The following is a 143603-nucleotide window of genomic DNA, read 5'->3' as shown; positions in this document are numbered from 1 at the left end:
CTTTGCGACCCCATGGACCGCAGCACGCCAGGCCTCCCAGCCCATCACCAACTCCCAGGGCTTGCTAAAACTCATGTCCATTGAGTCGGTGATGCCATCCAGCCATCTCATCCTCCGTCATCCCCTTCTCCTCCTGCCTTCAATCTTTCCCAGCATCAGGGTCTTTTCAAATAAGTCAGTTTTTCACATCAGGTGGCCAATGTGTTGGAGTTTCAGCTTCAACATCAGTCCTTCCAATGAACACTCAGGACTGATCTCCTTTAGGATGGACTGGATGGATCTCCTTGCAGTCCAAGGGACTCTCAAGAGTCTTCTCCAACACTACAGTTCAAAAGCATCAATTCTTCGGCACTCAGGTTTTCTTATGGTCCAACTCTCACATCCATACATGACTACTGGAAAAACCATAGCTTTGACTAGATGGACCTTTGTTGGCAAAGTAATGTCTCTGCTTTTTAATATGCTGTCTAGGTTGGTCATAGCTTTTCTTCCAAGGAGCAGGCATCTTTTAATTTCATGGCTGCAATCACCATCTGCAGTGATTTTGGAGCCAAAAAAAAATAAAGTCTGTAAAGCCACAGTGTTTTCCAATTTGTGACTCTTTCATTATGGATGGGTTTAAATTACACTTATTTTTGTAAGCCCTTGAAGTTTCTTCTGTCAATTGTCTCCTTGTACCTTTTGCTCATTTTTTCTATTGGGGTTCTTAACTTTCGCTGGTTAATGTCAATGTTTCCTTGTATAACTTATTTTTCAGCTCCTGGTTTTAAATGTGAGAAACATCTTCTCTTAACAAGCAATGAACAGAAATCTTTATCAACGTGTCCCCAAATTCATCAATAATTTGTCTTATAATGTTTGGGGATTTTTTTTTTTAACATCACCACTTCCCACTTGCATCACTAAGATCCCATCTACATTCTCTTCTACCGCTATCAGGAGGTGCCACCTTTACTGTGTATAATATTCCCATGTGTACAAGGGTCTCTCTCTGGTTCTGTCTCATTTCATTGATTTTTTTCCTTCAAAAATACTATGTTGTTTTTATTACTACATCTTCGTGGAATCTCCTGATGTCTAGTAGGACGAATCCTCCCTCTTTCTGCTCTTTTACAAAGACTTTACAGAGTCCAAAAAATATTTAGAATAAGTTTATCAAGTTTCTCCAAAAAAAAAAAAATTAGCTATAAATATGATTGGGCTTCATTTAGGAAGAAATGTTTTCTTTGGAACATTGCCATCCCATCCCAGAGGATGGATTGTTCCCTGTTTACTCACATCAGCTTCCAGGTCTGTGGCTAGAATTTCAAGTGTTTGCCATAGAAGTTCCACACAGGCTTCGAAGATTCCTGCACACTTTGTAGTTTTCGTTATTGTGAGTAGTCTTGCTTTTTAATTATATTTCTATAGTGATTATTTTTGATGTCAAGAAACACTGTTGATTTGAAAACTCAATTAGGTACCCATCAACACTGCTAAACTTTCTTCTCATTGTAATTTTTTGCTGAATCTACCAGTTTTTCTTATAGGATGATCATATAATTTGTAACAACTGGTCTTGTGTTAAAGTTATTCATGTATCTGATTCCTTGGAGATAACAGAATCCATGCTTTACTCACCTTTTATTACATTCAAAACCAAGCGTAGTATTTGCTGTTGTTTAGTTGCTAAGTCGTATCCAACACTTTGTGATCCCATGGACTGTAGCCCTCCAGGCTCCTCTGTCCATGGGATTTCCCAGACAAGAATACAGGAGTGAGTCGCTATTTCCTTTTCCAGGGAATCTTCCCGATTCAGGGATTGAAACTTTGTCTCCTGCATTGGCAGGCAGATTCTTTATCACTGAGCCACCCGGGAAGCCCCTGCAAGCATAGTGTAAAGATAATCAATTAACATTTATTATTGAATGCATAAATGAATGCTGCTGCTGCTGCTAAGTCGCTTCAGTCGTGTCCAACTCTGTGCGACCCCATAGACTGCAGCCCACCAGGCTCCCCTGTCCCTGGGATTCTCCAGGCAAGAACACTGCAGTGGGTTGCCATTTCCTTCTCCAATGCATGAAAGTGAAAAGTGAAAATGAAGTCGCTCAGTCGTGTCTGACTCTTCGCAACCCCATGGACTGCAGCCTACCAGGCTCCTCTGTCCATGGGATTTTCCAGACAGGAGTACTGGAGTGGGGTGCCATTGCCTTCTCCATAAATGAATGATGAGCCATCAAAAGAATGTGGTAAATATATTGGGGCTGTTCAGAAATGAAAAGTTCTCTCAAATTGGGTTGAGTAAAAAAAACAAACACTTTTAGCTGAGTTGGATGGATGCATGACTGTGTCTAAGTCAGGGCCTGGGACTGTCATCAAAGAGAAACCACCGTCAGAACAGCAGACACACTGACAATATGGACGAGAGAATGAAGAACAAACGATAAACAAACAAGCAGCACAAGGTGACAGGTGCGTCAGCTCCACACTGACCTGGGTCCTGGCAGGAGCCCAGCGGTGCCGGGTCCCTCCAGCTCACCCCTGCCCCCCTTTCAGGAGCCCATTCCAGCTGCTGCCCTGGTTCCAGCCTGTGTGTCCACCCTCACCCCAAGCTTTGACCAGGCATATCCAGTTCTCGTGGCTCTCCCCATCCACCTGCTTGGCTTCCTCGCTCATCCTTCCTCAGTTCAGTTCAGTCATGTCCAGCTCTTTGTGACCCCATGGACTGCAGCACACCAGGCCTCCCTGTCCAGCACCAACTCCCAGAGCTCGCTCAAACTCATGTCTATCAAGTCGGTGATGCCATCCAGACATCTCATTCTCTGTCGTCCCCTTCTCCTCCTGCCTTCAATCTTTCCCAGCATCAGGGTCTTTTCCAATGAGTCAGTTATTCCCATCAGGTGGCCAAAGTATTGGAGATTCAGCTTCAGCATCAGTCCTTCCAATGAATATTCAGGACTGATGGCCTTTAGGATGGACTGGTTGGATCTCCTTGCAGTGCAAGGGACTCTCAAGAGTCTTCTCCAGCAGCACAGTTTGAAAGCATCAATTCATCTCTCCTCCCCACCTCCCCAAACTGCCTAAGCTCCCACCAGCTCCAGCCCACCTCTGCTTGTGGTGACCTGGGACTTTTGGTCCCTCTGGGGTGCTGTCCATGGGTCTCTGCCCGGTGGAAGGGTCAAGTAGGAGGCCATGATGGATGGATGGGCCCAGACAGGACAGGGCTGTGCCTCCTGACCTTCTCCTGGGGTCCCAAGCCAGAAGAGCCGATGGCCCGGCTCTCTCCGGGACTGCTTTTGGCTCTGATGGTCGAGAGGAACCAGTTCCTTCCCGAAACTCCTGAGCGGACGGCCTGGCTCTGGGCAAGGGCATACACATCCATTCCCTGGGGGCTGGAAGCTGGAGCCTGTGGTCTCAACCCGCATGGGTCTCTTAACCCGGGGCTGTGGCGGGCAGTGCAGCCTCTACTTGGAGCTGCTGTCTCTGCACTGAGTGGACCTTTGGAGACTATTCAGAGCAAAACACCAGCCCAGGGGGCTTCCTGGTGCTGGACCTTTTCCCCCAGAATACTGCGTCATCTGGGCTGGCCGGCTCCACTCCTGCCCGAGGGTGTGGGTCCTCAGTCCTCAAGTTTCCCAGGGCCCCTGAGCAAGCTCTGTCATTCAGTCTATTGGGGCAGATGACAGATGGGCCCCCCAACCACAGCAGAGGCTCCGCAGGCACACCCAGGTGGCGATCCTACAGCCTGAGCTTTCTGTTTTCCTTTGCCGCCCTCCCCGAGAAAAACATGTGGCCACAGGCAAGACCCAGGCCCAGCTCTGACTTCCTTATCTACAACTGGTTTAACTAAGATGGACAATCACTGGGGGGCACCAGAGGGCAATTTTGTCCCCGTTATCTAATAGAAAAGAGAAAACACCAACAGAATCTAATTTCTGTGCAGAGCAGAGTCTCATCAGAAATTTGCAAATGTGAGCTGTTCTCTTTCCCATGCGTGTGGTATCATTTATCTTCTAGAAATGGTACATAGGTCTTTGCAGCACTTTGCTTATGAACAACAGAGAATAACCCCAAACTCTCCCTCCATACAGAAAAGAAAACTGGGTTTCTCCCCACCCCAGACTCCCCCAGCATCACCTCCAGGAAAGAGAGGACACTGTCCCACTTTCAGGGTGTCTCTTAGCTTCTACCCCGCAGTTCAACTCCTGAACTTCCCCCATCTTAGAGGATGCCTCTCAAACCCCATGACACCTGTGGGATGGGTGTGTAGCTCTTCAGAATATAAGGTGGTTAATCTTAAGTGTCAAGTTAACTTGGCCATGGGGTGCTCAGATGTTTGATCAAATGTTATTCTGTGCATGTCTGTGAGGGGGTCGTGGATGAGATGTACATTTAGACTGTTAGAATGGATTAAGCAGATTACCCTCCCTAATGTACCCTCCCTCACCCAATCACTCCTGATTGGAACAAAAGGGCTGACCATCCCTGGAGCAAAAGAGAATTCTTCCTGCTTGAGGACCACAGAACCGGGTCATCAATATTTTCCTGTCTTCAGATTCAAGCCTGAACACTAGCTCTTCCCAAGTCTCCAGCCTGTCGACTTACCCAGCAGATCTTGGGGAGTGTCTGCTTTTATAATCATGTGGCCAGTTTCCTACAATAAATCTGTCTCTGTATCCATCCACATGCTACTGGTTCTGTTTCTCTGGAGAACTCTGACAAATAGAGAACATGAGCAATTCCTTTGTTTCACGGCCTCAGGAAAAACCAGGCTGGGTTAGAACCTGCAGGGCGCTGGTGGCTCCACTGGCCTCTGAGAGCCCCAGGCCTGGGATGAGGACAGCTCCGCCACCTCCTGCTTCTTGATGGTCACCTTTCTGGGTCTCAGTGTGTATGTGAGAATAACAGTCCTTTACATCTCTTCATGTCTAATGTTTTCTCCAAGTGTCACAAAGGCTGGACTCTGATCTGTTGTGTCCACTACTTACTATCAAGCATCTGGCAATATCTGGGGCATATAGTTGGTGCCCAGTGAGTAGTTGTTGGATGTTGCATAGGTGGGTGGGATGGATGGATGAAGAGATAAATGGATGGGAGAATGGATGGATGGGTGGGTAGGTGAATAAAGGGATAAATGGATGGGTGGGTGGGTGAATAAAGGGATAAATGGATGGGTGGGTGGGTGAATAAAGGGATAAATGGATGGGTGAATGGGTGAATAAAAGGATAAATGGATGGGTGGGTGGGTGAATAAAGGGATAAATGGATAGGTGGAGGGGTGAATAAAAGGATAAATAGATGGGTGGGTGGGTGAATAAAGGGATAAATGGATGGGTGGAGGGGTGAATAAAGGGATAAATGGATAGGTGGAGGGGTGAATAAAAGGATAAATACATGGGTGGGTGGGTGGGAGGGTGAATAAAGGGATAAATGGATGTGTGGGTTGGTGAATAAAGGGATAAATGGATAGGTGGAGGGGTGAATAAAAGGATAAATAGATGGGTGGGTGGGTGAATAAAGGGATAAATGGATGGGTGGAGGGGTGAATAAAGGGATAAATGGATGGGTGGGTGGGTGAATAAAGGGATAAGTGGATGGGTGGGTGGGTGAATAAAGGGATAAATGGATAGATGCACTGCATGCACAGATGGAGGGATGGTTAGATGGGTGGATGAGGGGACAAGCTGATGGAAGAGTGGATGAACAGTGTGGCAGTTAATGTCTGTGTCAACCTGACTGGATTACAGGATGCACAGGTATCTTGTAAACATTGTCTCTTGGTGTGTCTGTGAGATACTTTCCGGAAGACATTAACATTTGAATCTGTACAATTTGTGTCACTAATCTCCCCTCCACCTTCCCATTCTGGGTGTTTCATGTAGATGTAATCACTCCATACATAACCCTTTGTCTGACTTCCCTCTCTGAGCCCAGTGCTTTCAAGTTTCATCCGCGTTATATCAAGGTTCCTGTCCTCTTTATAGCCGAACATCCCATTGAGTGAATAGGCCACGTTTTATCTGTCCATTTGGACAGATGATCGGTCTGATGGTCGGTCGGTGGGCATGCGGGCTGCCCCCACCTATGGGTTATTGTGAACAGTCATGCTGCAAACACTGTGCATTGTTGCTCACTTTGCTGCTTTCTAGAGGAAAGTAAAATGTGAAACAGTCTTCCCCATCACTTCACGCCCATATCCTCAGGGACGGGTGATTCAGGGCAGTGCAGTATCAGCGCAAACCCTCAGCCTCAGGAGGGCACCAGCGGGGCAAGGGGCAGAGTTTAAGGACAGTGTCCTTATGGTGGGGTCAGGGCAGCCCGTCTTCCCTGGAAGTCCCCCGGGCATTCCCAGGCTCCGCCTCCAGCCCCCTGGATCAAAAGAGGGTTGAGGTCGTCTCAGGGTTAGCCAGGTGAGGGGCCCTGGAAGAGAGGTTCGGGATTTGGGTGGAAAAGCATCTTGTGTCTCTCAGGCATCTGTAGGTGAAACAGGACTTACAGACCCCTAAGTTCTGAGTAAGGAATCTGCCTGCAGAGCGAGAGACCCAGGTTCGATCCCTGGGTCAGGAAGATCCCCTGGAGAAGGGAATGGCGACTCACTCCAGTGTTCTTACCTGGAGAATTCCATAGACACAGAGGAGCCTGGCAGGCAACAGTCCATGGTGTCACAAAGAGTCAGACATGATTGAGCAACTAACTCTATCTGAGTATTCAGTGCACACATCTCAAACCCCCTCCTTCCCCTCGCATTAGTCTGAGGTGTCTTCCAGATTCAGCAGGAGAGCACTTTGAAAGCTGCAGGGGATCAAAAGCCCGGGAGGGATGAAGCCCCAGAGCCACTGTCACCACTGGTTCCGCGACATGGACCAGGCCGCCCAGCCCCCACCCCAGGCGCCTTCACTGGGCACCACAGGTCACAGACCCAGACCTTCAGAAATGTGTCCGCACGAAGAACGCAATAAACGAGGTATCGGAAAGCATGTGTGTCTGTCAAGACTTGGGAAAATGCTAATAAAGTGGCCGTGTCCAGGTTATGCCGGGCCAGCTCCAATTTCCAGGGCAGCAGCAGGGGAAAGGAGAGAAAACTTTTATTACAAACTGGAAATTGGAACAGGTAGGAAATTATTCCTCAAAGTCTTCCAAAATGCATATTTTTCCTTTTCTACTGGAGCTGTGAACACAGTTTAGTAAGCTAAGTGAGGAAGTATTCTTCCTGGGAAAACAGCTTTCTTTCAATGCTGTCTTATCACTTCTGTTACTGTTCAGTTGCTCAGTCGTGTCCAACCCTTTGCGACTCCATGAACCGCAACACGCTGGGCTTCCCTGTCCTTCACTATCTCCCAGAGTTTGCTCAAACTCATGTCCATTGAGTCAGTGATGTCATCCAACCATCTCATCCTCTGTCATCCCCTTCTCCTCCTGCCTTCAATCTTTCCCAGCATCAGGGTCTTTTCCAATGAGTCGGCTCTTGGCATCAAGTGGCCAAAGTATTGGAGCTTCAATTTCAGCATCAGTCCTTCCAATGAATATTCAAGGTTGATTTCCTTTAGGATGGACTGGTTTGATCTCATTGCTGTCCAAGGGACTCTCAAGACTCTTCTCCAACAACACAGTTCAAAAGCATCAATTCTTCGGCACTTAGCCTTCTTTATGGTCCAACTCTCATATCCAAACATAACTGCTGGAAAAACCATAGCTTTGCTGGCAAAGTGATGTCTCTGTTTTTTAATGTGCTATCGAGGTTTGGCGAAGGCTAAATGAGGTCATAAAGTGAAGTGAAAGTTTCTCCATCACGTCCGACTCTTTGCGACCCCATGGGCTATGCGGGCCATGGGATTCTCCAGGCCAGAATACTGGAGTGGGTAGCCTTTCCCTTCTCCAGGGGATCTGCCCAACCCAGGGATGGAACCCAGGTCATTGTAGGAGGATTCTTTACCAGCTGAGCCCCAAGAGAAACCCTGAGGTCATAAAAGCGGGGCGCTAATCTAGGATAGAGCCACTGTAAGAAGAGATTAGGTCTCAGAAGGAAGGAAGGAAGGCCACAGGAGGACACAGCAGGAAGGTGACCGTCTACACACCAAGGAGAGAGGCCTCAGGAGGAACCTGCCCTGCCCGCACCTCGGTCTCAGACTTCATGCCCCCAGAACTATGAGATGAAGCTCGGATCTGTCAACTCCTGCACCTGTGGTTCTTTATTCCTGCTGAGCCAAGATGCGAGGTCTGGAGCAGGGCTGGGAGGGTCCACTCGTGAGGCCCTGGCATTGTGAGCATGCAGCTGGGACCGCAGGGTGAGGGACCCAGGGAGGGAGCTGCTTGCCCATGGCGGGGTGGGAGGATGCTGCATGTCGGGGTGTGGGGGTGGGCATCACTGACAAGGGAGCGGAAGTGGGAAGGTGGCGACTTTGGCCTCAGGGCGATTTCCATCCAGGGAGAGGTGAAGGGGTGAGTTAGGCCCCCTGCCGGAGTGAGAGCCAGGGAGACCCAGGGGGCAGAGGAGGCTGACGCCTCTCGGGGCCTTCCTCTCCCCTGGGGACCCCTGCCTCCTGGGCCCCTCAGAGGTGAGCCCCTCTGCCTGTCCCTGTCCACCTGCACTCCTCTGATGGCACGGGGGTGTCCTTGCAGCTCCACATGCCCTCCCGTCTGTCCCCCGGCTGTGCCTCGCCGCTGAGCTCCTGGGAGGTGACAGCATGCTGTTCCCACCCCACCCCCCGGGCCTGCCCCCTGCCCCTTGCATACCTCATGTCCCGCCACCCGGCAGGTGCCCATCACCAAGAGTCAAGCAGAGCCAGGCGTCCCCAGCCACCTCCTCCTCACCTAGGTCCAGTGGATCCCTCCACGGGCCACCCAAATGCTCGGGCAGTAACTGAACTTGGGGTCTCCTCCATCCCACCCAAGCCGTCCCCACCAGTGTGAATGCCTGCTGGGCCAGACTCAATTATAACCATCACTGCTTCTCCTCCTCCCCTCCCCCACGGACCTGGGCACTAGGGGCAGAGGTCAGGCCTCTGGGGTCACTTTGATCCCAGCAGTCAGGACATCCAGCAAGCTGTCTAACACCTAAGAGAGGCTCATCAGTCAGTTTAGGGGGAAAGAAATGAACAAATCCCCAAGAGAAGCTACAGTTCATTACTTCTAGACAATTCAGAAAACTGTGCATGAGCATTCTGCTTAATATTAACATTTTAATGTTTACATAAATAAAATATTGATTGCTTTACGGCTAAGAGACTTTCAAAGTGTCCAATAAAACCAATTTCTGAGTGAGCTTTTTCACATTTCATGGTGTATGTGCATGCATGCTAAGTCGCTTCCGTTGTGTCCGACTCTTTGCGACTCCATGGACTGTAGCCCCCCAGGCTCCTCTGTCCATGGTATTCTCCAGGTAAGACTACTGGAGTGGGTTAACATTCCCTTCTCCAGGGGATCTTCCCGACCCAAGGATAGAAGCCGGGTCTCCTGCTTTGCTGAATTCTTTACCTGATGGCTCAGTTAGTAAAAAATCTGCCTGCAATGCAGGAGACCTGGGTTCGATCCCTGGGTTGGGAAGATCCCTTGGAGAAGGGAAAGGCTACCCACTCTGGTATTCTGGCCTGGAGAATTCCATGGATTGTATAGTCCATGGAGTCGCAAAGAGTCAGATACGACTAAGCATCTTTCACTTTCTTTCATCGTCTGAGCCACCGGGGAAGCCCCTGGACTGGGGGCTCCTGGAAATGCCAGTTCTGGCTGAACCCAAAATGAGCCTCAGCATCCAGGAGCTTCCGATTAATGCCTGGAGTCTGACCTCTCTCCTGCCCGAGCCAGTGACCAGCAGAGATGGATGGAGGGCACCATCTCCCTGGAGAGGAGGCAGCCCCCCCAGAACACCACTCCTGGTCAGGAGGGTTTGGGGTAAATCAATGCCGAGAGCAGCTTCATGATCCAGAGCTGCCTACCACCTCCTTCCTCCTGTTTGAAGCAGGCCCTGGGCCTTGGCAAGCCGGGCTGTCCAGACGCTGGGGCTCTGGCCAAAATGAGCTGTTTTTCTAAAGGAGCTCGTGGCGGTCTTGGCAGAGATGAAAGAAAACGGCCTTCCTGCACCCCAGCCCGGCCAGTAACGCTCTGAAGGGCCATTGACGCTGAAAATCGCTTGCAAGGTTTCCTCCGGCTAAATCCTTCGGGTGTCCTGGTTTCCCCCGGAAATCCCATCGAGGCTCATGGTCCATGAGGCCAAGAATACAAGCAGCTGAAATCTGACCCGAACCCGAAATCTGTCCCGACCAGACTCCCACGGGGAACCGTCTCCCACCCCATCCGTCACTGGAGCACACGTGATGGACTCAGTCGTCTGCAGAGGAGTTGCTGCATTGGCCCCTGGGCTGAAGCTCCTGCTCGCCCGAGTGCTCGGGCGGGCAAGCAGGTGACACTGCGGGAACCCGGGGTGGGGTCTTGCTGATTCTCCCCGGGGCTGTGCAGGGGCTGGTCACCTCCTTCCCGCCTTAGCTGAAACAGGCCCTGGAAACACTGATTTCAGTGGACTTCGGGTTCCCCTTGGTGGGGAAGGCAGAGGTGAACACTGGACAGGCAAACAACAGCTCTGCCCCCAAAGGGAGAGGGCCCTTTAGCAGGAAACGGATGCCCGGTGACTCTGCTGCAGGGGTGGGGCGGGGGGACCAGGCTTCCCCATCCCAGCAAGGGCGGCGGGTGCAGCTGACATCCTCCGGGCGCAGAGAGCAGGAGAGAAAGCGCAGCTCCTGGAGGCCCAGGGCAGGCCGTGTGCCTTCCCGGGACAGTAATAAGGGCAAGGGTCACAGCGTCCTGACAGAGGGGCTGGGAAGCTTGCTGGCGAGGGGGGGGGGGTGTTGTCGGGGGAAGCAGGGAGGTGTGGAATCGATGACTAATATCCTAAGGATGGGCTTCCCTGGTGGCTCAGGGGTAAAGAATCCGCCTGCCAATACAGGAGATGCGGGTTCAATCCCTGGGTCGGGAAGATCCCCTGGAGGAGGAAATGGCAACCCACTCGAGCGTTCTTGCCTGGGAAATTCTATGGACAGAGGAGCCTGGTGGGCTACAGTCCACAGGGTCACAAAGGGTCGGGAGCGACTAAGTACACAGGCTTGCAACCTAAGGACGGGGCTGGGGCGGTGTGCAGTGGAACCCACCCCCAGATGAGTGCAGCAGGCAGGCCTGGGGGAGCTGAGCCTCTCATTGGGGGCGGGAAGCCAGCGTCTTGCCTGCCAGCCCCACCCCAGGACCCTCTCCCTCTACCACCTCACGTTGTAGGGCTTGCCCTGGTCTCCAAAGGGTCTATTTTCAGGCCAAAGCCCTCTGTGTAATCTGTCAGGCCGCAGGGGTGGGGATGGGGGGAGAGCTCTACCCATGCCCCTCACCAAGTCTCATGGTACACTGTGGTTTCCTGGAGGGAACTGCAGTCAAGGTCTGAAGCCCCCTAAGCCAGACACGCTCTGGTCTCCCTGCGACTCATCCCTGCTCCATCCCCGGCCCCTCCCCCTCCCTCAGTGCCCCCCAAGCCCTCCAGGTGGGGGGCTCCCAGCAGAGAGATGGCGCTCCCAGGCCATCCTGACCCCCAGACCCCAGCTGGCACCATCCGTCCGTCCGTCCAAGGTGCTCGGGGGACATGGGACCTGACGCCCTCCCTGCCTGTCCCCGTCTCCTGGGTCCGTAACGAGGCCTTGGTGTCACTTGCAGGTTGGCTCGATGATCTAACCAACCTCCTGGACCCCAGATTGCTCAACAAGCTCTAGCTTCTAACATCGACCTGGGGCCTCCAACCTCCCATGTCGGGGCCGCGATGCCAGGAGACCAGCTGACAGGGAACCAGCCTCAGGAGGGTGAAGGGGGCGGAGCTTCCCGGGGTGGGGCTCAGTGGTTAAGATCCTCCTGCCAACACAGGAGATGCAGGTCCATCCCTGATCCAGGAAGATCCCACGTGCCTGGGGGCGACTAACCCTGGGCACCACAACTGCTGAGTCTGTGCTCTAGAATCCAGGAGCCCTAACTACCCATCCCAGCACCCGTCCACAGCAAGAGAAGCCCGTGCACCGTAACTCGAGTGTAGCCCCCTGCTCCCCCAAACTGGAAAAAAAGGCTTGCAAGGCAACAAAGACCCAACACAGCCAAAACTAAATAAAATTATTTTTTAAATATAGAAGGGGAGCACCGTGGTCCCAGCTGCCCTGCCTTGCAGCCTGAGCTCCGGTCACGGTCCCCCTGGAAAGGTTGGGCTTGCCAGGTCCAGGGACGCCCCCAGGGGCTTCTCCCAGCAGGGGTGTGATGCAGTCCTCAATGACTGGCACCAAGGGCCACAGGCCCAGCTCCCTGCTCCGTCATCGCTGCCCTCAGCGCCCTCCCCAGCACAGGGCCTGGTGGACATGTTCACCAAATGCCCCACGAGGTAGGGAGGGAGTGAGGGAATTCGTGGACGAACAAATGAATCAAGCCAGAACCATTTCCTGCCTTGCTCCCATTCCTCTCCCTAAGCACCAGGCCAGCATGCAACTTACTCGGCTGGCAGAAGCGGGGTCCCCTTGCCCTGCTGACCGCGGAGCCCTCAGGCACTTGGCTCCAATGGAAGCACCTCCTTCAGGGACCACGCCTGCTTCCTCCCCTCTGAGTTCACATCCTACCAGTGGGGTGGGTGTGACCTTAGGGCGTCTTCCAAGGCCAGGCCTCCAGACAGAGGAAGCTTCTACATCCTGTATCTCAGGGCTTGGTGTCACCCGGCTGTCATGCTGGAGGCTGCCCGGGGCGCATGGCGAGGCCACAGGGATGCGTGTCCTGGCCGACAGCCCTGCTGAGGTCCCAGCTGACACCCAGCAATGACCACTAGAGTTGGGTGAGGTCGCCTTTGAGATGACCTCCCTGAGTGCAATCCCGCAAGAGACCTTGGTCAGCTTCCCAAGGGAGGAGTAGGAGGGCGAAAATATGAACTTAAAAATAACAAAATTACTGTCTTCGCTTTATGCCACTACATTTTAGGCTGATTGAACATTCAACAATAAAAGCTGGAGGAAATTGTCAACTAGTAAGTGCTGCTGAAACTGACATAACAGCCCCTCCCCTGCGCACCCTAGAATCCACCCAGTGAGCTGTTTTTGTTGTTGTTTATTTAGTCACTAAAGAAAGCTGAGCACCGAAGAACTGATGCTTTTGAACTGTGGTATTGGAGAAGACTCTTGAGAGTCCCTTGGACTGCAAGGAGATCTAATCAGTCCACCCTAAAGGAAATCAGTCCTGAATATTCATTGGAAGGACTGATGCTGAAACTGAAACTCCAGTACTTTGGCCACCTGATGTGAAGAGCTGACTCATTGGAAAGGACCCTGATGATGGGAAAGATTGAGGGCAGGAGGAGAAGGGGACGACAGAGGATGAGATGGCTGGATAGCATCACCGACTCAATGGACATGGGTTTGGGTGGACTCAGAGAGTTGGTGATGGACCGGGAGGCCTGGCGTGCTGCGGTTCATGGGGTCGTGAAGAGTCAGACACGACTGAGTGACTGAACTGAACTGAACTGAAGTCATATCCAACTCTTTGTGACTCCATGGACTGTAGCCCACCAGGCTCCTCTATCCTTGGTATTTCCCAGGCAAGAATACTGGAGTCAGTTGCTGTTCCCTCCCCCAAGGGATCTCCGGACCCAGGGATCGAACCTGCGTCTCCTGCTTGGCAGACAGTTTCTTTACCACTGAGCCCCCAGGGAAGACTGCTGAGCTGTTCACTTCAATACAAATGAGTCGTAGCTCTTCTTAGCAAAATGGCAGGACCCTCCTTTCACCGCTTTGAATCTCTTTTGAGAAATAGCATCTGCACTGTGGGCCAGAGCAGAGACACCAGATCATTTAAGGCATCTTTAAATTTTAAGATGTTCGTTTGCAATGCTGGGCCTGCAGGCTCCACATAACAAACGCCTCAGAGAGGGGACTCCCTTTGATGATTAACACAGTATGCTCTGCCGGGCTCTCTCTTGGAGCGAAATGAAACTGTGTGCCCAAGGACCCAATATTTGAGCAAGAACAAGTCTCTTTAATAATTGATAATTAGATAGCTTTAATATAGAAGTCAGAGTGAAACAGAAGGTAAAAGCATGAGTAGAAATGAATGGGGTTAACAGCATCGCTGCAGAAGAGGCTTCCTACTGCCCATCTGAGCAAGAAAAGGCAGTCACCACAGACTTCTTCAAGAGGGTCAGAGTGCAGTCAGTCAAGAGTGGGGAAGACGGGGGTGGGGGGCAGTTTAATGCCCAGGAAGGAAGTTCACTGCATGTCAGCAGGGATTTCCTCTAATATATACAGAGCACAGACTTTGGTCTCATCTATAGGGAGCCTTAGGGCTTCCCCAGTGGCTTAGTGGTAAAGAATCCACCGGCTATGCAGGAGACACAAGTTTGATCTCTGGGATGGGAAGATTCTCTGGAGGAGGAAATGGCAAGCCACTCCAGTATTCTTGCCTGGGAAATCCCATGGACAGAGGAGCCTGGTGGGCTACAGTCCGTGCGGTCACAAGGAGTGGGACACAACTGAAGTGACTGAGCATGCATGCATAGGAAGCCTTGAGGACACAGTGCTACTTCTAGTACCAGAAGGACCAACCAAGATATTTGCGGGAAATTTTGACAGCAGCCTGACAGCTCGGTGCAGAGCAGCACAGAATAAAGGGGGCGTTTGCTCAGGGTGGGGGTGATCAGGACTGTCTGGAAGACGTTTCCAGCCTCACAACACCTTTCAGTCTTTCTCGATACACACCCGAGTCAAGAATGTCAATCTCGGAAGATGGATTTGGAAACTGAGGCCAAACCACAACATTTATAAACTGTGTGTTTGTTCCTGGGCTTCTTGGCATTTGGTAGCACAGCTAAAGTAAGGTTTCTCTCCTCTTTTTCTCTCTTTTCTTGAAAGTTGGACCTCAGATGCACAGAACTGGGGTCCGTGCATAAGCCCAGATTCAGGTTATAATGTCATCACTGGTCCATGTATGGCTGTCTTTGTTAGGTGTGTCTGTCTGTCTGTCTGTATTATATGCTGAACACCCTGAACTCACCAGCCACCTGTATGAGGCCATTGCATTTGACTAACACTCTGGACGTGTTCTTTTCCATACGTGCTTATTACCACTTCCTCTCTTTCCTCAGAGGCAACTACTGTCTTACATTTGGGGTTCATCCTTGGTGGGGGCGGGGGTGGTGGCAGTGGTGGCGGTTTAGTCTCTAAGTCGTGTCGATTTTTTCGACCCCATGGACGGTGGCCTGCCTGGCTCCTTTGTCCGCATCATTATTTTGCTTTTAAAAAAAACTACCTTGTGGAGCAGGAAATGGCAAGCCACTCCAGTATTTTTGCCTGGAAAGTTCCATGGACAGAGGAGCCTGGCAGGCTACAGTCCACTGGGCTGAAAAAAGTCGGACATGACTGAGCGCACACATGCATGCACACCCACCCGCCCCCCTTATAACTAAAGATTAAAAAGAAATCAAACTTGGGATAGAAGTAGCTTTGGACATTAAGTAAAATGCATTCTTGGTTCAGCCTCCATGTTATGAAATGTCACCTCAGAAAGCTCCCCAAAGAGGCTAATATATGACCTTATAACACTTTTATTTGACTTTACAGAAAGACCAGAAATCCAAAGACCTTCAGAATCTCTCTTAATGAGCTCATTCATTTGGCATAGTTATAGCTTCAATATTTGAAGCTTTTCATGGCAAGGAAGTTCCCTCTGTGTTACTTGGTATGACGTAAGAGGCTAATATGAATATGGAATTACCAAGTTGAAAGTTGAATTTCCTCCAGTAGACCATGCTTTCTACTGTCTCGTACAGTTATAAGGGAGAACTGGCCATAGAAACTTCTGGGTTAGTGGGCTTCTGGCATTATTATGAGTAGAGATTTTAAAAAACACTTCATTGAGATATAAATTCATTTAGTAGTTCACCCTTTAAAGTGTCCAGCTGAATGAGATTTATTGTATTCACAGATTAGCGCAACCATCACCATTGTCAATTTCAAAACTTTTTCATCCCCTGAAGAAGAAATCTGGGGGAATTCCCTGCTGGTCCAGTGATTAGGACTTGCTGCTCTCACTGCGGGGGTCCAGGTTCAATGTCTGGTCAGGATTTAAGATCCCACAAGCCATTCAGAGCTGCCAAAAAATAAAAAAAGGAAGGAAATCCTTTTAGCTGTTACCCTCCTATTCCCCTGCCCCTGCCCCATCCAGTCCTAAGTGATCGCTAATACAGTCTTAGTCTATGGGTTTCCCTCTTTTGAACTTTCCTGTGAATGGAACCGTAAAGATTGCAGTCTTTTGCGACTGTTTTCTTTCACTAAGCATGATGCTCTCAATATTCATCCATGCTGTTGCATGTATCAGTACTTCACTCTTTTTATGAGTGAATCATATTCTATTGTGTGGATATCCTATTTTTTATCTGTTCATCCGTTGATGGACATTTGAATGTTTCCACCTTCTGACTATTAGAAATAATACTGCTATGAATATTCATGTACAAAAAAAAACTACTTTGACTTCCACATGGAGTCTTAAATATTGTGTAGCTGTGCATTTTAAAAACTATATAAAAAGGCTCTCATACTATATGAAGTCTCTGGTGCTTGCTTTTTCATGCAACTTTATGCACGAGGCCTCGTGCTTTGGGGGGGTTTGGGGGAAGGTTTTGGTTTGTTTCTTTGATAGCTGTTAATCTTTGGCCGCACACATGGCATGAGGGGAATCTTAGTTCCCTGACCAGGAATCGAACCCACGTTCCCTGCAGTGGTCCGTTCCACTGGACCACTAGACAAGTTCCTGAGTCATCCAGTGTTCACTGTGGCTGTTGTTCATTCCTTTTTACCCCTGTGTGGTAGTTTATATGTGAGTGGACTCCAGTTTATACAGGCAGTTGGGATGCTTCCAGTTTGTTGCTACTAGAAACAGTATTGTGCATTCTTGTTCATGACTTGTTAAACACACTTGGGAGCATCTCTTTCTTTTTTTTCTTTCTTACTGTATTGTTTTTATTTTCTCTCCTTTTTTTTTTTTGTTTGCTTGTTTTGTGCAAGCGAATCTCTTGATGCTTCCTAGGACTGGAACTGCCAGATTGTAGGGTAGACTAATGTTCAAATTTACACGATTGATTTCCCAGATGATGGTAACAATTTACACCGTCACCAGCAACATGTACATTCTCAATCTGCTTCCTCTCTAATACTCGGCACTATTAGACTTCATGATTTTGCCAAACATGGGTGTGCAATGGTATCTCACTACATGACAGGAACTTCCTTGATTTCTAATGAAGTCTGTCATCTCCTTACAGTTTTTATTGGCTCCCTATATTTCCTCTTCTCTGAAAGGCCTGTTCATATCTTTCACTCACTTTTTAAATCAGTTGTCTTTTTCTTATTCATTTCTTTTTTTTTCTTTTGGCCAAGCCACAAGGCATTCGAGATCTTAGCTCCCCAACCAGGGGTGGAAACTGTGACCCCTGCAGCAGAAGCGGGGAGTCTTAACCACTGGGCCATGAAGGAAATTCCTCTTATTAATTTCTAGAAATTTGTTTAATCGTCTTTGTCAGTTACATGTGCTGCCAACACCATCTTTAATCTAGCTTGCCAAATTCACCAATATTTCATATTGGTTGGCTGGCTTTTGGTACATTAAGAAAACTTTTTCTACCCTAGGTTAAGAAAAACTAATCACCTATATGTTCTCATTAAGAATTTTAAAGTTTTGTTGTTCCTGTGATGTGATGTGTATGTGTTCATTCGTGTCTGACTCTTTGTGACCCCATGACGGTAGCCCACCAGGCTCCTCTGTCCGTGGGATTCTCTAGGCAAGAAGACTGGAGTGGGTTGCCCTGCCCTCCTCCGGAGCATCTTCAAGAGCCAGGGATTGAACCCACATCTCCTGTGTCTCCTGCATGACGTGAGGATTCTTTACCACTGTGCCAGCTGGGAAGCCCTTTGATGTTGCTACTTTTGATCATAGTAAAGTTGACTTTTGTGTGTGATGTGAGGTAGGGATCTTCCATATGGACAAGGACACCAGCCTTCCTGTTCCATTTGCTGAGCAGCCTCCCTTCAACCAGTAGTGGCCCATCTCGTCTCAGTCATGTGTCAAGTGGTCCTGGTCTCTGTCGTGCTCCATTGGCTGATTCATTGTCCTCAGCCCAGCACCTCACTCTCTTTAATGCCATCAGTCAGTCAGTTCAGTTCAGTGGCTCAGTCTGACTCTTCATGACCCCCTGGACTGCACCACCCCAGGCCTCCCTGTCCATCGCCAACTCCCGGAGCTTACTCAAACTCATGTCCATTGAGTCGATGATGCCAGCCAAACATCTCATTCTCTGTCGTCCCCTTCTCCTCCTGCCTTCAGTCTTTCCCAGCATCAAGGTCTTTTCCAATGAGTCAGTTTAATGTCGTAGTTTCAGGATTACACATGCCTGCTAGGCAAACCCTCCTCCTTCCTTACTTCTATTTAGAATGCACATGGCTCTTTCTTAGTCCTTTGATCGTCACTGCACATATTAGAAACCCGGTGTTGAGCTCATGAAAACCCTGTTGTGATTCTGAATGGAGTTGCCTTAAATCTAGAGATCTATTTGGACAGAATTCATATTTTTGAGCTATTATGTTTTCCTGTTCATGAACAGAAAGTATTCAGCCATGCCTTTGGTCCTTCTTTAAGGATCTACAGATTTTAAGGATGTACAGATTTTCTCCAAATGGATTTTAAAAATGATTTCTCATATTTGTTCTAAAGAAACATCAGATTTTTTTTTACTATAAATTTTTTGCTATTCACTTTTGAAAATCAATTTTATATCTAGCCACCTTGCTGAACACCTAATTTTTCTAGTAATTTATAGATTTTTGTTATTACTGTAGATAATCATATTTATAAGCAATGACATAAACATAAATATTTGCATATTTGTAAATAATGACAAATTTATCTCTTTTTCTATCCTATGCCATTAATTCCTTTTTATATGTAATGTCAAAAAGAAGCATAAAGATATGTGTCAACCTTGTCTTGTGATTTAAAAGTGGACGCTTCCATGTTTCAGCATTAGAATGACTCAGTGTGTACATTTAGGCGCCATTCATCAAGACAAACACTAAGACTAACCCTGATTCCTACATCAATGAGGAATCTTTATTTTTCATCATGAATGATTAATTTTATTAGATGCTTTTTTTAACTTCTAATGAGATAATTTTCTCTCTCAAAACAATGACATTTTCAGATTTTCTAACATTAAATCTTCCTTGTATTTGTAGGCAATTCCTAGGTATTGCTTATTATCATTTGTATACATTTAGGGATTCAATTTGCTAATAATCTTTTAGGGATCCATCTTCATAAGTGCAATGGCCCAGCAATTTGGCTTTCGTGTACCATCCCTGGTTTCAAGGTCGCACATGGCTTATAAAATGAACAATGGCCAGTTCTCTCAAATAAATTAATTTTCTGTCTCCCCTGGTTGACATTCTCAAGCTAATGTGGTCAGCTCAGTAAGCAAGATGGGAAGGAGTTCAAAAAGAGGGGAGAGGAGCATTTTAACAAGTTATTAAGATATAAACAATCACATGTTTTATAAAGACAGCCTATTTCAGAGTTTCTCAACCTTGGCTGCAAATTAGGATCACCTGGAGAGCTTTAAAACAATGCTTATGACAGGCACACCCCAGCCAATTAGACTAGAATCTCTGAGGTTGAGCCCATTGTATTCACTAAAAGCCCTTTCAAGTAAGTCTAACCGTGGCCAGGATTGGAAATACTGACACTTATGTCCATCAGCAGACGAATGGATAAGGAAGCTGTGGTACATATACACAATGGAATATTACTCAGCCATTAAAAAAAAAATGCATTTGAATTGGTTCTATTGAGATGGATGAAAGCCCATCCATACTGGAGCCCATAATGCAGAGTGAAGTAAGCCAGAAAGAAAAACACCAATACAGTATACTAATGCATATATATGGAATTTGAAAGATGGTAACGATAACCCTATATGCAAGACAGAATAAGAGACACAGATGCATAGAACAGTCTTATGGACTCTGAGGGAGAAGGTGAGGGTGGGACGTTCTGGGAGAATAGCATTGAAACATGTATATTATCATATGTGAAACAGAACACCATTCCATGTTCGATGCATGAGACAAATGCTCAGGGCTGGGGCAATGCGATGACCCAGAGGGATGGGATGGGGAGGGAGTTGGGAGGGGGGTCCAGGAAGGGGAACACATGTAAACCCATGGCTGATTCATGTCAATGTATGGCAAAAACTACTACAATATTGTAAAGTAATTAGCCCCCAACTAAAATAAATAAATTTATTAAAAAAAAAAAAAGAATCTGAATTTTCCTTTCCATGAGGCAGCCTCACAGATCTTCATCTTATTAAGAGATGAGTCCATTAATTTATCAACCAGTGAGTGTTTGCTGGCATTTTCCAAGTGGTAACATTGCTGCTGATTACAGCACAAACAACACAGACACTCACCAACTCGTGATTGAATAAACTATGGTTCTTTTATTCAGTGTGGCGTTCCAAAGAAAGTTCTACAGAGATGTTAGTGATCTAAAGCTCATAGTGATTATAAAATAGGAGGTACTGACCATGACATTGCATAACACATTTAGAGATAAGAAAAAGTTGTGTGGATAAGCAATAAATAACCTCATTAATTGCTATGTGTTGAGAGTAAGAATTGTTTTAGCTTGCTTTTATGTGGGTTTTTTTTTCACCCAAGCCAGTCTGAAATGCATCAAATGTTCTTAGGCAAAAGGAAAAAATAAATAAATGCAAAAATAAGATGAGACAGTTACGTAGTAGTTTATTTTATTGAAGACACTTTCCTGGCAGGGACAAATTCACTCCTGTTGTTACTAGCTCCAGCTTCTGTGCCCGGTGCACACACACTCAGGCAGTGAATGATGTCAAGCTGGCATAAAACCACGACCTCCTGAGCCCTTCTCTGGGCTCCTGTCTCCCTCTCTGAGGACCTGGTGCTGCTTCAGAATCCCCGGATGTCCTGTTGGCCCAAGTCCTTGCCAAGTAGCTTGCCGTGGGGGGATTCAGACTTCGTCATGGCCACACAATCTTTGAATCCAGGGCCAGCCCTTTGGGCAAATTGCTAAACCTTCTCAAGGCTTAGTTTGTCATTTGCACACAGACATACAATGGGACAAACTCAAATGTTTCTAGCTAAGTTCCTGTTGGACCAAAAACATTCAGCCAATTTGAAAAGACCCTGATGCTGGGAAAGACTGAAGGCAGGAGAAGGGGATGACAGAGGATGAGATGGGTGGACGGCATCACCGACTCGATGAACGTGAGTCTGAGTAAACTCTGGGAGTTGGTGATGGACAGGGAGGCCTGGCGTGCTGCAGTCCACGGGGTCGCAAAGAGACACAACTGAGCGACTGAACTGAACTGAATTGAATTTCACTACAAAATGTCAAGTGTTATTACCATGGGGCTTCCCAGGTGGCGCTAGTGGTAAAGAATCTGCCTGCCACTGTAGGAGACGCAAGAGATGCAGGCTTGATCCTTGGGTTGAGAAGATCCCCTGGAGCAGGAAATACCCCACTCCAGTATTCTTGCCTGAAGAATCCCATGGACAGAGGAGCCCGGCGGGCTACAGTCCAAGGTGTCACAACGAGGTGGACAAGTGAGTAACTAAGCACCTTATTACAATATTTGTTGATGATGCAAGATTAAACCTCAGCATCTCCCAGGAGGCAGAGGACCTCTCTCTGGAGGACAAGAGTATGGACCAGCCTCAGCATCCACGAGGGGGCCAGGGAGGGAGGCTGCTGTGCAGAGGGGAGGGGGTGGCTGGAAGGATGGGCTCCAGGGAAGGCAGATGGGTGGGCTGATGTGGAAGGACCAGGGCCACCTCTGCTCACATCATCAGGTCCTTGCCATGTGCCCCCTCCATTGGCCCATCAGACTTTCAACCTCTCGCTCCAGGAAGGGCTCAGTCCCTTGGAGCGCTCACCTGGTTAGGCCAGGCCCACTGGGCTCCTCTACCTTTTGATTAACTCAAGGTCAAGTGCTCAGTAAACTTTTCACAGGCACAATATTCCATCATACTCACAGTTTCTGCCTGCAGTCCAGGGGTGGATTATAAAGTGCAAGACCAGCAGGGGATGGGAATCTTGGGGTCATTTTAGAGTTCTGCTGCAGCACAGGCCCACATGTATTAGAAGGCCCACTAAAATCTGATTTAGCCTACAACACCCAGGCGGTGCCCTGGGGGGTTCTCCACTTGGCTTGCCAAGCTTCCTGGGGAAGAAGGTTTTACTGTGAGACGTAGAAGGAATGAAGAAGTGGGTCTTTACCCTTCCACAGGGCCCGGCCGGCTTTGAAGACCTCAGGGGCATCATCTACAAGACACAGGCAGCTGGAACGTGGGAGCTACCCCGTCTCTCTGCAAAAGGGAACCCCTTGTGGTTTTCAATTAGCTGTGCTTGCTGGCTTCACAGTCTGCTGCCTCGACTTGAAGGTATAAAACTGGGTCAAAGGAAATGATTTCGGGCCTACGGAACAGCTATCTCTGCTGGCCAGCCTGTCTGTGCTCTGGACGCTGTCAGAGCTAGGAGAGGGGTGGACAGTGGTCTTCACCCAGGCTGTCCGTGGGAGCCACGGCAGACAGTTAAGAAACTGGGGCCTGGGCCCCCTCCACCCAGATGGATCACAGCACGTTCTCCTGTGTGATCTCAGCGCTGCTCGCTGCTCGGGGGCAGGGGGGTGCTAATGGGAGGCCTGTGGGGAGAACCACTAGACTGGGGAATCACTTGGGGAACAAGTCCTAATAAGACAACAATTAGCATTCAAACTGCTTTCATTGAAAGGGGATTCGGCCTGTTAGAGCAGAACTGGCCCCACGCAGTGTGTGGGGAAGCAGCTTGGAGAGAACTTGGCTTTGTGCCGTGGGGGAGCAGTGGCTGTTTCCAGGATGTCCAGGGTCAGAGGAAGGTTCACGGGCCCAGAGACCAGTGGCAGAGCCGTTGGAGGGGGAGGAGAGGGAAAGGAGGGGGAGGGAAGGAGGGGAAAGGGGAGGGAGGAGGAAGGGGTCGGGGGAGGGGGAAGGTAGGAGGGGGAAGGTAGAAGGGAGGAGGGGAAGCGAAGGGAAGGGAGGAGGGGAGCAGGGCTCCTTAGAGGAAGTCATGGCATATTCCACACTGGAGACCTTTTATAGAAGAGAGAAACCATTCAGGATTTGGACAGCTGAACTGCAGTATTGAAAATGCAGGACTCAAGCCCATCTAGGAGAAGTGAATCTTGAAGGGGGTGGAAGAATCACTCAGAACTTATAATAAAAATAGAACTCTGGCCCACAGCCCGCCACAACCAGCCCCGGAACCAAGCCCTCATCTGCAGTGAGCTGTCCCAGAAGCCGCCTGCAGGATCTACAGAAACCATCCAGGAAGCAAAGATAATCCCTGTGACCCTCAACCCCACGTGGACAGCAGCTGACGAGTAACTGGCGGCTGCCCTAACTTTGTTTTTTCACCCTTTCCTACTTAGGCCCAGCCAGAGAAAGCCAGCCGTGCTCCCCTGACCAGTCACACGGGTCACCTGCCTCTGGCTCTGAGCAGCAGCCTGTGCTTTGCTCATGCACTTCTGCAGCCCTCACCCAGTCCCCTCCTCCCGGCCCTGCCCGGCTGGCCCCACGCCCCCTCCTCCTTTGTTGCTGCTCTGCAGCTCACACCATCTGCCCCTTGCTCTGACCCCTGGGGTGTCGCCTCAAAGCCCCTCTGTCTCCCCGCTTCCCCACCTGTCTGCCTCCCCAGTCCAGTTCCTCTTTCTGCCCTTGCTGGTCCCTGGACTGAAGTTACTGGATAAAATACAGATGGGAGTTGACTTTGGATTTCAGAGAAACAACAAATACTTATTTAATATAAGTATATCCCAAATATTGCATGGGACAAACTTCTGCTTAAAAATAGATAGTCATGCCTCATTTTATTGCACTCCTCAGATGTTGTATTTTTAACAAATTGAAGGCTTGTAGCCCTGAGTTGAGCAATTCTATTGGCACCATTTTTCCCACCGCATTATTTTTAAATTAAGGGATGTGCATTTTTTAGGGATAACTGTGATTGCACACTTAGACCACAGTATAATGTAAATATAAATGTACATGCACTGGGAAACCAAAAAATGTGTGTGACTCACATTATTGCCACGCTTGCCTTATTGTGGTGGTCTGGAACTGAACCCCGATGTCCCTGAGGTCTGCCTGTGTGCGTGTGGTTTGTCTGAACTGAACCCCGATGTCCCTGAGGTCTGCCTGTGTGCGTGTGGTTTGTCTGATGGTCAGATTTGACCAGGTGTCCTGTATTCTTATTTTCTGAGACTGGTGAGCCCGCCTGTGCTCCCCCCGCTGGCCGTTTACGCATCCCTCCCTCAGCCCGGCCATGACTTGGGTCAAGAATAAAAAGGCCTCTAGCAGCAGGCCTCTGCCCCCAGTGTTTCCAACAAGGAAGCGGAGACTTTGGGCGCTGACTACACAGAGGGAGGCGGGGGAGGCGAGCCCTGTGCCATCTCTGTACCCACCCACCCCACCCCACCCCCAAGCCGGGGAGAGGGCCCTGCCAGCTGCTGGAGTCACACACTCACACACGTGTCATGAATGATCCACCAGTCGACACCGTGTGGTGTCGTTTCAGATGGGGACGCCGACCTCACGGCAGGGCTGGACCCCTGCTCTGACCTCATCATATGGCTGGGTGCCCACCTTGTCCAGGTGACGACAGGCAGCACACACAGCTCCCCTCTGGCCCCTGACATCGCGACTGTGAGCTAGGAAAAGGGGAGGAGGGAGGACCCTGCCGAGAAGAGATGCTTCCAAATGCAGGCACATCCTTCAGCTCACCTGCCAACAAACAGTTACCTCTGCACCCGGAACGCGTGTGCTTTGATTAGAGTCACACTCAGACATGCAGGCGAGTAACTTAGGAACCCCAAGTGACACCTGTTGGGTAGAAGGGATATCTCAGAGCTTAGGCCAGGGCTGTTGCCCAGTTTTGCGTCTCATCTCAGGCTTCCTCCAGCACCTGCTTCCCAGCTCATTATCTCTGATCCCAAATGCCCATTAAACCAGCTTCACCTCCCGGTCACTGTCCTTGCTGCCAACTTCTAAGAATCATCAGTGGATGATGTGATCAGCAGTGGTTATCCACGGTCACTCCACACTTGTCTCAGAATCACGCTTTGAAGTTTTTGAAATTACACTTGGATGGACCCCGTGATGGCGTGCTTGTGCCTACCAGGATTTTTACATGCAGCAAATCAAGCCCTGTTTCCACAAAAAAAAAACAAAACCGTATACAGTAAAGGTCTGATGCTGAAATAGTCTATGACTTCAGTTCCGTTCATTCGCTCAGTCGGGTCTGACTCTTTGCGACCCTGTGGACTGCAGCACGCCAGGCCTTCCTGTCCATCACCAACTCCTGGAGCTTGCTCAAACTCATGTCCATAGAGTCAGTGATACCATCCAACCATCTCATCCTCTGTCATCCCCTTAGGCAGGACCCTAATCCCATGCTGGGAGCGACACTCTCATGATCTAATCACCTCCCAAAGGCCCCACCTCCAAATACCATCATTTTCGGGATGAGAGTTTCAACACATAAGTTCCGGGAGTACACAAACATTCAGCCCAAAGCAATTGTATTATTTTTGTGTTTTATCCATTTTTAGCAAGTAATACACGTACACAGGACAAAATTTCAAAGTATTCAATGCATTCCCCTCTGATTCCCATGCCCCCACACAGTCTCCATTCTGGACACAAGCACAGTGGCAAGTTCCATGGTCATCCTCCAGAGATACCCATGTAAAAGGCGCAAGAGCTGGCAGGTCCTATGGGCCATTGTGCACCTTGCTTTTCTGCACTTGGTGAGGTATGTTAGAGATGCATGTGTGTGTGTTCAGTTGCTCAGTCATGTCTGACTCTTTGCAGCCCCAAGAACTGTGGCCCACCAGGCTCCTCTGTCCCTGGGATTCTCCAGGCAAGAAGACTGGAGTGGGTCGCCATGCCCTCCTCCAGGGGATCTCGACCCAGGGCTCGAACCTGCATCTCTTGTGTCTCCTGCATTGGCAGGAGGGTTCTTTACCACTAGTGCCACCTGGGAAGCCCAAGTCTCCTGCACTGGAGGCAGATTCTTCACCGTCTGAGCCATCAGGGGAGCCTCACGTTAGAGATACACATCAGTAAATATAGAGCTGCCTTATCCCTCGAGCAACTCTTATTCCATGGTGGACACACAACAATCTATTTAACTGATCCTCTATTTAGCAGCTGGTTTCCAATCCTTTGCTATGACCATGGTAATTAATGGTGTGGTAATTAATGGTAATTAATACCATGGTAATTAATCTGAATACACACCTTTTCCCCCACTTACCAAAATATTTTATTGGATAAGTTCCTGGGAGGATAATTCCCGAGTCAAAGGGTATAGGGATTTCAGACTTCCCTGGTGGTCTAGTGGTTAAGGATCTGCCTGCCTGTATGGGGGACAGAGGTTTGATCCCTGGTCCAGGGAAGATCCCCATGCCACAGAGCAACTAAGCTCGTGCACCACAGCCACTGAGCCAGGGCTCTAGAGTCCAGGCTTCACAGCAAGAGGAGAAGCCACTGCAGTGAGAAGCCCTCATGCCGCAACCAAGAGGAGCCCCTGCTCGCGGCAGCTCGAGAAAACCTGGGCAGCCACGGAGACCCAGCAGAGCCGAAAGTAAATACATCAATCTTTTTCAAAGGGTACAGGAATTTTAAATTTGACAGGAGCGGTCTGGCGGCCACCCAGAGGACTTACTGTGCACCCCTTCAGCAGGATGCCAGGGCGCCGTGCCAACACTGTTAGAGGGAAAGACGGGCTACCCCACTGCTTCAGTTCGAATCCCAAGACTGGGCATATTCCACATGTTTGCTGGCTATTAGTATCTATAGATTTCTGCTTATTTCTCTGCTTGCTGATCTTTCCCTTTTGATCTGGAGGCAATTTATTAATGAAACTAGCCCCTTTGATGGGGTATGCCAGTTTATCTTTTGTCTTGACTATTTTACAGGGTTTTTTTTTCCCCACACAGGGGATCTTTATGTAGCTGGATTTCTGAATCTTTGCTTTCATGTTTATGAGTGTGGGTCGTATTTTTTAAAACCCCCAAGTCTGTAAAAATCAACTGAGCTTTAAATGCCCCCTACATACACATACACACAGAGACACTCACATGCACACATTCATACCGTGTTAAATGTAAGTCTACTGCAGTCACACTGCTTAATATCCAACAATGGAATCACCGATTGTTAGACTGAAGGGAGATCAAAGGTCAACAGGTCTGGCCCCCCGTTTCTGTAGTGAGGGAACTGAGGACCGTGGGGTGACGGTCACCATCTGCAGTCCCATGGGCAGCTGGCCATGTGGCTGGGTGAGCAGAGGCCACAGGGAACCCACCCTCAGTCTCCCTGGGATCCTGCCCATACCGCCAGGCCCATCTCTCTGGAGAACCAAGAGAAGACCTGGGGTGTGGCTTCCAATTATACACTTCACATTCGGTTTCTGGGAGAAATTCAACTGATACTTAAATCATGCAGTGCCTGGACTGGGGACTTTGGCAGGAATTTCAAGATACAGGCAGATAAAATCCCAGGAAACAAATAGGAGAAATGCTTTTCCTGCCAACCCTTTTTCTGGGGGATAGAAACACGCGTTCTTGAAACGCCCATCCTGCCGTGTTTTTCCCTGGAAGAAAGACGCACAGGCCAGGACAGGGTGAGGAGCTCGGAAGAGGACCAGTCTGCTCATCGGCAGGCAGCCCTGGGAGGGGGCCAGCGGAAGGCGCCGGGGCGCCCGACCCGAGGCTGATGGTGGGGGGAGGGCGGCCCTGAAAGCTCTTTTGGACACTGGGACCCAGCCCAGTTCAGTTCAGTTCAGTCACTCAGTCGTGTCCGACTCTTTGCGATCCCATGGACTGCAGCACACCAGGCCCTCCCTGTCCATCACCAACTCCCGGAGTTTACCCACACTCATGTCCATTACGTCAGTGATGCCATCCAACCAGCTCATCCTCTGTCGTCCCCTTCTCCTCCCGCCTTCAATCTTTCCCAGCATCAGGGTCTTTTCCAATGAGACAGTTCTTCACATTAGGTGGCCAAAGTATTGGAGTTTCAGCTTCAACATCAGTTCTTCCAATGACTATTCCAGACTGATTTCCTTTAGGATGAACTGGTTGGATCTCCTTGCAGTCCAAGGGACTCTCAAGAGTCTTCTCCAACACCACAGTTTAAAAGCATCAATTCTTCAGTGCTCAGCTTTCTTTATAGTCCAACTCTCACATCCATACATGACCAATGGAAAAACCATAGCCTTGACTAGATGGACCTTCATTGGCAAAGTAACCCAGCCCACCAGTCACCTAAGAGAAGCCCCCAGCCTTGCCTATAAAACAGAGTTATTCACTACCCATCCCCAGGGGCCGATCACGTCCTAATGCCTCTAAATCAAAGCGCAGTGCTCTCTAACTGGCTAATGTGAGTGTGCTCAACCGCGTCTGACTCTCCGCAGCTCCATGGACTGTAGCTGCCGGGCTCCTCTGTCCGGGGGATTCTCCAGGCAAGAATACTGGAGTGGGCTGCCATTTCCTCCTCCAGGGGATCTTCCCCATGACTCAGGGATGGAACCTGGGTCTCTTGTGTCTCTTGCATTGGCAGGCGGATTCTTTACCACCTGGGAACCGTGATCTCAAATAGATCCCTGCGGCCTTCAGCTCCACTGCAACTCCTGGGGGCCCAGGACTCAGAGGGTGGGCCCAGCACCCCAAATCTGTGAAAGGAGGGCAGCGCTACCCCCACAGGGAGCCCAGGCCTCCAATGACCCTCCCTGGCCCTGCTTCCACCAGGCAAAGAGGAAACTGGGATGGGAGACTGGAAGCGGGGGCGGGAGGGTTTGTTCAGAGGCCAGCATCAACCACTGGCCCGATCTTTATTAGTCACGGTATCGGGGTGCCCTGTTCTGCAGGAGTTAGCCCACACAAGAACTGGTGCTCTCCTAGACCAGGGCTAGGCCAGTCCCAGACAGCAAACGCTGGTCCACCACAGAAGGCGCCTCGGGATGCCCCCGCCCACCCCACCCAGTGCAAAGGTTATTAGTTCACTCCTGGCACGCCCCAGGGGCTGCTAACAGCATCCAGCCACGGGGGTTCCGCCTCCGATCCAGCCCGTCTGCGGTGACTCAGAGGTGTCCCCTGCTGTCCCCTGGCTGAGAGCCTGGGAGCTGTGCCAGCCGGCAAGCCACCACGGGCCACAGGGCATGCTCGCCCGTGCTGGGTGGGCATCAGGGCAGCCCCCGGGCCAGAGCATCGCTTGTTCCCGGAGACTCAGTGCATGGAAGGACCCCCAGGCAGCATGTTTCAGAGAAGCCTTTACCCTTCCTGTAGGCACCTCCTGCTGTCCCTTCCAGACGGTGAGAGACTCAATTCCTCAGTTCAGTTACTCAGTCATGTCCGACTCTTTGTGACCCCATGGACTGCAGCACGCCAGGCCTCCCTGTCCATTACCAACTCCCAGATTCCTAGGAATCCTAGGCAGGTTGATAAGAGGTCCATGGTCCCAAAGTAGGAGAGAGGGGTCTGGGGCTCTCAAGGAGGAGGAAAGGACAAACATTTTTTTTCCTACATTCCTTAGTAAGGATTATATAACAATCATGTATCCTGATTGAGGACATGTTTCTCCCTCTTGAAAACCTTCTGACTAACACTGCTATCTTAAAATGTATACTATGGGAGTGGGTCTAGGAAGATCTTTACAACCCTGAGAGATCCTTTTGACTTACTGTAATAACTAATTAAAAAAGCATATAAATCCCTTGCTAACACTAGCGGGGACGGGGGGGAGGCACTCTCCATCCCCTGTCTGATGTCTGAGTCAGAAGCTTTCCCTGTCCCTTTTTCACTTTAATAAAACTCTGCTGCACAAAAGCTCTTGAGTGATCAAGCCTGGTCCCTGGTCCTGAAGATGAATCTTCTTCTTCTTCAGTTCAGTTCAGTCGCTCAGTCGTGTCTGACTCTTTGCGACCCCATGGACTGCAGCACCCCAAGGCCTCCCCGTCCATCGCCAACTCCCGGAGTTTACTCAAACTCATGTCCATTGAGTCAGTGATGCCATCCAACCATCTCATCCTCTGTTGTCCCTTTCTCCTCCCGCCTTCAATCTTTCCAGCATCAGGATCTTTTCCAATGAGTCAGTTCTTCACATCAGGTGGCCAAAGTGTTGGAGTTTCAGCTTCAACATCAGTCCTTCCAATGACTATTCAGGACTGATTTCCTTTAGGATGGACTAGTTGGATCTCCTTGCAATCCAAGGCACTCTTAAGAGTCTTCTCCAACACCACAGTTCAAAAGCATCAATTCTTTGGCGCTCAGCTTTCTTTATGGTCCAACTCTCACATCTGTACATGACTACTGGAAAAACCATAGCTTTGACTAGACAGACCTTTGTTGGCAGAGTAAAGCATCTGCTTTTTAATATGTTGTCTAGGTGGGTTGGCTAAATGGGGCATGGGTCTTCTGCCCTTTAAGAAAGAACGAAGCTCTGATGTACTGGTAGGAAATAATTTTCAAGCTGTGCTATTAAATAAAAACAAATGCTAGGAGCAGAACATTCTGTATAGAAGTCATATTATTTGTATAAACCTCCTTGGAAAGCTAAGTCATGTCCGACTCCTTGCAGCCCCATGGACTATAGCCTGCCAGGCTCCTCTGTCCGTGGGATTCTCCAGGCCAGAATACTGGAGTGGGTAGTCACTGATTACTCCTCCAGGGAATCTTCCTGACCCAGGGATAGAACCTACATCTCCTGTTTGGCAGGTGGATTCTTTACCATTGAGCTACCAAGGAAGCCTTATTTGTACAGAAGGGAGAAAATAGTGGGTTGGCAAAAAAATTCAGGTTTTCCATAACATTGTGCAGAAAAACCTGGGTGAATTTTTTGACCAACCCAATACCCCTCTGGAATCTCTCTGGAAGGATATACAGAAAATTACTGATGCTTGTGGCTGCTACAAAGGAGAACAGAGCCAGGTGAGGATGAGGGGAGGCATCTTGAGGATCTGAACCTCCCAAATATCAAATTGGGTGAGTGTTGGTTTCTTTCAAACAACACTAAAATAAAACACCCACACCTCCATCTTTCATGATCGTTTGCCTGTGTCCATCTCATTTCAGTTTTTGGAGCTGTTTCGTGTTTCCTGTTTCTTGTGTTTTCTTGTTATTGCTATTCTTTTTTCCTTTTCCCCCTCCTTCCTTAGACGGAGGAAGTTGTTATTTTCGCTTTTTGAAGATTACTTAAAGTTTTCTATGTATATGATTAAGTATGCTTTTGCAAATAAAAAAATTACTTTTATTTCTTAAAAAAATAGATGTCATCAGTATCATAAAACCAGTTTTTCGTTTTTTTTTTTAAAAGGCATATCTGAATGTTGGTGCTGATTGTGTCCCATTAGTGCAGGTTCTGAACACTTTAAACTGTTTGCACTTGTCACTGTTTAAAACTGGCTGAAATATTTAGACATTTTGTTATTGGAAAATGCTATTTATTGCAACAAAAATCCACCTGGAGAAACAAACCACAGATATTTATTTTAAAAAGTATAGTCGTCCTCCTGACACCAACAACAATCTTACAGTAATTTAATCAGAACACAAATTTGCATAATTTCACAGGTGCTCAGATACTTTTAATGCAAGGCTGATATTTTCCAGATTTTAGGAGTCTTTCATTCACAACATTCAGTCTTCAATACTAAATGAAGTTTGACTTTGAGGGTGGAAGGAGCTGGTAATGGAAACCAGTCTGAAATCAGAGTGGGGTCAGTGGGGCTTCCCTGGTGGTCCAGTGGCTGAGCCCCCACACCTCCAGTGTGGGGGACCCAGGTTCGACCCTTGGTCAGGGAATAGGATCCCACATGCTGCACCTAAGACCCTGTGTAGCCAAGTGAATAAAAAATTTAAAAAATGAGGTCCATTATGTCATCGCTATTTCCTGCTAAAACCACTTCCTGAGCTGCTCCCCTTGACATGAAACAACCCCTCCCCGAGCCGGCAAAAGAGGGGACAGCAGGATCCCTGGAGCCAGGCGATGGGTGCTGGGTGGTCCCGGGGCTTCGCCTCCACATCTGACAGGATCAGCCACTCCTGAGGCCGAGGACAGAGCCTGTGAGCAAGGCCACAGTTTAGGCTGCCTGCATGTCTCCCAGGCGATTTGTCTGCCCGCCCTGTGCTTGTGTACTGAGATACTCTGTCATGTCCAACTCTTTTGCGACCCCATAGACTGTAGCCCGCCAGGCTCCTCTGTCTGTGGGATTTTCCAGGAAAGAATACTGGAGTGGGCTGCCATTTCCTTCTCCAAGGGGAATCTTCCTGATGCAGAGATCAAACCATTTCCTGGATTGCAGGCAGATTTTGCACCACTGAGTCACCTGGAAAGCCCCTGTCTGCCTTGATTGAAGGTTTTATCCAAGAGTGAACAGAAACACTGACTTAGCAGTGAATGCCTTGTCCTAAAAATCTAAATAAAAAAATCAGCCTCCACCTTGAAGCACTTGCTGTCCAGTGCTGTCCCACACTGTCCCAGCGTCAGTCTCATCAGGTAGGTGGGTGCCATCACTCTGTCCATTTCACAGATGAGGAAATGGAGGCCGAGAAATGTTAAGAAGCTGGCCCAAGGTCACACAGTCAGGTGTCTGTAAGTGACTGTATCAGTTATCTACAGCTGTGTAACAAATCACCCCAGAATTTATCTACATTTACTGTCTCATGGCTTCTGTGGGTCAGGATGCCAGATCTGGGCTGGGTCTCCAGCTGCAAAGCATGCCAAAAGGCTCTAGTCATCTCAAGACTCGACTCTGGAAGGACCCGCATCCAGGCCCCCCCACCGCCCTGCCACTGTACAGCTGCTGGCAGCATTCAGTGCCAGGGGAGTGGCTGCCAGGGAGGAGGTGTGCAGGGAAGAGCTGACCCGGTGGGGCTGAGACCGCTGACCTTGGCAAGGCCTGCACTCTGGGCTGGTCTCCGGGAACTTGGATTTCAGGAGTGTTCCCTCCTGCCCTGCTCAAGCTGACGGGGAGGGTTTCTACATCTCAACTGTGTATGCAGATGGTGTCTTGAACACCTGCTTTCCTTGTGGAAGGCTGTGATTTTGAATGAGCCAGGCGGGGGTGCCCTGGTACAAACCCTGGGCACGGGGTATCTGATGACCTTCCTGGTGACATGTGTGTCACAGTTGGCTGCATGATTCAGGGGCACCCTGTGCTCCTCCACCAGGACAGGACTCTTGATGTCCTCCTGCCGTTTTGATGGTATCAAGTGTTCCTCGGTTGTTGTTCAGTCGCTCAGCCGTGTCTGACTCTTTGCGACTCCATGGACTGCAGCATGCCAGCCTTGCCTGTCCTTCACCATCTCCCAGAGTTTGCTCAGTGGTTAGTTATCATTCATTCCACCAGTGCCCTGGCCATGGATGTCGCAGTCTTTCTGGTTTTCTGTTATAAACAATGTGGCATCAAATGACATAGACACATCATTTTGCTCATTTGCAAGTGCAGGAAGTGGACTTGCTGGGTCGAAGTTATGTATATTGTCATTTTCTTTTTAGGAAATTTATTTTATCCATCTTCTCAAAGACAGATTCCAAAGTTCAAAGGAAACAGATGCTTTAAAGCTTTTAAACCTTGTTGTCTCAGCGGCAGCCAAGCAGCCACTATTTCTGGACGTGTGGGTCTCATTCAACCACGCCCGTTAGGCACTCATGGGAGGGGTTGTGTCTGGAAGAGAAACCTGTCTTCAGCCAGCTCTGTCTTTTCTCTTCCAACACTCTTCTTTCAGAGCAGAAACTCCTCACCAAAATGTTGATTAGAATTGGAAAGAAACCTTCAGTGAAGCGTACATTTTTATTTTTGGTTTTAAGGGGTCTCATCAGGCTTACACCATCATCATCGGACCTTTTTTTAAAATTCTTTATTGACTTTGTTTCGATACTGCTTCTGTTTTCTGTTTCTTGGCTGCGTGCGAAGCGTGTGGGATCTTTGCTCCCCGACCAGGGATCGATTCCGCAGCCCCTGCACTGATTGGAAGGTGAAGTCTTGCCCACTGGACCACCAGGGAGGTCCCTAACTTTTTAAATAAAAGGGATTCTTATAAAGCTTTCTCCTCCCTGGACAGTCTGCGCTTCTTCCTGTTTTCTTTCCTGCTTGCTTTGATCTCTGTGTTCAATGCCAGAGGCGGTTTCCGAGGCCTGGGACTCCCACGCTGCCTTCTCTGGGCTACTCAAGGGCTCCAAGGCGTATCAGCTATACCGCTGGGGAGACATGCCAGTCCTGAGGGCGACTCCGGGGGGGGGCTGGCTCTGGGGAACCCCGAGGCCAGGAACCCTAGATCTTTCCTCTGGAGCTGGACAGGTTCCAGAGAAGAGTCTTCCACAGGGAGACAGGAGCCAACAGAAGGGCCGCGCGCAGATGGCTGCATGGCTCTTCTCACAGCGGGCTTAGAGCTTCCCTCTCCGGGTTCTCTTATTACTAACTGTCCGCTTGCTTTCCAGCTTCTGAAACCATGTTGCTTCTGCACTGCCCTCTCTTTGTTTTTGTTTGTTAAAATACAGTTACTGTAGTTTTTACTAGCCTTTGTGGGGCAGGGGGCGGTGGCAGTGAAATTAGATGTCTGGATTCAACCCATGTCTCAAACTAGGTAAATTCTCCTAATTTTCTGTGCTTTGAGAAAAGTTCGCACATTTACATCTGACAAAAGCAGCTCAGAGGTTTTAAACAGACTTCATTTTAAAAGAAGCCAGAAAACACACACTCAGGTATCACATTTGTACCTCCGGAGGTCCACTCTTTTCTGGCAGTTTTGAAAAGCAACTGAAATCATGAAAACGTGGTCACTGAAAAGCAGCCAGTGCAGCTATCCCTTGAAAAGGGAGGTATCCTGCGATACTGCTCCTGTGGCTCCCACGCGTTTTTTAAAAACTGGAATCCTGGGAACTGACTCCCTGGTGGTCCGGGGGTTAAGGATCTGCCTTTCAATGAAGGGGACGCAAGTTCAGTCCCTGGTCGGGGAAGTAAGACCCCACAGGCTGTGGCGCCACTGAGCCCACGTGCTCTACAGCCCAGAGGGCACACGAGACCCACCTGCTGCCGCAAAGGCCTCGCAGGCCGCCACCATGATCGGATGTGGCCAACAAATAATTGAAAAACTGGAATCCCGGCTTTGTCGCTCACTCTGTATGGTATCTGGTAATTACTTAATTTTTTGCTGCAGTTTCCTTACCTGTAAGTGGGGGTAATAATAAGCCCCCCTCCCTTCGGTTGCTGTATTGAGTGAGTCACATATCAGTTATCGATTCCTCATCTCAGGGCTCCAAACTCATCCAATCATCGTCCCCACCTGGGCCCTTGAGACAGTTCTGCCAGTAGAGGGCACCAGAGAGGCACTGCGGGAAGGAGGGGTCTTGCTTCCGAGATTCTGGAGCTGGGGAGGCCCAGCAGCCCGGCGCCCAGCTCCTGCAGCATGTAACGGCCAGCGGCATCCCGAGGCCAGCAGCCGTCCCCAGCACCACAGGGGGCAGGCTTCCAGCAGTTTCCACGAGTTCCACGAGGGCAAAGACACAGCTACATTCCTGCCGTTCAGTGAGCTGTGGTCGCCCCCTCCCCAGCAAACCCCCAGGTGAGGAATGGCAAATTCTTCCTGAGGTGCTCTGGCTCCCAGCAGGCTGCTCCTTCTGAGGTGCCCACACCCTGCAGCCCTCTCTCGTTTTCCCAGCCAGCCCTCATCACTCCAACCTCGCTACAGTCGGCAGTTCTTCCGTTTCCCCACTCACATTACTATGTGGTTTCTCCTGGTCACATCTGACTGACACGGGTATGAGGGAGTCACTTAAATATCACTGGCAAAGGCCAGTCACTGCCCTGTTAAATAACTGCAATTACCTAGGCCTGGTTTGCCAATCCTTTGGCTACCTGGTGCGAAGAACTGACTCACTTGAAAAGACCCTGATGCTGGGGAAGATTGAAGGCGGGAGGAGAAGGGGACGACAGAGGATGAGATGGTTGGATGGCATCACCAACTCGATGGACTTGAGTTTGAGTAAACTCCAGGAGTTGGTGATGGACAGGGAAGCCTGGCGTGCTGCAGTCCATGGGGTCGCGAAGAGTCGGACACGACTGAGCGACAAACTGAACTGGTTTGCTTATGTGTCAACTTGGGGAGAGATCTAAATGCTCAAGGGTGCTTTGCTGACCGAATGAGCCCATGGTTAACTATGATGCAGTGTGGACACACCTGGGTTTGAACCTCGAACCCAGGCCTCTATAGATCATAACTACACAAAATGTAAAGTACCTCAACTGAACAAATGCTGGGATTCTTTACTGCAAAGAAAACAGTAAGAGTTCTAACTTGTCTTTACAGGATCAGTCCTGTACGAGCTAAGGTTATATAAACCACTGGTCCTCAACCTGGCTACCTGTCAGACCATAGTGGGTGTAGATTCTAGCCTGGCCATGAGAAATAGCCTCTGATAAGAAGGGCCAAAGTTTTGCATTTTTAAAATTTATTTTTATTTGAAGGATAATCGCTTTATAGTGTTGTGCTGGTTTCTGCCGTGTGAGCCCCGTGTTAAGCCTCTCTCCCACTCCCTACCCGTTTTTTAAAGAAGCTCTGGAGGAGAAACTTTGGAAACTAAGAGCTCCTTGTTCCTGGTGCGTGGTGCCGACATTCACGCTGGCACCGGCCGGCAGGGACCTTCGGGGAAGAGGGTCAGAGGATGGCGACTGTGGGCCTGGCACAGTCAGTGGGAACTGGAAGGGCCAGCGTGTGAGGCTTTCAGCCCCTAAGAGGGAATCAGTACCTTCAAATGTTGAACAAACACAACAGTGAGGAAATTTGGGCTCTGGGGCCTACATGGGAGAGGAGAGAGGATAAACATGGAAGGTGGACTACAGGAGAATCCAGGGCCGGGTTGGAATCAGAGGTACTGGTGTGACAGGGTTTTAAACAACATACAGGTAACATGTAACACAGTGTGCGCACATTCACATCGATTCCCCAGTTCTCTCTGCTGAGAGGGTTCATAAGAAGCAGCACCCCAGCAGCAGGGGGCACTCTTGATACCAGACTTTGGTTTCTAATGATCAGATTCCACTGCAAGGATCCGGGGACCCGGGGGAGACTCCACATGACAGAGATACATGAGGACGTCAGAACCAACGAGAAGCAGGTCCCATCAGCCAATACTGGGACGATGACAGTAACATTCCTTACTGAATCAAATAGGAATTCTTGAATTCATGATACAAATAAATGAATAAGGAAGTAAATGCTACTGCTAAGTCACTTCAGTCGTGTCCGACTCTGTGCGACCCCATAGACGGCAGCCCACCAGGCTCCTCCATCCCCGGGATTCTCCAGGCAAGAACACTGGAGTGGGTCACCATTTATAGGGGAGAAGAAAAAATGTTTAATGTAGAATGCAAATTAAGTGTAGACGAGTGATAAAATTGGAAAATTATCATTTTGCAGCTCTAGTCCAAGCTGTGGTTTTTTTCAGTAGTAATGTATGGATGTGAGAGTTAGACTATAGAGAAAGCTAGCCGCTGAAGAATTGATGCTTTTGAACTGTTGTGTTGGAGAAGACTCTTGAGAGTCCCTTGGACTGCAAGGAGATCCAACCAGTCCATCCTAAAGGAAATCAATCCTGAATAGTCATTGGAAGGACTGATGCTGAAGCTGAAGCTCCAACACTTTGGCCGCCTGATGTGAAGAACTGACTCAGTGGAAAAGACCCTGATACTGGGGAAAAATTAAAGCCGGGAGAAGGGGACAACAGGGGATGAGATGGTTGGATGGCATCACTGACTCAACGGACATGAGTTTGGATAAATTCCGGGAGTTGGTAATGGACAGGCAGGCCTGACATGCTGTAGACCATGGGGTCGCAAAGAGTCAGACACGGCTGAGCAACTGAACTGAACTGATGGTAAAAAACTGGTTCAGGAAAAACTACCAAGAGTAGTTAAAGTCTTATAACAAAGAGGTACATAGTCTTCAAGTGTTGCCCTGCAAAATATCTATGAAGTTAAGGGAAGAAATGTGTAGGCAGCTTTAACCTCAGTAAAACTTAACTAGGAAAATCTGTAAGATCACTTCAGGCAGTATGGACATTTTTAACATTAATTCTTTCAACCCGTGAGCATGGAGTATCTTTCTGTTTATTTGTGTCTTCAATTTCTCTCATCCACGTCCTAACAGTTTTCAATCCACAGAATTTTCATGTAAGGTATCTCACATTAAGGAACTGTTACTGTTTTTGGTGTTGAGTTACTGAGGTTATTTTTCAAAGAGAAAAACAGTCCTTATCTTTTGAATTGTTAGATACGATCCGCTTCAAAACAATAGAAAAAGGTAGGAAATAAGCAGAGGCACTAGGACTGTATTCACTGTGAAAGTCATCAGGGGATGTGAAAGTTCACTGTACCATAATCTTTTTAAAATTGATGGCCCCCGGCACCCAGAGCCCTGCCTGGCACCCGGCAGGGACTCAGTTAACGGAGTAACTGAAACAGCCAGGCGGCACCTGCCCCAGGGAGCAGGCCGGCAGGGCAGTGGGTCCCCAGGTTGCTAAAGGACCCTCTTCAGCCAAGCCAGACTCACTGCGGCTGCAGCGGCAACACCGCCCTCTAGAGAATAAAAGGTGACCCATGTGCAAGTCCTCTCACGTGCTCCCACGCCCACCCTTGGACTTCACTAAAGAGCTGGACTCCCCAGCGGCTCAGATGGTAAAGAATCTGCCTGCGGCGCAAGAGACAAGGGTTTGACCCCTAGGTCAGGAAGATCCCCTGCAGAAGGGAATGGCCACCCACTCCAGTGTTCTTGCCTGGAGAATCCCATGGACGGGGGAGCCTGGCGGGCTGCAGTCACGACCAAGTGACTTTGACTTCACGTCTTCACATTAACATTCCCTCCACCAGCTAAGAAGCTTGTAATGCTAACACTTCCATTTACCCCAAAATAAGTCTGTTCCTTCTACCTCACGAAGTGGAGTACAACTTGAGTCACAGACATACATGTTTTCATTAATAATTCTTTATTTAAACTTTCCAAGGATCCCAAACCCTGTTTAAAAATTATTTAATTGCAGAGCATTCCAATAAAAGCACACGAAACCCTCATAACTAGTATCACAACTCACAATAAGCTCTTACTGTGAGATAAAGTTTGTTTTACCCTTTATTACAAAGGCACAGAAGTCATCTGACACCTCAGATGTTAACCCCACCGCATACCAACGTCACACTCATGTGCAACTCGATACAATTATTAAAGCTGACAGTACAGTCTTCCGAAGATCTGGAAGTAGTGACAGATTCTCTCTATAAATAACACTTAAAAAGAGGTTCTGGGCCTTAAGACCAATACAGGCATAACAAAGGGGACCTGAAACTTCCTGCCAAGTCAGTTACATTTCGTGGCAGAGTAAGACTTCTAATGATCCAAGTCTGTTACTGGCAACAGGCACAGCGGATCAACTTTGCTGAAGAAACAAAGTGAGCAGTTACTAACAAGCTAAAAAGATACTTTCCGACAGCTCCACGTGAACGGAATCCTGGGATGATTCGGAGACCAGGCCTCTGGTCAGCTCCGTCTTCACAGGCACGTCCCAGATCTGGTCTTCGAGGCGACCCCGGAGGGGCCCCGGCGGCTCACAGGGGCAGGCCAGCCTCCGCCGGGTCCCCGCCTGAGGCAGCATCCAGGCCGGCCTGCTGCTCAGCACCCACCGCGTCTTCCGGCTCCGCGGAGCTGGCTGCACCCGGCCCGTCTTCCGGCTCCATGGGGCTGGCCTCGCCGGCCGCATCTTCCGGCTCCGCAGGGCTGGCTGCACCCGGCCCGTCTTCCGGCTCCATGGGGCTGGCCTCGCCGGCCGCGTCTTCCGGCTCCGCGGGGCTGGCCGCACCGGCCCCAGGTGCCCCAGTGGCACCCTCTCGCTTCTTTCCCGCTGGCACTTCCAGCCCCATCATGCGCAGGTAGTGCAGCCGCTCGTTCCTGGGCACGAAAGTCCGCACGGAGGCCTTGCCACGCCAGCCGCACAGCACGATGGGGCACTGCAGTGCGTCTGGCTTCCTGCGCACAGAGCGGCTCCGGGTTAGCGGTCTTCGTCTGCTCACAGCAGCCTCGGCGGCCAGCACAGACGACCGCGCCCACGGCCACCCCCAAGCCGGTCTGCCGTACTACGGGCGTCCCTCCTCCCACCTCGAATACCGCCAAGGCCCTCAGGCCGGCCAGGGTCTCCATCTACAGACTCACGCGGGCGAGCCCCCAGGTCTGCAGACGTCCAGCACTCTCAGCCTGAGCATCTGCAGACACAGGTGCCCTCTCAAGTCTGAAGGCCTGTCCGGCCGCCTCCCTCCCTACTGACCAACAGGCACGCGGCCCTGTCCCTCACGGTGCCCTCCTCACGGCCCATCCGGACATGTGAGCAAACCGGGGCCCCTGAGGCCGGATGACGTGGCCCGGAGCCAGAACAGCAGGGGCACAGGGTCCAGGGCCAGGGCTGCCCGCCCTCTCCACACTGCAGGCTCCCAACAACCCGGTCTGGTTGCCCACCCCTGACCACACAGCCCCACCATGCAGGGCCCCTTCCTGACGAGGAGGGTGCAGACAGTCGGTGCCACTCGCGCGCCCCTTACCAAGCACTGTACGTGTCACTGTGGGCCACACGCACTGTTGTTGAGCTCCTTTCGCAGGAGACTCTGGTCTAGTTTTTGAGCTCCTAAAGGCCTCGTTAAGTAAACACGTTTCCCAAGCCCACTTTGCCAGGCATCAGTGATGCAGGCTGAGCAAGCAACGAACAAGGGTTTCAATAATAATTTAAAAAAAAAAAAAAAAACAGGAAAAGATGAGAAAGGCCTGAACCAGTATGAGAAACCACTGAGAGAGAGAGAAATCTATTGGAACTTTCCATGTTTATAGGATGATTTTAGTTGATTAAAAAAACGATGAGAGAAAAACCTAAGACAATTCCCACACTCCCATTTTCTTCCTTAAAAAAAAATTTAAAAAAATCTAATTCCTGAAGCTTTTTTCACCTGTGTACTTCAACTGGTAAAAACCACCGTATGTGGGAACACTGAATCCACATCTTAAAGCTGCCTATTTTAAATGTTCTGTGAGCCGCCGAAGTACCAGTATCTTAACACTGACCTGTTCCCCCAGCCCCAGGTGGGCAGACCCCTCCCTAGGCCAGGCTGGCCCCGCTTCAGGGGCTGGGCTCCCAGCTTCCTTCCCACCACTCAGACTCAGGCCAAGGCCCTCCCAGGGGGGAGCTGCCCAACCCGCTCTCCAGCCCAGGCCCTGTTCTCTCTCCTCCTCGGGAGGGAGCATTTTGTTTGTCAGAGGCAGCTGCTGAGTGGGGACCATCTGGGATGCAGATGCTGACAACCCCCACCCCCGCCACGCTGAGGGCCCCTGGGCCGGCACTCAAGTGCTCTGTCCCCTCCTGTGAGGGGCGTCACAGAGCGGGGTCCCCGCCACGGGCAGGGCAACATTGCCAGACACGGCCGGCAGGCGTGGGAGAATGCGACCTCTCTTAACCACCCTGTCTTCACGCTGACCCTGCACTTTCTCTTCTGAATAAACATAAATGCATGTTTTATAAAGAGGATCTTCACGGTGATACACGGGAACACTGCAATTCTGAGAGCTCCACGGTACTGAGGGGAGCATCCTGAAAAGCTTCTAGACATGATCCCCCCCCCCCAAGAACGCGGGGGCTCCCACCACAGAGCTCTAACTCACGTGGGGTCCGGCTCGTACTTCAGGACGACGCTGCCCTTGGCTGGAAGAGAAACAGACACCGCTGGCTGAGGTCTCTGGGCCGGGATGCCCCTGCTGCCCTCGTTTACGGGCCCAGAGGAGAACCTAGACTCCAGGTCTCAGGGGTCTCGGAGGAGGACAGAGGCCGTTCTTTCCAAGCCCACCAGGCCGCCCCACGCCAGGCGCCAAGGGGGGCTGTGGAGACAGCAGAGGTGGCAGGAATCAGAGCGCTCAGGGATTCAGCTGCTCAGCAAGGCTCTCTCGGGCGCAGGGGGGGTGGGGATTAACCACTGCTTAATTCTCAAAACGCAAGATTAAAGAGATAATTGGTCCAATTCCCAGAAACAGCGTGAAACGACATATAAAAATTGTCAAAAATCATACTGCAATCATCTAAACGCAGGATTAAAAGGAAAAAAACAAAAAACAAGTACCAGCAGTTCCCTTATCCTTGACAACAAGCCCCACTGTGAACGTGGTTCCCCCAAGAGACGAGCGAGGGGACGAGCCCGAGCGGCAGGCGCCTGGGCCTCAGGCCGCGGCTCCGGGCCTCAGACTCGTACCTGTGCAACTTTAACGCCCGACCTGCACCATTTCCCTCAAACCGAGCCAGAAACCCGGGTACAGTGATAAAGAAGTAACCGAGAATGGAAAGCAAACATAGTTAGAATCCCCGGCGGCCCTATTTTCATTCTGAGGCGAAATGGTCACTAGAGGGATGTGGGGTGGAAGGTTGAGAGACAGGAAAGCCCGGCTGAGCCCGTGGGTGGAGGGGCGGGAGCCTCGGGCAAGGACGCGCCCTCCTGGGCCTCTGAGCACAGGCACTGCCCTGGGCTTCCCCGCAGACAGACCCCCGCCCCGGCTGCCGGCTGAACCCCCGCGCACAGGCGGCCACAGGGGGCGGGCTGGGGAGGGGAGAGCGGCCCCCCGCCCATCAGCGTGCCGGGACTATAGCCTCCATCACCTCAGATCCCTCCAAAGGCAGACACAGTCCCTGAGATCCAAGCCTCGACGCGCCGGAAAGAGCAGGCAGGCGGGAGCGCCAAGCTGCCCCGGTGTGAGAGGGCGAGCTGTGTCTCCACGTCAGACCGCTTACCCATGTCCTTGACCTGGCTGTAGGCCTCGCTGCTGAGCTTCCTGAAGAACGGGTTTTCCTGGGTTAAAAGAACTTGGACATCTTCTATAGATACGGTGATAATTCTTGAGTTAATAAACGGATACAACGTATATATTCCCTGTGGGGATACAGAGAGAGGTCACCATGACAACCAGTGTGAGGCGAGTGCATGGGGTCCGCACCCGCACCGCAGCCCCTACCAGGGGGGGACACCAGTGACACGGGGGTCACACAGGCAGACATAACCCCCACCCCGCACCGCCCCGAAACCACTAGAGCTCCCGCTGGAGGCAGGCAGCCCAGCTCCAAGGGGTCCTCACCCGCCCACCAGGCCGGCTCAGAAACACCCGTCCGCGCCCTCACCTCCTGTGCCAAGCGGAAAGCACAGTCAAACTCTTCACCGCTGTTATTTCGACACCAGACTTTAATCCCGGTGTTAATGACCTGTGATGGGAAACACCAGGTGAGACAAACACATGAAAGTGGAAGTCAGGAAAATCGATGAGGATACTCCCTTCCGCCAGCACCAGGAGGAGGCAAAGCTGCCAGCAGCTGCTGAAAGAAGGGGAAAGAAGTGGCCGACACGCTCCTTGGACTGAAACAGACACTCGCAGCTTGACTGAACGTGGCTTCTACCAACACTTAGCACACGCATGTGCTCAGTCGTGTCCAACTCTTTGTGACCCCATGGACCGCAGGCCATCAGGCTCCTCTGTCCATGGGATTTCCCAGCCAATACTGGAGTGGGTTGCCATTTCCTTCTGCAGAGGATCTTTCTGGCCCAGGGATCAAAGCCATGTCTCCTGCATTGGCAGGTGGGTCCTTTACCACTGAGCCACCAGGGAAGCCCAATAATTAGCCCTTACATAAGACACTAAAGCTAGGAAACTCTGGGAACACAAGAGATACCAGCACGCGGTCCACGGGCCATCAGGAGCAAGGCTGCTGTCACCCTGGGATCCCTGGTGGGCGCCCAGGAGATGACAGTGTCCAAGCCCTGTCCTGAGAACACACGACCCCCAGGACCTCCATGCTACATGGAGGTAGGCCGTGTGAAACAAACAGGCGAGAGGGAAACGAGCTGGGAACACAGGAAAGCAAGTAAAATGCAGGCCCTACAGCGGAAAAACCTGAAGGCCAACGTTAAGGACAATCGAAACCAAGGGCCCAGAGCAGCGGGCAGGCCTCCGTGCCCCACAACACAGACGGCGGGAAGGACACGGGCGGGTGGCCTGCGCCCACTGGCGGCTCTGAGACCCCCCGGGCAGGCAGCTGGGGCCCGGCCCCACCAACGGAGCGGCAGCAGTGAGAAAGGACAGCCCTCCGTGCCGGGACCCCACCTTCATCCTCTCGCTGTTGTTCAGCAGCACGTTTCTCAGCTCCTTGGACACCATGTAGAGCTGCCTCTTCTTCCCTTCCGTGGTGCGAGTTAACAGATTCGTCTTTGGGAACGAGGGATCCAAAGCATAAAACTTCCTGTGAAGGAGACACAGCTGGTTACAGGGTTCAGCTCAAATGTGACGCCTGCGTCGTGGCATCCCGGCCCCTCCATGGTCTAACTTCTCACACTTGCGTGGTTCAGGGGCGGGGGCTCCGCCGTGGGCGCCCACCGTCTAACCCTAACATCCCCCGCTTGGCCTGCACCTCCTGGATCCAGGACCTGCATTCACAGGCACATCTACCCTGAATTCCAACAACACACCTGAATACACACCCCTCTTCATGGACGTTTTAGGAGGGATTTTCACATACACAAGCAAAGGACCAGTCATCTACAGGACAACATATGTGAGCACCCTGGTTCACAGACACTAAACTTATCCGACAAGGAAGAGGTGAACCTGACTGGTATCCTAAGCACCTTTCCCCTCTGATCGACCTGGAAACCCCACCTGACCAACCCTCCCTAACCAGCAGCAAGGTGGGGCGCCCTGGCCACAGACCCCCACCGAGGGCTTCCCACCCGGGCCAGCAGTCCAGAGTCTCCATCTCCGTCATGTCTGCCTTCAGGGGTCCGGCATTCTCTGATTACTGCTCACCCTAAACTGAAGGGTGAACCCTCTAAAGCTTCACCCAGCTCCAACAGGCAGTTTAAAAGAAGCTAAACGAACAACTATGGTTACACATCACCACGTGTGCATTTAACCCCACAGTAAACATAATTGAGGAATTTAACAGGCCGAATGAATCCTTACTGGATAGGTGGAAACAGCGGGTCGTCTTCGGGAATAAACACAAACGGATCTTCCTTAAATCCAAACAGCTTCATTTTCTTGGACGGAGGAGGGCTGAGGAGGGGACGGGATGACAGGACCTGTCAGCGCGGGATCGCAGTAGTCCCACCGGCCACTCCTCCTCCCCACAGCCCTGCCCTGCCCAGGGCAGACTGGCCCTGCAGGGACGCGGGTCTCTTCCTTGCGGAGGGCAGTCCGAGGTGTCCATCCCGTGGGGTCAACAGCCCCGGGTCCCACACAGCCAGGACCTGCTCGCCCCTGCGAAGCCACCACCCAGACGGGCTGGGCAGATGCTGAAGCGCAAGGGTCAAGACACAGCGGTCCTCACCCGCACACGCCATCCTTCTTCCTCCCACCGTCGTCCACGTTCTCGGCTCTCTCCGTTGCTTCTGTGTCGCTGATTCCAGGCGCCAGCTTGCTCTCCAGCTCCGAGGTGTCGGAGGCACTGCCTGCCAGGGGCTCCGCAGGGCTGGGGGGGACAGGGACCCGTAGTTCCGCTGGCTCACCCTGCAGCTGGACAGGGACACGCTCCTTAACACGCTCGTTAACCCCCAGACAGCAACTGCCTCTGTCCCGACACAGGAAGGGAAGATTCCAGGGCCACACAACCCGCCTGAACGAATACAGCAGTTCACGTGCAAAAAACAGATAACAGGATTCTTTTAAAAAGCAAGTATTTTAAATCTATCTGCTATTATAAGCAGAATTCATGGGCACAGATTCTAGTTTTAATTTCCTGTTGCTTAGTGGAGGCCAGCAACACCAGACTGTCTTCACCCAGAAATTCTGCCAGGCATCTGCTCTGTGCGGTGAGTCACACATTTCCAGACACGCTACACGGGGCCGTGAAGAAAGACAAAGACACAAAGAGAGGCGAGTGGAAATGCTCCAGGGCCTGGGGATCAACTGAAGAAAGACGAAGCGCACCTCCAGTGACGGAGGAACCACTTGCCGAAAAACGAGCGGACTTCTGATCTGGGACAACTGTATATAAATTCAGCTTTAAGACTGAGCAGCAGTGTCTTACTGCCGTTGATTTTTTACATGTACCTTATACAAACTCTTAGACAATACACTATCGAGTAACACATAGCATGGGGACTACAGGTGACAACACTGCTTGCGTGTTTCAAGCTTGCTAAGAGAGATCTTAAAAGTTCTCACCTTGAGAAAAAGACACACCACAACAGGTATATACACACAGAAGCACCATGGCACTCACCTGAACCACACGATGGTCTATGTCCATTACCCCTCAACTTAGTCAACTTCTTTAAAACCACTGTCCTTTCTAACAAGTCACCCAACTGGTAAAAGTGGTATATCCCAACCCTTATGAAGTGAGTTTACAAATTAGGTTATGAAGACAGGGAAGTCCAACATGTCTGTCGAGTTCACAAATCTATTAAGCAGACAGGCTGGTAAGGTTCTATAACACTGTGCAACACTGTCTCCCAGAAAATGTGGTTTAATTGTAAAAGAAAATGGCAAACAAAGAATCACCCCCCAAATTCTTTGCCAAGGTTAGCAAGGGTGCGTGTCCTTTCTACCCCTGCCCCCCACGTCGGTGCTTCTGGAAACTGCCTGCTTTTCAGAGACCTCCTCCGGCAGCGCTCGGCCCAGGAAGCTCCTTCTGTCCAGCGCAATGCTGAGATCTGATCCTGCCCCCTCACGATGACACCAACAGCACTTCGTCCACACGCCTCTCCCCGGCCCCAGCTCCAGCAGCGTTCATACTCTGCATCGCTTCAAGGGGACAACGGCGTCCTGAAGACCGAGGCCCCCAGTCTTACCACGTGGCCCCAGCAGTGCCACGCTAGGTGGGCTCACGTGTGCTCTGACCACGTCAAACGTGACCAGTGCAAAGTAAGATGGATCTCAGAATGCAAAATTCACAGTTTTTGAATCTCAGAACGAAAGCATACAAACTACTTCATTAATAACATTGTGACTGCATGAAAATCACATCTAAATGTACGGCAATGGCTGCAAGCCGATTTAGAGGCCGGTGTTCACGTGTTGAAAGCATGGCTCCGAGCTCCACGCCTCCTCTCCTGATGGGGGCGAGGGGCTGCGAGAGGCAGGAGCCCTGCCTCCAGGGGAATCTCTCCAGCCTCACCAGCCCCAGGACGACCACTTGGAAGCACCGTGTCACCTCCCCGGGAGGCTGTGCCCGCAGGCATCTGCCTGGATGAGCCGAACCCTAGAGAATGGTTGGCTTCTGCTTCTCCAAAGACTAATGAGCACCATCGGTCCTCCTTTTCCAGCATGGACCCGAAGGAATTAGAGCCCTGCAGACAAGGACTCCAGGCCCCGGTCTACAGCAACGGGAGGCAGGCTGATGGATGAGCTATCAAGCCCCACCGGACGCTGACAAAGGGGAGGACTGCGCTTCACACCACAACCCCGAGTCAAGACTCAGAGGCTGCCCTCGGGGTTCCCTGGTGGCTCAGGGGTAAAGAATCCACCCGCCAGTGCCGGGGACCCGGGCCTGATCCCTGGTTTGGGGAGATCCCACAGGCCTCCAAGCAACTAAGCCTGCGGGCCACGATTACCAAGCCTGCGCTCCAGGGCCCGGGAGCCACAACTCACGAGCCCACACGCACTTCCTGGAGCCTGTGCTCCTCGAATAGAGAACCCACCGCAACGAGACGCCCCCACAGCACGACTAGAGAAAAGCCCTCGCAGCAAAGACGATCCAGCACAGCCAAAAATAAACAAATAAATAAGTAAAATCATTAAAAACAAAACCAAAAAAAGCAGCAGCTGCCCTCTCCCCACCTCTCTGCCTCATGGCCTCCCTCACACAACCCTGGGGGCGGCTGAGGTTCGTTGTGACGGCTCAGGCCTGCGCACGTCCACCTGAGCCAGGCCTGGACAGCCTGGCATTACCCACCACGGCCAAGGCTGCTGGCCTGCGGCTGGCAGAGTTGTCCCAACTGAAAACCACCCACCAGAACGAAGAGCACAGACCACCAGCAGGGGTTCTGACTCTTGAGTCACAGAATGAACTTCAGGCCTTTTCAAGTCTTATTAAAGAAGCGGGTTGAAGATGTAGAAGGAATGTGTGTTAAGCTGCTTGGTCGTGTCTGACTCGGCAGTCTGTATCTACTCCAAGGACTGCAGCCCATGCATTTCCCAAACTCTGCCTTTTCCACTTCCCGTATAAGGTGGCTCAGCTGGTAAAGAATCCGCCTGCAATTCGGGAGAGACCTGGGCTCTGTCCTTGGGTTGGAAAGATCCCTTGGAGAAGGGAAAGGCTACCCAGTCCAGTATTCTGGCCTCGAGAATTCCATGGACTGTATAGTCCATGGGGTCGCAAAGAGTCGGACACGACTGAGCGATTTTAGTTAGTTTTAAGAAATTGCTTTTTAGAAAACTCAAAAATTTAAGGACTCCATCACCACCACACACACAAGAACACCCCACTGCCCTCCACCCTTCAAACACGCTCTGCGGTCAGCTTCTGCCTCAACTGCACAGAAAGACCACACAGCACGCTCTGCTGTTCTGGAAGACGTTTACCTTTGGGGGACGTTTATTCCACGGCATTGAAGACTTCTTCACCAACACCGCCACAAAGAACCCTCCAGTGTTCTGATGATGTGGTAATATTCTAAGACTGAAAACACACACACACACACATACACAATTTACCCTTTTTAACTGATCCAAAATATAATCTCACAACATAATATACTATTCTACTCACACAATATAATACTCACACAGCCCTCACTGAGAGAATGGTCAATGTGTAATCTGTAAAGAGTTAATAATGCAATGTCTAAAATATCACCATTTATGTTCAAACCAGTTTGCTTTTTTTTAAGTTTACAATACAAATGCTTGCTGCTGGCAGCTCAGAGGCACTGAGAACCTTACTTGCTGAAAAGTTCACGTCCAAGAGTTCAGCCAAGGGCACAGCATGGGCCATGCAGGAAATGCCTGAGACACATCTCCCCGGAAACTCACCACCGCTCCAGGTGCATGGCCTGCAGCTTCTCGGGGTCCTTCGGGGGGAACATGGTCGGCCGGATCTGGGTGTGTCTGTTGTGGGGGACATCGTCCCAGGATGCGAACCACTGCCCATCTTTCGTCATCACCTGCAGAGCCAGAGGATTGGGACTCTGAATGACCAGCCCATCTGATAGCAGGAAAAGCCAGAGGGGTGTGGAAGCTCTCAAGAGATGGCGCTTCTCATTTCTCCCCAAAGAGAGAAGGACGGTTTGCAAAGAAAGAAATGAGACCATCTCTTTTATTCCATGAACCAGGACAATCATTCTCTGAGGCAGCATTTTCATTTTCCTAGCGGGTTGTTTTTTTTTTCTTTTATAAAACAAGCCTCGTGCTCGCTTCGGCAGCACATATACTAAAATTGGAACGATACAGAGAAGATTAGCATGGCCCCTGCGCAAGGATGACACGCAAATTCGTGAAGCGTTCCATATTTTTAAAAGAAGAAAAAAAAAAAAAAAAAATAAAACAAGCCTCAGACTGTTCCTGGGCTAAAACTGAGAAGTGAATTGCTTCATACTGGAAACAAAGCTTGGAATCTCAGCCAATTAAAAGGGAAAAAAACAAAGCTATACTTACAGGGATGAGAATAAACAAAGCAGACTTGTAATTGCAGAATAAAGGCAGGAAAACTTCCATTGCCAGAAATATTTGTATAATCATACCATTTGTCATTAAACATAATTCTGAAACTGATTCTAAGTTGCATAATCAAACATAACATTTATTCAAGTTACCCTAGCGTGGATGCTTAAAAATTCTCACGACTCTAAGAGGCCTAGTAAGTTGACCTGCCCCTTTGAACTAGAGTCCTGGTGGGAGACTACCTTCCACTGTGAGAGCCCGGGCACCCACTTCAGTCCTGGCAACTCTGAGGACACGTCGGCGAGCTCCAAAGCACCTGCGGAGCAACAGCAAAACAAAAACTCCCATCATCCCAGTGAAAGGAAACAACTGTAAAAGATTGCATACTGTAAGATTCTGTCTACAGAGACTGTCCAGGGAGGGCAGACTCACCCAGACAGAGCAGATCAGAGACTGCTGGGGTAGGTCAGGGACTGACCGTAAATGAGCTCTTCTCCACAGTGTAATATCAAGAGTCACTCAAGACCACGGAACTGCACACTTAGAGCAAGTGATGCCACGCGGGTAAATGACAGCACAGGAGAGCTGCTGCAGTGAGCAGCTGGAGAGTCCACGCTGCTCCCAAGACACGGCCACAGCAAGGCGGCCTAGAACACACGCAGGGCTGGACCCTGCGCTTGGCCAGCTCCTGATCTCCAGTCACACCAAGGAGATGATCTGCATCTTCATGCCTTTATCTCTAACAAACATACCAGATCCAAAAACCAACATGATGAAACTGTGGAAATTTTTAAACATTCAGCTTCAGGCCCAAGTCAGTTTTCTAAAACAGCCTTGAGGACGACAGCCCCCTTCTAAAGGACTGTTCGTAGGAGCGCCGTTACAAGACGCTGTACTCTGGGGCCGTTACAGGAAACCTCTCAGATGAACTGCCCACCACAAACCACAGGCAGATCCAATAGCCTCATGAAAAAGGAAAATCCAACAGAGCTCCACGGAAGCTATGAAAAACGCAGGACTCATGAAAACAAAGCAGAAGAATCCCCGAGGTGGAGGTCCAACAGTGAGAAAACTTCGACAAAAGCATCACATTGGTCTCCACGGTACATCCGAATATTCCGGCTTCTAAAAGCGATCACTAGGTAATAGCACAAACATAGAAACTGGTTTTCTCAACCCAACACTGCCTGGGCTCAGCGCTGACTTTCTGCTAGCATTTGGGTCAGTAGCGAGCACAGACTGAATGCTTACTGGCCACCTTTCCCCGCTGCTGGGTCTGAGGACGTTCAGGTGGGGACCCCACCCCTGCAGTTAAAATCCCCAGCAAATGCAGACACAAGACCCGGCAAGAGTTGCTGTCTGATGAAGCTATGTCTACACACATGCCTCTGACAGAGGATGGAAATGAGAGACCCACAATGTAGTCTGGAGGAACCACGTGCAGAGAGACAGCTGTGAGAGCAAAACGTAGACAGAAAACCCACCTGCTCAGTGAGAAAATACTTAAGAGAATAGGACTCTCAGTTACTATTAAATTACATCACCCATGACCCTTCTCTTCACAGGCCTTCTGAAATAAAGCACCACCAAAAGCTCTGTATGGAGCTTTTCCATACAGAAAACATGATACAGAAATCAAGTCTTCAGTTAAGTATAGCAAAACAAAATACGACATAGTAAAATCAAACTGAAGGGACCGCAAAGGTGAGAACAGGAGGGCTGAGCACACAGAACAGGCCTTTCCGTCATTGAGAAGAATGTGACAGAAGCTGAGACAGTCGTGGACACCGTCTCAGGAAATGCACACCAGTTTCAGGATCTACATTTCAACCTGCTTCACACGCAAGTAGCATTCTATTCAGGAGATGTAGTTAATTTTAAATTTCCCACCTTTTGCTTTAAGGAGAATTTGATGGAAAAGGTTAACATTTCAGGAAAAACATAAAAGGAGAAATATTTTACATGAAAACATGGAACGTTCTTTGAGTCTGTCTGGTCCCTCAGTGTAGAACAGTGTGGTAAGACCTCACTCCCATCAGGATGGTTAATATTCAAGAAAGCAGAAAATAGCAAGTGCTGGTGAGGATGCAGAGGAGCTGGCAAACTTGTGCACTGCTGGTAGAAACGTAAAATGGTGCGGCTGCTGTGGAAAAAAGTTCTGTGGGCCCTCAACAAATAAACACAGAATTACCACAGGCTGCAGCAATTTCACTTGAGTATACACCAAAAGAACCGAGAGCACGGTCTCCCACGAGTCGCTGGTATAGCCATGTTCAAAGCCGCGTTATTCACAGCAACTGAAATGCGGAAGGAACCCAAGTGTCCTCTGACAGATCAATGGATGAACAAAGTACGGTCTAAACATACAAAGGATATTTTCAGCCTTAAAAACGAAGGAAATTCTCACAGCATATGACGTAACATGAATAAACCTTGGGGACATGATCCTAAATAAGCCAGTCAGTCACACACACAAAAACGCTGCATGATTCCACTCAGAGGAGATGCCTAGAGCGGTCAAACAGAGACAGAAAATACAGCAGGGAAGGCGGGGCCGGGGGGTGCAGAGGAGCTGCTCAATGGGCCTGAAAGGTCATTTGCAAGATGAAGAGCTCAGGAGACCGCTACACAACAGAGTGAATGCAGATACACTAGTGAACTGCGTGTTTTAAATTAACTGCATAATTTCAAATTACGTTGTGTTTTACCACAATTAAAACTTTTAAAAAATGCAACGGTGTGGTAAAGGATCTGATACCACCTTTCAAACTTATAGAAAGAAAACAGGCAAAACTCATTTCTCATGAAAAATGACAAATTCATTAGAGAAGCATGTCTTTAATCAGAGCTACAGCATTGTGGGGATTCCCAAGCGGCACTAGTGGTAAAGAACCTGCCTGTGAATGCAGGAGACATTGAGAGAGGTGGGCTCGTTTGGGAAGATCCCTTGGAGGAGGGCACTGCAACCCACTCCAGCATTCGTGCCTGGAAAATCCCACAGAGGAGCCTAGCGGGCTACAGTCCATGGGGTCGAAAAGAGTCGGACACGACTGAAGCGACTTCATAAGCACGCACACACTTCATTGTAGGGTTTATGGACTAATCAGACAAGCTAATGTCCATAAACAAAACTAGAAAAAGTCTACAGGAGAATGCACTACAGCAATAAATGTTCTGAAACACATTTTCTTTTTAAAAGATTCGTCACGCACTTACCGTCACTCTTTTCCAGTAGAGACGCTATAACGGCTTCATCTTCGATGGGGTTTAGTGAACACGTGGAGTACACCATCCTGCCCCCCTCCACTAGCTGCTCAGCACCCCGCGTTGCGATCCGCAGCTGTAAACTAAGGGCCGGATATGAACTTACTTTAAGACCAAACACAACCACTCGGCACACAGGTCACGGCAGCTACCAGAGCAGGTGTTTATCAGCATTTATGACAGACTTACAACAAAACACAAAATACTCTTTGTGGAATGAACAACTCTCATATATGTCTTTGAAGGTTCTAAACGAAGTTAGTGTAAGCCTATTTAAGGTGCTCCGAGCTGATTAAAAACAAGAAGCCCCAAGCCCTGCGCTGTCCCTCCTCCCCTTGCCACTGGTAACCACCGGTTTGCTCCCTGTAGCCGTGAGCCTGATTTTTGCCTGTGTGTGACAGTCACTAGTTTGCTGTAATTTTTAGATTCCACATATAAGTGGTACCATGAGGCATTTTATCTGACTGGCTTACTTCACCTAGTATGATCATCGCTAAGTCCACCCATGTTGCTGCAAATGGCACTATTTCATTATTTTTAACACATACCAATATAGTTCCGAGGTAAAATTATGGAGTGAATTTGGGAAACCAACTAATTATTACAAAACTTGCCCTTTTCAAAATGACAATGAAATTAATAAAACTGGGAAGTTGAGGAGACAGAAGATACCAGGAAGTATCTGTAGAAATCCTTCCTCTCCCATGGGGGAAGCAATCGATACCCATAAACCCAAAGTGTGCCATTCACAAAAACAATGTCTCCAATGTTTTAAAAGACTTTCCTTTTCTTCATAAGGCTCTTCACAGGAGAAATACCTTTTTGAATATGAGGATTTTCAATGTAACTCCATTTTTTTTTTTTTAATTTTTTCAACATAACTCCATTTTATGTTCCTCTGTGAAAGTAAATCACACCTTCTAAGTATATGTGATACGCCTCATTTAGAAGTGAATTCTACGCATTCACTCATTTATTTTCATTTTATGTTTGGCTGCGCTGGGTCTTCGTGGCTGCGCACAGGCCCTACCCGCGAGGCCTCCAGTAGCTGCGGCACACAGGCTCAGCTGCCCCAAGGCACAGGGAATCTTCCTGGCAGGGATCAAACCCATGCCCCCTGCGTAGGCAGGCAGATTCTTAATCACCGGGCCACCAGGGAAGTCCAATGTGATGCAATTAATACACTTACCTACATTCGGTGTGTATATGTGTATGCAGATGGTATCGTCTAAGTGTTGACTATGATTATTTTAGATGACTGCTGTAATCATGATACTAATCTATATTATCTATTACTTAACTATTCTGATAATTGAAAGACAAACAAAGTATTTGTAAACAGTGTTGATACTAATCTATATTATCTAAATATTACTTAACTATATCAATTCAATGCTTCACATGAAATAGGAATTTAGGTTTAGAATACACAAACTGCTCATAGAAAGAAAAATCATGTATCTGTATGGAGTCTTTTTAATAGTGAAATTTTCCTAATACATTGAATTCAGTTAGTCAACTTTATGCTTTGCTTGTTCACATGTTGGGAAAGGTTAACAGAACAGTAACAACATCGCTTATAGATACTTTTTTTTACTTTCATTAACAATTTTTTTCTGCACCAGTGGATTTTGGTTTTTTTCTCAATTATCAGAATAGTTAAATAATAAATCTGGATAATATAGATTAGTACCAGGATTACAAATATATTCATTAGGATACTCTAGATCAGGGCTTCCCAAGAGGTGGTTCAGTAGTACAGATCCGCCTGTCAATGAAGGAGACTCATGTTTGATCCCTGGGTGGGGAAGATATCCTACGGAAGGAAATGGCAACCCACTCCAGTATTCTTGCTTGGAAAAATACCATGACAGAGGAGCCCGGTGGCCTATAGTCCACGGGGTCGCACAGAGCTGGACACTTGAGCAACTGAGCACACACGCACGCGTGCTCTAGATCACCGCAGTTCTGCGCCTGTAATTCTGATGTTAAATGAAATAAGGAAACCAAGCTTTGTAGACAGTAAAATGAAAACAGGTATTTAAAAAAATCCCACGCACAGGAAAACACTACAATACATGAGGAATTATAAAAATATATCTGAGTTATAAGATTTCTTTTCTCCTTTCAGTTTTAAGAACTTTTCAAGAATTTTTTTAAAGATAGCCATAAATATTTCTGAGATCAGATGTTAAAAGGCAAAATAATTCAACAGGAAAGAACTGAAAACAGAGGAGAAATATTAGTAAGAAACGGTCTTTTCACGGACAACATGTTCGAACCACCACGGGAAATTTTTTAAAAGGCATTTTCAATACACGTGCACCTGAAATGTATACAATCTTCAGTGTGCTACGCTTGAACGGTTTCAGAAACAACTCCTGACGAACAGGCAGACTCAGGAAGGCGGCGGTTACCGCTCTGAGGCTTGCAGTCAGCTCTGCATGTCAGGGATTTGACCATAAACCTTCACTCACCGCCTGGTCACCCAGGGCCACCAGGTACAGCTGACTTACCCATGCAGCTGCAAGCTGTTTAAGGTGCTCCACTTCTTCCAGACATCAATGTTTTTCCTCATTGTGCCATCTCCACTGCAAAGAAAGATATTTAAGAACTTAAAACTCTGTACCAGAAGGATGACTGGAGCGTAACAATCCAAGCTAAATTATAAGATGGGTATTATGAGTACCGGTTAGAAAACAATCTAAATTCTCACAAGCCCCAATAAACTTCCTATTTCTGTTTGGAAGACACTCTAAAGCATTAAACTTTCTCATTGTATTTCAATTTCAATTCAACAAGGAAATAAAAGATCTGAGAAGGAAACCTCACTCAACAAAGAGACAGTAATTTGCTTCCATTTAAGAGAAATACCAGCAAAACACCATCTCCAGACCTAGGACAGAAAACTCTTGAACACAGATAACAATCTGATCCTGCGACTTAGAAACCTGCTGATCAATCAGGATGACATGAATAACGATAAACTTATAAAGGACTTCCTCAGCAAATTCAGTAAGCGAATTTAATTTCTTTACCACAAGTTTTCTCTGTATAAGTTATACATTTTTTAATTTCTACATTTAACAGAAATCACTTCCATGTAAATTTCATAATACAGTTGATTAATTAGTCTTTCTGTCCGCGTCTAATTTTGAACCCCAGATTTTTTGGAGGAATTCCTGTGTCCGCTGGCTTTCCCTGTAAAATGTAATTTTCACTGTGGGACTAGTCACATGTCCTTCAGGTGAAGGCTCCGCAGGATGGAAATGTCCTGTAAGATATAATGGCTTTCAAATAACCTCCCTTGCTTGTACTGTGAGGACTAGAATTCTGATCGCCTCAGCTTACAACTCAGAGCCTACGAGGTCACTTCATGGTCAGTGTGGTATCTCTGATCAAAAGAACACAGGGAGGTCACCCCAGTGCTCTGTGTCCACCTAGGGGGTGGGATGGGGCGGGGGACGGAGGGAGGGGGCGCATGCACACCCGCGGCTGAGTCACCTGATGTACGGCAGAGGCCAGCACGACACCGTAACTATCCTCCAATTTAAAAAAAAAAAGAAGGATAAAAAACCCCACAGGGGTGGGAAAACATCTAATCCAAGAGAAAACTAAAAAAAGCTACAATCTGAGGAAAAAAAAACGAATGCAGCTCATGACCTATTTCAACTTTTCTGAAGGAGAATTCTTTCAGGTGTTTGACACAGTCATACCGCCACTGAGCTCTGCCACCAGCAGTAAATCTACCATTTGTTTAAATAAGACAGGACTTGGTAACAATGCATCCCGCTTAAACGCTGCGTTTAGAGCTAACAGTATGATGGAGGGTTTTGTACTACAGTCTCGCCAAGTCACGTGCTCAGAGAGACAACATCTGACATATTTAAGAACAAAGCGTCTACGTCACTGCCCCCGGGAACTTAGTTTTACTCTTTCCTTTTTGGAAAAACTCAGTAATTTAGCTATGCCATGAAATTCTTTTATTAGTAAACTCTATAAAAATCGAACGTAATAAAATTCGAAGAAAGGTATGTGTACAAATGTATGAGTTCCCCAACCTTCATGGAACCCCTGGATGTCCTACACAGGACTCACCCCATGTTAACACAGGTTATTACACTGTGACACAGCGTCTATCTACACTCACACCTCACTCCTGGCACAATGCCCGCAACGAGGCTCTATGTGATGCCACTGCTCTCCACTACCATCTTCACGTTCCTTTTCCAGACCATTAAAACTGCCCCTCTCTGATCTCCTTCAGTTTATCACTAACACTGAGTTTCTGTTTTCTGATTTAGGCTCACACTGCCTCTCTCTTCAAACCAGCTGTGACCAGAGCCACTACACACGCGTCCATGTGCAGCTTCACTTTAGACTCTGACTTGATCTCTCGCGTGGACTCTGGGCTTCCTGGCCTCCTGACGGTACCTGCAAGGGACGTCACAGAGGATGCGGTCGTAGAAGAGGACCTCCTTCCTGCCGTTGACGTCCATCTGCAGGCGCGGGATGCAGGAGGCGTCGTGGTTGACCACCATGATGCACGGGCTGCCCAGCCGCTTGGCCTGGTGCACCAGGAGGTAGCAGCGCTTGTTGTCCACGTCGTTGGCGATGACAAAGCCCTCTGGGAAGGCAAAGGCGCGGTGTCGGGTCAAAGGTGCAGACATGGAGCAGTGCTCACCCCCAGGCTAGCAGGTGAAACCTAGCAGGCTCAAGACCAAGCCTCAGACTTGCCGGAACTGGGGCCGAGGTCCAGAAGGAAGCGGGTGGCTCGGCAGGGGTTTCAAGTCCCTTAAAATGTCAAACCTTCAAAATTCATCTGTTCAACAGTTCCTCACTTTGGACCACTTATTCTGCCCAAAGTAGCTTTTCTATCATTGACTATTAACAAAAAAAGGGAAGGTGAGGGGAGAAAGACATGGAAACTAAGAGAATCTTCCGATCAGTGTTTAAAATAGGGCACATGTGCTGGGGCTCCACTCTAGACCAGGAGAGTCAGCTCCCAGAGGGGGGCGGGGACTGAGGCTCCTGAGGCTCCACTTGCCCCCGGGGAGGCTCTGACCTTTGCCATCGACCTCATGTCCTCCAAGTTCAAGACTGAAGCCTCCTTTCCTATGTGGAGTCTGGAAACGTCGCATAACTCACCTTCCAGACACTGGTGGGATTTGAACCTGCGGACTCTGACAGCGGCTCTAAACTACATCCTCCTACCTCTCACAGGTAGTAACGGTCAGAAGAGAACCAAATGTGAGACACGGACCCCCGAAAATTCAAACCGAAATCAACCTACTGGGGCCCCACCTTGGGGTCTAGTGGTTAAGACTCTGCCTCGCAATGCAGGGAACGTGGGTCTGAAAGCTGGTGGGAGAACTGAGATCCCACACGCTGGGAGTCAAATCCTGAGAGAACTGAGATCCCACACGCTGGGAGTCAAATCCTGGGCCCAAGCACCACAGCGAGGGCAGGCGCGCCATGACGAGAGATCCCGCAGGACGCAACCAGGATGCGAGGAAGCCAGAGATTTTCAGCAGGCAGATTAAAAAAAAAAAAAAAAATCTACCTGCTATGGCTTCAAAAAGAAACACCACGTGCTTTTACAGAAATCACCCATGATGCTAAACTGAAAGCCCCTCTCCATGGCACACACAAGTAATGGGGTCAAGCACAGCACCCAGCTCTACTTTCAGAGACAGGAAACCCAGCTGCTTGACGCCTCCTGTTGAGACAGTCAATTCCTAGGCAGGTTGATAAGAAGTCCCGGATACCCAAGGAGGAAAAAGGGGTCTGGAATTCTCAAGGAGGAGGAAAAGACAAACATCTTTTCTTTTTTTCTCTACATTCCTTAGTCTTAGTCACATAAAACTAATTTGTTTTTTTTTTCTTTAAGACAGGAACTGATGATTACACAACAAACAACCCAATTTAAACTCTACTAGTAATCCTATAACAACCCTGCTTGAGGAGAGTTTCTCCTTCCTGAAAACCTTCTGACTAATCCTGATATCTCAGAATGTATATTATGGGAGTGGGTCTGGTAGGACCTTTCTATTGTTAAGTTCTAATCTTGCTATTCTAAAATGTAAATTGTGGGAATGGGTCTGGTAAAATTTTTACAACCTTGAGACATTCTTTCGATTTACTGTAATAGCTGATTAAAAAAGGCTATAACTCCCTTGCTAAGACTAGCAAGGGGGATGCTCTCCGCCCCCTTCTGATGTCTGTGTCAGAAGGTTGCTCTGTCCCTCTCATACTTTAATAAAACCCTGCTACACAAAAGCTCTTGAGTGATCAAGCCTGGTCCCTGGTCCCGAAGCTAAATCTTCAGAGATCACATCGTTCACCGTAAGCTATCCCTGTGTTTGCTCTTCTCCTCGTCTGCTACCCACCAGAGCAGCACCCCCACCCCCAGGCCCCAGCCCCACACACACCTGGGAAGGGGACACTCATGTCCGCATGCAGCATTTCAATCAGCTGCGTGGTCTTTGACCCGGGAGCAGCACACATATCTAAGATCTAGTGAAAAGCAAGAAAACGTTTGATGTTTTTCTTTACATAAATCAACCACCCTACATCTAACTTAGAACAACTTAAAAAATTATTTTTCATTTCTACTTCAGGACCTAAGCACATTTATTTATAGAATGAATCTACACCATATGTTCTATTTAATTTACCAAGATGCCCTAATATGTATTGCCCCCAAACCAAAGAAGGAGAAAAATACTCGCCCCACAGGAAACAGAACAAAAACGGCACTAGAAACCAGCAGAAAAATACATTCAGGGATGATGAGTAAAGATACTAACTGCAAAAAGCCCTGTAACAGAATGCTACGGGGCAGAGCTCACTGGGTCCCATCTCAGCTTGGCCCTGATGACTGGCTTCTAACCCGAAGCCCATGACCTCCCCCTCTCTGTGCTTCCTTTTTCTAACCTGGAAAAACAGGGACAGTTATAGCATCTACCCTCACAGAGGGGTGTGTGCAATAAAGAATTAATTCACAAAAAGAAGATAGAACCAAGGTCGGCATTCAAAAAGCCCTCGGCACGGGTTCACTGTGATTTCAACGTGATTGAGTCAATCAGAAACAATGAAGATAATCTCAACAGTAAGTAAAAAAACTGAGCTGTAAAAACTGCAAAAACAACCTAAAGTAAAATACATATCATTTTCCACTTCATCCAAAGTGAAAAGAAAAACAAATGATGAACCATATTAACATAAGTCTCAACAAAACAGAGAGAGATGAATACCAGCATTTTCTATGTAAGGCTCAGAGTACCTTATGGTGAGGGTGGGCATTCAGCAACAGCGGTGGAATCATGCTGACGGCTTCCTGACGGCTGATGTTTCCCTTGGAAAATAAAATTGTTAAAAATCAGCAATGGCATTAAAAACAGCAGAAAAAATTAATACTGGGCATTATTTCCAACGCATTAAGAAAATACTGTATAAGCATACACAGAACACCAAAGTTAGTACTATCGCATATACAGCAAGTAAGACCGATTTTTCTACCAGTGGAAAAATGGCCACTACCAAATGACATAGTAATCCCTGTCCATCAGAATGACATTCAGTTCAGTTCAGTCGCTTAGTCGTGTCCAACTCCTTGTGACTCCATGGACTGCAGCACACTAGGCCTCCCTGTCCAGCACCAACTCCTGGAGTTTACCCAAACTCATGTCCATTGAGTCAGTGATGCCATCCAGCCATCTCATCCTCTGTCGTCCCCTTCTCCTCCTGCCCTCAATCTTTCCCAGCATCAGGGTTTTTTTCCAATGAGTCAGCTCTTAGCATCAGGCGGCCAAAGTATTGGAGTTTCAGCTTCAACATCAGTCCTTCCAATGAATATTCAGGACTGATCTCCTTTAGGATGGACTGGTTGGATCTCTTTGCAGTCCAAGGGACTCTTGATGCAGTCCAAGGGACTCTCAAGAGTCTTCTCCAACACTACAGCTCAAAAGCATCAATTCTACAGCGCTCAGCTTTCTTTATCGTCCAACTCTCACATCCATACATAGCCTTGACTAGATGGACCTTTGTGGCCCAAGTAATGTCTCTGCTTTTTAATATGCTGTCTAGACTGGTCATAACTTTTCGTGCAAGGAGTAAGTGTCTTTTAATTTCATGGGTGCAGTCACCATCTGCACTGATTTTAGAGCCCCCCAAAATAGCCTGCCGCTGTTTCCACTATTTCCTCAACTATTTGCCATGAAGTGATGGGACCGAATGCCATGATCTTAGTTTTCTGAATGTTGAGTTTTAGGCCAACTTTTTCACTCTCCTCTTTCACTTTCATCAAGAGGCTCTTTAGTTCTTTGCTTTCTACCATAAGAGTGGTGTCATGTGCATATCTGAGGTTATTGATATTTCTCCTGGCAATCTTGATTACAGCTTGTGCTTCATCTAGCCCAGCGTTTCTCATGATGTACTCTGCATAGAAGTTAAATTAAGCAGGGTGACAATATACAGCCTTGACGTACTCCTTTCCCGATTTGGAACCACTCTGTTGTTCCATGTCCAGTTCTAACTGTTGCTTTCTGACCTGCATACAGATTTCTCAAGAGGCAGGTTAGGTGGTCTGGTTTCCCATCTCTTGAAGAATTTTCCACAGTTTATTGTGATCCACACAGTCAAAGGCTTTGGCATAGTCGATGAAGCAGAAATAGATGTTTTTCTGGAACTGTCTTGCTTTTTTGATGACCCAACGGATGTTGGCAATCTGATCTCCGGTTCCTCTGCCTTTTGTAAACCCAGCTTAAACGCCTGGAAGTTCATGGTTCACGTTTTGTTGAAGCCTGGCTTGGAGAATTCTGAGCATTACTTTAACTAGTGTGTGAGATGAGTGCAATTGTGTGGTAATTTGAACATTCTTTGGCATGTGTTTGGCATTAATGTCAGAATGACATTAGATCATTAGAAACTCAAGTACAACGTGGACACAAGACAGCAAGCCCCCCTAGAAATGTCCCCTCATAGCTGAAACTGTAACTTCTATTTCCGGGTTCTCCTGTTTCCAGGAGCAGCCCACACCTGCTCTGTATTCCTGGATGCCGCATCATCAAACCCCTCCCTCCTTGCCTCGGCGGAAGGCAGACAATAACTAAACCTCCACAGTAATCAGCCGTCCTCCACACCTTCACCCGTGGATCAGAACATCTGGTCAAATGTTCCACTGTTCAAAGATTCTTTGAAAAATTCAGCACCTGTGACACTCACAACTCTATACAGCTTAGGACTGAACACTCAACAAAAAGCCAAAAATCATCAGCTACCAGGAGGCTTCTGCTCCTTCACAACCTGGGCTTCCTGTCAGAAGAGCCACCACACACTCATCACTCAACTCACATGGACGCAGGATGACGAACGCTCTGCCAAAGTACAAACCTGCACTTTCTCTGACAGTTCACACACCGCATGGAGAGTAAACCTACACGGTTCTCCGACAGTTCACACAGCCCGTGGAGAATGTACCTACCCTTTCTGTGACAGTTCACTTACCCCCTGGAGATTAAACGCCCATCCAGAGAAGCCCTTTGTGCAGAAGCCTGAGCAAAGAAGGGTACACAAGGCGGTGCCCAGCGCCATGCGCTCCTCAACGTGGGGGGAGTGGGAAACCAGGCCAACAGGCACCCTGCCGACCAGCTTACCCGAAGGGACAGGAAGCCTGAGCACGCAGCTGGGGACTGAGAAGAGCCTGGAACGGAGTGAGGTGAAGGGTTTCTACACTGGCCATGGCTTCAAGGCAAGAATCATGGGAAGCGAATAATCCTGTCATCCAGATAGAGAAGCTCAGAGCAACAAGGAAATAAAAACCATCTGCTGACACCCAGGTTTCCTGGGCTAGGAAAAACAGATTAGAACACAGGAAGGGGGAGGTTCCGATTGTAAATGTGAGACTGAAGAATCCAGAACTGAAAGGAAACCGCAAAGCTGACAATGCCCTTCTTTCACGGGCACTCACTCAGTCATGCACTGCATGCAGGGGCAGCTGTTTTGCTAGGGAAGATGTGGTGCTAAAGGTAAGAAATTTAGTGACCAAACTGCAATCAGAGGACACGGGGCAGCTGAGGAACCAGGGGGCAAAGACCATGTCATCTTACGAGAACCAAACCTGTCACATTTAGATGCTGTTCTTCTGTTTGGCAAAGGTGGAGTACAGCACTTTTAATAAAGATAGCCATAAAAACCTATCACCTTCTCTGCAAGAAAGGAACCTGGTATGTGCACCCCAAAAGGACACGAAAGCAGACAAAATATGCTCCAAATTGGGGTCTGGGGAACAGAGTGCTGGGCCCAGCTATGGTTGCAGCCACCCCAACACCAGAAGCCTCGCTGACAACCGTGCCGGCGCCCCCGGGACTCTGAATGATCAGAGGAAGTATTAATACCTACATTACCAGATGTTACAGGGGTGCTCACAGTGAGCTCAGGGTGCTTCTCTACGTGCCTTATCTACCCAATCCCTGCCAGTGGCAGGCGTGGCGGAGATAACACTGCAACACTAAGGCTTTAAGGAAACCAGCAGCCTGAAGACATCTACTCACAGATTCAGTTTCGCTGACCAGAAACTGGTGGAACTTTTCCAGCTGTGGAGACTTTCTCAAGATTTTTCGACTTAAATTTGTGTGCCAGGCAAGTTCTTCGGGATACCTGACCGAAAGGAAAGTAAAACATGCATGGGTTACACATATTAAAGCGGGCTCTTCACAGAGCCTTCATTACACAGCTCACGGGCCAAGTGAGACGCCCGGCCGCGTTCTGGCCACTCACACCCCAGCCCCGCCCTCCAGGGACGAGCAGCAGGACACAGAGCTTGCCGAGACTGGGCCCCGGCCCAGACCGCCCGCGGCTCTGATGGACACAGTGCAGGACATGACTGAGGAGCTGTGCCGATGAACGGCCGAGAGCAGAGGCAGCAGGGAGGCCTCGATGCCCCCACTCTCCACTGCAGTAGCTTAAGGGCACAGAGCCCAAGAGAGGGCGGAAGATGACAAACTACAGAGCGGGTCACAGAGAATGAAAATAATGCCGTAGGGCAGCTCTTAGAATGTCCGACATTTGATTACAATACTTGTTTTTACTGTATTTTTCACTATTTCTCAAACCAAGCAGTCCAATAATATTGTGAAATGTTCTATATACCCCCAAACCTTGGAAATCATAAACGTATTAATCTGACGTCCCAGGCTGATGTTTATACAGATCAAAGAACAAAGCATCTCCTGCCGTCTCTGTAAACATACTGGGACGGTGTATAAATGATGCCATCACAGATGAGGAAGGGTGTGGCTTCTTCATCGTCCTGTGTGCCTGTCCACCCACTGAACTCCAGCAGCACGGGTCAGTACATGGACAGGACACGTGGGGCCATGCTCAGCGTCACATGGCACTCGGCGACAAACCTTACTACACCTAGTGTTAAGTCTGAGGTATAATGATGAGCTCAATTTAACAACGATGAGCTCAATTTAACAATGCGGACTCACAACGTTTCCATGGGTCAAACTGCAGCTAAGGTGACAGCCGTGAAAATAGAACGGAATGTTTGAAAAACACGTTTGCTTTGAAAATCTGACTATCTGACAGAGACAACCTGAGGCTTAAGATCTGAAGAAACTGCTCAACTTCATTTTATTATGAGCTATATCTGATAAGTGCTGCTGCTACTGCTGCTAAGTCGTTTCAGTCGTGTCCGACTCTGTGCGACCCCACAGACAGCAGCCCACCAGGCTCCGCCGTCCCTGGGATTCTCCAGGCAAGAATACTGGAGTGGGTTGCCATTTCCTTCTCCAGTGCATGAAAGGGAAAAGTAAAAGTGAAGTTGCTCAGTCGTGTCCGACTCTTAGCGACCCCATGGACTGTAGCCTACCAGGCTCCTCCGTCCATGGGATTTTCCAGGCAAGAGTACTGGAGTGGGGTGCTATTGCCTTCTCCAGCTTTCCAGCAAATTATGATGATTAACTAGCTGAACCTGTTCATAGCCACCCTCAAAATGTCCTGGAACTGTTTCTGTTTCTTATGCTTGCTTCCCTCTTCAATACTTAACCTGTTTCAAAAATACAAAACCAAAATGCAATCATACTTATTAGGCAATTTTAAAAAGCGTTTAGCTTTAAATACTCCCTGTGGCCTCACTAGACGTGAATGGCAGGGATTCATTTGGGTTGGCTCCAGCTGTAGAACTGAACAGAACCTGCCACCCTCGGCAACCTTTTTGTGCATTTATGGGCTTGCGCTCAATCATGTCCAACTCTGTGGCCTCATGGACTGCAGCCCGCCAGGCTCCTTTGTCCACAGGATTTCCCAGGCAAGAATACTGGCCTTTGGTGATAGCCAAACATCTGCTTTCATAAGATTCCTGGCAAACAGAATTGTCTGTGATCAATGCCAGCAGACATGCCAGTAACTGCCTTATCAAACCACCAAACATCACTAATTTGAACACTGCCTGCCGTTACTTATTGTACAAGGCTGAATTTTCATTTTCTAATAGACAGCAGACTCTAGGTATAACTTGAGGGAGTATTTCTTTATGTGCTTTATTGGTTAAGTTTCTAGTAGTTAAAAATGTAAATTTACTATTACAAGAATAAAATTTGACTGTAAGTTATAATTATGAAAGCTTTTCATCTTATGAGGAAATTACTTAACTTTCAAACAGTTAAATACAAAGACAGACTGAGTTAAAAAGAAAAGTCTCTCTCTATATATAACATCTATGATAAATCATCATCAACTCAATTAAAAAGAACATAAACAGAATTACAATAAGGTGCATTCGTAACAACTGATTGTCAAAACAAGGCCTTCTAAAAAATGCTTTAATCCCTCAGTTCCTAGTCTATGAAAGGTAAGAAAAAAAATGAAATCTGCCCAAGCTGTAAGTCCTATACATAACATTCCTTCTAGAAAACCTGATCCCCCAAAATACTTCCCCTATATTACACCTTGCTATGTCTCAAAAGGTTAAAAGAACATGAAGATCTACTTCTGCAATTTCCACAATATAAAGAACCACCAGAAAGTATTTTATGTTTCTGCTTTATTGACTGATTTATGGGTATCCCACACCCGACCAGTGAATTTGATTTAATGTTTATAGAATAAAACCGTCTCACAGTTGTCACTGATAATGAAAAAAGGGTGAGTATTAGGAACTCATATCTTACAACATGTGGCTCAGACCCTTCAGCTGTATTCAGAAAACCGGATCAAACAGTACCATGAAGAGAAGCCCTGGCTGTTAGTGGGGTGACTCCTTGTATTCTTCACCCACAGAATACCTGCAGGGCCTTTCCAAGAGGTCTGGAACTGACTGGTCTTGCCCCCAGAAAGTTCAACAATCAAGAGTGAAAAGTAGCCATTAAACATTCAATGGGCCAATTAAACCAAAGGCCAACTGTAGTCTGCAGAGAACAATAAAAATAGGGAGACTAATTCTGTATGGGTTGGGACTGTGGAAGAAAACTCCACCAGGACGGCCCAGAGAGACACCCTTTCCCCAGGGGGCCGGCTCTCCAGCTCCTCTTTCTGCCCAGAGGCAGAGAACAGGCAGAGGTGACCACATCTGAAAAGCCGCACTTCTGGACACAGGGTGGAAGGAATGTTTCCAGGTGACTGTGTTCGGTAGCAAAAGCAGGGAAATTATGCATAGAAATGTGCAAAGACAACCTTAAATCTGCTTTTGAAAACATCAGACGACCCCAACTTCAAGCACCAGGGCCATCCATCAAACCTCCAAACCATGGCGCAGGCAAAGAGCTCGGCGTACACCCCAGTGACTCTGAGAGGGGGACCCGCTCTTCACATGATGGCCACCACACTCGGCGACGCTGCAGATACAGCAGGGGAGAGACATCTTCCTCATCTGGTGGCCTCAGCACCTGGTATCCGAGTCCTTTTCCTGTTCTCTAACATTTAAGCTTCTAAACTCTAATTAAAACTGTTCAACAAAAAAAGCATCATGGAATTTTTTGGTGTAATACTGCAGGCTTATTCCTGTACCCCAGAAACATGCTCTATAATGGTGACATTTGGTTTTGATCTGATTTAAGCCTCTGGCCACTCAGCACTCATTCCGCCGTGGATGCTGTACACATCTGTGATATGGACACTCAACATCCAAAAGGCCAACAAAAGAATGAAAAGCAAGCAAATGCACAGAACATGAACAATGAGAACCTCATTTTGGCTTGTGATGAACAAAGGTTAGCCAAAAAGAAAAGACACATCAAACACTTAAACAGTCAAAACTTCAAAAGCTGTCGGGAAACGCTGGTTAAACTCATCTTTTCAAGCAGAAAGTGAAGAGCAACTAGAGCGCGTTGATGAGGGTGAAAGGAGAATGAAAAAACAGCTGGCTTAACATTCAAAAAACAAAGATCATGACATCCAGTCCCATCACTCTGCAGCAAACAGAAGGGGAAAACGTGGAAACAGTAACAGATTTTATTTTCCTGGGCTCCAAAATCAGTGCAGGCAGTGACTGCAACCATGAAATTCAAAGACGCTTGCTACTTGGAAGGAAAGCTATGACAAACCTAGACAGTGTATTAAAAAGCAGAGACATCACTTTGCCAACAAAGGTCCATCTAGTCAAAGCTATGGTTTATCCAGTAGTCAGTATGGATCTGAGAGCTGGACCATAAAGAAGGCTGGGGTCCAAAGAACCAATGCTTTCAAATAGCATCACTAACTCAATGGACAAGAATCTGAGCAAATTCTGGGAGATTGCAAAGAACAGGGAAGCCTGGTGTGACGTAGTTCATGGGGTCACAAAGAGTCAGATGCGACTGAACAAACAAACTGCCAGACAATGCTGGTTAAATTCACCATTTTATAGTAATCATTTAAAATGTGTTGCTGTCCTTTTGTGAGAATTCTCAGTACCTTGAAGTTGATAATCTGCAATGTGTAACTGTTAACAACTTCATGAGTTCCATAGCCCAGGCCATGAGACTCTTCAGAGTCCCTTGGACTGCAAGCAGATCCAACCAGTCCATCCTAAAAGAAATCAGTCCTGAATGTTCATTGGAAGGACTGATGTTGAAGCTGAAACTCCAATTCTTTGGCCACCTGATGCAAAGAATGGACTCACTGGAAAAGACCTTGATGCTGGGAAAGATTAAAGGCAGGAGGAGAAGGGGACGACAGAGGATGAGATGGTTGGATGGCATCACTGACTCAATGGACATGAGTTTGAGTAAACTCCAGGAGCTGGTGAAGGACAGGGAAGCCTGGTGTGCTGCCGTCCATGGGGTCGCAGAGAGTCGGACATGACTGAGCGACTGAACTGAGCTGAACTGAACTGATGGCCCCAGCCTTGGCACCACCATGGTTTGTGCCTGACTACTCTGGGCCATTCACAAGACAGACGGGACCACTTTCACACGCCTGAACTGTATCAAGACACACAAATGAGCCACGAGACACTGACAGGACAGCGAGAATAAAAGGAGGGTGAGCGTGCGCCCTGGAGACAGAGACAGACAGGACAGCTGACACAGCCCCTGCTGAGCCTTTGCTGGGCGAGGGGCTATGACGTGATTTATATTCACGGGAATCCCACTCATCTTGTGTGACTTTGGGTGATGTCGAGGAGTTCAAAATGGAGTCACAGTGGCCAATGTGAACCTTCACGAGGACTGTTCGGAAACATCCGCTGTTTGGTAACATCTCAGAAAGACATCGTGGGAACAGAAGGGGCGACTGATGAGGAGGTCTCAGATTATCACTGTTAAGACACCCACTGGCGGACGCTTTAAAACACTGAGACGGGGGCTTGAAGGTTCACTGTCAAAGGACCTGATGCTGCAAGATGAAGGAACTGTTTCAGACAGACGGACACCACTGGAGGCGCTGTCAGAGTAGACGGGGACTTCCAGCTCACACTTGTCCCAAGGCCCAGCTGCAGGCAGGGGACCAACACTCATGCCGAGACGCCTCCTCCATCACCCCTTTTCCTTTCCTTCTCTGCCTGACTAACTTCTGTTGTGTAGTGTGTTCATATGCAATAAACCAAGCAATCAGCAAAATGAAATACTGGCTACACTCCATATGTCTCCCACCCTCTGACTCTTATCTGTCTTATGCTGAGCCCTGCAACAATACATTAAGTCTGCAACAGTTCTGACATGAGAACAAGGGGTTTAAGTAGAAATGGTGGAAATGGTAACATCAAGGAAGAAAAGAAGCTGGACTTACTTGGAAAAATTAATGTAAATCAAGACTTCAATACACAGCACTGCAAATCACAAAGGAAAACTTGTACACAGGTGTGAAGTAACAGCAAAAAAAGCACGGGGAATAATAATAGGAAAATGTCTCAAAAGTATCTTTAGGTTCTTTCATGCCAACATCAAATGTGTTACCAAGAAATAAATTCAAGTGACAAAGATTAAAATCCCAGAGAAATATTCAACAGGATGAAGCTTTGTTATACCTACCAACTCAGGGGCTGTGGAACTTCAACTTTCTGCCCATCCACCTCCAGGTCCTCCAGTTCCTTGAAATATTTGTTCTTTAAGCAATGGAGAATCTCTTTTGCGTGGCTATCAAAAAAATTTTTTTAAAGTTTCAAATCAATCTGGAAAGCTAATTTAATAATCTCCTTATAAACCTTGTGTTTTGTAACAAAAGCCATCCTTGTGTGCAATGAAGACATTCTTTAATTACTACCATTTTACTGTATTCTTTCAAAGCTTAAACAATCCTTGTCCTTTAATCTCTAAAAGGTGAAAAACTAAATACAATACTACTGCACTCCTTCTCTCCTGAACATTCCTCGAGTTCCATTTTCACTTGCAGGTCATCTTCAAAAGGTACAACTGCAACCATATCCTTAAACTTACACACTAAAGGTTCATTAAGGAAGAAACAACTTGATTAAATGACATCCCTAAGCTTGTTTCGAAGAAGACCAGGGAAACAGGATATGGACACAACAGTGCTAAAGGCCATTTTGCCCAGCAGAGGCACATTAAAGGACCAATACAACCCATACAAGGGACTTTCCCTGGCGGTCCAGTAGTTAAGACTCTTTTTTCCAACGCAGGAAGTGCAGGTTTGATCCCTGGTCTGGGAACTAAAATCCCACATGCCATGGGCTGAGGCCAAAATATTTGTAATAAACATTTTAATAAGTTAAATAACCCACAGTAAACTTTAGACATCAAAGTGAAAATCCACCACATGTAACAGACTCCCCACCCCAAAACTGCACGTAAAAAGGTATGAAGCACAGCTGCACCTGCAGGGAACGCTTGAAACTTGCCTTTAATTTTCACCCATCATTCCAGTGTCCCCTCCCCCACTTACTCCCTACTTCCACGGATAAATAACCCTGCTCAACAGTTGATGGGGAAGAGCTGAGCACTGCCTCCTGTCTCCTTGCTTGACTATCCTGAAGTAAAGCGTTTTCGCTTTCTGCAAGACTGCTGCCTTGTTATTTGGTCTTTCCATTGTGCACCCAGCAATAAGCCCACGTGGTCAGTTACACGATTAAAAAAAAAAAAATTTAAGAGCGAGAACACCATAAGCTTCACTTAAAACTCACTAATGTCACAGGTTCTCATGTGTTCCAAAGGGTGGGGCATCGTCAACGGGCCCCCAAGAGTCAACTGCTTCTCAGCTTGCACGCTCCTTTCTGATTCTGACCTCCCAACTTGCCAGGTCCTCCTCCCCGTACTCCGTTGGGACACCCGTGCTCCCTCCTCTCAAGGCCTCCAGGCCGTAGCATCCACACAGCTGACGTGTGCTTCTTGGGAGAAACATATCTGCGTTTTAAACCCGCGGCATTCTAAACCCCAACTTTCCAAGAAATGTGAAAGGCGCGACTCCCTTACCTCTTGTAACCGGTAATCCTTAAAGTGGCCGGAAGAGGCTCCCTGAGCGCCCCCATGAACTGGTCCCACTCGCCCTCGGGCACGATCTTGAGCTCCTGGTAGTAGTGCTCGAACAGCTTGTTCTCCTTGACGATCTCGGGGTAGCCGCCTTCCCAGCCCTGAGGCGTGAGAGAAACTTGGCACCCGGGGCCGCGAACCCGCTCCTCTCCGCTCCGCGGGCCTCGGAGCCCCGGCCCGCCCTCTCCCGGCTCCTACCGCCCCATTGCGCTTTCCGCCGTCCTCCGCGCTCCCGGGCCGCTGCTGCTGCTGCTGCTGCTGCTGGAGCCGCCGGCCCCGCGACCGCCGCCCCATGGCCCACGCGGCCGCGCACGCCGCCCGCACAGCGCGACCCGCCACCGTCGGCCGCTACCACTTCCGGGCTGCAGCTCGAGGACCCCGCAGGTCCGCGCATGCGCCTCCCCGGGACCTACAGGAGCGCAAGGGTTTCCGCGCCGGCTCAGGCAGCGATGCGGGCAGCCCGAGATCGCGCGTGCGCACCGCGGCGACGACGCTCGGGGAGGGCCCGGAGTGGGCGGGGCCTTGTGGGCGGGGCTCTGGTCGTTTGGGCGTGGCGAGCGGGCGCCCCGCCCCGTCCCCGGCGCGCACCCAGGACTAGGGAGACCCGTGGCGCATGGCTCTGGGGCCGCCCGCACGGGGCGGGTCCGGGCCCAGGGCTTTGACAGCGGGCGCCAACCTCAGGTAACCGCGCCTCCCGCCCCTCACCCAACCCCGCCCGCAGCCGCCGCCACCCTATATGTGGCCCGACGCAGTCGCTGGGCCATGGAGCACGCCTGCCGGCCCCCACCATGGAGCTGGCCGAGCGGTTCCTGCTGGACGCGCTCGCCTACCTGGAGTGCGCCCTGGGCGTCGTGTGCTACGTGTTGCTGAAGCTGGTGGGCTCGCCCTACGGGCGCTACGCGTCGCCCGGCTCTGCCTTCGGGCTCCCGGCGCGGGCCGCCTGGGCCGTGCAGGAGCTGCCCTCACTGGCCCTGCCGCTTCTCGCGTGCGCGGGCGCGGGCGCGCCAGCCGAGCGCCTCAACCGCTGGCCCAACTGCATCCTCCTGGCCATGTTCCTCGTCCACTATGCGCAACGGTAAGAGCGGGCAGCCCCGCGCTTCCCCCAGCCGCCCCCTTCTCCCCGCCGCCCCTGGTGCACCGCCCTCGTGCCACCCCAGGCCGGCTCACTGCACCTGTGCACCAGGGCCTGGCGCCCTCTCCTTGCGCCCCTGCTCTCTCTCCCCCAGCGCCCTCTTCCTACTTTTCTGGTTCCATCGTGGACTCTTTGTTGAGGGTGGAGGTTTGTTTCCCCCAATCAGGTGATCCCTTGCACCTTGGGGGTCTGGTTTCCTACAACTACTGAATGGGTCCCGTTTAGGGACTTTCTCCTCTACAATATAGGCAAGTGCCCCCAGCACTGTGGAGGTAGCCTTCCAAGAAATAACCGGTAAACACACCTAAGGCCTTTAAGCTGACTTCCAGATGTTTGGTTTCTGTGAAGGACGCTCAGTGGCTATGTCTGTAGCTTCAGGTCTGTAATAAGTTGGGCCTCTCTCCAGGTCTTAGGCTTTGGCTTCTGCACAGCTGAAGGCCTTCCCTGGTGGCTCATCTAGTAAAGAATCTGCCTGCATTGCAGGAGACCTGGGTTCGATTCTTGGATGGGGAAGACCCCCTGTAGAAGGGAATGGCAACCCAGTCCAGTATTCTTTCCTGGAGAATCCACATGGACAGAGGAGCCTGGCGGGCTACAGTCCATAGGGTTGCAAAGGGTCGGACACAACTGAGTGACTAACACTTTCACACTTTTGCATAGCTAAACCAAATGGCTGCTCAAAAGCTTAAAATCAAAATTTGAAAATTTGTATTCAGACTTTGAAAGGCTGTCCAGTTAAAAAGGGTGTTCTCTGCACGTGAGGGACCTGAGCTCAGCTGCTTTGGGAACGTGGGCAGGTTACTTGACGTCTCTACTTGTGGGTCCCACCTTAGGACACCCATTTCACAGAGCAGTAGAAGACGTCAGTGAGGGTATCTCTGAGCCTCTCTTGAGCCTCTGGGCAGCTGCATCCCAGTCTGCTTTTAAGTTTTAAGCAGACACTGTAAATGGGCAGTCAATGTTCCACAAAGTCTGTCTGAGTGCTCTGTACCTGGCAGTCCTAGAGAATTCCAGTAAGCATATTCGTTAACAGACTCATCAGCATGTTCCCAGTCACATCCGACTCTTTGCAACCCCATGGACTGTAGCCCGCCAGGCTCCTCTGTCCATGAAATTTTCCAGGCAAGAATACTGGAGTGGGTAGCCGTTCCCATCTCCAGGGGATCTTCCCGACCCAGGAACTGAACCCAGGTCTCCTGCATTGCAGACAGGTTCTTTACCATCTGAGCCACCAGGGAAGCCCAAGTTTTCCGTAAGTCCATACCAAAACAGGGAGCCGATGACTCGCAGCACCTGAATCTGGCCAGTAATTTCATTCATGAAGATAGGAAACCTCTACAGCAAGGCTGCCGCCCACAGTTGTTCATGTTACTGTAAACGTAGCCCATGTGATTTGGGGACATTTAAGTTTTCCAAACTTTCCAACTTGAGCAAATTCCAGGAGGTGGTGAAGGACAGGGATGCCTGGTGTTCGGCAGTCCATGGGTTGCAAAAAGTCAGACTCGACTGAGCAACTAAACTCCGACAAGTTTTCCAAATAGAAGAGATAAACATCTTCCATTCTACCCAAGCAGCTAATTTATTCAACGGTCATTTGACCTAAGTCAGTGAGCACTGTCGACTAAAAAAAGATGTACAACTTGAGAGTTGCGAGTTAAGTTTTATTTGGGGCAAAATGAGGACTGCAACCTGGGAGGCAGCATCCCAGATAGCTCTGAGACACTGCTCCAAAGTAGCAGTGGAGGAAAGTCAATATATGAGGTTTTGGTGCAGGGCAAGTTCAAAGCCATGAAGCACTCATTTTACAAAAGGTTTTTGTTAGTCATGAGGATCTGATGTCACCATGAAGAGATTTAGTGCTTTCTCTAGATATGAGGAGATGCAAAGATTGAGATCATAAAATCTGTTCCTAAAAACATCCAACTATCTAAAGACCTGTCCCGCCAGATTCTCTGGAGCACAGAGTGCCTCACTCCACCCTGAACCCAGGGGTTATTGAAGGTCAATAGCTATGGCAGCGTGGGGTTCAATTTCCCTGCAGGCAGTTGGCAGTGTAAGTGCCAATTTGTAGTTGACACAACCCCCTTGTGGTCATAAATCTGGCCATACTCCGGGGGGCATTTCATGACCATTTTGTCCCGCCTTGCTGGGAAGGCTCGTTTGCAGTTCTGAAGAAGGTTTCTGCTGATAAGCCACTCAGTGTGCTATTACTGGACTAGGTCTTAATAGTCAAAGATTTCTGGACACCTGTCTTCTAGTTATGCTCCAGGAAAGTATTTCCTCTCGTCGCATGAAAATACCTACAGTTACACTATTAAAATCATTGATCGTATATCAAGCTATACATTTGATCAACTGCTTCAAGTCTAGTCATTATTTTCATTGGAGGCTCAGTCATACACTTGGTAATACAAGAAATAATAATCTTGTGAAACAAGCAAAATACAAATGATGTAATTAATAACATTAGTGGAATTAAAAGTAAATATTTTAGCCATGAGCCTCTCACAGCAAACCAGTTTTTTTTTTAAAAGATCGTCAAGACTAGAGAATGGGTCACTTAAAGCAGAAATCTGATTTTTCATATGGTTCATCAAATGTATTATATTAGAGAATTCATCAGGTATAGAAACACAGCATTCAGTTTGAATTATGGCGCAAGTGCCTCCCTGAAATGCTGTGAGGATGTCAAGGGCCATGCGGTTGTGTAGCACTGCCTTTTTCATCATAGAGATCTCAGAATTCAATAGGCAAATAGCCCAATTATTATCATTTAAAGCTTATGAAAGTTGTTAAGACTTAGATATGGCCAATTACATCCTCTAACCCCATTGAAGGGGTTGTGCACACACACACACACACAAAAGCTGCTAAATGGTCATACCAGTAGAATACAGATCCTTGACCCACTGGGATCATACCAGTGGTAGATTGGTTGGGGTTACCTCTAATTTGTTAACATGTATGACCTTGAATTCATAGGAATCCCGGGCTACACCTTCGTATTGATCCCTGTAGATGTGATGGCCATAAATTAGTGCCACAAATCCACTGAGTTCCATACCAATCTCTCTAAGGGTAATAATAGACATAGTTTGTAAAGCACCTAGTCTTCTCTCATAATTACCAGGTTGATCATTTTTAGTATGATTTAACCCTTCCCAACATAGAGGAGCTTTTAAACTAAAATGACCATAGCTAATTGGCCAGGTGAGAGGATCCCATCTAGTGATATCATGAATAGGTAAAACAGGACTGAACATTCATCTAAAATAAATTTCCTAGGGGGTATCTAATCAGAGCCCTAGAGAGCAGAAATCCACCAAGGTAACCCAGAAGTACTAGACACAGGTAATTGGCCACAAGCCATTGGATTGAGTTTTAAACTAGCATAGACTCATGTCCATGATAGAAAGCATTTGATTGATAGGCGTAGGGCCAAGGAATCAAGAAAGCGTTATAAATGATCACACAAGTCAGATGAGCCTCTTGGGCACGCCGTCTCCTGATGTCCTCCTCTTCTCGTCCCAGTGGAGTGTAGTTTACTCCGTGTGAGCATTGTTCTAAGGTGAGCTTGAGGTCAGCAGGCATCTCTATAGACCAGTCCAGCTTAGGGGCCTTTGGAAGTGGGAGTTAACCCAAGAGTCACTTTCCCTTCGGTTTCACTGGGCATGAGCTAGTTAAGAGTACCTGATAGAAAGGTCCTTCCTTCCAGGTTGGAGAGAGTTCCTTAAATCACATCTTCTTCCAGTCTTGGTTGCATGTCACTGTGAGGCATCTGATCTTCATCCAAAGACAGATTATTGAGATAAGCTTCAAAAACAACCCTAGAGTGTCCTTTAATAATTCAATTAAATTTTGCATTAATATACCCTAACAGCAAAGAACTATCCGGAAAGTGAGTGTTAGTAGATACAGACCTCCATTAACAAGCCAGGGTTTAATATTCATTGGAACATCTCTTTCTCCCTAAAACTCACTGTCATTTTTACCAAATATAACCAAATTAAGACCTGTTTGTAATATAGGTCTGGTCTCAATAAACTTGGCCTGATGACTTATATAACCATAATTGATCATAGACTTTTTTGCTTTGCTGAGACTTTCAGACTGAACTTTTAAAATAAAACCTTTCAGGGCTAGGAAAGTCATGCCAAAGTCTTATCACAGATTTTGCCTAACAGATCTAAGTAAATTCCTCCCTTCTCAAGGGCTCTAAAATGCCTGAGATTTCCATACCTGTTATGGAGATAACCTTCCTAACTTATCTGATAAAGTGAAGTGAGTGAAAGTCGCTCAGTTAAAGTGTCTGACTCTTTGCGACCCCGTGGACTACGCCGTCCATGCAATTCTCCAGGCCAGAATACTGGAGTGGGTGGCCTTTCCCTACTCCAGGGGATCTTCCCAACCCAGGGAATGAACCCGGGTCTCCTGCATTGTGGGCGGATTCTTTACCAGCTGAGCCACAGGGGAAACCCTTATCTAATAAAGTTACCGGAAACTAAGAGCTTCCAGTGCCTGGAGGGTTCAGATAGAAAAGATAAATGTTTCAATTTGTTTATAAAATATAATTTTACCAAATTACTGTCATAATTACTTCAGAAGAAGGTTTTTCTTTTTTTTCTTACAACTGAAAAACACAGATTCAAATCAGTAATTTTTCAGATAAAAAACCGTAAGCATACTCACCATTCAGTCCTTTTGTTAACCTTTGTGAAGTCATCAGGTTTTCCGCTAGAATCCTTACCCAGTTCCGAAACTGGTATTTATCCAAAAGTCCTTTCTATAAATCTTCCTGAAGAGGAAGCATTTTTGCAAAAGTTGGTTAGTGCTATGACAGTATTGAGATAGTAACTAAAATTATTTCTGATAACATTACACCCAAACATATCAGAATTTTACGAACTCCACACAGTTTCCAGGACATCTATATTAGTGACATGTACCGTACAATATAACCCGAGACTTCCTCACTTGACGATACTCCCCCATGTAATTCTGTATACAAAATGAACCTAATTACTGTAATATCTCTCTTTGGGCTGTTTCAGTGGCCCTCTGAAGCATCCCAAGGTTAGCTAGAAATCTTCTTCATTAGAATGATTTAGGAAGCTTTGTCAACAAATATCAAAAAGGTTTAGAGCACTCAGTCAAATGTGGTTATAGTTCATTGTGAAACAATACTACTCACTTAGCCAAAGTAACAATCAGGGATTTCAAGATCATTTAAGAGATAAAGAAACTAAAATTTAAATCTATTATCATAGGCAGTTCAACATCTGAAGAAAAGGTTTCCTCTAAACAGAGAGAAAAGCTAAATTCAAGTTTTTGCACCAGCTTACTTTAAAAGGTAAACTTAAAATTAACTTTATTTTAAACTTAGTCCTAACCATGTACAAGACTCTCTTCTCATGGCTCCCTTGTCACAAACCTTATCGCTTCTGTGCCCATCACTGTGTTCTTCCTCAAAAGCCACCTGTAAGTTCCTTCCTTCTCCCTTCACAAAGTGCAATTCCATTCCTCATACCTTCCTTCACTTCCTACTTCCCTTAAGCAACTAAGAACTGACTTTTATATTAACATTTTATAGATCGGTGAGCATAGATACCACTAATAATTTCTAAAACCTTTGCTTTCTTAGAGAGAACATTTTAGGACGGCACTAAACATCATTCATTTTTAATCCCAAATAACTTTAGTCTCTCTGTAAAAGGAGATTAGTGTTCAGTAGTAAATGTTTTAAAATCTTATTTTATTTGGAAAATGACTTAGCTATTCAATACACTTCCAACACTTAGTTAAGTACAACCCTTAGAAGTTCAAGTTACCCCAGTCTGCAGAGACTGTTTTAGACAGACATTCCTAAAACATAATTATTCTTACTAGAGTCTATCTAAAGGCTCATATCTCATTTACATTTTTTATAAGTTTTTTCACTTGTAATTTCCTTGCTGACAAAATTGTAACAGATATAATAATATCTACCTTATATTAAACCTAGGTACAATGAAAATATTCTGCTTAATGTTGATTACTCTTAGACATGTCTACATTATTTAGATCAAGAAACAAACATTAATATCAGGTATTTAATACTGAATATTTCCCAGTTCACATGAACCTGAAATTCATTTAGGTTAATTTCTCTTGTATTTTGCTCACTTTTTTTTTTAAGGCAAATTAGATTAAAGCTCATTTACACACTGATCTCAGCAATCAGCAATATTATCCAAAAAACAAAGGCACACTGAGACATACGTTTATCCAAATAGACACAGGAGATCCTATAGATTTGTATTCCAAACTTAGTTATGAATCAGATATCACAATACAAAACACACTAATTGTAAAAATGGTTGGAATAAGATCTTAAAAAGCTTTGTTCTCCCTTTTTTCCTTTTGGTTTCAGGAATTAGAGATGGTATAGATAAGTGATCCAGAGAGCTCAGGTCTAAAGGTATAGGAGGAGTTATTTCCTCAGGGCAAGAATTCTTAAAGAGATAACTTTTTTCTTCAAGCTTTCTCTGGAGTCTAAAGAATGTTGTGAACACATTGTCAAAAATTGTATTTTTCTGTGATCATAGTTTTATAGCCAAAATTTAGACCAGATATGCTCAGCTTGGCCCTGATAATAAGGGCAGATTGGTCCCAGCAGGGATCGTCCCTCTGGGGAAGTAGGGGTCTCTGTTTGATCAGCCCCAGGCTGTTGATTACGGGAGGAAGTGGACCAGAGCAGGAGGGCAGAACGGACTGAGAGCTTGTCCCAAAGCGTCCAGCCAATCTGGAGACGTCAGTCACCCCTCCTTTGCCAGGGCTCTGCCGGCCAGCCCAGATTAAGTAAGAAGGGAGGCTGAGTGAATCCCAACCTGAGTCAGACTGGTGGCGGCAGAAACACAAACCACAGGACTTGGGACACATGCTTGGAAGATGCAAGCCTGAGTGGGCAGCAACTTCCAGAACTTCGTGGCCGTCTGCCGAGGCGCTGGGCTGGGTAGTGGGCTGACCCAGCAGCAGGGCAGGGCCCTGCCCTAGGGGAGCATTAGCATCTTGAAGAACCAGAGCCAGGTGGAGGGGCTTCCCGTGGTCTGTGGGAAGGGGTGTCTGCCTGCGTGTCTTTATAATCTTCTTTTAGCACACCTTGTCTGAGGATCCACTGACTCCCTGCTCATTGATCGGCTTGCAGACGGAGGCAAGACGTTCTCTGAAGACGTCGGTGAGGATGAGGGAAACTTGTACTTTTGCTAAGTACAAGGGTGACCTTTGTGGAGGGGAGCCGGGGAAGGGAGGGCAGGCCTGCCTAGGATGGGGGCAGGGGACAGCTGTCAGACAGGGCACACCAAGGCCCTGACCTCCAGGGATGGACAAGGATGTATGTAGGCATTTTTTTTTTTTTTAATCCATGGCAAACCACGTCGTTGTGCCGGTGGCCCCTGCATGGGGTCAGCGCGGAGGTCAGCTGTTGATCTCAGACGTCTGAGTCCAGAGGACACTGTCCACACCTTGTCACACCGCCCTGGGTTTTGTTTGTGTGCAGAGTGCGACCTTTCACCTGCTCACCCCAGGCATGTGCGGGCTGGAAGTGAGAAACTGTCTGTTATCAGGTCTGCTCAGAGCCTCTCCGCGCTGCGGTCCTGGGGTGGCGCCCTCAACCCCGTTCTGCTTTCTGTCGAGCCAAGCAGGGACTCAGTGTGATCTGAACCCAGGGCGCCTGTGTCGCTGATTCCCACTGGGCAGTCAGTGAGCGAGTCACCGCATCATTTCTTTATCAGCTCCTCTGTGTAAGGTAGTCACAAACCCAAGTCCCACTGGAGCGCAGAACTGTTTATTTACCCCTGGGGCCCCCAGTTACTGCCTTTACCCTGAGGCCACAGAGGAAGGGGGCCAAACACGCCCCACCCCACCCCCAAGTCCCAGAATGCGGACTCTCAAACGCCCACCCCAAGGCATGTGCTCAGCCAGGTCTGTGACCCTGTGGGATCTTGGTTCTGTTGTCTTCCCTCATGGTAGCACCTCAAAGCACCTCACCGGCTTGAGGTTCAGCTTCCCTCCTGCTGGAATCCATTAATGACCTGGGGAGAGCCTCGGTCAGCCTCTCTTTTAAATGTGTCATAAGGGACTTCCAGCGGTTCCCTGGTGGCTCAGATGGTTAAGAATCCACCTGCAACGCAGGAGACCTGGGTTCAATCCCTGGGTCGGGAAGATCCGCTAGAGAAGGCAATGGCAACCCACTCCAGTGTTCTGGCCTGGGAAATACCATGGATAGGGGAGCCTGCTGAGCCACAGTCCACGGGGTCGGAAAGAGTCGGACACGACTGAGCAGCTAACACTCAACACACAAGGGGTTTCCCAGATGGCGCTAGTGGTAAAGAACTCGTCTGCCAACGTAGGAGACAAGGGTTTGATCACTGGGTCCAGAAGATCCCTTGGAGAAGGAAATGACAACCAGGTCTAGGATTCTTGCCTGGATAATCCCATGAACTTCCCTGATAGCTCAGTTGGTAAAGAATCTGCCTGCAACATGGGAGACCTGGGTTCGATTCCTGGGTTGGGAAGAACCCCTGGAGAAGGGATAGGCTACCCACTCCAGTATTCTTGGGCTTCCCTTGTGGCTCAGCTTCCACTGTATAACAGTAAGGGATATGAATTAGGTCATACCTGAATGGTCTAGTGGTTTTCCCTACTTTCTTCAATTTAAGTCTGAATTTGGCAATAAGGAGTTCATGATCTGAGCCACAGTCAGCTCCTGGTCTTGTTTTTGCTGACTGTGTAGAGCTTCTCCATCTTTGGCTGCAAAGAATATAGTCAGTCTGATTTCAGTATTGACCATCTGGTGATGTCCATGTGTAGAGTCTTCTCTTGTGTTGTTGGAAGAGGGTGTTTGCTATGACCAGTGTATTCTCTTGGCAAAACTCTATTAGCCTTAGCCCTGCTTCCTTCTGTACTCCAAGGCCAAATTTGCCAGTTACTCCAGGTATTTGTTGACTTCCTTCTTTTGCATTCCAGTCCCCTATAATGAAAAGGACATTTTTTTAGGTCTTGGTTCTAGAAGGTCTTGTAGGTCTTCACAACCATTCAACTTCAATTTCTTCAGCATTCCTGGTCGGGGCATAGACTTGGATGACTCTGACATTGAATGGTTTGCTTTGGAAACAAACAGAGATCATTCTGTCGTTTTTTTGAGATTGCATCCAAGTACTGCATTTCCGACTCTTTTGTTGACTATGAGGGCTACTCCATTTCTTCTAAGGGATTCTTGCTGACAGTAGTAGATATAAGGGTCATCTGAGTTAAATTCACCCATTTCAGTCCATTTTAGTTCACTGATTCCTAAAATGTCAACATTCACTCTTGCCATCTCCTGTTTAACCAGTTCCAGTTTGCCTGGATTCATGAACCCAACATTCCAGGTTCCTATGTAATGTTGCTCTTCACAGCATAGGATTTTACTTCCATCACCAGTCACATCCACAACTGGGTGTTGTTTTTCGCTTTGGCCCTGTCTCTTCCTTCTTTCTGGAGTTTTTTCTCCACTGATTTCCAGTAGCATGTTGGGCACCTACCGACCTGGGGAGTTCATCTTTCAGTGTCCTACCTCTTTAGCTTTTCATACTGTTCATGGTTTGCCAGTCCCTTCTCCAGTGGACCACGTTTGGTCAGAACTCTCCACCATGACCCGTCCATCTTGGTGGCCCCACACAGCATGGCTTAGTTTCACTGAGTTAGACAAGGATGTGGTCCATGTGATCAGATTGGTTAGTTTTCTGTGATTGTGGTTTTCAGCCTGTCTGCCCACTGTTGGAGAAGGATAAGAGGCTTATGGAAGCTTCCTGATGGGAGAGACTGACTGAGGGGGAAACTGGTTCTAATTCTGATGGACGGGGCTGCCCTCAGTAAATCTTTAATCCAATTTTCTGTTGATGGGAGGGGCTGTGTTCCCTCCCTGTTCTTTGACCTGAAGCCAAACTATGGTGGAGGAAATGAAGATAATGGTCAGTCAGTTCCCTTCCCTCACTCAGTCGTGTCCAACTCCTTGTGACCCTATGAATCACAGCACGCCAAGCCTCCGTGTCCATCACCAACTCCCAGAGTTTACCCAAACTCATGTCCACGAGTCAGTGATGCCATCCAGCCATCTGTCGTCCCCTTCTCCTGCCCTCAATCTTTCCCAGCATCAGGGTCTTTTCCAGTGAGTCAACTCTTCACATGAGGTGGCCAAAGTATTGGAGTTTCAGCTTCAACATCAGTCCTTCCAATGAACACCCAGGACTGATGTCCCTTAGGGTGGACTGGTTGGATCTCCTTGCAGTCCAAGGCACTCTCAAGAGTCTTCTCCAACACCACAGTTCAAAAGCATCAATTCTTCTGCACTCAGCTTTCTTCACAGTCCAACTCTCACATCCATACATGACCACTGGAAAAACCATAGCCTTGACTAGACAGACCTTTGTTGGCAAAGTAGTCTCTCTGCTTTTTAATATGCTATCTAGATTGGCCATAACTTTCCTTCCAAGGAGTAAGCGTCTTTTAATTTCATGGCTGCAGTCACCATCTGCAGTGATTTTGGAGCCCAAAAAAATAAAGTCAGCCACTGTTTCCACTGTTTCCCCATCTATTTGCCATGAAGTGATGGGACTGGATTCCATGATCTTAGTTTTCTGAATGTTGAGCTTTAAGCCAACTTTTTCACTCTCCTCTTTCACCTTCATCAAGAGGCTCTTTAGTTCTTCTTCACTTTCTGCCATAAGGGTGGTGTCATCCGCATATCTGAGGTTATTGATATTTCTCCCGGCAATCTTGATTCCAGCTTGTGTTTCTTCCAGCCCAGCGTTTCTCATGATGTACTCTGCATATAAGTTAAATAAGCAGGGTGACAATATACAGCCTTGACGTACTCCTTTTCCTATTTGGAACCAGTCTGTTGTTCCATGTCCAGTTCTAACTGTTGCTTCCTGATCTGCATACAGGTTTCTCAAGAGGCAGGTCAGGTGGTCTGGTATTCCCATCTCTTTAAGAATTTTCCAGGGTTTGTTGTGATCCACACAGTCAAAGGCTTTGGCATGGTGACCTCCTTCAAAAGGTCCTGTGCCCGCACTGCTACACTCAGTGCCCCCAACTCTGCAGCAGGCCACCACTGACCCACGCCTCAGTCGGAGACTCCTGGAAAGTCTGGGTCAGTCTCTTGTGGGGTCACTGTTCCTTCCTCTTGGGTCCTGGTATGCACAAGCTTTTCCCTTACGATTATGCAGTCGAAGTGACAAATAGACTGGAAGGATTAGATCTGATAGAGTGCCTGAGGAACTATGGACAGAGGTTCGTGACATTGTACAGGAGGAAGTGATCAAGACCATTCCCAAGAAAAAGAAATGCAAAAAGGCAAAATGGTTGTCTGAGGAGGCCTTACAAATAGCTATGAAAGGAAGAGAAGCAAAAGGCAAAGGAGAAAAGGAAAGGTATGCATTTGAATGCAGAGTTCCAAAGAATAGCAAGGAGAGATAAGAAAGCCTTCCTCAGTGATCAATGCAAAGAAATAGAGGAAAGCAATAGAATGGGAAAGACTAGAGATCTCTTCAAGAAAATTAGAGATACCAAGGGAACATTTCATGCAAAGATGGGCTCAATAAACGACAGAAATGGTATAGACCTAACAGAAGCAGAAGATATTAAGAAGAGGTGGCAAGAATACACAGAAGACCTGTACAAATAAAGAACTTCATGACCCAGATGATCATGATGGTGTGATCACTCACCTAGAGCCAGACATCCTGGAATGTGAAGTCAAGTGGGCCTTAGGAAGCATCACTATGAACAAAGCTAGTGGAGGTGATAGAATTCCAGTTGAACTATTTCAAATCCTGAAACATGATGCTGTGAAAGTGCTGCACTCAATATGCCAGCAAATTTGGAAAACTCAGCAGTGGCCACAGGACTGGAAAAGGTCAGTTTTCATTCTAATCCCAAAGAGAGGCCATGCCAAAGAATGCTCAAACTACCACATAACTGCACTCATCTCACATGCTAGCAAAGTAATGCTCAAAATTGTCTGAGCAAGGCTTCAACAGTACATGAACCGTGAAATTCCAGATGTTCAAGCTGGATTTAGAAAAGCCAGAGGAACTAGAGACCAAATTGCCAACATCCGTTCGATCATCGAAAAAGCAAGACAGTTCCAGAAAAACATCTATTTCTGCTTTATTGACTATGCCAAAGCCTTTGACTGTGTGGATCACAACAAACTGTGGAAAATTCTTAAAGAGATGGGAATACTAGGTAGCTGACCTACCTCCTGAGAAATCTGTAAGCAGGTCAGGAAGCAATAGTTAGAACTGGGCATGGAACAACAGACTCCTTTCCAAATAGGAGTCCATCAAGGCTGTATATTGTCACCCTGCTTATTTAACCGGAGAAGGCAATGGCACCCCACTCCAGTACTCTTGCCTGGAAAATCCCATGGACGGAGGAGCCTGGCAGGCTACAGTCCATGGGGTCGCTAAGAGTCGGACACGACTGAGCGACTTCACTTTCACTTTTCCCTTTCATGCACTGGAGAAGGAAATGGCAATCCACTCCAGTATTCTTGCCTGGAGAATCCCAGGGACGGCGGAGCCTGATGGGCTGCCGTCTATGGGGCCGCACAGAGTCGGACACGACTGAAGCAATTTAGCAGCAGCAGCAGCAGCTTATTTAACTTATATGCAGAGTACATCATGAGAAATGCTGGGCTGGATGAACCACAAGCAGGAATCAAGATTGTTGAGAGAAATATCAATAACCTCAGATATGCGGATGACACCACCCTTAAGGGAAAAAGCGAAGAAGAACTAAAGAGCCTCTTGATGAAAGTGAAAGAGGAGGGTGAAAAAGTTAGCTTAAAACTCAACATTCAGAAACCAAGATTATGGCATCTGGTCCCATTACTTCATGGCAAATAGATGGGGAAACAGTGAGAGACTTTATTTTGGGGGGCTACAAAATCAGTGCAGATGGTGACTGCAGTCATGAAATTAAAAGACGCTTGTTCCTTGAAAGAAAAGTTATGATCAACCTAGACAGCATATTAAAAAGCAGAAACATTACTTTGCCAACAAAGGTCCGTCTAGTGAAAGCTATGGTTTTTCCAGTAGTCATATATGGATGTGAGAGTTGGACTATAAAGGAAGGTGAGTGCTGAAGAATTGATGCTTTTGAACTGTGGTATTGGAGAAGACCCTTCTTCAGTTTTCTTGCTATAAGAAATAACACAATCATTCAGCAAATAATTTGACCCTCAAAATATAAGTGATTGGACATCATCTCCCAGGGCAGCCTTTAAGGTAGCCAACCCAAGTTTGGGAACACTTAAGTAGCCAACTTGGGTGATCTGGCAGTAACTTAGGTAATGGTGGGCTTCCTCGGTGGCTCAGTGGCGGGAAATCCACCTGCAATACTGGAGACACAGGTTCAATTCCTGGGTCAGGAAGATCCCCTGGAGGAGTAGATGGCAACCCATTCCAGTATTCTTGCCTGGAGAATCCCACGAACAGAGGAGCCTGCTGGGCTATGGTCCATGGTGCCATAAAGTACTCAGACATGACTGAGCATGCATCTACTTATCTACTTACTAGAAAATGGTAGATCTAACCATTTTCAAATGAGAACTGTTGTTAATTTTAATAATTAATTGTTTCACTTTCTCAACAATTTGACGTCACTATTATCTACAGCACTTCTAGATTTGAATCAGTTCCTTTTGCTTATCCTTCCTTCTGTAAAAAGAAGAGAATTTAGTGATTATAGTGATTAAACTGCAATAAAGCTATGTATTTAAACAAGGATTTTGCCCTTTCAAGGTGAGGCTGCAAACACAAAGAATACTTTATTGTCAGTCACTCAATAGTTCGGCATAAAAGTTTGCCACAAGGCAAAGGCTGAGGATTTGGTGTGCCCTTCTCTTTCTCCAGTTTTCTGCTGTGTTTTCATATTATACATGCCTTGTGCTTGCATGCGTGCTTAGCCGCTCAGTCATTTTGGAGTCTTTGTGACCCTATGGGCTGTAGCCCACAGGCTCCTCTCTCCATGGTATCTTTTTTTATTTAAGTCCCTCAGTCCTGTCCGAATCTTTGCAACCCCAGAATTCTCTAGGCCAGAATACTGGAGCCTTTCCCTTCTCCAGGGGATCTTCCCAACCCAGGGATCGAACCCAGGTCTCCCAAGTTGCAAGGAGACTCTTTACCAGCTGAGCCATAGTTCAATTCAGTTCAGTCGCTCAGTCATGTCCGACTCCTTGTGACCCTGTGGACTGCAGCATGCCATGCTTCCCTGTCCATCACCAACTCCCGGAGTTTACCCAAACTCATGTCCATCGAATCGGTGATGCCATCCAAGCATTTCATTCTCTGTCGTCCCCTTCTCCTCCCATCTTCAATCTTTCCCAGAATCAGGGTCTTTTCTACTGAGTCAGTTCTTCCGCATCAGGTGGTGAAAGTATTGGAGTTTCAGCTTCAGCAGCAGTCCTTCCAATGAACATTCATGACTGGTTTCCTTTAGGATCGACTAGTTGGATCTCCTTGCAGTCCAAGGGACTCTCAAGAGTCTTCTCCAACACCATAGTTCAAAAGCATCAGTTCTTCAGCGCTCAGCTTTCTTTATAGTGAGCTGTTGGTTTCAGCAGTATTGTATTTGTTTCTACCAAACTTCAACATGAATCAGCCATAGGTAACATATGTCCCCTCCTCCCTGAACCTCCCTCCCACCTCTCTCCCCTTCCCACCCCTCTTGGTTGTCACAAAGCCCCAGTTTGAGTTCCCTGAGTCACACGGCAAATTCCCCTTGGCCATGTATTTTACACATGGTAATGTACATGTATTACTCTCTCCACGCATCCCGCCCTCTCCTGCCCCCACCCCCACCCTGTCCATAACTCTCTTCTCTGTATTTGCGTCTCCATTGCTGCCTTTGATTTTGCCTGAGTCTTTCAGGTTCCACGAAATCAGATTTCTCCTGGTCACTCATCAGGTCTGTTCTGAATGTATTAGGGATCAGGACTTCAAATACTCACTTGCGTATTGTGTGCAGAAGAACCTGCAATTAAGATTGGTGCTCCTTGTAGAAAACTGACCAAGTGCAGAGGAATTCAAGGAAACAAAAATCAACCCGCCTAGAATCCCACCCCCCAGAGATAACACTGACGGTATTTTGGAACCTCAGAGATAACATCGATGGTATTTTGGAATATCTCTTTTCCCATTTCAGGCAGGTTTTTTTTTTTTTTTAATGTGGACCTTTTTTTTTTTTTAAGTCTTTATTGAATTTGTTACAATATCACTTCTGTTTTATGTCTTGGTTTTTTGGCCCCAAGGCATGTGGGATCTTAGTTCCCTGACCAGGGATCAAACTGGCACCCTTTGCATTAGAAAGTAAAGTCTTAGTCACTGGGTCACCAGGGAAGTCCCTCCTTCATTGTTTTTTATAAATTTTGGATCATTTTTTTCTTAAGTAGTCAAGATAACAATGCAGATATATAAGCACACAAAATCTTATATCCCGCTTCTGTCACTTAACATGAGTACTGTACTAGCTTAGTAGAAATACGAAATAAAGAAATAAAGATGACTTCTAAAGACAAATGTGCTGCAGCGTGAGTGGACAGAGGCAGCCCTGCCTGGTCCTGCTTCTGGCTGACCCCTTGGGATGCGGTGGATGACACACCTGGGATGTTGCCATGGAGACGGCCACCTCCTGGTGTCTCTCTCCATCACCCAGGAGAGAGCTCCACTATGTTCCCCTGAGCCTCTGGTCCTGATCTTTTCATTAGGTTAATAGTAATGGTTCTGACATTTTTTTTTTTTTAAAAAAGAAAGGCATGTGTAGGATTAGGGATTATTGAGAACATTCTGTCAGAAACTATGAGAAGTCCTCTTCTGCTGTCTCAGCGTGTAAACTCACCCCCGAAAGGAGGTGGACCGCAACCTGCCCTGAGCCATCAAAGCACCACGGAGATTTCAGCATCTCAGAGATTTAGGTTCACCCGGTCATCAAGCACACCCGTGTTCCTGATTGCCTTACAAACAACGAACTTTGTGGAAAGGCCATATTCTTTCTTGACAAGGAACAGAAAAAAAATGAGCAAGCTGTAACACAGCGAGGAACAAAGTGTCAGATTTAATCCCACACCCCTCCTGATGATGCAGGAAACAGGATTTCTTCCCAGCTCCTCGGGACCTGGCGATTGTAAATGCAGAAGAGGAAATAGCTTTATAACCTGGTTTCTCCAAAGATGCACTTCATGGTTTCTCAGAAGGTGATTTCTGTGCTAAGGAATTTTCACCCTCTGACTTGGTACCTGTTTTCAAGGAGGGATGCTGTTCATGTCCCAAAGGCAATGGTGAGGGCGAGGCGGTGTGTGAGACCTCTTGAACACAAACACGCTCCATAACAAGGTGACCTGGGTCCCAGACCTGGCTCCTGGCAGGTGCTCTGTCTGCCCAGCAGAGGCGCCCGCCTCCCCTCCTGTCTGAGCCTGGACCTTCCCCTGGATAAATGGCCGGGGTCACCGCCAACCTTGAGCTGCTCTTGTGCCTCCAAAGTCTAGAGGAAGGTTCAGGAAAAGTCGTGTCCAGAAGCTGCCCCTCCCCACCCACTTTGGTTCCTCTTGGCCCAAGAGAAAAGAACACTGCTGACAGCACCTGCATGGATTTCCAAGGAAAAGGCAATAACCCAGAAGGAGAAAGACCACCCAGAAGATGCCAGGAGGGGGCATGGCACTCCCCTCTGGAAAGCGTGTCGCATCTGAGTGTGTGGCTGCTGAAGACCCCAGCCCCAGGACCTCTGAGCCAGGGTGGCCGGTCCCCAGGGGCGTGCTCGGCTTCTGGGGAAGGAGAGGGTGGGGAGGACGATCTCAGCTCCCTCCTGGAGGTCTGTGGGCCTGGGTGGCATTGCTCGGGAGAGTTTGTTCCGACCTCCTGGTTTTGTGGACATCAGGGTCACTGCTGAGCCCTCCAAGGACAGAGAGCAACAGAAGAGACCTGTGTCAGCCTGAGGCCCTGTCTCCAGTCCTGGCCCCTTTCCTGACGTTTCACGTGAGACCAAAGAGAGAGAAATCCTCTCCCCAGGTCATCTGGGATCGGCTCCCACAGGCGCAGAGGTCGATGCACCCCTCCTGGCTGTCCAGGGAACAGGACAGGTGTGCCGTGGCCACCAGCCACCCCAGACCGCAGTGGCTGCCGGAAACCCAGCTCCTGGGGCCACAGGCAAGAGTGCTTTCTAAGAAAACCCAAGTGACATGTCCAGATAAGATCTGCTGTTGTGATCTGGACTAGGGACTGTGAACTTCCCTGGAAAGGGCCAGGTGCATCTGCCCAGCTTTCTGGCCCAAAGGGCAAAGGAAGATCCTTGGTGTAGGAATTTATAACTGAAGAGGAAACAGATGTTCACAGGAATTGTATTGAGAGAATTCAAAATATAATAACACCTCAATGCAGTTTTGGTAATGAGAAGAATGGGATTCTTTTTTGTTGTTGCTGAGGAATGAAATTTAACTTGAGGCTTCCCTGGAGACTCAGTGGTAAAGAATCCACCTGCAATGCAGGTGAGGGATCAATCCCTGGGTGAGGAAGATCCCCTGGAGCAGGAAATGGCCACCCACTCCAGTATTCTTGCCTGGAGAATTCCATGGACAGTGGAGCCTGGCGGGCTGCAGTCCATGGGGCCATGAAGACTCAGGCACGACTTAGTGAATAAACAACAATAACACAACAAATTGCTGGTACAGGAAAGTGAAAGTGTCAGTTGCTCAACTGTGTCCGACTCTTTGCGACCCGATGGACTGTAGCCCACCAGGCTCCTCTGTCCATGTAATTCTCCAGGCAGGAATACTGGAGTGGGTTGCCATTCCCTTCTTCAGGTGATCTTCCCAAGCCAGGGATCAAATCCAGGTCTCCCACATTGAAGGCAGATTCTTTACTGTCTGAGCCACCAGGGAATCTGGTATAAGAGATAGCTTTAAATGCCTTAAATTTTCACAAGCTTTGTAAATTTGTATTTTGTCTATCGCACTCATTTTTACCACCATGAGTTACAACATCTTAGCAGATTCCACTATACTGAGCTAGTTGGTTGCTCAACTTCTTTGGAAGTAGCCTCACCTTTAGTTTTTCCCCACAGACTGTATACAGCCCACCCCAACCTTTTCGGCATCACCGACCAGTTGCATGAAGGACAGTTTCTCGGTGGACCGAGATGATAGCATGGGAACGGTTTGGGGATGATTCAAGCACAGTAGGGGTCAAGCTATTATGAGAATCTAAAGGCACCACTTAGCCCCCAACTAAAATAAATAAATTTATTAAAATAAATAAATAAAAGCTCAAAAAATAAATAAATAAAGGCACCACTGATCTAACAGGAGGTAGAGCTCAGGCTGTAAAGTGAGTGAAGGGGGCTGCTGCTGCTGCTAAGTCTCTTCGGTCGTGGCTGATTCTGTGCGACCCCCTAGACGGCAGCCCACCAGGCTCCCTCGTCCCTGGGATTCTCCAAGCGAGAACACTGGAGTGGGGTGCCATTTCCTTCTCCAACAAATGAAAGGGAAGTTGCTCAGTTGTGTCTGACCCTTCAAGGCCCCATGGACTGCAGCCCACCGGACCCTTCCGTCCATGGGATTTTCCAAGCAAGAGTACTGGAGTGGGGTGCCATTGCCTTCTCCGGTGAAAGGGGCAGCAGCTGTAAATACAGATGAAGCGTCACTCGCTCACCTCCTGCTTTGCAGCCTGGTTTCTCACAGGCCATGGACCAGCACTGGTCCATTCCCTAGGGGTTGAGGGCCCCTGGTTTAGAGAGCCTGAGCCCTCGGCCACTCCAGCCTCAGCACTGACCCCTGGGATAAACAGCTGAGCCATCGCAGTGACGTCCATGGACTTACCGGGCGCCAAGGATGCCTGCCTGCACCATCTGCTGCCTCCATTTTGAACTATCAAGAGTTACTCTTGGTGTCCTCACTCCCCACGCCACTCTTCTCCCCAAAAAGCTAATAATCATGTTAAATAAGTTTATATTCCCAGGATGTGTTTCTTTGGCCCTTACGATTAATTGACTCACCATTGGTATACGTGGGTTTCCTTGCTGGGCTAACAAAATGAACTGCTTGATAGCTTCCTGAGGCTGTAGCTTTGTTTCCATCCTTTTCTTAAAAGAAGTTCTGTCCTGGGGTGCTGTTTGAAACTCTCTGATTTTTCTGACCGCTGCTTTCCTATGAATTGGGGACATTGCGATGACCGCAGAGCCTGGCAGTGGGGGCCTCTGTTAGAGTCTGCCACAGCTGTGCTGGCAGCGAGCCCCAGGGATGCTTTGCCAGCTGATGGAGTTCACACAGGGGCTTCCCAGGTGGCTCAGTGGTAAAGAATCCACCTTCCAATGCAGAAGATGCAGGAGTCAGGGCTCAATCCCTGGGTCAGGAAGGTGCCCTGGAGGAGGTAATGGCAACCGACTCCAGCATTCTCGCCTGGAGAATCCCATGGCCAGAGGAGCCTGGCGGGCCACTCAGTCCGTGGGGGTCTCACAGAGTCGGACATGACTGAGCACACACATGCGTGCAGTAACAAAACAGCCCACACTCCACTTACCTTCAAAGCAGCAGCTTTCCTTGTTCTGATGCGGTGGGTGGGCACGCAGATCCCTGCATCACGTGACAGAACAGGCACACCCAGCCACTGGGCAAAGAGATAAGATCCAGGCACGCAGGTTCTGTCACGCCCACTGAACGACATCCTGCTGTAAACAGAGGCCCATGGCCATGTTCCAGTACAGCTTTATTTATGGCCTCTGAAATCTGAATTTCCTACAATTTTCATGGGTCATGGAATACTCTTTTGATCCCCCCCTGCCTAACACACACTATTTAAATGTAAAAAGCGTTCTTAACTCCCAGGCTGTAGAAAGCCGACGGTGGTCTGGACTTGGCCCAGCAGCTGTGTTTGCCGACACCTGATCCACACTCACATTGATGCCACAGAATGTTAGTGACCCGGGAGGAACAGTCAGGAAGGCAAAACAAGCGGCAGCTTTCGGTTCCACCTTTACGGGGTGCCAGCCAGTAGCTTAGATGGTAAAGCATCCTCCTGCAATGCAGGAGACCGGGTTCGATCCCTGGGTCAGGGAGATCCCCTAGAGAAGGAAATAGCCACTTACTCTAGTATTCTTCCCTGGAGAATCCCATGGACAGAGAAGCCTGGCAGGCTATAGTCCGTGGGATCAGAAAGTCAGACACAACTGATCAACTAACACACACACACACCCGGTGTTTGCCAGTAAAATTGGAAACCAGAGTGGGAGAAATCTGTCAGAAGTTACAGAAAGTTACAGAGTTACGGAAGTTACAGAGGTCTTCCACCTCTGCCGCGTTTCCTCAGACTTACCCCTTCAGCACTTCATCTATCTATAATCTAGAGATTTGTGACAACTAGCCTAGAAGTTTGCCTTCAACAAACTTATTTTTTGGCCTGACCATGCCGAAAGAGAGATTGCAGTCCCCCACCCAGGGATCGAACCTGTACCCCTGCAGTGGAAGGTGAAGTCTTAACCATTGGACCGCCAGGAAAGTCCCCTTCAACCACTTGTTAGGACCTGTTTTTTCTGTTCCGAGCTCCCTGGTTTTTTTTCCTGAGCTTTCGGATCATGCATCCCTGTTAGCCTGTGTTGAACTTAGCATGGATTCTGCTCAGATCAGCCATCCCAGACTCTCAGGGCCTGAGCACTCTGCATTTCCGCAGGCCTGGTTCTAAGCCCAGCCCACAGCCCCTGCCTCCCCCACCAGTCTTATTTCCTGCTCTCTTTTCTTCCCTACATGTTTCTACAAACTTGGAATTCTAGCACTTTCTCAGTTGGGTCCTTCAGTTTCCCTCCTGGAAAATTCCTTGAGACCGTAGCTTCCCGAGGAGTTGTTTTTTCGCGACTTTCTCAACATACCATCCCCTTTCTGTTTTTCCAAGGCTTGGGAACCCCCTGAACTGACTTAGGAAATGAGACTGCTTATTCCCGGCGCTTCTCAGGTCTGGGCACTCAGGGGCAGTCTGAGAACCAGTCTGTCTTCTGTCATCAGCCACTTCCTCTGGCTCTAACACAAGGCCCTCGACCCTGGCTGAGAATCCAGAGGAGCAGAAAGGCACCATGGCAACAGTGCCCGATCGCGACACCCCTGCCTGTTTTTAAGGGAGCCTGTGCTGGTATCCCCAGTCAAGACCAATCCCTGGTCTTGGAGTGTCAGTGTCTGCAGTTAGCCTGCGTCCCAGTGCCAGTCAACTTGTACCCACTGTCTGCCCAGGTAGGAGCCATGTTTCCCTGATGCAGAGAGAAAGCCTGTTCTTTTTTGTGTACCACAATGCACATGGGCTTTCACGGTGGCTCAGCAGTAAAGAATCTGCCTGCAAATGGGCAGGAGATGTGGGTTTGAGCCATGGGATGGGAAGATTCCCTGTGGAGGAAATGGCAGCCCACTCCAGTGTTGTTGCCTGGAGAATTCCATGGACAGAGGAGCCTGCAGAGAGGGTCAAACAGATTTGGACACAGTTGAGCATACGTGTACCTTGGGACACAGCATGTGGATTCTTAATTCCCCGCCCAGGGATCGAACCTATACCCCCTGCATTGGAAGCATGGAGTCTTTACCACTGGGCCAGCAGGAAAGTCCCTCCCTGTTCTTCCTGAGGGTCTTGTGAAGGGGGCGACAGAGGATGAGATGGTTGGATGGCGTCACGGACTCAAGGGACACGAGTTTGAGTAAACTCTGGGAGATGGTGATGGACAGGGAGGCCTGGTGTGCTGCAGTCCATGGGGTCACAGAGAGTCGGACACGACTGAGCGACTGAACTGAACTGTCAAAACTATAGTTTCCAGGCAAATCACTACCCCACCAACAACGTGATCGCCTAACGGATGCTTACTGTCAGGTTCGTGCTTTGCCCTAAACTTACGTAAGGTCTTTGGGGGAAGTGGCTGAACAAGATGAGAACCTGCTTGTGATTCATGGGAAAGTTCTCCCGAGACGCTGAGTAAGACTGTTGGGGAGAGAGTGCCTTGAGGGTGTGACATTGCAGGACTACTATTGTGCTGTTACTGTTAATAGTCGTTTATGTTTTTACCCTGGAGTAGATGGCCAAAATGGTAACAATAAGTGTGTACATTTTCCCATTTCAAGCTATCATTTACGTAAGTAAATTTTAGTTTGATCAGTTTTGATGATTGAATGAGTTTGTGTGGTTATCACCACAATACAGATATAGGACGTTGTGTCCCCAGATATGTCCTTTGTGCTTCTTTGCAGCTAATCCCTTCTCCTGACTCTAGTTTTGGCTTTTCCAGAATTCCTTTCGTCTGAATTCTTTTTCAATGATAGAGGGATTAAAGTTGTCACTTTTGTATTTGGTCAGTTTTGGTCACTTTTGTCTTTTAAGAATTTTGTCTGTTTCATCCATGTTGTCAAATTTGTTGGCATAAAGTTGTTGAAATTGTTTCTTATTATCCTCTTAAGGGCTATAGGGTATGTAGTGATGACCCCCTTTTAAATACATTACATACTGATTTTAAAGAAAACACAATATAAAGTTTCGCATCCTGTTTTCTTCCTACATTTCTAACTTCTTGTCCTTTTATTTTCCCTCTTTAAACTTCTACTGATGTGCACTAAGGGCTTGCCAGGTGGCGCAGTGGTAAAGGATCCTCTTGCCAATGCAGGAGACATAGGAGACGAAGGTTAGATCCCTGGGAAGGGAAGATCCCCTGGAGAAGGAAGAGGCAACCCACTCCAGTATTCTTGCCTGGAGAATCCCATGGACAGAGGAGCCTGGTGGGCTGCAGCCCATGGGGTCACAAAAGAGTCAGACACGACTGAGCAACTAACACTAACGTTGTTGTTGTTCAGTCACTAAGTCATGTCCGACTCTCTGTGACCCCGTGGACTGCAGCACGCCAGGCTTCCGTGTCCTTCACTATCTCCCTGAGTTTGCTCAGACTCATGTCCACTGAGTCAGTGATACCATCCAACCATCTCATCCTCTGTCGCCCCCTTCTCCTCCTGCCTTCAATCTTTCCCAGCATCAGAGTCTTTTCCAGTGAGTCACCTCTTCGCATCAGGTGGCCAAAGTATACTTAAACTCAGCCACTCACTAGCCCATGACCTTAAACAGATTACTGAAGCACTCTGAGTCCTAACCTTGTCCTCTGGCGAGTGTGGTGACAGCGTCTCTGTGCAGGAAGCTGGGAGGCCTTGCCTGTGGTGGGCACTAGGGAGAGGACAGCCATCGCCATGGTGACAGATAACGTAACGGTGGTCCCCAAACTCATACGGCTCCGACCAGACCGAGTCACTGGTTTTAGGAGGATGGAACCTTCAGTTTTCTCTCATTCCATGTGCCTGTTTCACACTCGGTATAACAACCCTGAATTTTTGCACAGTGGTATGCATTATTGAAACACAGTTAATTCTTTAACTAGAAAGTCTGCTTTTAACAGATATAGTACATCTATGCAAGTATTACTAAGAATGACTTTTATATAAAAATCCAAGACATTTAGGGCAGAGCTTCTCAATCTGTTTCTCATTATAGCACACAAGGTACATGACACATCTTTAGCATATAGTGGGATAATCTAACAAGAAGACTCACTGGGAAGACATAGCCATTCCGGAGCTCTGGCCCCCCCAGATCCTGCCCCGACCAGGTGGGGGGCTAAGAGCAGCACCGCTCCGGCACACGTGTAATTCAGCGCTGAGCTCCTCCAGTTGGAAAGCTCTGTAAGATGTCTGGGACAATTAGAGATAATACTAATAGAATAGCCAGTAGTGAAGTGAAAGGTGCTCAGTTGTGTCCCACTGTTTGCGACCCCATGGACTGTAGCCCACCGGGCTCCTCTGTCCATGGGATTCTCCAGGCAAGAATACTGGAGTGGGTAGCTATGCCCTCCTCCAGGGGATCTTCCCGACCCAGGGATCGAACCCTGGTCTCCTGCATTGAAGGCAGATTCCTTACTGTCTGAGCAACTAGGGAAGCCCAAGAGCCAGTTGAGGAAACATCTAATCATTGCTGCAAGAAGAAAATAAAGAAAATCTTCATGCTTTAAAAGAAAAAAGACACTTAAAGTAGAATTGCAGACATTAGATACTTTATCATTGTTGCTTAAAATCTATATATATTTCTTGTCTCTGAAGGACCTTGGTTTTCCCATTTCTGATCCGAGGAGGGAAGCCCACGCCGTTGTACGCCTTCCTGTTGGCGTTCATCTTCTGCACCTATAACGGCTACCTGCAGAGCAGGTATCTGAGTCAGTACGCAGTGTACTCGGACGACTGGCTCAGCGATCCCCGCTTTCTAACAGGTGAGTGTCCTCTGTGATGCACCCCGTCCTTGTAACCTTCAGCTTGGTGTTCACCTTCCAGTAGGGACCAGGCAGAAAACGTCTTGAGAGTACAGAGTCTGCAAAGGTCCCTGACCTAGGCCAGGGAGTTGAGCGCTGGCGGAACGGAGGGTCAGGCTGTCCCCATGATGCGGGTGCTCGGCTCCCTCACCCACTCAAGCGCTGAAAGCACAAACACCTGTTCTTAAGGTGACCTAAAAATAGCAACAAGCTGCAGCAGACTGAGCAGTGAACCAAGACTGAGGACGCTTGGGCACTAATTGGCCGTGTAATCTAAGAGAATCATCAAAGCTCCTACAGTTCCTTCTGGAAAGCGAGAGAAAGTCGGTCATCTTCAACGAGGCAGTTAGACTTTAAGCTCTGAGGTTTGTGAGGTTTTTGAAATTTTTTTTTTAATCAATTAATATAAAGTAGCACATTTTCCAGGCTTCCCTGGTGGCTCAGATGGTAAAGAATCTGCCTGCAATGCAGGAGACCTGGGTTCCATTCCAGAGTCAGGAAGACCCCCTGGAGGAGGGAATGGCAATCTCTTCCAGTATCCTTGCCTGGAGAATCCCATGGACAGAGGAGCCTGGTGGACCACAGTCCGTAGGGTCACAGAGTCAGACACAACTGAGCGACTTAACGCTTTCGCTTTCCTACGACATTTTCCAGTTGTAATTATAACCTTACAAGTTCTAAACAAAAATGGTAAAAGAACATTAGTCATCAAAAATATTTGCAAGGAATATTTGAGGGCTCTTGTTTATAAGGAAGTTTCTATATGTTTACCTTCCTAATGTTTAGAAATTCTACCACATTCAGTTATAGCTTACTCCCATGGTAGCTAGTGGGCTTCCCAGGGGGTACAGTAGTAAAGAATCTGCCTACCACTACCTACATGGGTTCCATCCCTGGGTCAGGAAGATCCCCTGGAGAGGGAAATAGCAACCTGCTCCAGTATTCTTGCCTGGAAAATTCCATGGACGGAGGAGCCTGGCGGGGGTGGGAGAGTCCCGTTCAGGGAGTTGCAAAGAGTTGGACACAACTGAGCCACTGAGCATGTGCACAGGTAGCTACTAAGAGTCCATCAAATTTTCAAATTGCCCCAAAGCCCTTTAAACTATAGAAAGTGACCTTAGGACTTGCCTGGTGGTCCAGTGGTTGAGAATCCATCTGGCAATGCAGGGGACACAAGTTTGACCCCCCGTCTGGGAAGACTTCACTTGCCCAAGACCAGCTAAGCTGGTGTGGCCTAGAGCCCGCGGTCTGCCCCAGGAGGCGCCATTGCGGCGAGAGGCAGGAGACCGCAGCTAGAGTAACCCCCACTCCTCGCGACCAGGGAAGCCACGTGCAGGAGTGAAGACCCAGCACAGCCAGAAACAAGTAAAAAATGGCCTTCCATTTCATTTGGTTTTTTCCTCCACATCTGTGAACTGGTCATAATAGAGAAAACTTAACACTTAAACTCCCAGGTGGCACTAGTGGTAAAGAAACCCCCTGCCAATGCAGGAGATGTAAGAGATGCTGGCTTGATTCCAGAGAAGGGAAGATCCCCCCTGGAGGAGGGCCTGGCAACCCACTCCAGTATTCTTGCCTGGGAAACTCCACGGACGGGGGAGCCTCGTGGGCTACAGTCCATGGGGTTGCAAAGAGTCGGACACGTCTGAGCGACCTAGCACACACCCACGCCAGATCCAAACTCTGTGCCTCCACGAAGCACCAGACTGAGCTGTTGTGTTTGCACCCTGCCCCCAAACACGATCTTGATTTACCTGCTCTCTGACTATCTGATTTTCTTCTGCCCCAGTTATCAGAAGGAGGAAGGAATCAGAACAGGCTTGGCCCATTGCCAGGAACTGCACCCACGCCTCTGCCTCCCGAGGTTCAGAGAAGGACAGAAGTTAGGTCCGCCTGAGAAAGGAAAGGTCGGAGAGTGAATCAGCCGGCCCAGACCTAGCCCGAGTCATAGCAGAGTAGTGGTTTCACCAGCCCCTATAAGTAGGCAACTAAGGACAGAGAAAGGGGATTTTTTTTTTTTTTTAACTAAAAGATAACAGTTTTAAATGTTTATTTGGGTGGCTTGGATGGTAAAGACGCTCCCTGCAGTGCAAGAGACCCAGGTTCGATCTCTGGAGTCAAGAAGATCCCCTGGAGGAGGGCATGGCTACCCACTCCAGTATTTGCGCCTGGGGAGTCCCATGAACAGAGGAGCCTGGTGGGCTGCAGTCCATGGGTCAGCAAAGAGTCAGAGACAATTGAGCAAGTAACACTACTACTACCTGAGACTCTCATGGGAATTGCTTCTGGGATGCATTGTTTGAAAGTTGTTGATGAACAGCAATAAAACAAAAGAATTCTTTGGCCTGTGCATTTCATGTCATTTGAAGTAGGTCTGCAGGTAGGCCTTGTCCCCTGCAAACCCTTTGAAGCTGGTCTAAAGTTTAAGACATTCAGTGAATTGTGTATAGACTTCTTAACTTCTCCACGATTGAACAGGGAGAATTGAAAATGAAAGCATGTGTCATTGAGAAACAAGCTGGGTTACTTTTCTGGTGTTCTATTCATTTCATAAAGTACACATGCACATAGCTTTTGTAACTGTATGAAGTTTTGAAATGGCATAAATGATTAATTATGTTTACAATAGTTACCATGAAAAGGTAAGTGAATAGTAATAAAATCCCAACAAAAAGTTTTCCAGAGGAGTAAAAGTAGTTCATCTAAAAGAGTTTGTACAAAGATTTTAAGATCTCTAACCATGAAACTAAATGTTTAGTTCAGATGAACACAGATAGTAGTTGTCTTACTGACCTAGGCGATAAAGGGAACTTGTCTTATGCAATTTTGAGAATGTGACACTTTCTGGAGCTTCAGAAGTGATACAGTGAAATAGAAAAAGAGGAGTGAGTCAACTATTAATTGATGGCTCTATTAAGTGCTTTGGCTTCCCACGTGGCTCAGTAGTAAAGAACCTGCTCGCCAGTGCAGGAGACGTAGGTTCAGTGTCTGTGTCGGAAAGATCCCCTAGAGAAAGAAATAGCCACCCACTCTTGCCTGGGAAATCCCATGGACAGAGGAGCCTGGCAGGCTGCAGCCCATGGGGTTGCAAAGAGTTGAACATTTCTGAGTGGCTAAACAACAAACAAACAAAATAAGTGACTTACAAAAGCTATTAACAAAATTTGGTACAAACTGTTTAGAAAGCTGCCTAGTTTGCCTTTTCTTGTTGAAATTCATCGGTGTGGTACTATGTCTCCCTTAACTGATGATAAACCTCTGAAGTCGTTTAAGAATGGGAGAGAAAGCATTCAGATGCTGTGGAAGATCTAGCCAGAGCTGGGCAGCTGGCAGTTGACAGTTTTGTTGAGAGCTGAGGACGTGAACAGACCCATGAATACCAAATGATGAGCGAGCAGGAAATGAGTAGGGGAGTGTTATGGATCTACATTAAACCGTTACATAAAATTATAGAGACACGAGGACCAGAGATCAGGTCCTGGGAACCACCCATCTAGAGGCCTGAGTGCAGCCCGTCGTGGTAAAGCACACGCTGGGGACTCGCTGCTCCACATCTACCCTTGGGAGGGGGTGGAGGGGGCGCTGTGCTTCAGACAGTGTCTGTGAGGTCACATAAACTTTGTGGGCTGACCCACGGATGATGACAATACCTTTTCCTAGAAAAGAGCCTTGTGCCTTAGTCGGATATCTAGTCATCCCAATCATCCTAAAAACACAGATTGTGACCATCAGATCAAGCTATTTTAAATAAATTGGGTAATTCATTAGTATTTTTAGAAAAGCAAAGCCCTATCTTGCAGCACCTGTAAGTCATCTTTCTAAATAAAGCACAGTATTTATTTCCATGATTTTTACTATCAGTCATGGCTCATGTGTTATGCCTCTGATGATATTGTGAAGGGTTACAATAATACTGTTCATTCACACTTGGGCTTGTGAATTCTATGGCTTAGTTACCATAATACCCTTGGATGTTTTATTTTGTTTAGGTTCTGCCTTATGGTTGATAGGCATGCTGATTAACATCCATTCAGATCATGTCCTGAGGAACCTCAGGAAACCAGGGGAGACTGGCTATAAAATACCACGAGGTATGTACTGAAAATGGAGAATTTATTCTAAAGTTGACTGCCTGGAGAATTCTGTGGACGGAGAAGCCTGGCAGGCTATGGTCCACCGGGCTGCAGAGTCAGACGTGACTGAAGCAACTTAGCATGCATTCTAAGATTGCATGGCGTGATGCCTTGCTGTTTGGTTTTGCCAGAGCTCATAACTGAAGTATAGTGCTCATTAGCTGCAAGTTTTCAGTGTGTCACTAGTACTAGTAATAGCAGTGACTAATCATTGTTTTATTAAAATGATAGAAGAACCAGCTCTGACTAATGGAAGCAAAAAGGAAATTCTAGTTATATCTGTGTTTGGAAACAGCATATGAGTAGGAATTTATGGTCTACAAGGGGTGGCCAGCACTTCCTTTCTTGCCATAGAATAAAACTGGTATCTCGACTGACCCTCTCTCCAAAACACTTTAAAATGTTGAGTAAAATTTTTAAATGCATCAGTATGGTATCAACAACAGAAGTGATCATCAGAGGGCAAAATCTAAGGGAGGGCTAAAGTCCCGAGTGCATCTTGGTTGAACCGGTGACTACCCGCTGACCCTCAGGCTGGCTTGCAGCCCAAATTCGTGCCGCTTGCCTGATTTGAAAAACCATTCAGCCATGAATTAGGATCCTTGTGGTCCTGGGGGTGGTGGGCTCATATCCGCAGTCGAGGCAAACCCAGATCCCCAGGGAACCTGCCTTCAACTCAAGCCTCAAGAGCCTACATTGCGGAAGAAGGGCCACACTCAAAAGTTGCAAAGCCCATGAGGAACAGAGCCCCATGAGCAAGGGCTTCATTAGTGTGAGTGATCGCAGAGCTTAGAATTCAGATACATACAGGTTATAAACTTTCATATTTAAAACTTAAATATTTAAACCATAAAGGGATTGAAAGTATGAGTAAAGGAGTAGCATAGTATAAAAAGAACTAAATAGATATATAAGTCAAAAAACAATAGAGCTTCTGAAAAAAAAATTGTTTTAATCAGTTGGTAAAGCTAAAAACTAAAAGAGCGAAGGTGAACAGCACAAACAGCAGCTCTCAGCTTGGAATCGTTGTGTTTTTCTTCCTGGAAACCGTGCAGAAATAACAGTGGAACAAACGACCAGAAAACCCCGGGAACCTCAAATTACTTAAGCTGTGGCCCTGGGGTTATCCTTGGAGTGTGCCGCTGTGGTCTCTGGCCCGAGCTCCCTCCACCCCAGGCTGACTCCCAGCCTGCTCACCCTACTCTGCCCCTTGAATCCCCCGCACCCTCCCTGGGGTGTAATAAACCAGGTGTGGAGGGAGCCGTCTCGTCCATGGAGCACCCCCATCCTTAGAAGAAGGTCTGGCCTGTCGTGTAGACTTGATGAATCTGGGAAGACTTGATGAGTGAACGCACGAGTGAATCTGTCCTTGAAAATTAGTATTTTCTTCCCTTTTTCGTCTGGGGGTTCCTAGAAGTCCATCTTATCAAGACTAACACTGGTAGTCTGTGTTCCCCAGCCTTGTTTAAGTTTTGTCAGCTTGACTTGTTAGCTAGTAAAGCAACATATTGAAGTATGTTAAAGCCGTAGCATTTTTATTGTCAGATAAACAGGTGAATATTGATATAGGCATGCAGGTACTACCAGAAGTTGCAATATGAAATAGTAAAGCTGGTCTTATTGGATGTGTCTCATTGGTGCAAGTTCTGTAAAGGTGGTATTTTTCCAGAGTTGGTTTTTATGTTCCCCCCGCAGGTATCCACAGGTCTCTCTTCAGTCAAGGTTTCTTTAAGCATCGTTTTGTAGTAAACGTGTTACTGGCTGTTTTCTCGTAGGGGGCTTGTTTGAATACATATCTGCGGCCAACTACTTTGGAGAAGTCGTGGAGTGGTGCGGATACGCCCTCGCCAGCTGGTCCATTCAGGGCTGGGCTTTCGCTGTGTTCACCTTCTGTGTCCTGTTCACCAGGGCTCAGCAACATCACAAGTACGTTTGAAAACACGTTCGGCATTTTTAATTTGTTCTTGGATCTCCGTAGAGCAATTCTCAGGTTAGATTTTAGAAACATTCATATTAATTTGTCAAATCCCAGTTTATACTAGGCTTTAGCTAAACAAAGGGGCTTTCCTGGTTGGCTCATACATTAGAGAATTTGCCTGCAATTCAAGAGAGCTGGCTTTGATCCCTGGGTCAGGAAGATCCCCTGGAGGAGGAAATGGCAACCCACTTCAGTATTCTTGCCTGGAGAATTCCATGGAGAGAGAGGCGTGGCAGGCTACAGTCCATCAGGTCACAAAGAGTCGGACACGACTGAGTAACTAACACTTTTAGCTACATTAAAACAGAAAAACACAAATATCCAAAGAAATGGCAAGCTGTATCGGAGCCTGGTGGGCTGCCGTCTGTGGGGTTGCACAGAGTCGGACACAACTGAAGTGACTTAGCAGCAGCAGCAGCAGCCTAGCTGTAATCGTCAGGCATGTGTCAGCATCCTTGTTTGCTTCACCCTGTTCTGAGCATCTTTGATATTCCATGGCTGGGCTCCATGGTCAAGTTAAATGTCTGGCAGGTGATTCAGGGTCTGCTGTGGACTCTCCCATGACAATGGGGGACGCTGACCGGACAGCAGCAGTTGGAAGAGTCAGCATCGTGTCCTGGCAGAGTCCCGTCCCGTAGGTGTGCCCCACCACCCAGGCCTGGGGTCCCCATGGGCTCCAGGTTACCATACCCCAAAATCACATCATTTCACATCATTTTCCAGAGTGAGGGGCCTCGGCCTTTCTCACATCCCCAAAAAGGCCTGTGATGCATTGGACCATCAACATAAAGAACAAAAGGTGTTAAAGGTGAAGTGATCTTGAAGGGCATTTGCCTGGTCTAACAGGTGGGAAACAGGCTCGGGGAACAAAGCCTCAGGCAGGTTGGAAGTCACGTGTCCTGTGACGGGAGGGCTCCCAGACTGGCTCAGAATCGGGATGGTCCCCCTGATGCCACAGCAATGCTGAAAGTGTGGTGTGTGTTGGATTGTGTCCTGACCCTGGACATGGAGTCTGTGCAGATGGGGCTGGTTCAGATGAGGTGGCGCTGGAGTCGGGCCCGAGGACTGGTGTCCTTATGAAGAAGGGGAATCTGGACACAGAGGAGAGACAGCCAGCAAGGCACCCAGAGGCTGCCAGAAGCTGGGAGAGGCAGGATGGACCATCCCCTGGAGCCCAGGAGGGAGCGTGTTCCTGCCCACACCCGTATGGCAGGCTTCTGGCTGCCTGGCAGTGAGAGAAGAAGTGCTGTCATTTCAGGCCCCAGGTTTGTGGTTCTGTGTTGCAGCAGCCCCGGGAAGCTGACACGCCAGCCCTTCTGGGAAGCAGCCAGCCCTTCTGGGATGCAGCGTCCAAGGGGCCGTGAGCACAGGTGGGGAGTCTGAGATGTTTGGTCTTCTCTGCTGATTGATCCCTGCCATCTCAGGCCTGCGAAACACTTTGCCCAAAACCAGAAAGATCCATGCTCTCCACAGACCTGGCTGAAACCATATGTTATCAGCTCTTTAGACTAAAAATATCTAATGTCTTAGAAAATAAATTTAAAAAAAAATTGATTCATGGAACAACAGTGTATTTCATAAGACTTTGATAAAGATCTGTGATTTGTTTATGCTTGGAAAGTGTTTCCTCACCCTTCAGTGACCCGTCCCTGGCAGAGGAAGGCTTCTGGAAGAGAGATTGGGAACACAAAGCTTTTCATGAGCTAGAAACACACAGACACGCAAACGGTTACAGGGTTATTCCACATTCAGCAGAAAGGCAATGAGACGTCAGTTCAGCCTTGACAGTAATAAATTCAAGACAAAGAAGTGATATCCAGCCCTGGTCAGTGTCACATAAGCTTTAATTCTAGGGGTAGAAAAATGAACGAGAAAAGTAATAGAAATATGCTGCTTGTCCTTTTAAAAGTGTCTATGGCTGGATGAATCACAAGCTGGAATCAAAATTGCCGGGAGAAGTATCAACAGCCTCAGATATGCGGATGTTACCATTCTAATGGAAGGAAGTGAAGAGGAACTAAAGAGCCTCTTGATGAGGGTGAAAGAGGAGAGTGAAAAAGCTGGCTTAAAACTCAACATTCAGAAAACTAAGATTGTGGCAGCCTGTCCCATCAGTTCATGGCAAATATTAGGGGGAAAACTGGAAGCAGTGACAGACTTTATTTTCTTGAGCTCCAAAATCACTGTGAACAGTTACTGCAGCCATGAAATTCAAAGACCCTTGCTCCTTGGAAGGAAAGCTATGACAAACCTGGACAGTGTATTAAAAGCAGAAATATTACTTTGCTGACAGAGTTCTGTATAGTCAAAGCTGTGATTTTTCCAGTAGTCATGAACAGATGTGAGAGTTGGACCATAAAGAAAGCTAAGCACCAAAGAATTGATGCTTTTGAACTGTGGTGCTGGAGAAGACTCTGGAGAGTCCCTTGGACTGCAAGGAGATCCAACCAGTCCATCCTAAAGGAGATCAGCCCTGGGTGTTCACTGGAAGGACTGATGCTGAAGCTACAGCTCCAATACTTTGGCCTCCTGATGCAAAGAGCCAACTCTTTGGAAAAGACTCTGATACTAGGAAAGATTAAGGGCAAGAGGTGAAGGGGGTGATTGAGAATGAGATGGTTGGATGGCATCACCGACTCAATGGATATGAGTTGAGCAAACTCCAGGTGATAGTGAAGGCCTGGCATGCGGCCGTGCATGGGGTCACAAAGAATCAGACACAACTGAGCGACTGAAAAACAACAAGAAAACACATATATAAAGTGTATATATGTATATGCTGTGCAGCATGAGCAACTTTAGGGGATCGTAGTTCTCTGACCAGGACTCAAACCCGTGCCCCCTGCAGCGCAAGCACAGAATGTTAACCATTGGACCGCTGGAAGGCTCCTTTTAAGCAGGGCCCCAACCTCTGGGATCTGATGCCTGATGATCTGAGATGGAGCTGATGTAGTAATAAAAGAAGTAAAGTACACAATGCATATAATGTGCTTGAAGCATCCTGAAACCATTCCCCCGACCTGGTCTGTGGACAAACCGTCTTCCATGACATCAGTCCCTAGTGCCAAAAAGGTTGGCGACCTCTGCTTTGAAGTCTTTTCTTGAGGTGGATTTGAGGTCTCAGGGGTTAAACAAAGTAGAACAGTTTCCTGGACTGCACAGTGCTCGGAGCTGTCCCGAGGGCTGCGCGGGTGAGGCTGTCCTTGTTGACTTTGGACTGCCGCTGGCCTTCACTCTTGCCCTTCCGAGGCCACTGTCCCCAGTCCCCGGGCAGGGTCAGGAGAAGGACTCACCTCCTGGCCTGGTGTCTGCCCTGCTGACCCGTGGGAGGCTCTTAGGAACCAGCTGGTTCATGTCCTGTATCCCGAGCAGGATGTCTTAGTCCGTTCAGGCTGCTGTAACAAATATGCCATAAACCAGGGCCTTATAAACAAGAGACATCTATTTCTCCCAGTTCTGGAGGCAGCAAATCTGAGATCCGGATGCCACCAGCAGGCCCAGTTCTGGGGGAGGCCTTCAGCTGGGTCGTGGATGGTGCCTACTTACTGAAAACTCACAAGGTGGGAAGAGTGAGGGGCCCTGGGGCCCCTTTAATGAGGGCACAGACTCCATTCTTGAGGCTCCACCCTCATTCCCTCCCGAAGGCCTCACCTCCTGATACTATCAGCCCCTTGGGCCTTAGGTTTTTAACACGGCTTCGCAGAGTTCACATTCAAACCGTAGCGCAGGCCTTTGTGAGTCAGCACATGGACTGTGCACGCACTCAGCACCGCTGCTGTGTCGAACCCCTCTTGTCTCCAGGCACATCGCTGATCTGGAAGTCCATGGTTGCTGTGGTCTCCCAGGTGGCTCAAGTGGTAAAGAGTCCACCTGCCAATGCAGAGATGCAAGAGATGTGGATTTGATCCGTGGGTCGGGAAGATGCCCTGGAGAAGGAAATGGCAACCCACTCCAGTATTCCTGCCTGGGAAATCCCATGGACAGGGGAGCCTGGTGGGCCACAGGCCACAGAGTCACAAAGAGTCCAGCATGACTGAGCGTGCACACACAGACACACATGTCAGGGGAGGTGACCACCTCCTCGGGTTGCTTCTCTTGATGTGTCTTTCGGGGATACAGAGGAGCACATGAAAGTACCACGCAGTCTTCCACGTCACGACTCTGTGTGGATGACAGTGTTGAATTTATCTAAAATCAACAGGATTTTACTGACTCATTTCCAGGTTGTTGTCTTCATATATTTCTGCCGTCTTTGTAACAAACACATATATTTCTGCCATCTTTGAAAATATTAGCTAATCATTTTCCATCATTGTTTTCAGTCTGTTTGACATTTATTGTGCTTAGGGAAACTCCCTTTTTCCATCTATTTCTCCATTTTGTCCAATTGTTTTTTCATTCTCACTCCATCTACTTGGCTGCAACCCTTTCCACAATGAATGAGTGTGCCTTGGTTGACTTCATTTATAATCAAAACTGGAAATGCCTGTTTGTTTGAGTGGAGGGCCACATTATGAACAACCCTGTTGCGTGTTCTTAGATTTGTTTGAGAGTTGCCCGGCCCGTCGCTGCGTGCTCTTGCCACAGACCCTGGGTTTGAGCCCTAGCTCTCCTCCGAGGACTGGAGAAAACTCTCAGGGTCACTAAACCATAGTCAGGACACACCTGCTCGGTTCCGCTCCCTTCCCCCAGTCTGTCTGCTTCTGGGGTCTGCTAAGGTAGCCCCCCAGTCTCCTGATCAGTGTTTATCACATGCCTGTAACTTTCACTGCCGATATAAAGGTGAATTATAGGTGTCACGTCTTCTCATATCATGCTGTACCATCAGATGTGTTTAGATATTCATGATACTGACAAAGTCAAGCTGTGTACCTGAGATGCCAGAATTTTTATTACTCTTTTTTGATTGGAGTATGTTTCCTTATCAATGCTGTGTTCATTTCTACTGTTTTATTACTACTTTTGAAAAGGTCAGGATCCCTTTATGAGGAGAAATTGTCCATTTTGTTAGCATCTGGTTAAAAGTTTCAGTGAGAAAAGTAACTTTTTTCATGTATTTTTTTTTGTCTTGTTTCAGGTGGTACCATGAGAAATTTGAAGATTATCCAAAATTCAGAAAAATCATGATTCCGTTTTTGGTTTAAGTTTGTCATCAGTGGAATTATCTTTGACTTGAAGCTTTTCGATGATGTTTCTCTCAGGACCATATAATGAACCATATAATGAATCAGTTCATATAATGAACTGATGTCTCTGTAATTTTTCTGGTACTTCATCTTTTTTAAGATTTGCTCTAGGATTTTTTTTCCCTGGCAAATGTATAAGCTGCCTAATAGCAGTCTAATCAAACTGAGATCATAGATTGAAGTATGACGCTACACAGCAACCAGGTCAGGAATCTGAACTCCTCTGATTTGGGGTCTACCTCCGTGGATTGGAACTTGGTGGCTCAAATGGCAAAGAATCCGCCTGCAATGCGGGACCTGGGTTCAGTCCGTGGGTTGGGAACATCCCCTGGCCAAGGGCATGGCAACCCACTCCAGTATTCTTGCCTGGAGAATTCTATGGACAGAGGAGCCTGGTGGGCTACAGTCCATGGGGTTGCAGAGAGTCGGACACGACTGAGCAACTAACACTTTCACTTTTCGCTTTCACTTTCCATGAACTGAAACATTCCTGTACCTGTTAACCTCTACAGCATGAGTTTAAGGTCAAAGGTGACATCCTCCTCTCCCCCGCCCCGGAGGCATGTTCTGTCTTTATGTCCCTCCTCCCGCCAGGTCGGACAGTTCTGCATACCCACAGCCTCTCACAACTGGTACTGGGCGGGCAGAGAAGTTGGGCCTGGAGAAAGGCCCAGTGGAGGCCAGTACCAAAGGCCGCTGGCACCCACTTCAGCCTGGTCCACCAGGTGACCTCACTGGAGACAGGGTGCCAGGGGCCTTCTTCAGGAGCAGGCTGCTGGATCCCCCACAGGAGGACTTCCGCCTGGCCCTCGGCTGGGGGGCATGAAGGTGCCCCAGGGCAGCCCTCTCATCGGGCCCCTCACCAGAAGCTGCTGGCCTGGGATGGCTTTTCTTCCTCCTTTGAGGTAGAATTAGAATTTTTTCAGACACTTTTTTTTTTTTAAAAGTACTTCTCAAGATTGCATACCTGCAACTTGAGGCAGAATTTCTTATTTTCGATGCTCCGAACTCTACGGAGATCAGTGGCAGTAATAACATTTACTAGGTATTGCCGGATATGTCAAAGGAGCCTCCCCTTTGGAAGGCTGCTGAGTGCTGTGAAATGTAGTGAACACAGGGTGAAGACCCCCCTCCTCTCCTCTGTTGCTGCCGCACTTGCAGAGCTGGGAACTGGAATGGGTGAGTGGAGAGAGTTCCTGTTCGCTTACTATCGCTAACCATGCTGAGTGACGGGGGACTCCATGACGCACGACATTGTGTCTTATGTATTCTTCAGCTGCCGCCTCCAGGCAGGGAGCTCCCCCTCTGGCCCTTGCCCTCCGGGCCCCTGGGCACCCCATCGGATCAGCACCCTCCCTCCCCTTCTCCTGGTTCACCCTCCCAACCAGGGGCTCCCTCCCCACAAGTTTTCATGTAGAAACTGTATTCTCGGCGTTAGTGGTTTAAACAGTCTCTTAGGGTTTTAGAAAAGCTTTTCCTGATGTGGTTGTCCCTCATTTTAACTAAAACTGGAATGCTCTTTTCTGACTGACTGACTACTTGAAACCATAAAACAGTAAATATTTAGAATGTCATCTGGAAAACTCAGAAATCTGAGCAAGCCTCAACTGATTTGGGCCCTGGGTTCTGGAGGGCGTACCTGGCCAGAAAGAGGCTTGTCTGAGAGTCAGAGAGGCCCACTGGGAATTCTGCGTCTGTTGGTGCTCCTTTTTTGAGTGACCAGAATTTGGGGTTCAGTGGGGATTTGACGCACAGTTCCTGGTTCACTGGCACGCTCTGGCTCTGTGATTGACACAGGAAGAGATCTTGGTCTGTCTCGTCTGCCTGTCTTCCATTTACCAGACACTGTAACGTAGCAAATTATGACAGTTCGTTATTGTGTTCATTCTAAAAATAAAGGAGATTAATAAAATTACCGTTAAAGGCTCCATCATTTTGTTCCTCCTCTGTGTGGACAATTCTTGACACTAGAAGTTCAGGTGGTAACATGACTTTCAGCCCTGAAATCTCCTTTCCACTCATATTAGCGTTGTGTGTGTGTGTGTGTGTGTGTGTGTGTGTGTGTGTGTCTGTGTTAGTCGCTCAGTCGTGTCTGAGTGTGTGTGTGTGTGTGTGTGTGTGTGTCTGTCTGTCTGTCTGTCTGTCTGTCTGTCTGTGTTAGTCGCTCAGTCGTGTCTGACTCTTTGCGACACTATGGACTGTAGCCTGCCAGGCTCCTCTGTCCATGGGATTCTCCAAGCAAGAATACTGGAGTGGGTCGCCGTTCCCTTTTCCCTATCCCGGTCGGGGATCTTCCCGACCCAGAATCGACTCTAGCCTCCTGCATTGCAGGCAGATTCTTTACAGTATGAGACGCCAGTTAAGCCTTTACATTTCATAGTGCCCAATATTTTCTGTCTCGTGGTAGAGCTGTGTAACATTATTTATATAACTTTTATGCATTTCTGCTAGGGTTATTTTTAGATATTTTATTCTTTCTTGTGAATGAGACTATGTCCCCAAATACATTTTATAACCAGGATGAATGAAAGCTATTCACAGTGATAAAGAATTTACCTGCTAATGCAGGAGACACAGGAGACTCACGTTCAATCCATGGGAAGGGAAGATCCCCTGGAGAAAGGAATGGCTACCCACTCCAGTATTCATGTCTGGAGAATCTCGTGGACTGAGGAGCCTGGTGAGCTGTAGTCCATGGGGTCACAAAGAGTTGAACATGACTGAGCACACACACCCACACATTGATGCTTCTATATTTGTCACATCCAGCCATGCTTCTTGTTTAGTTGCTAAGTCATGTTGGACTCTTGGTGACCCCATAAGACTGCAGCACTGCAGACTTCCCTGTCCTTCACTGTCTCCTGGAGTTTGCTCAGTCTCACCTAAGCATGCTGCTAAGATTATTTTATGAATTCCAGCTTTTTGTTGTTACTCTCAGGTTCTGCAGCTTTGCAACATACCATTCTCAGATACCTTCACTAGTTCTTCTTCTGCAATATTTGAAGCTGTTGGTATTGTTGTTGTCCGCTGCTTATATTAGCAAGCAATTCAAGAGCAGGATTAAATAATAGAGGTGATTGCTATGATTCTTGCATAATCTTAACAGGAATGCCTAACTCAAAATTATTATTTTGATCACTTTTATTTTCTTGTGTGGTTATTGTTCTGTTTTTTGCTTTAGCCATTGGAATCATGTCTTCGCTGTTTTTGTGAATTTTCTGTTTATTAAGATTTTCAAATTCACCTCATACAGATGAAAAAGGAAGACAAAGATTTCCCAGCAGGTGTAGAGGAGATGACAGACTAGGACTAGGTTCACTTGGACATTCTGATCTTGTAGTTATTCATTAGTTACTCTCAATGCTTATCTTTTTTGTTTGTTTATTTTACTCTAACTTTTAAATTTTTATGTATTTATTTATTCTTGGTTGTGCTGGGTGTCTAGCTGCAGCGTGCAGTCTTTCCCTAGCTGCAATGCACAGTTCTCATTACAGTGGCCTCTCTCGTTGGGGAGCAGGGGCTCTAGGCTCTCTGGCTTCAGTAGCTGTGAGGCACGGATGTGGAATCTTCCCAGACCAGGATCGAACCAGTGTCCCCCGCATTGCAAGGCAAATTCTTAACCACTAGACTGTCATGGAAGCCCTGATCTAAATGTTTTTAGAAAACTAGTCTTTTTGTTTGCAGTGGTACCTTTTACTTTTCAACCATTTAGGGGGATCTTATTTAATCATTTTTTTTTGTTCTTTTCCCGTGTGTGGGTGTACTGGAGATTATTATCTGTGATTTCTCCTTTGAGGAATTTGAATTTTCCTTTGTAGCCTCAAACCTTTTTTATAAAATACAACACCATTTTAAAAGTTGGTGCTGTTTGTTCTGTAGTTAATTCAGATATAGTATTTATACTGTTAACATTCTCTGTAACCTTTTCTTCCAGATCACATTTTCATTTTACTTCAAACAGTTTTTGCTCTGTGTTTTGATGCTGTTGTTTTTCACAGTTTTCCACTCTATAATCTATACCTGTTATCAATATAAGATAATCTCCCTGCCAAATGCTTTTTTGCCTTAACTCTACTTTGATACAAAGATTGCCACAAAGCTCTTTTTGTTGATAAGTTCGTCTGGCATTTCTTTGCCTGTCTCCTCATTCCAAGTTTTTAAAATCTTTTGTTTTAGTTATCTTCACCAACCTAACAAATGGACTTTGCCACTGAAAGCTCAAATTCTACTAAGTGAAATGTTCTTTTACACTGAAATGTTCTGTCTTTTATCATATTTTATGCTTTTATTACTTGTTTGCAGCTTCTTTTGTTTACTTTCTATAGTGATCTGGAAAGAAGAGTTCCTTTTTTTTCAGCATCGTTAGGAATGGTTTCGGGCTTCCCTGGTAGCTCAACAGGTAGAGAATCTGCCTGCAATGCAGGAGACACAGGAGATTCAGGTTCAATCCCTGGGTCAAGAAGATCCCCTGGAGGAGGAAATGGCAACCCACTCCAGCATTCTTGCCTAGAAAGTTCCATGGACAGAGGAGCCTGGCAGGGTACAATCCAAAGGGTCACAGAGAGCTGTACACGACTGAGCACTAAGCGTCCAAGGAATGGTTTTATATTTTTAGGACTACAGTTAGAAGTTCCCAGTTAAATATGATAAGCTGAACATACGCTTTTATTTCCCTCTGCCGCATCTTGACCCCCGTTACAATCCCTGTGAAGGAGTTTAAGGGTTGGGGTTGGCCCCGCCAGGAGAATGACACTGAGTCATTGCAGCATTTCCACAGCACATGTGGGAATGGAGACAGGTAGAGTTGGGCAGAGGTGCTATGATGTGCATGCGTGCTCAGTCACTTCAGTCCGACTCTGCGACCCCATGGCCTGTAGCCTGCCAGGCTCCTCTGTCCATGGAGATTCTCCAGGTAAGAATACTGGAGTAGGTTGCCATGCCCTCCTCCAGGAGATCTTCCCAACCTAGGGATCGAACTCACGTCTCTCACATCTGCATTGGCAGGTGGGTTCTTTACCACTCAAGCCACCTGGGGCTGTGATGGTGGTCGTCCCTGAATGCCAGAGCTGATGGGAGGGTAGAGGGCTAACTGAACAGAACAGGTAACAGTGCCTGCTCCCCCTGCTCCCCATAAAGAGGACACAAAGCCCAGAAATCAGTTCTGTGTCCATCCCCGGGGAGAAGCGTGGTGGGGGCAGGGCTGGGAGGCCTCTCCAGGGAGAGCCGGAGTGAATAGATGCTGGCATCCTAGGAAAGAAGGCCTCCACGCTTCGGTCTTCAGGAACCATCCCGTGTAGTGTGGTGGTTGTCACCTGCCTTGGGCTGCATGGGAACCTGCGTGGGGTGGAATTGCCCCGTAGTGACAGCTCCTGCTCTGCTTTTCGAGTGCTTTTTTAAAGGTGTGAACTGATGACCAAGAATCACCGGATACTTTTCTAAAGTCCCTGTCATGAAAAGCAAATGGCTCTGGAGAAAACCTCATTGTGGGAACAAATAATTGTGACATCTGGGCAACTCAGCATGCACACGTGAGTGGACACACATGGGACAGTTATCATGCACTGAAATACGACGCAGCGACGTGAAGGAGTGGGTGGCTGATGGAGGCTTACAAGCCACAATCAATGGACGTTTTATATCAGATATATCAAGACCCGGAGAAGGAAATGGCAACCCACTCCGGTACTCTTGCCTGGAAACTCCCATGGACAGAGGAGCCTGGTGGGCTGCAGTCCATGGGGTCGCGAAGAGTCGGACACGACTGAGCGACTTCACTTTCACTTTTCACTTTCATGCATTGGAGAAGGAAATGGCAACCCACTCCAGTGTTCTTGCCTGGAGAATACCAGGGATGGGGGAGCCTGTTAGGCTGCCGTCTTTGGGGTCGCACAGAGTCGGACACGACTGAAGTGACTTAGCAGCAGCAGTAGCAGCATGTCAAGACCTCTCAAATCTCAATAATAAATATTTTAAATATTTTTTAATGGGCAGAAGATTTGAATGGTCACTTCACCAAAGAATACATATAAATGGCAAAACGCACATGCAAAAATGCTTACCATCTTGCGTCACTAGGGAAACACCAGTCAAGCCGCAATGAGATACCACTACCCATCTCTTGGAATATCTGAAATTAAAAACAATGACCAACCAAGGCTTGGCAAGGATGTGGAGGCCCAGGAACCCTCACAAACTGCTAGTGGGAATGGGGGATGGTCTAACCACCTTGGGAAGCACTGTGACAGCTTGTTAAAAAGTTAAACATACGCTTCCTATATGACTCAAACAGTTCACTCCTAGGCATTTACTTGAGAAATAAAAGTATATATCTATACAAAAACTTTTACATGAATGTCCACAGCAGTTTTATTTATAATAGCCAAAAACTAGAAACAATCCAATTGTCCAGCAAGAGATGAATGGTTTAGACATATTGTTGTGTGTCCATACAATGGATGACTACCCTGTACTAAAAAGGAGTAAGGTATGAATCTCCACAACAACATGAATACATCTCAGAACCATTTTGCTGGCTGAAAGAAGCCAGTTAATGAATGCCAACTGCGTTGTGTGCAGATAAACATTTGCCTGGGAATGCAGGCAGGAGGGATGGGGTCTTACAAAAGGGCATAAGGAAACCTTTGGGGTTGATGGACATTATTTTGGTTGTGTGAAGAGTCCACAGCTGGAGGCATCAAATTATAGACTCTAAACATATGCAGTTCATTGTATGTCCCTTACATCTCAAGCTTAAAAAATATATTATTACACTCACGAAACAATAAGATGTGAAAATGAAATTATCTGAGAACAATGAATCTAGTAACTCAGAAAACAGGAATTTGATAGAAGAGGTAGAAGATTAAATCAAGGTTGTCCTAGAAAATATAACTGAAGACCAAGAACAGGGCAACACAGCACCGTGTAGGAGGCCCCACACTTCATGGTACATTTGAAACTAGGGGAGCTCAGACTAGACGGGAAGCCGGGGTTAGCTTTCTGGGAAAGGGAGGAAACGAGCAAAACAATCACCGGAGAGTGATACAGTGTTTCAAGTTGAGAGAGAACCTGTATCTATGGAGAACAGCCGGCAATGAAAGTGTAAAAATGCATTGTATACGCAGAAGTCCTTGACTGTGAAGGCAAGGTCTCCAATCTTTGAAGACAAGAGGAGACTGAAACTCAGCAGGGAATCGAGGTGACTTCAGTCTTCCAGAATGGGTATTTTTCCTGTCTTGTTTGTTTTAAAGATCTAAAGCAAATACATCACATCTACTTTTCACGTATTAATACTTATCCTGGGTGGCTATATTTTACTTTGTGGTTTGTGTGTTCTTTTATATTTTCATTGAACAAGAAAAGAATACAGAAATGGACAGCGGAGTCTGGATGGTGAGGAAAGTGGTGTCAAGATGCTGTGAAGAGGAAAGGAGAAGGCTGGCAGTGAGCACGGCGTGTCTTGAGTCGGAGCCCCTATCCACCAGGAGACTCCCAGGACCACGGAGAGCTCCCCGCAGGCAGCCATTCTGCCTTAAGGGCAGAGGGTCTCCCACTTTTCTTTGCTGTCATCGTTGTCGGTGTATTAGAGGCAGCACAGGTTGCTGAGAGTGCTTTTGAGTTTTGATGACAGTTCCTGCACACTGAATGAAGGAGTTTAATGGATGGCAGGCACTGTATTGCTGTATCCCAAGGGAGAAAAACCAGGATTAGGTGACTCAGTACATCTCTGGAGTAACCTGTGGTCCACCATGGCCAAGCACTGAATTAGACTAGGGGGTTAAAAGGCATAGGCTTCCCAAGTGGCTCAGTGGTAAAGAATCCTCCAGCGAGGAAATGGCGACCCACGCCCCTGTTCTTGCCTGGGAAATCCCATGGACAGAGGAGCCTGGTGGGCTACAGTCCATGGGGTATAAAGAGTCGGGCATGACTGAGCAACTGAATATACACATAAAAGGCACAGTGTGGTTTTTAAAATACTTTTATTTATTTATTATTTTGGCATGCACTGGGTCTTTGATGCTTTGCACGGGCTTTCTCTAGTCGCAGCTAGACACTAGGGCTTCAGGAGTTGCAGCACTTGAGCTCAGCGGTTGCAGCTTGTGGGCTCTAGAGCAGGGGCTCCTCTAACAGGGCACACAGGCTTAGCTGCTCTGCAGCATGTGGAATCTTCCCGGACCATGGACTGAACCCATGTCTCCTGCACTGGCAGGTGGATTGCTCTCCACTGTGCCACCAGGGAAGTCCCACAATACAGTTTTGCCCCCAGCAGATCTGGGGTCTTGTGTGAACCCCATACCACAGGTCTGGTGCAGAAGGAAAATACAATGTGATGTTTGCATTATGAGAAACGAAAACCAGAGGGCCCTCAATCTGCTCAGAGAATATAGCATTTTTTTACAATTCAGGGAGAAACAGTCTGAGTGGAGCCCATTCCTGTAGAGCCCAGAAGAGTGAAGGACAAGGAAGCTTCTGGGACCAAATTTAGTCCCATATTGGTGGAAATAAAGTGAGAAAGGGGGAGTGGGAGGGCTAAGATAACACAGGAGAGGAGCATGTGAAGAGGACGCCAGGCACCCGTCAAAGGATGGAAGGTCCCATCGTTCAGGGCCCACCGGAGGTGTCTGAGTGGAGAGGAACCACGTCAGACCTGGAGGCTGCCGTGGTTTCTCCATCGTGATGAGCCGGATGCAGAGGAGATGGCAGGAGCAGGGTGGGGAGTCAGGAGGAGAGGAGAGGAGGATCTGCCCCAGACAAATGTAGGGATGGGGATGAGTATGGTGAACATCAAGAAGTGGAAGATGAAAGGCTAGTGGTTTTGATTTTTTTTTCTTTGGCCACAGCTCATGGCTTGAGAAATCTTAGTGCCCCGACCAGGGATGGAACCCGGGTCCCTGCACACTGAGTCCTGACCACTGGATGGGTAGGGAATTCCCATGAAAGGCTGCATTTTTAAAGGAAATACCAACATACCCCCACACGTGTGATAGAAAGGCTCTAATTAAAACCTGGCCGTGCTAAGTGTCAGGGAGGACTTGAAGCAACTCAGTCACATGCACATGGCCAGCGGGAATGGAAACTGGCAAGACCGCTTTGGAGGAAAAGCAATCTCCTTCCTTTCTTTTTTCTCTTTCTCTCTCTCTCTTTTCCTCGCCCTACCCTTTTTTTTCGTTTTTTCCTTCATTTCTTCCTTTCATTCTTTTTTTTTTTTTAATAAATTTATTTATTTTAGTTGGGGGCTAATTACTTTACAATATTGTAGTGGTTTTTGCCATACATTGACATGAATCAGCCATGGGTTTACATGTGTTCCCCTTCCTGGACCCCCCACCCACCTCCCTCCCCATCCCATCCCTCTGGGTCATCCCATTGCCCCAGCCCTGAGCATTTGTCTCATGCATCGAACATGGAATGGTGTTCTGTTTCACCTATGATAATATACATGTTTCAATGCTATTCTCCCAGAATGTCCCACCCTCACCTTCTCCCTCAGAGTCCATAAAATTGTTCTATGCATCTGTGTCTCTTATTCTGTCTCACATATAGGGTTATCGTTACCATCTTTCAAATTCCATATATATGCATTAGTATACTGTATTGTTGTTTTTCTTTCTGGCTTACTTCACTCTCTATAATGGGCTCCAGTTTAATCCATCTCAGTAGAACCGATTCAAATGTATTTTTTTTAATGGCTGAGTAATATTCCATTGTGTATATGTACCACAGCTTCCTTATCCATTCGTCTGCTGATGGACATCTAGGTTGCTTCCATGTCCTGGCTATTATAAACAGTGCTGCGATGAACATTGGGGTACACGCGTCTCTTTCAATTCTGGTTTCTTTGGTGTGTATGCCCAGCAGTGGGATTGCTGGGTCATATGGCAGTTCTATTCCCAGTTTTTTAAGGAATCTCCACACTGTTCTCCATAGTGGCTGTACTAGTTTGCATTCCCACCAACAGTGTAAGAGGGTTCCCTTTTCTCCACACCCTCTCCAGCATTTATTGCTTGTAGACTTTTGGATAGCAGCCATTCTGACTGGTGTGAAATGATACCTCATTGTGGTTTTGATTTGCATTTCTCTAATAATGAGTGATGTTGAGCATCTTTTCATGTGTTTGTTAGCCATCTGTATGTCTTCTTTGGAGAAATGTCTGTTTAGTTCTTTGGCCCATTTTTTGATCGGGTCGTTTATTTTTCTGGAATTCAGCTGCAGAAGTTGCTTGTATATTTTTGAGATTAATTGTTTGTCTGTTGCTTCGTTTACTATTATTTTCTCCCATTCTGAAAGCTGTCTTTTCACCTTGCTTATAGTTTCCTTTGTTGTGCAAAAGCTTTTAATTTTAATTAGGTCCCATTTGTTTATTTTTGCTTTTATTTCCAATATTCTGGGAGGTGGGTCATGGAGGATCCTGCTGTGATTTATGTCGGAGTGTTTTGCCTATGTTTTCCTCTAGGAGTTTTATAGTTTCTGGTCTTACGTTTAGATCTTTAATCCATTTTGAGTTTATTTTTGTGTATGGTGTTAGGAAGTGTTCTAGTTTCATTCTTTTACAAGTGGTTGCCCAGTTTTCACAGCACCACTTATTAAAGAGATTGTCTTTTCTCCATTGTATATTCTTGCCTCCTTTGTCAAAGATAAGGTGTCCATAGGTGCGTGGGTTTATCTCTGGGCTTTCTATTTTGTTCCATTGATCTATATTTCTATCTTTGTGCCAGTACCATACTGTCTTGATGACTGTGGCTTTGTAGTAGAGCCTGAAGTCAGGCAGGTTGATTCCTCCAGTTCCATTCTTCTTCCTCAAGATTGCTTTGGCGATTCGAGGTTTCTTATATTTCCATACAAATTGTGAGATGATTTGTTCTAGTTCTGTGAAAAATACCATTGGTAGCTTGATAGGGATTGCATTGAATCTATAGATTGCTTTGGGTAGTATACTCATTTTCACTATATTAATTCTTCCAATCCATGAACACGGTATATTTCTCCATCTGTTTGTGTCCTCTTTGATTTCTTTCATCAGTGTTTTATAGTTTTCTATATATAAGTCTTTTGTTTCTTTAGGTAGATATATTCCTAAGTATTTTATTCTTTTTGTTGCAATGGTGAATGGTATTGTTTCCTTAATTTCTCTTTCTGTTTTCTCATTATTGGAGTATAGGAATGCAAGGGATTTCTGTGTGTTAATTTTATATCCTGCAACTTTACTATATTCATTGATTAACTCTAGTAATTTTCTAGTAGAGTCTTTAGGGTTTTCTATGTAGAGGATCATGTCATCTGCAAACAGTGAGAGTTTTACTTCTTCTTTTCCTATCTGTATTCCTTTTATTTCTTTTTCAGCTCTGATTGCTGTGGCTTCTTCCTTTCATTCTTATGTTCTTTTTCTATGTCCCTTCCATTTTTTTTTCCTCTTCTTTTTGGATTGTCAAATATTTAATGTTAACTAAAGGCCAAATGTCTTACTTATTTTTTTTAAGATTTTTTTTAGTTTTGGCAGTGCTGAGTCTTTGTTCCTGCATGCGGGCTTTCTCTAATTAAGGTGTGCAGGCTTCCTACTGCGGTCACTTCTCTTGTTGCGAAGCACCAGCTCTAGAGTTCAGGCTCGGTAGTTGTGGCGCGTGGGCTTAGTTGCTCCTTGGCATGTAGGATCTTCCCAGACCAGGGATCAAACCCATGTCCCCTGTGCTGCAGGGTGCATTTTTAACCAGTGGACCACCAGAGAAGCCCAGTCTTACTTTTTAATCACTATTTGGTCACGAACAGCAAGCACTGTTGGCCCACCACATACCATCTATCTAAATACAAATAAAACCTTGTAATATACCCTTAGTCTCAATTCTGAGTTTGAAAGTTAAGCTGAATTTCTGTTGAATTTTAGGAAATGTTGACTATAAACAGTAATTGAATTTCTTAAATTTTTTCCTTGTTCTTTGAAGACCATTCACGGTGCAAATTTAATAAACACACCCTTGCATATTTTAGGAGTTACATTCCTAATATTTACCTTGCCTAAAAGACTTTAAACTAGTGAAAGCTTTTCTTCATTGTCAAAGCTCAGACGTATTTATCCCATGGCATGCTGAATTAAAAACGTGATACTAAAGGACTTGGAAATCATTTATCACACACTACGACCATAATACCATAAGAGACTCCAGTCCAAGTTGGCAGGCAAAACATAATTTAGATTCAAGGTCCTGTATTTAAAAAGAAAATAAATTTTCAGTTTGAATAAATAACAATAATTCCATTTTCAAAGGCTTGGCACCACCACAGAGGACAGAATGCACACACAAGCATCATTATTCACAGTGTCTTTCTGTTCTTTCTAGAGATTTGAAGCTAGTCAAGTAGTAAGTAAGAATGAACATTTTTCTTGGTGAGATTCAGAAGCCATAACTTGTTTATCTCCCTCCATTAAATCCTGTTACATTTTCTTCTAATCATTTCAAACTGGGACTGCTCAATGTGGAGCTTCTCCAAGTACAATGCAAACTGGTTTGACCAGAGAGAAGCAAACATTTACTAAGAATAAAATCTTTATTAACAGCATTTAAGGTCCTGTATTTAAAAAGAAAACAGCATTTAACCCTCTTTTTTTTTTCTTTATTAAAAAAGCTAGTCCAAAAATGATCTTATCCTGTAAAGACACATCTCTTCTGAACCACAGGGAAGGAGAGAGGAGTAATTTTCTATTTTATTTTTTACATGTGCCTTAGAATTCCTCACGAAATCACTCTCAGATGCACCAAAAGAGCGTGTGCAGATTGTGTTATAGGGATGATGGTGTGTGAGGCTGTCAGACACATGTTCAACAGCACCAGGAGGCTGACTGTTAACAGGCTGAGATTATTCAGATGTCAGATGGGTGACTGTCTGCTCGTTATTTACACAGAAGGCCGATTCACCAGCCACCTCATTCAGGGTCCAGAGGGTTAACTCTCCTTCCCTACGTTCTGCAGGCCAGTCTCCCTCTGATAGAATCGTATGCCTTCCTAGGGTAGAAAGCCCTGTCATTTTCCCAAGTGTTTTCTGGAAGCATGCTAGCAGCCATCATAAACAGAGACGTCAACCTCAAGTGTTCCATCCACCCCAGGCTGATCAATGCCCTGGGAGCTGGGTGCCAAAGATTAGATATGAGCCCAGCATGGTCTTCGTGGCTTACATTATATCCACCCCACCTCCCAGCAGCGCTGCCCCAGGGGCTCGTACATCGAGATCCACCTGAGGACCTGGTAGGGAACCTGGGACGTAGTCAGGGCTCAAAACACACTTGTTAGATGAACAAAACAACTCCCACATTGCTTCTCACTCAACGAAAAAGCCAAGGTAGAAAAGCTCCATGCTTAAAAGAAAGCCTGGATGGGATGACATGGACCAAAGAACCTGAAACTTGTGTCCTGTAAGGGGTCTGTGGCTTTCACATGGACAATCTGGACACTGTACCTGTCGCTGCCTCTGGCTGGAGGTCATTCAAGTCTATTGCCAAACACAGCTGGCCTGAGTATTTTCAGACCCATGGCAGTCTTGGAACCTTGCACCCTTGGAAGCAAGTGAGTGCGTGCACACAGCGACCCGTGGGAGTGTCCCCTAGGGGGTCCCTCTTCGACAGAAGCAGCTTTCAGGAGCTGAAACGCCTCCCTGGGCCAGCTCGGGCTCACACATCTGCCTCTTTGATCTGTTACTTGACCTTATTCTCAAAGCGCTGGCTCAGCCCCAACTAGTGTCACTAACAGTGAGATTAGGGGTGTCCATGGGCTACAATGCCAAGATTGCCAAAGAAGTCTAGAGCTCCAGTGTGATTCAGCAGTCCCAGGTTCCTTGAGCCTTCTGTGACACTCCTGGGGAGAATCCACTGTCTTGGTTTTTCCCAGCTGAACGTGAGTTCCCCACCCACACTGGGACCAGCTCTAAGCTGAGGTTCAGTGTGGGACCCTGGTGCTGTCCACCCAGCCCCAGCAGGAGGCTGGCCCTGGGACCGCAGTCTCCCCTCTGGCAGCCTCTCTCTGTGAAGAGGGCAGCCCTCCCTCCTGGTTCGGGACCCTGGCGGACCCAGGTGCCCAGCCCTCAGGCTCCCGTGAGCTGCCCGCTCGCCCACACCTGGGTGCCCTCTGCCAAAATCACTCTGCCGCAGCCACCCTAGGGCTGTTCCCACAGCGCTCTCCTGCTCATCCACCCCTGCCCACGGGGGCAGGTCCGCAGGTCTCTTCCTTCCTCCCCTTCCCGTGCCCAGGGCTGGAAGGGACCGGGCTTCCCACGCTGCCCTTGCTTGCTTTTGTTCTGCCCTCCAGCCTTGTGCCTAAGTCCTGCTGTTGCGCAAGGTGTGGCCCACAACTCGGGACTGGTTTCTCTTGAAGGGGCTGAAGTCAGGTGGTATCTTTCACGATTGCCAGCTGCCTTCTTTGTTTTAACCCCAAGTGACTGACCCTTAGCCCCAACAGAGGGTCCCATTCCTTTGCTGATTCGGAGTCCTTCCAGCACCTCCCCCCTCCTGCCCCCGGTGCAATGCCAGGCTTCTCCTGGCTTGAGTTGGCACGCTCCTTGGCAGGGACTTCTCTCTCTACCTTTAACCTGCTTTGCATCCAAACCAACTGCGTTGCAGTTTCCTCTGTCCCATGACTGTGCACTGCCTCCGTCATCAGCTATCTGCTCAGTTCTTTTTGAGGAAAAACCATCTGGTGGCTATCTTAGCTAAATCAGAAATCTAGCAAAGACAGAGAGCTTGCTATACTGTGCCCACCTCAAAGGATGCTTCTCCAGGGCCGGGTTTCCTCTCTTCTCAGACTCCTCCTGTGACTTTCGTCTCTACTAGATTCAGGGGAGAATGTCTTCCCCAGGTTCCAAGGCACAGCAGTTTGAATCACTCTGCCTGCTAATTCCATCCCTAGAAACATGTCTCATGGGTAGGAGCCCCTTGGCATTCCATCTCTGAGAGAAGAGAAATGCCAAAGGCGATGGACACCCAATGGGTCAACCCTGTGGGGAAGCCCTCTCTAGTCACGCTCCACACCCTCCCTGGTAAGTCCATGGTCAGGGACAGTGCCTACGCCTCAAGCCCGCTTCCCATACATACTTACAACTCATACGCTGTGACTTGCAGTTATCGTGGTGAGTCAGAGAAAAGACTCTCAGCTCAAAAAGAAACTCCTTTCAGTCAAGCTTCCACAAAATCTAAAGTCGAATCCATAGTTTTTGTGTCAATACCATAATTACATAACTTTGTAATATAATTGAAACTCAAGAAGCGTGGTGCCTCTAACCTTGTTCTTTCTCAAGATTTCTTTGGCTGTTTGGGGTGCCATGCAAATTTTAAGATCATTTGTCCAATTTCTGTGAAAACACCACTGGAGCTTTTACAGGGATTGCATTTATTTGTAGATTGCTTTTGGTAGTATGGACATTTTAATACTGATTTTTCCTATCTATGTGCACAAAATATCTTTCCATTGTGTCTTCCTCAATTTCTTTCCCTAATGTCTTGTAGTTTTCAATATACAAGTCTTTCATTTCCTTGGGTAAGCTTATTCCTAGGTTTTTTATTCTTTTTGATACAGTTGTTAAATGGGATTAATTTCTCTTTCTGATAGCCTATTATTAGTGTACATAAACACAGTGGACTTTTGTGTGTTGATGTTATATCCTGCAGTGTTACTGAATTTGTTTATTAATTCTAACAGTTTTTTGATGGAGTCTTAGGGTTGTCCTATATTTAATGTTATGTCATCTGCAAATGGAGAAGGCAATGGCACCCCACTCCAGTACTCTTGCCTGGAGAATCCCATGGACGGAGGAGCCTGGGGGGCTACAGTCCATGGAGTCGCAAAGAGTCGGACCTGACCGAGTGACTTCACTTTCACTTTTCACTTTCATGCACTGGAGAGGGAAATGACAACCCACTCCAGTGTTCTTGCCTGGAGAATCCCAGGGATGGAGGAGCCTGGTGGGCTGCCGTCTATGGGGTCGGCACAGAGTCCGACACGACTGACGCGACTTAGCAGCAGCAGCAGCAGCATCTGCAAATAATGACACTTTTACTTCATCCTTTCCAAATTTGATTCCTTGTATTTCTTTTCCTTGCCAAATTGTTCTGTCTAGGACTTCCAATAATATGTTGAATAAAAGTGGTGAGACTGAGCATTCTTGTCTTGTACCTGATCTTAGAGGAAAAGGTTTTCACCACTGAGTATGATGTTAGCTGTAGGCTTGTTATCTATGGATCTTTTTATGTTGAGGTATATTCCCTCTACACTTGCTTTGTTGAGAGTCTTTATCATAAATGGATGCTTAATTTCATCAAATGCTTTTTCTGCATCTATTGAGCTCATTTTTTTATCCTTCATTTTGTTTAATGTGGTATATCACATTGACAGACTTGAGGATTTTGAATCACCTTTGCACTCCTGGAATAAACCACACTTGTTTGTGGTGTATGATCCTTTTAATGTATTGGTGAATTTGGTTTGCTAATATTTTTTGAGAATTTTTTCTATGTTCATCAGTGATATTGGCCTGTAATTTTCTTTTTCTGTGGCATCCTTGCCTGTTTTTGGTATCCAAGTAATGTTGGCCCCATAAATGAGTTTGAAAGAGTACCTCCCTCTTCTATTTTTTGAAAGTTTAAGAAGGATTGGTATTAATTCTTCCTTGAATCTTGGGTAGAATTCATCAGTGAAGCTGTCTGGTCCTAAATTTTGTTTCGTGGGAAGCTTTTGGCTACTGATTCAATTTCTTTACTAGTAATGATGGCACATAAGACTGTAACACCCACCTTGTGAGATGCTCCCCTGATGGCTTTGAAGAAGCCAGTTGCTGTGGTGGAATCTTCCCCATGGAGAGGACCACATGACAGGAGGTGAAAATGGCCTCTAGCTGACTCATAGCAAGAAGCAGAAGTCCACAGTCCTACAACCACAGGAACTGAATGCTGCCAGCTGGCACACCAGTTTGGAAGAAGAGCCTTGAAAGCAGAGTCTCTGATGGGACTCCAGCCCAGTGGACACCTTGATTGCAGCTGATGATCCCTTGAGGACCCTGCTAAGCTGTGCCCAGAGTCCCAACCCTCAGAAACTCCGAGGTCATAAATGTGTGTTGTTTTGTACTTTAAAGTTTGTGGTATCACTGTTATGCAGCAATAGATAACTGATAACAATTATACAGAGTATGATGATTTGCTTTTTTTTTTTTTGAAAACTGCAGTTGACTGGGGACAGAGAACTTGTCAAAACAGCTAAGACAAATATACATGTGTCAGGACATCTTCTTAACCTCAGAAACAACCAGAACATTTTATAAGACTACCTTTTGTCTATTCTAACTCCAGGGCTAACACCAAGTTGGCCACAATGTCCTTGCTGCTTTGAGTCATTTCAAAACATAACTTGTCAGAAGAAAGTACTTGGAACTGGCAAGTCAGTAAAATAGTTTTTTTCTGAACTTCTAAGACCTTGCCCACAGAATGATGGAATGTAATTATTAATAATACTATCAATCAACTATGAGCCAGTTTAAAAACTGTTGAAAGCAGGCCATTTTCCCAGATTTTTAAAGATGAGATTTTCTACTCTTCCCTGAAGAAAACAGGACTGGAAAGTCATACTTATATTGCCACTGACTAATGGAATTCAAAGGAAATATTTCAGAATGTTCACCTCCATTTATAAAAGCTTCATCTTGGTGGCTCAGATGGTAAAGAATCTGCCTGCAATGCGGGAGACCCAGGTTTGATCCCTGGGTCGGGAAGATCCCCTGGAGAATGGAATGGCAACCCACTCCAGTATTCTTGCCTGGAGAATTCCTTGGACAGGGGAGCCTGGTAGGCTACAGTCTATGGGATCTCAAAGAGTCAGACATGACTGTGTGACTGACATCCTATCCTCATCTCTGTGAAATACAACACAAATGAGATATTAGACAGCTACTTCGTCAACTCCTGGATCTCCTAAAGCAGTCAGTTTTTACCTAAAATGAATATATGTCTAAGGAAACAGTGTAAAATCCCTTAGCATTTAGTGTCTGTCTAGACACCTGTTGGCAAATGGACAGGCGTCTGTCTATAGGGAAGAACATGAAAGGTTGAACACTATTCACGTGCATTTAGGAAGGATGATGGAGCTCTCTATCCCACCAGAAATGAAACAGGATGAATTCAACAGGGCTGGAGCATGGAGAGCTGATGGGGGGTGGGGGTGAGGGTCTTAACATTAGGCTGAGGATTAGGGGTTCACATCACCCATGTGGTAAGTCCCTAGGTGACCACTGCTTCTGCTCCAGATGGGAAAGGGGAGGTGGGAACTCCTGGAGATTGTCTATATGCAGTCCTCCTGATCAAAGAGACCCGCCCTTTGCCAGGGTACCTCCCTCACTTTGCATTTCCTCTAGGAAGATGCTGGAAACCCAGCTGCTTTATAGATCACATTGGAAGAATGGATTTTTTAAAAAATATCTATGAATTAGCGGTTGAGGAAGAATGAATGGGATTATCAAAACTCTGCCTTTTGGAGGGAATATTTGCAAAAGTTTTACGTAATACCCAGAACTGAGTGAAAGTGTTCGTTAATTGCTCAGTCGTGTCTGACTCTTTTCGACCCCATGTACTGTAGCCCGTCAGGCTCCTCTGTCCATGGGATTCTCCAGACAAGAATACTGGAGTGGGTAGCCATTCCCTTCTCCAGGGGATCTTCCTGACCCAGGGATCGAACCTGAAGAGTCCTTGGGCTAAATACAAAGTCCAAGGATGTTAAGGACGTCTCAGTTGCCATCTTGTTTCACAGAGTAATGCTCATCAGAGCTCGGCTGGGATGAGGCTGAGGAGGAAGGAAGCTCACAGACAAGCTCTCCAAACTTGGGGAGCTTGGGTGCATTTGGGAAGAGTCTCACCTGGATTCCTGGAAATATTGACTTAGACACTGCAGAGAACTGATGGTTCGTTATTCGCCAAAGCTTCAGGAGGGAAAAAACAAGCTGTGAAGAGGGAGGGTCATCTAGGAGCCATGGTACCCACACACTGACCATTACTAGCACCAGTTGAGGATCTTGGACAGCCAGCCACTGGGCACTGTCGCGCGGTCCCACTAAGAGAGTTCCTTCTTCAGGGAGATATGCCGCAGAGCAGACAGCTCGAATCATCAGTGTCAAACTAGAGACAGAAGGAGCTCAAGAGTCACGGGCAAGCTGGAGGTTGAAACTCCTGGCGGTTTCACTCCTGTTTCAGCTGTTTGCTGTCCCTACTGTGGCCTGTGTGTTAATCCCATCTTCCCATCAAGGTGAGGAGTGAGACACTGCCTTTCGCTCTTTGCATCTCTCACTGTGGCTGACAGGTTGTCCTTAGGAGATAATATTAACGACTCAATAAATATTGGCTTATAGAGAACCTGCTGGAGCAAGTACAGAAACTAAATTAAATTCTTCAGTTTGATTATAATTAAAAACAAGCCAGGGACTTCCCTGGTGGTCCACTGGCTAAGACTCTGCACTCCCGATGCAGGCAGCTTGGGTTTGATCCCTAGTCAAGGAACTAGATTCCACATGCCACAGCTAAGACCCAGCACAGCAAGATAAATAAATATATTTTTTTAAAAAGTCAATTCTCTCAATGAGATGATGAGTGCTTTTCTCTAAAAAAAATCTGGCTTGCCTGACCTAAAAATACACATGTGAGAAGCAGTATTGTAGAAAGATCTCAAATTAATTAGTGTCTATCACTTTGGAGAGTTTTCAACAATCTGGATTGGTTGCTTCCCACAATTGCAAAGCAGCAAGATTTGGTCTCAAAGGCTTCACGTGGCTGAGACAACTCCATTCCCAACTGGGATCCTTTGGAGGCCCTCGATTATTGCCTATTGATCTAACACTGGTAGTGCTATCTACCTTGAAAGCACCTAAAACAGAAGATGTTACTTGGCATGAGTATCATTCCCCATCACTTTTGAAAGATGTGTTAAGGGAATATTTGGCCCAATCAGTCTAGAAAAAATATTTCTCCTATAATGGCAAGCTAAATATTTCTGCTTTGAATAAGAAACATCTGCCTTAGGCCCATAGGGAAAAAGTGAGGGACAAGCATATTAAAAAATGCTTGATAACATATGTCATTAGGGAGTTGCAAATTAAAACAACAATGACATACCACCGCACATCTATTCAAATGCCCAGAATCCAAATCATTGACAATACTAAACGCTGGAGAGGATGTAGCACAAAAAAGCTCTCATTCATTGATTATGGGAATGCAAAATGGCACAGCTGGTTTGGAGGACAGCTTGGTGGTTGCTTACAAAACTGAATGTACTCTTACCAAACCAGCCAGCGTTTATATTCCTAGGTGTTTGCTAACCTACACACCAGCCAGCAATTACACTCCTAGATGTTTGCTAACCTAGCTGAAATGAACTGAAAATTTGTGTCCAGTTCTTCTGCTTTGGTTATTCTGCTGTTGATTCCCTCTACTTTTTCAATTTACACAGCAAAGAAAATCATAAACAAGATGAAAAGACAACCCTCAGGATGGGAGGAAATATTTGCAAACAAAACAACTGAAAAAGGATTAATAGCCAAAATAAAGAAACAGCTTGTGCAGTTCAAAATTAAAAAACAAACAACCCCCCCCCCAAATGAGCAGAAGACCTAAATAAACATTTCTCCAAAGAAGACATTCAGATGGCCAACAAACACATGAAAAACTGGTCAGTATCACTAATTATTAGAGAAATGCAAATCAAAAGTATGATGAGGGATCATCTCACATCAGTCACAAAGGCTGTCATCAAAATATCTACAAACAATAAATGTTGGAAAGGAGGTGGAGAAAGGAGAATCCTACTGCACCATTGGTAGGAATGTAAATTGATTTCACCACTATTGAGAACAGTATGAAGGTTCCTTTAAAAACTGAAAACAGAACTACCATAGACCCAGCAATCTTATTCCTGGGCATATACTCAGGGAAACCCATAATTCCAAAAGATGCATGCACTCCAGTGTTCATCTCAGCACTATTAATAATAGCCAGGACATGGAAGCAACCTAAAGGTCCATCAACAGAGGAATGAATAAAGAAAATGCAGTATGTTTATACAATGGAATACTCAGACAAAAAGAAGAGTGATATTTTGCCATTAGCACAGAAATGAATGGACCTAGTGACTATCATAAGACTAAAGTAAGTCAGAAAGAGAAAAACAAACATTGTATAATACCCCTTAGATGTGGGATCTAGAAGAAAGATTTAGATGAACTTATTTGCAAAGCAGAAATAGAGACACAGACATAGAGAACAAATGTATGGTTACCAGGGCGGGGAGTGAATTAAAAGATCGGGCCTGACATGTATATACAAGTGTGTATGAAACAGATAAGTAATGAGAAGTTGCTGTGTAGCAACAGGGAACTCGGCTCAGTGCTCTGGGTGACCGACAAGGGTACATGCATGCTCAGCTGCTTCAGTCATGTCTGACTCTTTGTGACCCCATGGACTGTAGCCTGCAAGGCTCTTCTATCCATGGGATTCTTCAGGCAAAAATACTGGAGTGGGTTGCCATTCCCTTCTCCAGGGGATCTTCTCAACCCAAGGATGGAACCTGCATCTCTTATGTCTCCTGCATTGGCAGGGGAGTTCTTTATCACTCATGTCACCTGGGAAGTGCAACCTAAATGGGAAGGAAATCCAAAAATAAGCGGATATATGTATACATATTCCTGATTCACTGCTGTACGGTAGAAACTAACAGCATTGTAAAGCAACGGTACTCCAATAACAGAAATTTTTAAAAAGAATATTTATGTCCACACAAAACTCTGAACATGATTGCTTATAACAGCTTTACTTATGATTGCCTAAACTTGGAAGCAACCAAGATGTTTTTCAAAAGGGGAATGAATAAAGAAATTGTGGTACATCCATGCAATGGAATATTATTCAGAGATTAAAAGTTATCAAACCATAAAAAGACATGGAGGAAATTTAAATGCATATTGCTAATTGAAGCCAACCTGAAAAGTCTACATACTGTATGATTCCAACTATATGATATTTTGAAGAAGGCAAACTATGGAGACAGTAAAAAGATCAGTGGTTGCCAGGGGTTGGGATTCAGGGGTGTCTTGAGTAGGCAGAGCCCAGAACACAGAATCGAGTGTGTTCTGAATGACACTATAATAATGGATACTTGTCATTATATGTGTTCAAACCCATTGATTGTACAACATCAAGTGAACCCTAATGTAAACTATGGACTTTAATTGATAGTAAAGTATTATTATTCTATTATTTGAATAATAATTTAAGTGTTAAGTGTAAATGCTATCAAAGGCTTCCCTGGTAGCTCTGTCGGTAAAGAATCTTCCTGCAATGCAGGAGGCCTGGGTTTGATCCCTGGGTCAGGAAGATCCCCTGGAGAAGGTAATGGCAACCCACTCCAGTATTCTTGCCTGGAGAATCCCATGGACAGAGGAGCCTGGCAGGCTACAGTCCACAGGGTCACAAAGTCAGGCACGACTGAGTGACTTTAACTTTCAAATGCTATCTAGGTTTTACTTTGTGTAAGTTATTAGTATATTATCAATATCATTAACTGTAACAACCACAGCTCACTAATGCAAGATGTTAGTAACATGGGAGATGACGCAGGGAGGGAAAAAGACACTGGAACTCAATTTTCTGCTCCATTTCTCGATAAGCCTAAAACTAAGAAGTCAAGTCAGTTACTTAAAGAAACAATAGTTATGTGGAAAGAGGGCAGTAAACTCTTTCAACAGACTGTTCATCCAGTGCGATGGGAGTGGAGTCTGCCAGGGGTGGAACCTGCGGAAGGTAAGAGACGGGCTGGCACCTGAACGTCCAATGCTATGATTTTCCCAGGGCTGGGCTCCTCTGCCCTCCTGTGGAAGGTGCCAGGGGAAACAGACAGGTGACTCAAGCACTGCTTCATGGAGCCATCCTGCTGGAGGGATTTCTCAAAGGCAGGTGCCTACCTCCAGCCAGGGGCCGCCTTCCCCAGAGCTGGACACATATGCCCACCCCCCGCCCCACAGTTCACACAACCTCTCCATGCCGGGCCCTGGGGAGGGAGGGGTAAGGGCTGGTGGGGTGGATCTTGCCCCACATGGCCAGGGCGGGGCAAGTTATAAATAGGTGCCCCTCCTCAAGACGCTTCAGGTCTACCTGTCGGAAAATTGTCACAAGGCTCTGACTGCTCAGATGGTAGAGTCTGACTGCAATGCGGGAGATCCAGGTTCAACCCCTGGGTCGGGAAGATCCCCTGGAGGAGGAAATGGCAACCCAGTCCAGTATCTTTGCCTGGAGAATTCCACGGGCAGAGGAGCCCGGCAGGCTACAGTCCACAGGGTCGCAAGGAGTCGGATATGGCTGGATGACTAACACACACACACACACAAACACACACACAGACATCTATTTTTTAAGTGTAGCCTATCTACTCAATACATTTATTATTATTTATTTATGTATTGACCATACCTTGCAGCATGCAGAATCTTAGTTCCCCAACCAGGGATCGAATTCATACCCTCTGCAGTGAAAGCATGGAGTCTTAACTACTGGACTACTAGGGAATTCCCTGATTATTTTAGAAGACACTTCCATCTGCTGGAAAGCGGTCAACATAAATACAAACCTGCACTGTCCATACCTCTGACGATGCCCCCGAGACATGGTGCCCCACTAACTACCTAACAGCTCCTGGAACGTCCCTCCTGGTGGCTGACCTCCTCTGACCCCAGGGAAGTATCCTCCTCCACACTCAGTCGCCCCTGCTTGGGGGACAGGAGACATCACAGATGACACCCAGAATCCCTTTATGCAGCTTCATTAGCAGCCCTTTGTTTCCCGGGTTAATAGCACACAAATGGACTATTGTTCCACATTCCTATGTATTTCCATCAGTGAACTGGACTCGGTTCTGCCTGAATAGGAAGATTTTCTGTCAATCTTGGGCTCCTGGAGAAGAGAAGCCTTGGGGCACAGTCCTAAAGTTCAGGAACAGACTCCCCGTCCATCACCCTCACAGTACTGAGTGCAATGTGGGTCCTGAAAATGTCCAAAGTCCATAATTCACAGGCGTTTTTCCCATTATAAGTAACAATTTAATTCAGGGCAAGAGACATGCAAATAATAGTCTCTACTAAGAATTTTCATTGTGTTGAAAATAATGCACTGGGAGATGCAAGATTTGCTAAGTGAATGCCAAGGATGGTGGGGATGGGGGACTATTTTCCCTCTTGAATCAGTGAAAATGAACATACCATTACTTTCATTTTTCTTAGAAAATATGCCTTATCAGTACAGTTCAGTCACTCAGTCGTGTCCAACTCTTTGTGACCCCATGGACTGCAGCACACCAGGCCTCCCTGTCCAGCCCCAACTCCTGGAGTTTACCCAAACCCATGTCCATTGAGTCAGTGATGCCATCCAACCATCTCATCCTCTGTCATCCCCTTCTCTTCCCGCCTTCAATCTTTCCCAGCATCAGGGTCTTTGCAAATGAGTCAGCTTCACATCAGGTGGCCAAAGTATTGGAGTTTCAGCTTCAACATCAGTCCTTCTAATGAACACTCAGGACTGATCTCCCTTAGGATGGACTTGTTGGATCTCCTTGCAGTCCAAGGGACTCTCAAGAGTCTTCTCCAACACCACAGGTCAAAAGCATCAATTCTTGGGTGCTCAGCTTTCTTTATAGTCCAACTCTCACATCCATACATGACTACTGGAAAAACCATAGCCTTGACTAGACGGACCTTTGTTGTCAAAGTAATGTCTCTGCTTTTTAATATGCTGTCTAGGTTGGTCATAACTTTCCTTCTAAGGAATAAGCGTCTTTTAATTTCATGGCTGCAGTCACCATCTGCAGTCATTTTGGAGCCCCCCAAAATAGTCAGCCACTGTTTCCACTGTTTCCCCATCTATTTCCCATGAAGTGATGGGACCAAATGCCATGATCTTAGTTTTCTGTATGTTGAACTTTAAGCCAACTTTTTCACTCTCCTCTTTCACTTTCATCAAGAGGCTCTTTAGTTCTTCTTCACTTTCTGCCATAAGGGTGATGTCATCTGCATAGCTGAGGTTATTGATATTTCTCCCTGCAATCTTGATTCCAGCTTGTGTTTCTTCCAGCCCAGCGTTTCTCATGATGTACTCTGCGTATAAGTTAAATAAGCAGGGTGACAATATACAGCCTTGACGTACCCTTTTCCTATTTGGAACCAGTCTGTTGTTCCATGTCTAGTTCTAACTGTTGCTTCCTGACCTGCATACAGATTTCTCAAAAGGCAGGTCAGATGGTCTGGTATTCCTATCTCTTGAAGAATTTTCCACAGTTTATTGTGACCACACAGTCAAAGACTTTGGCATAGTCAATAAAGCAGAAATAGATGTTTTTCAGGAAATCTCTTGCTTTTTTGATGATCCAGTGGATGTTGGCAATTTGATCTCTGGTTCCTCTGCCTTTTCTAAAACCAGCTTGAACATCTGGAAGTTCACGGTTCATGTATTGCTGAAGCCTGGCTTGGAGAATTTTGAGCATTACTTTACTAGCATGTGAGATGAGTGCAACTGTGCCATAGTTTGAGCATTCTTTGGCATTGCCTTTCTTTGGGATTAGAATGAAAACTGACCTTTTCCAGTCCTGTGGCCACTGCTGAGTTTTCCAAATTTGCTGGCATATCGAGTGCAGCACTTTCACAGCATCATCTTTTAGGATTTGAAATAGATATACTGGAATTTCATCACCTCCACTAGCTTTGTTCGTAGTGATGTTTCCTAACACCCACTTGACTTCACATTACAGGATGCATGGCTCTAGGTGAGTGATCACACCATCATGATTATCTGGGTCATGAAGATCTTTTTTGTACAGTTTTTCTCTGTATTCTTGCCACTTCTTCTTAATATCTTCTGCTCCATACTATTTCTGTCCTTTATTGAGCCCATCTTTGCATGAAATGTTCCCTTGGTATCTCTAATTTTCTTGAAGAGATCTCTAGTCTTTCCCATTCTACTGTTTTCCTCTATTTCTTTGCACTGATCACTGAGGAAGGCTTTCTTATCTCTCCTTGCCATTCTTTGGAACTGTGCATTCAAATGACTTTATCTTTCCTTTTCTCCTTTGCTTTCACTTCTCTTCTTTTCACAGCTATTTATAAGGCTTTCTCAGAAAGCTATTTTGCTTTTTTGGCTTTCTTTTTCTTGGGGATAGTCTTGATCCCTGTCTCCTTTACAACATCACGAACCTCCGTCCGCAGTTCATCAGGCACTCTATCAGATCTAGTCCCTTAAATCTATTTCTCACTTTCACTGTATAATCATAATGGATTTGATTTAGGACATATCTGAATGGTCTAGTGGTTTTCCCTACTTTCTTCAATTTAAGTCTGAATTTGGCAATAAGGAGTTCATGATCTGAGCCACAGTCAGCTCCCGGTCTTGTTTTTGCTGACTGTATAGAGCTTCTCCATCTTTGGCTGTAAAGAATATAATCAATCTGATTTCGGTGTTGACCATCTGGTGAATATCTCCCAATGTTTCTCTTTCAAACTGTTGATCGAAAAAAAATGCACAACCTGAGAGTTATGCTTTATTCAGTGGACAAAACTGAGGACTTAAGCCTGGGGCACAGCATCTCAGATTACAGTGAAAAACTGTCCTGGAAAGGCAAAGTGGGGAGCCAGGATATATAGGAATTTTTGCAACAAAGACCAAGGAGTGGGAACATCAAATGACTCCTGTTAATTAAAGAAGAGCAGATATCTCAAGGAACTTCGTGTTTTTCTGTGTATGGGAAGATGCGGGAGTCTGGGCTCACTGAGATCATTCCCTAGGGTGCAGCTCAGCTGGGGCCAGTGTCCTGTGTTTTCTCATCCTGAGTCTCCGCAGGGGTACTGTCATGGTGGCTGCAGTGATTGATGTCCACAACCTGCTTTGTTTACTGATATGTTAGTGAAAGTGAAAGTGTTAGTCACTCATTCACGTCCAGTTCTTTCTGACCCCACAGACTGTAGCCCACCAGGCTTCTCTGTCCATGGAATTCTCCAGGCAAGAACACTGGAGTGGGTTGCCATGCCCTCTTCCAAGAGATCTTCCTGATCCATGGATCAAACCCAGGTCTCCTGCATTGCAGGTGGATTCTTTACCATCTGAGCCACCAGGAATGGAATATTTAGTTCACATAGTAGAGAAATCCCATCTTCCCCTGCCACAAGGATGACTAAATGACCCCTCTTAGCTTAGCCTTCCTCCCATCTCAACATCTTCTTGACAAGTATTCATTCAGCCCTTCTGAGTGCCAGGCAGGTGCTGCAGAGATGAATACAGGACAGTTCCCAACCTTGAGACACTCAATACCTGATGAGTCAATAAAACAATGTGTAACACAAGATGATACAAATAGTGTTCAAGACACTTGTTAAGTGGAGGGGGACGTGCTTGATTCTGCAAAAGACATCAGGTGACATTTCGGATTGGTCTTCAGCAGAAATAGTTATTTTTATCACCCAATTACTTCTCTTCTTGTGCATCCAGAAGGGTAACATTTACCAGCGCCATCTGTGCAGGGGGGGTCCTGAAACTAGTTGCAGCTGGTGGAAGGTAGGCAGCTCTGATGGATGACATTTCCAGGCTGGTTTGTAAGATATTTTGTACACCAGATCTATTCTCCTCTTCTTCTGTGCCAAATCTGGAGCCACATGTTGGAACTGGTAGCACCTCAAGATTCAAGGAGCCTGGATTGCTGAGTCACTTCCTGACAGAGGTGCCCTGATGGGAGCAGCTGCATCAGATTTCAAGTGCATGAGAAATTTTCACTTGTCGAGCAATTGGGCAATAGAGGGTGAAGAAACAGCGTGGGTGGCTGGCCATCTACATGGCAAAACATTTGACAAAATGGTCACCCGCAGAACCTTGGGGGGCAGACTCCATCATAATCAGCTCTATGGGGCCTCACTGGAAAATGAGAAGTTAGAAATGTGCTTTCACTGGAATTGGCTCTGTCTGTGAAGGTGATCCAAGAAAGAGATGAGCTCAGGAAGTAGTTGGCTGTTTTGTAAGCAGAAAATGAAAGGTAATAGAGAGCTTCTCTGTTGGCTCAGGGGTAAAAAATCCACCTGCCAATGTGGGAGACACAGGTTCGATCCCCGAGTCAAGAAGATTCCCTGGAGGAGGAAATGGCAACCTGCCCTAGAATTCTTGCCTGGAGAATCCCATGGACAGAGGAGCCTGGTGGGCTACAGTCCACGGGGTCACAAAGAGTCGGACACATCTTAACAACTCAACAACAACAATAGAGAGTGTAGAAATTCAAGAACTGAAAAGGTGACTGTTTCTAGTCCCCAGACAGTAAAATATGGGAGGAAAGCATACTTTGAGCTGACCAAGTTCTGGTAAACTTCCCGAGTGAAACAACATGACCCAAGGCCAAGGTGTGAGTAAGTGTGTAGACTGTCCCTCAAACCCAATGTCCTCTAAGAGGCTGCTGCATGAGAGAAAGCCACAACAGGGAGGAGGCCAGGAAACAGAGGAGACTCAAAAACACTGTTAGGAAAGATCTTTTGGTGCAGTTACAGGTACATGGAATTGACTGACACAGGTACAGCATTGTCACTAAATTTCTGAGATGATTGCTCTGCCAGGAATACCATGTGTGTATGCATGCTAAGTCGCTTCAGTCACGTCCCCCGTGGACCCTGTGGACCACATCCCGCCAGGTTCCTCTGTCCATGGGGTTCTCCAGGAAAGAATACTGGAGCGGGTTGCCATATACTCCTTCAGGGGATCTTTCCAACCCAGGGATTGAACCTGTGTCTCTTAAGCCTCCTATATTGGCAGGAGAGTTCCTAACCTTGCCCAGCACCACCTGGGAAGCCCAGGAATACCATGAGTCTGGAACAAAGAATCTTTTGATTATTGGGGGACTTAGGGAACTTTGAGCCCTCAGTCTTTCCTAAACAGGAAATCAGTTCTTAAACATGTACTGCCGCAAGGAGAACACACCTGAAATCCACTCATGTGGCCAAAGAAGTAGGAGGAAAGAGGAGCCCCCAGAGGGTGAGTGATGTCTGGGGCTGTAACCAGGGAGTCCTGGAGAGCAAACGTAGGTTCTGGTCAGAGCTTCCCAGAGTCCAGAGCAGGGAGGCATCACCACCACGCCTGTCCTCCAGGGCTGAAGCAACAGCTTTGAGTCAGCAATGGCTATGACACTTCCTTTTTTCTTTTCACAAATGGTAGGGTTTCATGCAATTCTGTTCTGATTCAGTGCTGTAGATTCAAAATCAGGGAATTGGATGCTAGATAATCCTCAGATCACAGGGGCCACACCTAAAGGAACTTTCCCTGCTCTTCAGGGAGTGGCTGGAACCATTCCGAGATGCTGGGCTCTAAGTTGGATGCTGAAACTGGGTGGGTGTCTGAGTTCTTGGGAAGGAGAGCAAGTTGTATTAAGTGGAATTTAAAATAAAGCAATTCAGTGACCAGAAGGGTGGCCAGCAGCAGAAATAATGCTAAAACTGTATTACACTGCTTTATTTTCCTCCTGGAATCCAGGAGACATTTCCTTATTCTTTTTGTAAATGAGTGTGATCATACAATTAGTTTCAACTGATATGAGTCAGAATGTCGTGAGCATGATGCAGCTTGTGCTGTTAAATGAATCAAAACCAAAACCTTCCGCCACTTGTACTTTTTCTTCCCTTTCATGGTGCTCTTAGAGGCTATTTTTTGAGGATTGAAGTTCCACCCCAACTGGAGGAGAACTTCCCAGAAGAGCCATCTAACCAGGGACATCCACGTGAGAACTTGAGAGAGTGAGAAACGACAGGTTATTGTGTTAAGTCACTAAGACTTGGGGGGTTGTTGTAGCTTCTAGAATTACTTGCCTGAGTAATATTGTCTTGAATAATGATTAGGAGTTCACATGGTATATAAAGAGGAAGGAAAAAAATGTATTTCCAGTGCAGTGAGGACACAGGTGCTGGAGCATGTTCATTAGAAGAGGTCCAGATGGATGCAGAACTCGGTCATATAGGAAAGACAGTGGGATAACAGCAAAATCAAAAGATAGAGTCTATATGTGCAAGAGGGAAGCTTAAGGTATTATTCTGCAAGCCATGTGGAAACAGAAATCTTAAGTCAGAAATAATGTGATGTAATATCACCTTTTAAAATACACCACAGGACACAAATTGAGACCCTCTCTGAAATGCCTAACATATTCTTGAAATATGTCAGGGTTATGAAGGGCAAGAAAGACTGAGGAGCTGTCTTAGAGAGGAGGGGACCAAGGAGGCAACACAATTAAACAAGATATGGGACCCTGACTTCCATCCTGGAACAGCTTTTAAAAATCCATAGGCAAGCTGGTGACATTCTAATGAGATCTATATATGGTTTGGTTAAGAGTGCTCAACCAGTGTTCATCTCCTGGTTTGATAATTGCACAAAGGACGCACGGGAATGCTCTACTGCTTTGCAACTATCTTATAATCATCTAAATTTATTGCAAAATAGAAGAGTTAGGAAATACATCACAGGACATGATATCAGGTTGAACATCTAAATGGGTATTAGGGAGTTCTGTCATAAAAGTTTCTGGCAAGTGTGAGAGGTAAGTAGAATCCTAGCCATAAAACTGTCACCAGGTTATTAAGTCAAGACCTCAGATCCTAGACTTGATGGCCATGAACATGCATGGCGCATGAGCCCAGACTCAAATGGAATCTCAGAGATTGGGCTAGTGTTTCTTTAATCCTTGTTGTGTCCAGCCGAGATTTACCCTTGAAGCTGAGACATGGGCAAACATGGAGAGGCTAGGTAAATAGCCAAGAAAACGATTGAGAGATGGACAAGATTCAGTATTCTGAACACTTGGGATCTGATCTTGTTAAGCTGGATGACAGATGCACAAGCTTGGGTACGTCAATTTGATACATCTAGTACCTTCAGTAAAAGCTTCATTCTTTATGGAAGGTACTAGACTATGGGTCAGTATAAACTTAATTATACAGTGACTCCAATAACAGCCGTTCTTTCAGACATGGTACCTTTACTGGAAAATACCAGCACAGCTCCTGGCATTTGGTGTGTAGCTGTGATCCGACAGATGCTTTCCTTTATTATTTTCCAACTTGCAAGAACCAGGAGAAGTTTCCTTTTACTTGGAAGGACCAACAATATACCTTCATAATCTTGCCTCAGGGTTGTATTCACTTGTCTTCTCGGCCATAATCCAGTCTGTGGAATGGTTATGTGAATATCTTGCAGGGTGTCGCATTGACCCTGTATATTTCTGGAATTGCACAGATTGCATCTGATCAAGAGGTAACAAGTACCTTCAATGATATCTTAGTCTGCCATAACAAAACACCACACCCGGGCAGTTTAAACAACAGAAATTTATTGTCTCACTTCTGCAAGCTACAAGTCCAAGATCAAGGGGCCAGCAGGGTTAGTTTCTGATGAGATCTCTTCTTCTGATTTGCAGAAAGCTGCCTTTGCCCTGTATCCTCACCCAACCCCTCCTTTGTGCACACGGAGAGTGTGAGCACTAATATCTCTTCCTTTTATAAGGTCACCAGTGATATATAATTAGAACTCCATCTATATGACCTCATTTAACCTCAGTAACCTCTTTAAAGATCCCATATCCAAATACAGTAATATTGAGGGTTAGGGCCTCAGCATGTGAATATGGGGGACATAGTTCAGTGTATAACAGATGTCTTACTAAGATCAATAACAGAGCATGAGAGATAAAGACGAGGAAAATTCATGGGCCCATTATCTTACAAGGTTCCTAGGCATCTAGCAGTCTAGAGCACATCAGGAGATTTTTCTTAGTTTATTCATTTATTTATTTCGTCTTAGTTATGGCATGCGGGGTCTTCACTGCATCTCGCAGGATCTTTCACTGTGGTGTGTGGGCTCAGTAGTTGTGGCCTGTGGACTTAGTTGCTCCACAGCACGTGGGATCTTAGTCCCCCTACCTGGGATCAAACCCATGTCCCTTGCATTGAAAGGTGGATTGTTAAACACTGGACCACCAGGGAAGTCCTGAGTGTTGTTTGAAGGAATTTTTTTTGGAAGATTAAGAAAGTTGCTGCATACAGCTTCTACGTGTGCGCATGCATGCATGCTGAGTTGCTTCAGTCATGTCTGACTCTGTGTGAACCCACGGACTGTAGCCCACCAGGCTCCTCTGTCCATGGAATTCTCCAGGCAAGAATACTGGAGTGAGGTGACATTCCCTTCTCCAGGGGATCTTCCTGGCCCAGGGAGTGAACCCAAGTCTTCTGTATTGCAGGCAGATTCTTTACCATCTGAGCCACCAGGAAAGCCCAGATAGACAAATAGATAGATATAAAGAGATTCATTTTAATGAATGAGTGAGCTCATGAAGTTGTAGGGCTGACAAGCCTGAAATCCATCAGGCAGGCCAGCAGGAAGGTCAGGCTAGAAACACAGACAGGAGTGGTTGCAGTCTTGAGACAAAATTTCCTTAATCTCTGGAGAACTAGGTTTTGCTCTTAAGATCTTCAGCTGATTGGATGAGGCCCACCCACATTATCAAGGGGAATGTTTATTTCAAGTTAACTGACTGTAAATGTTAACGACATCTACAAAATACACACCAGGAGCACTGAGCAACTGGGCACCATGGCCTAGCCAAGTTGACACATAAAATTAACCATCCCAGCAGCCTTCACAAGCAAGAGTCCTACTCTTCTCAAAGAATTCAGATCTTCAAAACAACACATACATGCAAAAGAAAATTATGAAATTTTAATCAGAAGAAAGTCATAAGAAGAGTTGATAACACTTCCGGGCAGATTTGAGGCTTTGGGAATTGTGCAAAGGCTGAGGTAAGGGCAGTGGAGGCGGCCCAGAGAGGCAGCAGTCCTTCGGAGGGAAACCTGGAGGTAGAGGGTGGTCTCCTTCCTTCACCCCACATCCCTCCTCAGGGGGGCTGCCATCGATCACACAGGCTTACTGGGTTCCTGCCTGTTGGCCTGTACCAGTGGGGCTCCGAGTTAGGATGGCAGATTCCTACTCTGCAAATCCCCACCTGTGTTACTCTCCCTTTCACGGTGGATTATCCCATCCTTTGTACTCACTGAGTACCTGGCTGGATCTCCTTGCAGTCCAAGGGACTCTCGAGAGTCATCTCCAGCACCACAGTTTGAAAGCACCAATTCTTCAGGCTCAGCCTTCTTTATGATCCAACTCTTATATCCATACACGACTACTGGAAAAACCATAGCTTTGACTATATGGACCTTTGTCGACTAAGTAATGTCTCTGCTTTTTAACATGCTGTCTAGGTTTGTCATAGCTTTCCTTACAAGGAGAAAGTGTCTTTTTATTTCATGGCAGCAGTCACCAACTGCAGTGATTTTGGAGCCTAAGAAAATAAAGTCTGTCACTGTTTCCATTGTTTCCCCATCTATTTGCCATGAAGTGATGGGACAGGCAGCCATGATCTTCATTTTCTGAATGTTGAGTTTTAAGCCAGCTTGTTCACTCTCCTCTTTCACTTTCATCAAGAGGCTCTTTAGTTCCTCTTCGTTTTCTTCCATTAGGGTGTCATCTGCATATCTGAGGTAATTGATATTTCTCCCGGTAATCTTGATTCCAAATTGTGCTTCATCCAGCCTGACATTTAGTAAAATGTACTCCACATAGAGGTTAAATTAGCAGGGTGACAGTATACAGCTTTGATGTACTGCTTTCCCCATTTGGAACCAGCCCATTGTTCCATGTCCGGAACAGTTGTTACTTCTTGACCTGCATACAGGTTACTCAGGAGGCAGGTAAGGTGGTCTGGTATTCCTATCTCTCAAAGAATTTTCCATAGTTTGTTGTGATCCACACAGTCCAAGCCAGACTTCAACAGTATGTGAACTGTGAAATTCCAGATGTTCAAGCTGGTTTTAGAAAAGGCAGAGGAACCAGAGATCAAATTGCCAACATCCACTGGATCATCGAAAAAGTAAGAGAGTTCCAGAAAAACATCTACTTCTGCTTTATTGACTATGCCAAAACCTTTGACTGTGTGGATCACAACAAACTGTGGAAAATTCTGAAAAAGGTGGGAATACCAGATCACCTGACCTGCCTCTTGAGAAACCTGTATGCAGGTCAGGAAGCAACAGTTAGAACTGGACATGGAACAACAGACTGGTTCCAAACAGGAAAAGGAGTATGTCAAGGCTACCTATTGCTTATTTAATGTATATGCAGAGTACATCATGAGAAACGCTGGGCTGGATGAAGCACAAGCTGGAATCAAGATTGTTGGGAGAAATATCAATAACCTCAGACATACAGATGGCACCACCCTTATGGCAGAAAGTGAAGAACTAAAGAGCCTCTTGATGAAAGTGAAAGAGGAGAGTGAAAAAGATGACTTAAAACTCAGCATTCAGAAAACTAAGATTATGGCATCCAGTCCCACCATTTCATGGCAAATAGAAGGGGAAACAGTGGAAACAGTGGCTGACTTTATTTTTCTGGGCTCCAAAATCACTGTAGATGGTGAGTGCAGCCATGAAATTAAAGGATACTTGCTCCTTAGAAGAACAGTTATGACCAACCTAGACAGCATATTAAAAGGCAGAGACATTACTTTGACAACAAAGGTCCATGTAGTCAAAGCTATGGTTTTTCCAGTAGTCATGTATGGATGTGAGAATTGGACTATAAAGAAAGCTGAGCACCAAAGAATTGATGCTTTTAAACTGTGGTGTTGGAGAAGACTCTTGAGAGTCCCTTGGACTGCAGAGATTCAACCAGTCCATTCTAAAGGAAATCAGTCCTGAATATTCACTAGAAGGACTGATGCTGAAGCTGAAACTCCAATATTTTGGCCACCTGATGTGAAGAAGTGACTCATTGGAAAAGACCCTGATGCTGGGAAAAATTGAAGGTAGGAGGAAAAGGGGATGACAGAGGATGAGATGGTTGGATAGCATCACCGACTCAATGGACATGAGTTTGAGTAAACTCCGGGAGCTGGTGATTGACAGGGAGGCCTGGCGTGCTGCAGTCCAGGGGGTCGCAGAGTCGGACATGACTGAGCAACTGAACTGAGCAGAACTGAACACGGTCAAAGGCTTTAACATAGTCAGTAAAGCAGAAGTCGATTTTTCCTGGAATTCTCTTGCTTTTTGTTTGATCCAACTAATGTTGACAATTTGATCTCTAGTTCCTCTGCCTTTTCTAAATCTAGCTTGAACATCTGAAGTTCCCAGTTCAAATACTATTTACGTCTAGCTTGGAGAATTTTGAGGATTACCTTGCTAGCATGTCAAATGAGTGCAAATGTCTGGTAGTTTGAACATTCTTTGGGACTGGAATCTAAACTGACCTTTTCCAGCCCTGTGGCCACTGATGAGTTTTCCAAATTTGCTGGCATATTGACTGCGGCACTTTAACAGCATCATCTTTTAGAATTTGAAATAGCTCAACTGGAATTCCATCACCTCCAGTAGCTTTGTTCATAGTGATGCTTCCTAAGGCCCACTTGACTTCCCATTCCAGGATGTCTGGCTCTAGGTGAGTGATCACACCATCATGGTTATCTGGGTCATGAAGATCTTTTTTGTATAGTTCTTCTGTGTATTCTTGCCATTTCTTCTTAATATCTTCTGCTTCTGTTAGGTCCATAACAGTTCTGTCCTGTATTGTGCCCATCTTTGCATGAAATGTTCCCTTGGTATCTCTAATTTTCCTGAGGAGATCTCTAGTCTTTCCCATTCTATTGTTTTCCTTTATTTCTTTGCATTGATCGCTGAGGAAGGCTTTCTTATCTCTCCTT

General features: G+C 47.1%; 2 protein-coding genes and 1 non-coding gene across 11 annotated transcripts; 2 read left to right on the top strand and 1 right to left on the bottom strand.

Annotated features, from left to right (window-relative positions):
- Positions 1 to 39112: 39112 nt before the first annotated feature.
- Positions 39113 to 71349, bottom strand: NSUN2 (NOP2/Sun RNA methyltransferase 2). Of its 6 annotated transcripts, none has more exons than XM_081520969.1 (19): positions 71182 to 71349; positions 70927 to 71084; positions 69529 to 69633; positions 63628 to 63733; positions 60360 to 60431; positions 59506 to 59590; positions 57509 to 57701; positions 55591 to 55665; positions 53027 to 53157; positions 50053 to 50126; positions 49184 to 49314; positions 48734 to 48830; positions 45537 to 45721; positions 45170 to 45262; positions 44315 to 44450; positions 43338 to 43418; positions 42954 to 43092; positions 41840 to 41879; positions 39113 to 40165 (listed from the first exon to the last, which is right to left on the bottom strand). In XM_081520969.1, the coding sequence occupies exons 1-19, from the start codon at positions 71275 to 71277 to the stop codon at positions 39748 to 39750; spliced, it is 2415 nt and encodes an 804-aa protein (XP_081377095.1). In that variant the 5' UTR covers positions 71278 to 71349; the 3' UTR covers positions 39113 to 39747. The 6 variants fall into 6 exon arrangements, with proteins under 6 accessions (XP_081377095.1, XP_081377096.1, XP_081377097.1 ...); XM_081520970.1 differs by having other exon boundaries at positions 45537 to 45715; XM_081520971.1 differs by lacking the exon at positions 69529 to 69633.
- LOC145519216 (U6 spliceosomal RNA) lies at positions 49557 to 49663 on the top strand. Its single transcript, XR_014063634.1, has one exon. It is a non-coding gene; the product is annotated as a U6 spliceosomal RNA (small nuclear RNA).
- A 230-nt stretch (positions 71350 to 71579) lies between the features above and the next one.
- Positions 71580 to 126617, top strand: SRD5A1 (steroid 5 alpha-reductase 1). 4 transcript variants are annotated; one of them, XM_081520979.1, is made up of 6 exons: positions 71580 to 71843; positions 71997 to 72058; positions 96288 to 96454; positions 100483 to 100584; positions 102402 to 102552; positions 107682 to 109702. In XM_081520979.1, the coding sequence occupies exons 1-6, from the start codon at positions 71772 to 71774 to the stop codon at positions 107746 to 107748; spliced, it is 621 nt and encodes a 206-aa protein (XP_081377105.1). In that variant the 5' UTR covers positions 71580 to 71771; the 3' UTR covers positions 107749 to 109702. The 4 variants fall into 4 exon arrangements, with proteins under 4 accessions (XP_081377105.1, XP_081377103.1, XP_081377101.1 ...); XM_081520977.1 differs by lacking the exon at positions 107682 to 109702 and adding an exon at positions 126561 to 126617 and having other exon boundaries at positions 71580 to 72058; XM_081520975.1 differs by having other exon boundaries at positions 71580 to 72058.
- Positions 126618 to 143603: the final 16986 nt, after the last annotated feature.

Source organism: Giraffa tippelskirchi, chromosome 8, assembly GCF_054371585.1.
Source record: "Giraffa tippelskirchi isolate mGirTip1 chromosome 8, T2T-mGirTip1v1.2.pri, whole genome shotgun sequence".
NCBI lineage: Eukaryota > Metazoa > Chordata > Mammalia > Artiodactyla > Giraffidae > Giraffa > Giraffa tippelskirchi.
Note: the sequence above shows the minus strand (reverse complement) of the source record. Positions and strands in the feature narration are given on the sequence as shown.

What these genes read in the sequence shown, in the direction of transcription:
- NSUN2 (XM_081520969.1), bottom strand. Translation starts at nt 71,277, where the DNA reads ATGGGGCGGCGGTCGCGGGGCCGGCGGCTCCAGCAGCAGCAGCAGCAG. An exon ending in CATGAGTGTCCCCTTCCCAG is followed by an intron (nt 57,702 to 59,505) that starts GTGTGTGTGGGG and finishes TTGCCTTCCCAG; the next exon opens with AGGGCTTTGTCATCGCCAAC. An exon ending in AAGAAGGATGGCGTGTGCGG is followed by an intron (nt 45,263 to 45,536) that starts GTGAGGACCGCT and finishes TCCCCTCCTCAG; the next exon opens with CCCTCCTCCGTCCAAGAAAA.
- SRD5A1 (XM_081520975.1), top strand. Translation starts at nt 71,772, where the DNA reads ATGGAGCTGGCCGAGCGGTTCCTGCTGGACGCGCTCGCCTACCTGGAG. An exon ending in TGGCTATAAAATACCACGAG is followed by an intron (nt 100,585 to 102,401) that starts GTATGTACTGAA and finishes GTTTTCTCGTAG; the next exon opens with GGGGCTTGTTTGAATACATA. An exon ending in AGGGCTCAGCAACATCACAA is followed by an intron (nt 102,553 to 107,681) that starts GTACGTTTGAAA and finishes GTCTTGTTTCAG; the next exon opens with GTGGTACCATGAGAAATTTG.